Source organism: Dendrobates tinctorius, unplaced genomic scaffold (assembly GCF_039654945.1).
Source record: "Dendrobates tinctorius isolate UK_male_01 unplaced genomic scaffold, ASM3965494v1 ptg000058l, whole genome shotgun sequence".
Taxonomy (NCBI): Eukaryota; Metazoa; Chordata; class Amphibia; order Anura; family Dendrobatidae; genus Dendrobates; species Dendrobates tinctorius.
Window position 1 is genome coordinate 18,935,511 of NW_027361726.1, and position 144,179 is coordinate 19,079,689.

At 46.8% G+C, this 144,179-nt stretch overlaps 1 protein-coding gene across 1 annotated transcript; it reads left to right on the forward strand.

Moving 5' to 3' along the window:
• The first annotated feature begins 9,963 nt into the window (after positions 1-9,963).
• LOC141092137 (alpha-1-antitrypsin-like) lies at positions 9,964-63,296 on the forward strand. Its single transcript, XM_073578074.1, has 5 exons — positions 9,964-10,119; positions 31,638-32,279; positions 32,971-33,241; positions 62,564-62,711; positions 63,059-63,296. The coding sequence occupies exons 2-5, from the start codon at positions 31,643-31,645 to the stop codon at positions 63,245-63,247; spliced, it is 1,245 nt and encodes a 414-aa protein (XP_073434175.1). The 5' UTR covers positions 9,964-10,119; positions 31,638-31,642; the 3' UTR covers positions 63,248-63,296.
• Positions 63,297-144,179: the final 80,883 nt, after the last annotated feature.

Consider the following 144,179-nt stretch of genomic DNA (forward strand, 5'->3'; position numbering starts at 1 on the left):
GCACACACTTGTGGACAGTGGACACTTTTGGATTGTGTGAGGCCCACTGATATCTGAGCGCTATGTGACAGGCTCGATGGCACAGCTGTGACAAAAGTGACTAGAGGATAAGGGAGATTTTGAATTTCTGCACACACTTGTGGACAGTGGACACTTTTGGATTGTGTGAGGCCCACTGATATCTGAGCGCTATGTGACAGGCTCGATGGCACAGCTGTGACAAAAGTGACTAGAGGATAAGGGAGATTTTGAATTTCTGCACACACTTGTGGACAGTGGACACTTTTGGATTGTGTGAGGCCCACTGATATCTGAGCGCTATGTGACAGGCTCGATGGCACAGCTGTGACAAAAGTGACTACAGGATAAGGGAGATTGGATTGCTTTTAAAAAAGCAGTTTGCGGAGCAGTGGGTAAACAGCAATGCCAGCCTGTCAGGAAGCCTTAAAAGGCAGCCCAACAACCAACACCACTGATACACCACTATATAGCCTCCCCTTGCACTGCACACACAGTGACTGGTGTGTTGTGCAGGCCAAATCGCTAGCAGCAGAAGCAGTTTTTTTGTCTTCTTCCCTGCCTAACGCTCTCCCTACAGAATCAGCAGCAACCTCTCCCTATACTAAGATCGGCAGAAGTAAGATGGCGGTCGGCGTGCACGCCCTTTTATACCCCCTGTGACGCCCACCAAAGCAAGCCAATCACTTGCATGCCCTTCTGAAAGATGGTGGTGACCCGTGCCTATGTCATCACGTTGCCCACAGTGTCCGTGGATCCTGATTGGCTGAAAAAGAGCGCAAAACAAACTTTTGAAACGTGACTTTGGCGCGTAAGTCGCCGACCTCGTGGCCGACCTCATCCTAGGGTCGGGTTTCGTTTCATGAAACCCGACTTTGCCAAAAGTCGGCGACTTTTGAATTTTTTCGACCCGTTTCGCTCAACTCTACCCGGCACGGATGCGGGCACCTGTACGCACAACAGACTGTGAGTAAAGATTTGGAACTACATGCCCTTGTGTCCTCCACTTATTCCTGCGCCAACACACTCAGCACTGCTAAATCTCTGTGCCTAACACTGCACCATCCACGTCTCTTCACCACCTCTCCATCTACACTGCCCTGGGACCACAGCTCCACCTGTGGGGCGCTTCAACATCATTGCTGCACCACACCATCTGTCCCAGAGGATCTGCTTGCAGCGTCGGCTTAACACCTTCCTTGACGAAAACCACAGGTGGTGTCACGGATCATCCACTTATAAACTTTAATCATCAGCCACACACTACCCCATTTACATGGATGCCCAGGGCCACGGACCGGGTCACTGCCACTGTGACATCTCCCATTGAAATCAACGGGCCTGGTACCAAGTACACAACGGCCCTAGCACGGGTGTTCCATTAGTTATAGTTTCTACCCATGGCATGTGTAGCTGACTGTCATGCCCGTCATGCTGCTTGCGCTGCATGATCCCCACTGTCATGTGTCATGCCCATCATGCCTGTCATGCTGCTTGCGCTGCATGATCCTCACTGTCATGCCTGTCATGCCACATTGTCCCCCAGTACCGGGTCCCTGCGGGCGCCCCGGGGGTCCCTCTCATGTATGCATGTGCACCTCACTGTTCTGCCTGCCGTGTCTGTTATGCTGCAAGACCCCTGGAGCAGTGTGCACACGTGCCAGTCATGCCTGTCGTGTCTGTTATCCTGCATGACTCCTGCACGTGCACCTAATAGTTACGCCTGTCGTGTCTGTTGTGTTGCATGACTCCTGGAGCAGTGTGCACGCGTGCCACAGTCATGCCTGTCGTGTCTGTTATCCTGCATGACTCCTGGAGCACGCACGCCTCATCCCATGGCCGCCTGCTGTTGCTGGTGCACACTTGTGCTTTTACCTCATGGCTATATGCTGTGGCTTGTGCGCACATGTGCTTCATCTCATGGCTGTGCGTCATCACTAGTGTGCATGCGTACCTCACCCTGCCTGCATGCCGTTGCTTTGCGCATGTGTGCCTTACTTTACGGCTTCTCACCGTTGCTGGTGTGCACGCGCATCTCCTTGGCTGGATCCTCCGGCTGGACACCTGTGTTCGGTGCCCGAGTGCGCGCTCATCTCCATGCTGCCCGCAACGATTCCTCTCTATGGTCCAGGAGGACCCGACCATGTGATCCTCTCTATGGTCCTGGAGGACCCAACCATGTGATCCTCTGTATGGTCCTGGAGGACCCGACCATGTGATCCTCTCTAAGGTCCTGGAGGACCCGACCATGTGATCCTCTCTATGGTCCTGGAGGACCCGTCCATGTGATCCTCTCTATGGTCCAGCAGAACCTGATCCAGCAATCCTCTCTATGATCCTGGAGGACCTGAACTAGAAGTCCTTCCCATGGTCCTGACCCGGAAGTCCAGGTGCTAATACTCTATATCAGTCCGCCCCTTCCTATGGTCAGGCCTGATTATAGTGTTTGCTTCCCTGCTAGGGCTGCATGGTTACTGCTCAGTTGCTCCCTGTATTCAGTGCCCCTGCACCCTGCCCTGTTGTGCTTCCCTGCATACGCTTTGTGCTTGTATTCTATTATCCTGTGCCATGTCTTGTGTTGTCTTTTGTGCCATGTCTTGTCTCTGCTATTCTTAGCCTTGTAGTACTCTCAATGTTCTCTGTCTTTGCCCGGCTCTGGGCCCTAGCATACGCTCCGCTTCTTTCTCTTGTACCCGGCTCTGTGCTTCAGCCTACGTTCCGCTCTCTGACTTTTTCCGCTTTCTAGCTTTTGTACCTTGTCTGTGCTCCTAGCGCACTTCCTGTCTAGTTCCGTTTTTCGTGCGAACTTGCACATTCACCTTTCGTACCAGGCTTCACCGTGCCGTCTTACACTCGTCTTAGTTCTGTATCTTTGCCTAGCCTTGCCTTGTGGCTGCGTGCCCCTTGCATGCGCCTGGTCGTACCCGTGCCCGCCTGTCTGTGCCTCAGCCGTGCCGCTCTAGTCCTGCCCGCCTGCCTGTGCCTCAGCCGTGCTCACCGGTCAGTGCCCTAGTGGTGTCCACCTGTCTGTACCTCAGCTGTGCACATTTCAGTCGTGCCCGCCTGTCTGTGCCTTAGCCGATACCGCCTGCCGGTGCCCCAGTCATGTTTTCCGTGCTCCCTTGCACACACGCGGTTTCTCGCACTGTGTGTTTTTCATGCCTCTTTAGCACATGTCTTTTGCTATCTTTGCTCTGTCCTGAACCTTGTCTCTATGTCTTTTCCTGAGTACTATGTCCTCTGTCTGTACCTGGCTCTGGGCTCTACCCATACGCTCCACTTCTCTTTTCTGTACCCGGCTCTGTGCTACTGCCTACATTCCACTCTCTGTCTTTGCACGCGCAGGACCATGTCTTGAACCCTGACCTTGGCGGGCCCCTCTGCATGCGCAGGACCTTGTCCTGAACCTCAAAGCCTGGCGTGTTCCTTCACACGCGCAGGACCTGCCGTGAACCATGTACCCTGGCGTGCCTCTAGCATGCGCAGGACCTTGAATCTTGAATCCTGGCAGCCCCTCTAGCATGCACAGGACCTTGGACCTTGAACCCTGGCATGTCCCCTAAACACGAACCATGTCTAGTGTCTTGAACCTTGGTGTTTCCCCTAAACACATATCATGCCTCTTGAACCTCGGACCTTGGGGTGCCCAATGACACGTTATCACTTCTGTGTCTTTGTGATTACGTCTTGCACCAGATGGAACCCTGTGACCACGTTTTGCACACTCTAGAACCCTGTCTAGTACCTGGCATGCCCCGCACGCACCCTTGTCATGTACCCGGCGTGCCCCCTGCACGCACCCATCTAAGTCATGTCTTTTCTGAGCCAGCCATCTGGTCTCAGCAATCATGGTGACTCACTCTCTTGGACTTGCCCCTGACACTGTCATGGAATGCCTAGGTTACTTTAGGCAAAAACCCCGCGACCCCTGCGATGTCCCTCAGACTAGGGGAACCCTGTCTGTCCCTCTACCCAGGGTTTACACTGAAGGTGTGCCTGCCTGAGCCTCCACCCTGTCCCTGTCTCCTGTCCAGCCCTAAGCTGAACCCACCACCCTCCACCCAGTGAGGGGACCAGACACCAGACCCCACAAATACGTATGGACAGGGGTAAAAGAAACACCACACAGTTAATACACAAGGGAATACAATAATGTGCAAGGGCAACCAAATATATATATATATAACAGATTGGAGAAAGAACCACTGAGGGATATACTGCACCAGATATCAGACGCTCCAACACCACCACTGCTGACCGGTATTGCTAGCACTAGGCAAAAGCTATAGTCGGCGACGCCCATAGTCAGGACGAACTATTTAAAGACCAAGGGCGTGGCCCAGCCCTCAGCCAGCATGACAACCTGGTTAACCCTATCCCGACTGGAACAGAATACCCAACAGGGTATTACCGCTGTCTGCTGGACACCCTGGTGTGAACAGTGTCCGACATGACAGTACCCCGCCTTCTACGAGGGACCTCCGGAACCTCATCATGTCGAGGACCTGGCTTGTCCGGATGGCGACGATGGAACATAGTAACCAGTCGATCAGCATGAATGTCAGAGGCCGGCACCCATGTCCTCTCCTCAGGACCATAGCCACGCCAGTGGACCAGGTACTGTAGAGTGCGACGCACAACCCTAGAGTCCACCACTTTGGACACCTCAAATTCCAACGCGCCATCCACCAAGACGGGAGGTGGTGGCCCGGGGGAACCATCCACCAAACCCACGACCTTCTTTAGCAATGCTTTGTGAAATACATTATGAATCTTATACACAGCCGGCAACTCCAAACGAAATGCCACGGGGTTGTTCACTGCGGAGATTCTAAATGGGCCAATGAACCTGGGACCCAACTTAAGTGACGGTATCTTGAGCTTAATGTTCCTAGTAGATAACCACACCCAATCACCCACACACAGGTCCGGACCTGGCACACGTCTGCAGTCAGCCACCCGTTTGTACCTGGAACCCACCTTCAACAAGCGCTGCTTGACTCTCCTCCAAACAGACGACAATTGAGCTCCCAACTGGTCCTCCTCAGGGACGCCAACTGAGCACCCCTGACGCAAGGTGCAAAATTGAGGATGTTGACCATACACACAAAAAAAAGGAGATTCCCCAGACGATTCCTGGCAATGGTTGTTTATTGCGAATTCTGCCAGAGGAAGAAACGCTGACCACTCTTCCTGATTGTCGGAAATAAAGCAGCGCAAGTATTGCTCCAGGTTTTGGTTCATCCGCTCAGTCTGTCCATTCGACTGAGGGTGGAAAGCCGATGAATGAGATAATTTGATTCCAAGGCGAGAACAAAAAGCTCTCCAAAACTTTGCCACAAACTGCGTACCTCGATCAGACACAATGTCAGACGGGACACCATGAAGTCTGACCACCTCACGAATAAATATCTGAGCAAGAGTCTTAGCATTGGGCAAAGACGGTAAAGCAACGAAATGTGACATTTTGGAGAACCTATCAACAATTACCAAAATGACCGAGTTCCCTGCCGAGGCGGGCAAGTCAGTAATAAAATCCATGGAAATCTCAGTCCATGGCTTACTGGGCACCCCGAGAGGCTGCAAGTTACCAGCGGGACGGGAACGAGGAGTCTTGGCCCGTGCGCACGTGGTACAGGCAGCCACATATGAGGCCACATCCTGCCGGATTTTAGGCCACCAAAAACGACGCGATACCAGTTCCAGAGTGCTCTTAACCCCTGGATGACCTGCCAGTACCGTGTCGTGATGTTCGCCCAACACTCTAGAGCGTAGATGTAGCGGCACAAAAGATTTATTAGCAGGCAACTCCGGCGGTACCACCTCCTGAGCTTCCGCAATCTCTGCCTCAATCTCTGTCGTGATGGCAGATACCACCACCCCCTTTTGGAGAATAGGCACCGGCTCTTCACATAACTCTCCACCAGGAAAACACCTGGATAAAGCGTCTGCCTTAACATTCTTCGACCCAGGTCGATAGGTAACAATGAAGTTGAACCGGGTGAAGAATAATGCCCAGCGAGCCTGTCTGGAGGACAGGCGCTTAGCAGATTCTAAATAAAGCAAATTCTTATGGTCGGTTATCACAGTAATCTGATGAACAGCCCCCTCCAAGAAGTGTCGCCACTCCTCAAATGCCAATTTGATGGCCAATAGTTCCCTGTTGCCAATATCATAATTACGATCCGCAGGCGACAGCATCTTGGAGAAGAAGGCACACGGATGCAACTTGGCCCAAGAAGGGCCCTGAGACAGTACAGCCCCCACTCCAACCTCCGACGCATCCACCTCCACGACAAATGGTAAGGAGACATCGGGCTGCACCAGAATGGGCGCTGAGGCAAAACTATTCTTGAGGAATTCAAACGCCTGTACCGCAGGCTCAGACCAGTCAGAAAAGTCGGTACCCTTCTTAGTCATGTCAGTCAGTGGTTTGGCAATCATAGAGAAGTTCTTAATAAATTTCCTATAGTAATTGGAGAAGCCAAGAAATCGCTGAAGCGCCTTAAGATTATCAGGCCGATCCCAATGTAGTACCGCCTGCACCTTTGCGGTGTCCATCTTAAAACCTGAGGCGGAGATTATATAACCCAAGAACGGTAGCTCCTGTACGAAAAACACACATTTTTCAAGCTTGACATAGAGCCTGTTCTCTCTGAGCAACTGCAGAACCTGTCTAACATGCTCTATATGTGTATCATGGTCGCGAGAGAAAATGAGGATGTCGTCAAGATAAATTATAACGAACCTCCCCAACAACTGAGAGAAGACATCATTAATGAAGTGTTGAAAGACCGCCGGTGCCATAGTCAACCCAAACGGCATTACCAAACTCTCAAAGTGACCCTCAGGGGTATTGAACGCTGTCTTCCACTCATCCCCCTGACGGACTCTTATAAGATTGTAAGCCCCCCTGAGGTCCAGTTTGGAGAACCACCTGGCACCAACCACTTGGTTGAATAAATCGGGTATAAGTGGCATAGGGTAAGGATCACGGACCGTAATCTGGTTGAGTTCTCTGAAATCCAGACACGGGCGTAAACCGCCATCCTTCTTTTTAACAAAGAAGAAGCCAGCAGCCAGAGGAGAAGAGGAAGGTCTAATATGACCCTTGCTCAGGCTATCCGCAATGTATTCCTTGAGAGCTAGCCTCTCGGGACCTGAGATATTAAACATTCTAGCTTTAGGTAACTTGGCCCCTGGTTTCAACCTAATAGCACAGTCATAGGGGCGATGCGGTGGTAGTTCCGAACAACCCTTCTCAGAAAATACATCCGCATAATCCAGCAACGGCTCCGGGATACTGGGGGTCAAAGCGGAAATACATGTAGCCAGGCACCTCTCCTGACACTCCCTGCTCCACTGAATTATGTCCTGGGTCTTCCAATCAATAACAGGATTATGCATTGACAACCATGGAAAGCCCAGAACCATCTGAGCCGGTAAGTTACTAAGCACCTTACAAGTTACCCGCTCTGAGTGTAATACTCCGATGTGGAGTTGTATATCCAACACACACTCTGTGATCTCCCCTTGAGACAACGGGGAAGCATTGATGGTAACCACCCGGATGGGGTTCGGCAATTTCTCCACCGGAAATCCCGCTGTATGCGCGAACCTCTCATCAATGAGATTGGCAGCTGAGCCACTATCAATAAATACTGTAATAGAGAGCATTTGCCCCCCAAGTACCGCCCTAGCAGGGAGCATACACTGGGAAACCATGACGGAGGATACACAAAGGCTCAGACTAGACTCCTCCAAACCCTCTGAGCCTATCAGTTTTCCGCCGGCGCGCCCTTCTTAGGTACCAGGGGGCAAGCGTTAATAAAATGTCCTCCTTTGCCACAAAAAAAACAGAGCCCCTGCCTTCTGTGCCAAGGACGTTTAGGCTTGTTACTCGGTGACTGTGCTATACCAGCGATCTGCATGGGTTCCACGGATTCACCCGCGGCAACCTCACCGACCACTCCCCCACCTCCCGGAGGCAACGAAACCAGCGCCCCCTGACGGAGACGTCGGTCTATGCGTACTACAAGTGCCATCGCAGCCTCCAGAGAGGCGGGAGTCTCGTACATTAGGAGAGTCTGTTTAACCCTTCCAGAAACCCCATGCAAAAATTGACTTCTAAGCGCAGGGTCATTCCACTGCGTGTCCACCGCCCAGCGCCGGAATTCCGTGCAGTAATCCTCAGCTGGTTGATCACCCTGTAGCAGTGAGCGTATCTTAGACTCTGCTAAGTTTAATCTATCCGGATCGTCATAGATCAAACCCAGAGCAGAGAAAAAAAAATCTACAGATTCAAATGCCGGTGAGTCTGAAGGGAGTGAAAAGGCCCAGGCCTGTGGGTCACCACTCAGCAAAGAAATCACCAAGCCCACGCGTTGAGCCTCATTACCTGAGGAATGTGGACGCATACGGAAATACAATTTGCATGATTCACGAAACACCGTGAACTTACCACGATCACCAGCAAATCGTTCAGGAAGGGGAAACTTGGGCTCAGCTGCCCTGGCTGCAGCCTCAGCAGGTACTGCAGGAGCTGACAGGCCTTGTTGCTGGACCGCCCCCCTAAGTTCAGTGACCTGTATGGAAAGAGCCTCCAGCTGCTTGGTTAGGGAAAGTATAGGATCCATAGTAAGTAACCCCTATATTCCCTATCTATACTTTTTTTTTTTTTTTTTTTTCCTCTCTCACTTTATTATTTGGGCCGACTATAATGTCATGGAATGCCTAGGTTACTTTAGGCAAAAACCCCGGGACCCCTGTGATGTCCCTCAGACTAGGGGAACCCTGTCTGTCCCTCTACCCAGGGTTTACACTGAAGGTGTGCCTGCCTGAGCCTCCACCCTGTCCCTGTCTCCTGTCCAGCCCTAAGCTGAACCCACCACCCTCCACCCAGTGAGGGGACCAGACACCAGACCCCACAAATACGTATGGACAGGGGTAAAAGAAACACCACACCGTTAATACACAAGGGAATACAATAATGTGCAAGGGCAACCAAATATATATATAACAGATTGGAGAAAGAACCACTGAGGGATATACTGCACCAGATATCAGACGCTCCAACACCACCACTGCTGACCGGTATTGCTAGCACTAGGCAAAAGCTATAGTCGGCGACACCCATAGTCAGGACGAACTATTTAAAGACCAAGGGCGTGGCCCAGCCCTCAGCCAGCATCACAACCTGGTTAACCCTATCCCGACTGGAACAGAATACCCAACAGGGTATTACCGCTGTCTGCTGGACACCCTGGTGTGAACAGTGTCCGACATGACAGACACTCCCTGTATAGGTGGTGGTCCTCACTAGGCCAGATTGCCCTAGGTGAGTGGGTGCCACGAACCAGAGGGTCAACTCCAAGAGTTACGTCTCGTCTCGCCATGAGACATCTCAATCCCTAACACTGACTCTACTTGCCCTGCTGCTTTTGCTGACTGTACCCATGTCTGTTTATTCCCCTTTTCCCGTCCCGACTCTGTGTTCCCCTTTCGTGTTTTGACTCCCTGGTATTTGACTTGGCTTGGACCCTGACCTGCTGTTTGTCTCTTGTCTTTGGCATATCTGTCCTGACCCATTTGGCTTGTTTCTGACTCTGTGCTTGTTTATTCCTTTGGTACTGCACTACAGACTAATATCGACCCGGCTTGTTTGACTATTCCACTGCCACCTGGTGGTTGCCTCGCTGCTGTGCTGCAGGTCAGCTCTTGCTGTGTGGAGTCCACCCTACACTCTATTGCCATCTAGTGGAACTTGTATCTACCTGCATAGTAGAAGCGTGACAGTCGGGGTGCGATTTATGCTCCCATTGCAGCATACGACAGGGGTGAATGCTGGATTGAGTGAGAGGAGATATATTAACGTTGCAAACGCAACCACAAGTTACATGCTGAGAAGCGGGTACATGACACTGAGCATCTTGCATCACTGTTTAATCAGTGGAATCAAGGAAACAGAACAAAGGTTGCTGCAATCTGATTTGAAGAATTTCAACATTGCACAATTGCGAAAGTAAATATACACATATATATACATACAGGTAGAGACGACTTTATATCTCCACTCATCCCGGAGCGATCCTCACATTGCTGGTGAGTATTACATCTCAAATTTCTACTTGGTCTTCTGTATTTACTGTAATTAAAATTATCTTTCCTGGTGCAGACTTCATGCATTTTATCAAAACAAGCAATGCTTAAGTGTAAAGTATGGGAGATGTAGAGGATACTGGCCTGAAATAGAAGGCATATGTGAGAATAATGGCTCTTGGAGACTGTGGAATAATATTACCAATGCTCATTCCCAATTATTGGCCCATGTAATATAACATGTAACAAACGTTTTGATCAGTTGTTTTATGCCAGCAGAAAAATAGCAGTTATTGGCAGAACATCGCACTTCTTCACTTTCTTCCTTTCATTTCCAACCTACTGACCTTCTTTAATATTTCTACTTCATATTCTCTCTTTTCTTTATTCTTCTTTATGTCAAATTCACCCCCTATTCCTGAATTTCCTCTTCTCTGTATATCCTTATTCTTTTTGTTTTTCTTCTATCATTTATTCTCCTCTTACTTTTCATCTACTTTGTGTTTCCTCCTACTCATTCACTCTTTTCTTTTCCTATTTGTATTTTTACTTTTTTAGTTTTCTCTTGACCTCCTTTATGTTTATTTTCTCTATTGCTTGTTTAGTTTCCCCTTTTTTTGTACATTTTTTCTCTTTTACTTCTGCCTACTTTTATTTGTCCTTTATATTTCCTGCTTATTCTTCTCACTGCTCTTCTCTGCTTCATATTTTTGATTTTTATCTTTTTGTCTTGTCTTCTTCCATGTTTTCCTTCTTTCTTTTCTCGCCCTCCTTTTTAGTTCTTCATTTTCTTCTTATTTTTCATTCTCTCAATTGTTCTTCTCTTTCTTTATTTCCATTGATTCTTCTTTTCCTTCTTCTATTTTAAATTTTCATCTCTTCTTATATTCCTGCTTGTCCTCTTTCTTCGTTCCTTTTCTGTTTCATCTTCCCTTTTCTTGCCTTGTTCTATTTTTAATTTTCTTCTCTCCATCTTAATTTCTTTACTTTTTTATTTCGTCTTTCATCTTCCTAATTCTCCTTCTCCTCATTATTCTTCTTTGCTCTCTGATCTTTTATTTTTTTACTTCTGTTACCTCCTTCTTTTCTGCTTTCTTTTCTTCTACTTCTCATTCATCTCATTGCTTTTATTCTTCCTTACCTTCCCTTCTCCTCCTTTCATCTTTCTTTTCTTTTACCTTCCATTCCCTAATTCTCCTTGTTCCTATTCTTGACTTTCTCTCCTATTTCTAATTGTCTTTTCTATTTATCCTGCTCCTTATTGTCTATCATCTTAATCTCTTTCTCCTTTTCTTCCATTTTTTCTCTCTAATCTCCTTTCTAGTTTGAGAAGTTGCTGTTGTCTTTCATCTCTGCTGTTGAATCTTTTGCCTTCTCTTTGTATTGTTTCTTCTTGGACTTTAACTTACTTTTTTTATTCTGGTGCTAGTGAGCTGACCTTCTTACAGACTTTTTCTCCTCTGTATTTCTTATCCACACTGTATTTTTTAATATTTTCTTTATTATTTTGTAAGTGATTGTAAGTGAAAAATGAACAGAGAAGTGAACAATCACATGTGTGCAAGTAAAAGAAAATGGATATAAAATGTAACAATATAATACAGTATGGTTCCACTCAATCATTAACACTTAAAGGAGTTGTCTTATAATACTTTATCTTTTAAAGACTTGAATATGTGGAAATTAATAAACACAATGATAATTACCCTCCACAAGTTCATCCATGCCTTTCCAACATGCTCTTGTCTTTTAATATTTATTCGCTACAGTTCTAATACCAGGAATGACAGGCACATGACTGCAGCAGCCAATCAAGTTGCTAAACCTAGTGATTGGCTGCAGTGGTCACATGCTCTGGAGTCATTACAGTACAGCTACAGTCAATAAATAAAAATAGAGCCAAAAAACAACACTAGACCTGTGTAGGAGATTATTAGGATGCTTATTATTTGTACGTGCAAGCCTCAGGAAAAAAAAAAAAAAAAGAAGAACTCCCAGACAAACCTTTTAAATAACGAGTACAGATCATCATTGCTCCCAAGTGAAACCCGTGCTGAGAGGAGAAGCCAAGGGGCCAGACTGACAGAGGGATGGTGCTCCAGACAGACCACTATACACTGAGTACCTAATTTGCATATTAATCCAAACATAATTCTCTTTAAAAGTGGGTTGAAATGGTGAAAAAATGAAAATCTCTCAATGTTTTTTTGAGGAGGTTTGTATGTAAAATATTTAGCGTGCAGTAAAAAAGGCATTTTTGTTTAAAGGGAACCTGTCAGCAGGATTGTGCTCAGTAACCTACAGACAGTGTTAGGTCGGCGCCGTTATACTGATTATAATGATATCTGGTGATGAAATCCGTCTTGTTGTTGTTTAATCTCTATTTGTAATTTTCAGGGAATGAGACTCTCGTGGCTGTGGGGGGCTTGTATAATGTACATTACATTGTTTTATTTAGTCATATACATTGATTCTGGAAAAAAAAATCTTTCTCAATACGGTGCCAGCTGCGCCTGCACAGGAGCATCGATCAGTGATCCAATAGATGCTGCTGCACAAGCGAGGCCGTGCCATATTGAGATTTTTTTTTTCAGAATCAATGTATATGAGTAAATAAAAGAATGTAATGCATATTATAGATGATGCTGCAGTGCAGGCTCTGCCGCCAGCGTCTGTCTGCTGAATGTGAGTTTTTTTTTTCTTCAGTACATATAATAATCAGTGTGTAAAATAGAGGACAAAAGCCATCAGTATGTAGCTAAGCAGAGCACCAAATTAAGCCCTGCACAAAGGCCTCACACAGCCCCCATTGGCCACCCGAGAGCACGAGAATCTCATTAACTGAAAACTGAAAATAGAGATTAAACAACAACCACAAGACAGATTTCATCACAAGGTATCATTATAATCAGTATAATGGCGCCGACCTGACACTGTGTGTAGGTTACTGTGCACAATCCTGCTGACAGGTTCCCTTTAAAGAGGACGAGTAACCAGGTCAAAAGCAAGTTCTTATTGTGTATAATTCCTGCTGCTCCACTGAGAATTGCATTTTTTTGTTTTTTCTTAAGTCTGACATGTTTCCAAGAATATGTATTTTTATTTGGTGCTAATTTTTATAGTCTTTATCAAGAGGGCGGTGCTCAATCACAGAGAAATTATGCAGAACAGCTCAAGACACGCCCCCAGAAAAATGCCTAACACTTTAGTTCATTAGGACAACTGCATATTTGCACTTTATTATTGAGCAATTTATTAAAACACTGTAGGGGAAGCTCTTAGATAGTTATTTAACAATATCTAGGTAGTGGAATTCTTGGCTAACTAGTATTTCATATGGCCCAGTATACGGGATAACTGGTTAGCTCAAGAATACCTTCTTGTGAGGGTCAGTCTGAACATTTACATCTATATTGGGACTAATATCCCTACAAAAAAAGTAGTGTGTTATACTATGCTCAAATTAAGGCATTTTTCTTGACTCATTCTAGGAGCATTAAAGAATATTGTTTTTCTTACAAGCAATTTAATTTGCCATTGGTTACTCAGCATCATATGTGTTAGGCGTCAAGTTTCCCCCACTGCACAGGGGGGATCTCAAGCCACGTCCTCTGCGGTCTCCCATTCTTCTGCAGCTGCAGAGATTCCTGCTCAGCAGAGACATCGGTCCAGGCATCTTGCCCAGGATAATGCTAGGTGTCTGGTTGCTCCTTCAGGCTCTGCTGTAACACCATGCTTGAGTCAGCAGCAAGCAGTCGCTCCAGGGACTAAGTCCTGTATTTTGCCTGCTGAGCATGGCCTCTCATTGGAGGTCACATGCGCAGGTCCCATTGCTGCTCTGATTGGTCCACTGGGAAGGTCCCAGAAGGACCCCGCTATAAAAGGGTTGCATGGCCGCTCGGTCATGCGCTAGTATAGATTCATAATGTTATTGGTATGTGTGTTGATGGATGCATGAATCTGGTGAATGACTCATTAAATTACCAGCTCCTTTGATACACATGTGTTAGGGTATTTGAGTCAGTGCCAACAGGTGGCTATGCTTGTGCCAACAGGTGGCTATGCTTCCACCACCGTGCTCCTAGCACTATCACACTAGCGTCCGGTGGTGTCATCCTGTATAGTGCACTACCATACCGCTCTAAGTCAGCAACTGCTAGTGAAGTGCCAGGCGCAAGTTGTGCGCTGTTTAGTCCAAGCCTGGGCAATTAGTGGCGCATGCCAGAGAGGCGCCGTGCACACTTACGTGTTGCTTTCTAACTGCAATTGCGGCGCCAAGTGCTGCTGGTCTGGGGGGACCCTTTCCCTTGTCTCTGGGACAGGGTCTTGTGACCATATAACAGTGCTTCCCCAGCCAAGTCCTGTGAAGTTAACAGGCTCTGGCTTAACTTCCAGCGACTCTGTGAAGTACAGTAGCAGAGTTCACTCCTATATGCACCGGGTCAGTGGTTACCCGCTGGTGTTCAGGTAGAACTCTACCATTACTTAGCAGCAGTATACCATATCTGCACGGTGGACCCCAGGCTGCGAACGCACCTCATTATCATTCTATTATTTGGTGCGCTCCACCAGCCTAACACGTGTGTCAGTTTTGTGGTCTAGGTGTGGTTTTGTTAAGTTTTGTCTTTTTGCATTTTCTATTGTGTTATGTGTGTAGCCCTTTATCTATAAGGGACTATTTTAGATATTCATGTATAAATAAAGGTAAAAAACTAATGACGGGAAATTATTCACTTGTGGTTATTGGTTTCAAAACCTACCTGACAAATAGGTGCTTTTAGTATTTTTCTTTTGTAATATATCTAGCTAATTGAGTGAACAATAAAGTTCATTTTTTATGGTTGTTTTCTCTATGGTGTTATAAGTAGGTAATGTAGTCAGAAATAGCCAGAGGTCAGTACACGGCGCAACAGTGTAGGTGGAAGGTTTAGCAGGAATCATAGTGTTAGGGGCTGGCGGAACACACTAAATAATATAGAAGGTATTTATGTGCGTTCGCAGCCTGGGGTCCACCGTGCAGAGATGGTAACTGCTGCTCGGTAATGGCGGACGCTATATGGCGGTATAATAAATGAACACACACAGGTTAATGTCACCCGGTGTGTACGGGACGGACATTTCAACACATTTCAACATCATTGCAGCCCTGCCTTAAAAGGACTAGCTAACATTGGTTCAGTGATAGCTCCATTAACACAGGTGTGGGTGTTGATGAGGACAGGGCTGGAGATCAGTCTGTCATGATTACGTAAGAATGATACCACTGGACACTTTAAAAGGAGGCTGGTGCTTGGCATCAGTGTTTCTCTTCTGTTAACCATGGTTATCTCTAAAGAAACACGTGTAGTCATCATTGCACTGCACAAAAATGGCCTAACAGTGAAGAGTATCGCAGCTAGAAAGATTGCACCTCAGTCAACAATCTATCGCATCATCAAGAACTTCAAGGAGAGAGGTTCCCTTATTGCCAAAAAGGCTCCAGGGTGCCCAAGAAAGACCAGCAAGCGCCAGAACCGTCTCTTAAAAGTGTTTCAGCTGCGGTTCGGGCTACCAGCAGTGCAGAGCTTGCTCAGGAATGGCAGCAGGCAGGTGTGAGTGCATCTGCATGCACTGTGAGGCGGAGACTCTTGGAGCAAGGCCTGGTCTCAAGGAGGGCAGCAAAGAAGCCACTTCTCTCCAGAAAAAACATCATGGACAGACTGATATTCTGCAAGAGGTACCGGGAGTGGACTGCTGAGGACTGGGGTAAAGTCATTTCCTCTGATGAATCCCCTTTTCGATTGTTTGGGACATCTGGAAAACGGCTTATTCGGAGAAGACCAGGTGAGCGCTACCACCAGTCTTGTCTCATGCCAACTGTCAAGCATCCTGAAACCATTCATGTGTGGGGTGGCTTCTCAGCCAAGGGAATGGGCTCTCTCTCAGTCTTGTCTAAAAACACAGCCATGAATAAAGAATGGTACCAGAATGTCCTCCAAGAGCAACTTCTCCCAACCGTCCAAAAGCAGTTTGGCGATCAACAATGCCTTTTTCAACATGATGGAGCACCTTGTCATAAAGCAAAGGTGATAACTAAATGGCTCAGGGAACAAAACATAGAGATTTTGGGACCATGGCCTGGAAACTCCCCAGATCTTAATCCCATTGAGAACTTGTGGTCAATCATCAAGAGACGGGTGGACAAACAAAAACCTTCAAATTCAGACAAAATAAAAGCATTGATTTTGCAAGAATGGACTGCTATCAGTCAGGATTTGATCCAGAAGTTGATTGAGAGCATGCCAGGGAGAATTGCTGAGGTCCTGAAGAAGAAGGGTCAACACTGCAAATATTGACTTGCTGCACTAACTCATTCTAACTGTCAATATAACCTTTTGTTACTCATAATATGATTGCAATTATATTTCTGTATGTGATAAAAACATCTGACAAACACACATAAAAACCAGAGGGCAGCAGATCATGTGAAAATATAATATTTGTGTCATTCTCAAAACTTTTGGCCATGACTGTAGTTGGGAGGATAAGCAGGCAACAGTCAGGATATAGCAAGAGGTCGGTACATGGAGCAGCAGTGTAGTTGATAGGATAAGATGGTAACTTAGTCAAGATATAGACAGAGGTCGATACACTGAGCAACAGTGTAGTTGGAAGGATAAGCAGGAATCGTAGTCAGGATATAACGAGAGGTCGGTACACGAGCAGCAGTGTAGTTGGAAGGATAAACAGGTAAGGTAGTCAGGATATAGCCAAAAGACCACACAAAGAGCAGGAGTATATTTGGGAGGATAAGCAGGAATCATATTCAGGATATAGCCAGAAGTCAGTACATGGAGCAACAGTGTAGTTGGGAGGATAAGCAGGTAACATAGTCAGAATATAGCAAAAGTTCGATACACAGAGCAGCAGTATAGTTGGAAGGATAAACAGATAACCTAGTCTGGATATAGCCAGAGGTCGGTACACGGAGCAGCAATATAGTTGGGAGGATAAGCAGGTATCATAGTCAGGATATAGACAGAGGTCGGTACAAAAAAGCAGCAGTATAGTTGAGAAGATACAGTAAGAAGGAATCATAGTTAGGATATAGCAGAGGTCGGTACATGGAGCAAGAGTGTAGTTGGGAGGATAAGCAGGCAACAAAGTCAGGATTGAGCCATAGGTCGGTACACAGAGGAGCAGTATAGTTGGGAAGATAAGCAGGAATCGTAGTCAGGATTTAGCCAGAGGTTGGTACACAGCATCAGTGTAATTGGGAAGATAAGCAGGAATCATAGTAAGAATAAAGCCAAAGCTACAAGGAGCAGCAGTGTAATTGGGAGGATAAGCAGGTAACACTGTCAGGAAAAAGCCAGATATTGGTGTAATGACTCCTAAGGTGTCACTGTCACTACCTAGGGGGTGCATGAATGAGTGCAGGGAGTGCAGGCCAAAGGCACACAGTGCACAAGGATCTGAGACTAGTGTAGTGAGCACAGGACCTGGCACTAAGCGATCACGTGAGCGGAGCCACTGCACGTGAGGGCAGGGAATGACACTGAGCATGTGGAGCACAGGGCAAAGACAATAAACGTGGTCAAGAGTCAGAAGCCAGACGAATTTGCAGTACCTAGGGATAAGACAAAGAGTAAACGGGGACAAGCCAAGGGGGTCAGATAACAGGAGAGACAGAACAATAAAAAACAGAATACAGAGGCAGAAGTCAGGGGACAAACCGAATCATACACAGCAAGGTACACATTTAAGAACGAGTCACCTGGGTCAGCAACCACTAACCGAGTATACGGAAGTATCACCGACATTAAATCCAGGTACTGCCAACTTTAGCTGCCCCAAAACCAAAGAGAGGCAGACTAAAATTAACCCTGACCTGACTAGTGTCGCGCCGGCGCCGCCTGGCAGGTCGGTACCAGCGCCGCCTGTCAGGTCGGGGCCGGCGTCACCTGTCTCGCTGGGTCCCGCTCTGCCTGCTACCGGGGACTCCCCGCTCAGCCCTCTAGCCGGCGCGCGGCGCCTCCAGTCTCCCATCCTGCAGCTCTGCATGGGGCTTCCTCCTCTGCTCCTGTCCCAGGCATGCACCTTAGGCCACGGGCGCGCACTCTTTCCCCTACTTAACCCCTGCTGCACCAGCCCTGTGGAGTGATTACCAAGCAAGCTCCAGCACAGGGTATATCAGGCGGCTCCTCCCTCATGGAGCCTTCCGTACGGTACTCTGGCCCCGTCTGGTTGCTCCTGACTTCAGTCGCTCCTGACCCTCTGCCTTGTTTGTCTCATCCGCACCTGAGCCGCCTCTCTTGGTATCAGCTGTCGCCGTATTCAACTCCTTTGGGCATGCTCCTAACGGTCCCTGTATAGGGGTCGGCACCACCTGACCAGCTCGCCCCAGGGATCCCGGTACCGTGACCCAGAGGGTCCACTCTTGCTACTCCTTACAGCATAATCAGGCCATGGACCCCGCTGGTGCCTCGGCAGCCACCCAAAAAGAACTACTCTTTTTGCAGGAGAACCAAACCCGGATTATGACTTTTATGAAGTCCATGGACACTCGGTTATCCACCATTCAAACCTCCGATCCAGGGAGCACCCCCCTTTGCTGGTGGGACTCCAGCAGGAGCTCGCGCAGCAGCGTAATACCAAGTCCCATATTCTAAATTACATGTAGTCCCTGCAGTCGTCAGCAGCGGCCTCTGCCCCGCCCCGCGACCCTCCACCTCAGCCACCGCAACGTTTGGGGAAGCCTCCTCGGTATAGCGGGGATCCCAAATTGTGCCGGGGGTTTCTTAACCAGTGCCGCCTACATTCCTAGCTGTTGCCCCAGCAATACCCATCTGATAGGGCTAAGGTGGCATTTATCGTGTCCCATCTCGAGGGGGGGAGGCCTTGGCATGGGTGAACCCCCTGTGGGAGCAGGATGATTCGGTGGTATCCAGCCTACACAACTTCCTTGATACTTTCCGCCGGGTCTTTGATGAGCCTGGGCGTCTGGCCTCCACCGCAGAGTCCCTTTTCAATCCCAGACAGGGAACTCTTACCGTGGGACAGTACACTATTCGCTTCCAAACCCTGGCCTCATAACTGGGGTGGAATAATGAGGCGTTGGTAGGGGCTTTTTGGAGGGGGCTTTCGGGGAAAATCAAGGATGAGCTTGCTGGTTGGGACACCCCCACCTCTTTAGAAGACCTTATATCCCTGGCTACTCATATTGACTTGTGGTTCCAGGAACGCTCCTGCGAGACAGTCAGAGAGAGAGGTCCATCTAGGTTCAACCCAGCCACCAGTACTCGTTAGTTCAAGCCTGCCAGTAGTTCTGCCCCGGAGCCCATGCAGGTGGATCGCGATAAGCTAACGGAGCTGCGGCGCAGGGAAAAGTTAGAGCAAGGATTATGCCTCTATTGTGGTGGAACTAACCACTTCCTGCGTTTCTGTCCTGAGGGGCCGGAAAACTCCTCCGCCTAGGCCAGGAAAGAGAGGCCTCCCTAGGTGACTCTGTTCCCTCTCTACCCCTTACTATCTCAGCTTTAATTCTCCTAGGTCGGGAGCGTAGATCTGTGGAGGCATATGTGGACTCGGCTGCGGCGGGCAACTTCATTCGGATGGAAGAGGTGGACAATTTTTGGATTCCTGTCGTCACCTTTGTAGAGCCCCGTGTGATCACCTCAGTGGATGGCAAGCCGTTACCTGTTCCCGTCACCACAGTTACTCTTGAGCTGGAAATGCAGATCGGAGCTCTACACCGGGAGAGAATTGCTTTATATGTTTTGCCTAATTTGTCTCACGCTCTGCTCCTTGGCCTGCCCTGGCTCAGGTCGCATGAGCCAGTCCTTGCTTGGCGCTCCGAGGAAGTCCTTCACTGGGGTCACTCTTGTCAAGAACGTTGTCTGCTGCCTGTTACCTGTACCAGTCTGCACCAAGTGCTTGCGGACCTTCCAGGGCTTCCTGTGGCCTACCATTCGTTTGCGGATGTCTTCAACAAGAAGGAAGCTGACACCCTTCCTCCGCATCGGGCCTACGATTGCCCTATCGAGCTAGTTCCTGGAGCTACTCCTCCCAGGGGAAGAATATACCCGTTGTTGACTGCAGAAACCTCAGCCATGACGGAGTACATCCAGGATAACTTGGCCAGGGGCTTTATCCGGAGGTCGTCTTCTCCAGCAGGGGCCGGGTTTTTCTTTGTTCGCAAGAAGGATGGATCCCTTTGACCTTGCATTGATTACTGAGGCTTAAATAACATCACGGTCAAGAATAGGTATCCTCTACCACTTATTCCCGAACTGTTTGACCGCCTGCATGGTGCCCGGATCTTTACCAAACAGGATCTACGGGGGCCTACAATTTGGTCCAAATATGTGCTGGAGATGTGTGGAAGACCACCTTCAACACGCGGGATGGCCATTATGAATATTTGGTCATGCCCTTTGGACTTTGTAACACCCCAGCGGTTTTCCAAGAATTTGTTAACGACGTCTTCCGGGATCTTCTGTACTCGTGCCTCGTGGTGTATTTAGACGACATTCTCATCTTTTCACCAGACCTGTCCTCTCACAGGAGGAGTGTTCGCCTGGTCTTGCAATGCCTGCGGGAGAATCAACTTTATGCCAAGTTAGAAAAATGCCTGTTTGAGCAGACCTCCCTACCCTTCTTGGGGTATATCATCACGGATTCGGGGTTGCGAATGGACCCAGAGAAATTGTCCGTGGTGCTCAAATGGCCCCAACCTGTCAGAGTGAAAGCCATTCAACGGTTCTTGGCCTTTGCAAATTACTATAGGCAATTCTTTCTGCACTTCTCTGCTTTAACCAAGCCTATTGTTGCCCTTACCCAGAAGGGAGCAAGACCGAACATCTGGCCCTCGGAAGCTGAAGACGCATTCCTCACCCTGAAGCGGGCCTTTGCCACGGCTCCGGTTTTGCAACAGCCAGAGGTCAGCAAGCCCTTCGTCTTGGAGGTAGACGCATCTTCTACTGGGGCTGGGGCGATTCTTTCCCAAAAGACGTCCACTGGGCGCTTGGCTCCGTGCGGGTTCTTCTCCAAGTCATTCTCACCCGCAGAATGTAACTACATGATTGGGGATCGAGAGTTGCTGGCCATAAAGATGGCGCTGGAGTAGTGGCGTTATCTCCTGGAAGGGGCAGTCCATCCCTTCACCATCTTCACTGACCACAAAAACTTGGCCTACCTCCAGTCGGCTCAAAGACTCAACTCCAGACAAGCCAGGTGGTCATTGTTTTTCTCTTGCTTCGACTTCAAGCTCCACTTCTGACCCGGTGACACGAATACCAAAGCAGATGCTCTTTCCCGGTCGCTGCAGGAGGAGGCTCCATCGCATGTTATCAATCCTGCCCGGTTTATCACGGTAGCTCCTGTGAATCTTCGTTCTGTGCCGCCTGGCAAGACCCTCGTCCTGCAGGACAAAAGGGCAGAAGTACTATGCTGGGGCCACTCCTCCAAGATCGCTGGACATGTTGGCATCAAGAAGACCCTTGCGCTGGTTTCCCGTTATTACTCGTGGCCTTCTCTACGCTAGGATGTGTTAGACTTCGTGGCCTCCTGCTCAATTTGCGCCAGGAACAAGGTACCTAGAAGCTTGTCCTCCGGTCTCCTTCAGCCGTTGCCTGCTCCCGAAGCCCCCTGGCAACACATCGCGATGGATTTTGTTCTGGATGCACGACTGTTCTGGTAGTAGTCGATTGGTTTTCCAATATGGCCCATTTTGTCCCGTTACCCGGCTTGCCCACAGCCTCCGAATTGGCCTGAATCTTCATTCATCAGATTTTCAGATTACACGGGCTTCCTCAGTGAATCGTGTCTGACCGCGGGGTACAGTTTACCTCCCACTTCTGGAGAGCACTCTGTAAACTCTTGGGCATATCTCTGGATTTCTCTTCCGTTTATCATCCACAGACCAACGGGCAAGTCGATCCTATTCTGGCTAATGTGGACGCATTTTTTCAAGCCTTGGGGTTGTTGTATGATGAACCTAATGCTATTGATCAAGCTGAGAAAACCTTATTGGCATTGAACCAGGGTCAGGATTCTGCAGAGTTCTATTGTCAAAAATGCCGAAAGTGGGCGGTCCTTACTAAATGGAATGACGATGCCCTAGCAGCTCTCTTTCGGAAGGGTTTGGAAGAAACCATAAAAGATGTTATGGTGGGATTTCCTGTTCCCTCTGGTCTAGACGACTCTATGTCATTGGCCATTCAAGTTGATCTGCGTTTACGTGAACGTAAAACCACACGAGAGGTGTTGCCGCCTTTGGAACGAACGTCTGAACCCATGCAATGTGATAGGGTTTTGTCTAGGGCGCAACGTCAGGAGTTTAGAAGGCAAAATAAGTTGTGTTTTTTCTGTGGGGACGCCTCTTATACTATTTCTGTCTGCCCTAAACGAGTAAAGCATTTTGCTCACACATTTGCTGTGGGCAGTGTACAGCCTAAGTTCCTTTTGGCAATTACCCTGATCTGCTCCTTGTCTACATTTTCCTCTAAGACTTTTGTAGATTCAGGAGGAGCTTTGAATCTGATGGATTTAGACTTTGCTAAATGCTGTGGTTTTCCTATGATACCCCTGTGGACTCCTATTCCTTTGAGGGGTATTGATGCTACTCCTTTGGTGGAGAATAAACCCCAGTTTTGGACCCAGGTGATAATGCTGGTCGCCCCGGACCACCAAGAAAATTGTAAATTTTTGGTGTTGCATAATTTGCATGATACTACTGTTCTGGGTTTTCCTTGGCTGCAGACTCATAATCCTGTTTTGGATTGGAAATCTGTGTCTGTGGTGAGTTGGGTTTGTCAATGTGTTCTTAGTGACACTCCTGTTTTCTCCACCTCTCCCCAGTCTCATGATATTCCTGACTATTTGGCTGATTTTTCTGATGTATTTAGTGAGAGTAAGTCTGTGTCTTTGCCTCCTGATAGGAGTTATGACTGTGCAATTGAGTTAATGCCTGGGTGTAAATTTCCCAAGGGTCGGCTTTTCAACTTATCGGTACCCGAACATGATGCTATGTGATCTTATATCAAGGAGTCGTTGGAGAAGGGTCATATTAGACGATCCTCTTCACTTTTAGGTGCTGGGTTTTTTTTTTGTGGCCAAGAAAGATGGTTCATTAAGGCCTTGTATTGACTATCGTTCCCTTAACAAAATCACTGTTAAATATCAGTATCCGTTACCCCTGATTTTCTGATTTATTTTCCAGAGTTAAAAGTGCCTGTTGGTTTACTAAGCTTGACCTCAGGGGGGCGTATAATCTAATTCGCATCAAGCACGGGGATGAATGGAAGACGGCGTTTAATACCCCGGAGGGACATTTTGAGTACCTGGTGATGCCTTTTGGGCTCACTAATGCCCCTTCTGTCTTCCAATCTTTTATGAATGATATTTTCCGGGACTTTGTGGATAAATTTTTGATAATTTATCTGGATGATATTTTGATCTTTTCCAGTGATTGGGATTCTCATGTGGAACATGTCCGGACTGTGTTCAGGATTTTGAGGGAAAATTCTCTGTATGTTAAGGGATCGAAGTGCCTCTTTGGTGCACAGAGGATTTCATTTTTGGGATTCATTTTGTCCCCGTCTGCTATTGAAATGGACCCAGCCAAGATACAGGCCATATATGATTGGGTTCAGCCCACTTCTTTGACGGCTCTCCAGAAGTTTTTGGGTTTTGCTAATTTCTACCGTAAATTTATAAGTAATTTTTCTGGTATTGTTAAACCACTGACTGATCTCACCAAAAAGGGCGCTGATGTGGTGAATTGGTCTCCAGAGGCAGTATCGGCAATTATGGAGCTTAAGCAGAGATTCACTTCTGCTCCGGTTCTACGGCAACCTGATGTCTCACTCCCATTTCAGGTGGAGGTAGATGCTTCTGAGATTGGTGCAGGAGCCGTTTGTCCCAAAAAGATCCGGTGACTTCTAAGATGAATCCCTGTGCCTTCTTTTCTCGAAAATTCTCCCCATCTGAATGTAACTATGACATGGGGAATCGGGAATTGTTGGCCATGAAATGGGCATTTGAAGAGTGGTTGGAGGGAGCTAGATATCAAGTTGTGGTCCTCACCGACCAAAAGAATTTGATTTACCTTGAATGAGCCAAACGCTTGAATCCTAGACAGGCTAGGTGGGCCTTGTTTTTCACATGTTTTAATTTTGTGGTCTCTTTTCTTCCGGGCACTAAGAATGTTAAGGCGGACGCCCTTTCTAGGAGTTTCTTTACGGATTCTCTTAATGTGACTGAGCCTACTACCATTCTAAATGAGGATGTAGTTCTTTCCGCCATCTCACCCGATTTGAGACGTGCCCTGGAGGAATTTCAGGAGGACAAACCTGAACGTTGCCCTATGGGAAAATTGTATGTCCCTGACCAGTGGAGGAAGAGAGTATTGTCTGACATTCATTGCTCCGTGTTGGCTGGTCATCCAGGTATTTTTGGTACCAGAGATTTGGTGAGTCAGTCTTTTTTGGTGGCCTGCCTTAGCTCGTGATGTCAGGAATTTTGTGCAGTCCTGTGGGACTTGTTCTCGGTCCAAGCCCTGTTCTCGTTCTAGTGGGTTGTTGATGCCCCTGCCGGCGCCCAGGAGGCCATGGACCCATATCTCAATGGATATTATTTACGATTTTCCTGTCTTTCAGAGAATGACTGTTATCTGGGTGATTTGTGATAGATTTTCTAAGACGATCCATGCTGTACCATTCCCAAAGTTGCCATCTTCTTCTGAGTTGGTACCCTTGCTTTTACAACAGGTGGTTTGGTTGCACGTAGGGATGGGCGAGTCTACTCGCTAGGACTCGTTACTCGGCGAATAGTAAGGGACTCGCTGGACTCGTTACTCGGCGAGTCTCCCAGTGATTACTCGCACAGTAACGAGTCCAATGCAAGTCAATGGCAATCCTAGTTTTGTCAGAGTTTTTTTTTCTCACTCGCTAGACTCGCTATATCACATCGCTGTCAACAGCGAGTCTGAGCGAGTCTACGATTCCGAGTCCTGTATACTGGATTCGGGACTCGCTTATACAGAATCTGTTATGTTCCTACAAGTTTCCAAGACAGCCTATGTCAACACACAGCGATTGTGGGCGAGTCTGAGCGAGTCTACGAATCCCGAGTCCTGTATACTGGATTCGGGATTCGCAAATATAGAATCTGTTATGTTCCTTTATAATTTGTAAATCGCACATTACTCGCTAAGACTCGCTTCCCCATTCATTAACATTGGACTCGCTAGACTCGCAACGAGTAGTGAGTCCCGGGCTCGGACTCGCTAGAGTCAAGCGATTCCGAGTAATTTAGGACTCGCCCATCACTAGTTGCACGGGATTCCTGAAAACATTGTGTCGGACAGAGGAGTTCAGTTTGCTTCCAGATTTTGGAGAGCTTTTTGTTCCAAACTGGGAATTCAGTTATCTTTCTCCTCTGCATTTCATCCTCAGACCAATGCGCAGACAGAGAACAAACCAGACTTTGGAGTCCTATTTGAGATGTTTCATATCTGCTGATCAGGATGACTGCGTCTCATTTTTGCGCTTGGCCGAATTCGCGCTAAACAATAGAGCTAGTTCTGCCACTTTGATGTCGCCCTTTTTCTGTAACTTTGGGTTTCATCCTCGATTTTCTTCAGGGCAGGTGGAATCTTCGACCTGCCCAAGTGTGGACACTGTGGTAGAGAGAATGCAGCAGATTTGGGACCAAGTGGTGGATAAGTTTTCCCACTCTCAGGAAAAAGCTCAGTGGTTTTCCAACCGGCATAGGACCATTGATCCCCGGTTTAAAGAGGGTGATATGGTTTGGTTGTCTTCAAAGAATATTCCTATGAAGGTTGCATCTCCAAAATTCAAGCCAAGATTCATTGGACCTTATAAGATTTTGGAGATCCTTAATCCCGTTTCTTTCTGATTGGCTCCTCCAGTTACATTTAAGATCCATAGCGTGTTTCATAAATCTTTGTTGAAGAGGTTTGTGGAGCCAATAGTTCCTATGGCAGCGTCTCCTGATCCTGTATTGGTTAAAGGCAATTTGGAATATGCGGTAGAGAAAATATTGGATTCTCGTTTGGCTAGACATAGACTCCAGTACTTGGTCAAATGGAAGGGTTATGGCCAGGAGGGTAATTCTTGGGTCTCTGCTTTTGACATTCATGCCGAAAGATTGGTTCGTGCTTTTCACCGGGCCCATCCTGATCGGCCTGGTGGCGTGGATGAGGGTTCGTTGACCCCTCCTCAAGGGGGGGTACTGTTGTGAATTCGCTTTCTGGCCTCCCTCTGGTTATTACTGAAGGTAGTGGAGCTGGTCAGATTGACAGAGGGGTTGCGAGTTCTCTTTCTGGGCTCCCTCTGGTGGTTACTGAAGGTAATGGAGCTGATCTGATTAACAGAGGCTTGCCACCTGATAATGAGGATGACGATTGGAGATCTGGGGTTTCAGATTGGGATTTAAGACCGCCGACTCCCTCTATCCCTACTGGTGATTTTCTTCTTGCCTCCTGAGGTCTGATGTTTCCAGCTCAGTCCCTGCATGTTCAGTTACATGTTCATTTGCTATTCTGTTTGCATTTGATCTGGTTTTGTCTATCTCAGTTTTGTGTGGGTCAGCCAGCTCCAGCTGGGGCTGTGCTGAATCACTGTCCATATGTTACTGCTTGTTCCAGTTTGTTTTTTTCCCTTATTAGATTGTCCTCTTTTTGCTCTGCTTTCAGAATATACCAGAGTGCTGATATAGTGGACGAAGTCATGTGACTTGTGTTTGTTGCATCAGACGTGTTGGACTTTTTGCACCTTTTTTGCATGATTGCAGACAGCGTCTTTCCTTTCCTGTCCTGTCTAGTCAATGTGGGCCCCATCATTTGCTCAGTCTATTTTCCTCCCTGTGTTTGTGTTTTCATCTTTTCTCACTGACAATATATGTTTGGGGGCTATCTATTCCTTTGGGGTCTGCTCTGGGGCAGTTTAGATTTCCCATTTCTTGCTTTAGGCTTATTTAGTTCTCGGGCTGTGCCGAGGCATCTAAGATCTTCGTAGGTATGCTCCACGGCTACTGCTAGTTGTGTGGATAGGATCAGGGGTCTGCAATCCGCTTAGTTACCAACCTCTCTGGTTTTCTGTGGCTTAGCTTGGGTTTGCTCTCCTCCTCGGTGACCCAATCATAACAGTGGTGCAGCAGTGTATTTGGAAGGATAAACAGGTAACGTAGTCAGGATATAACCAGTGGTCGGTACACGGAGCAGCAGTATAGTTAAGAGGATAAGCAGTTATCATAGCCAGGATATAACCAAAGGTGGTACATGGAGCATCAGTATTGGTGTTATGATAAGCAGGAATTGTAGTCAGGATATAGCAAGAGGTCAGTGCCAAGCAGCAGTAGGATCTTGAGTATAAGCAGTTAATATCAGGATATAGAACAAACAAAAATGGGGGCACCACCAATATCAAAAGGATCACCTGTGACATGTTAAAAAGTGCTAAGTAAATAACTAAGAGAAGGTGACATGTAAAGTATAGGGATCACAAAAAAAACAACCACAATATTTTTACTAGTAAACACAGAAATACAAATATTTAAAAAACATTAAAACTGCAGAAAACGTAGTATGTCCATAATATGGTTATGTCCTGCCTCTCGTATATCCAAAATATGTGCCCTAGTAGTTGAGAACAAAGCTAACAGCTTGTTCAGCACCAGAAGTGTTTAGAATTTCATGCAAAAAAAAATCATGGTGCCTGAGTAGCAAAATAACCCCATAATATTGGATCAGGATTACCCTACAGGCTGGTGAGTCCCATGCTCAATGTATGGAAAGGAGGAAGAATGTAGGGAAGCAGTTGCCTGATGCATGTTCCCTGAGAACTGGCGTCCTCAATGACTTGAAGTGTAGTTCTGTTGATCTGGAATAAATCTATATACTGTATATAAAACTGAATGTATGTATGTGTGTATCACCAACCAATCACGAAGCATCTTTCATTTCACCAGAGCTGTTCAAACGAAGCTGAGCTGTGATTGGTTGCTATGAGCAACAGTTTTCCTTGCAAACAATCACTAAGCATCTCTCATTTCACCAGAGCTGGTTAAAAGAAGCTGAGCTGTGATTGGTTGCTATGAGCAAGTTTTCCCACTTGACAACACCTCAGCAGACACTGACATGATGGGAGAAATCTAGCATCCCTGGGTACATAAGCTCCCAGCCATTGTCTGCCCCCCAAAAAGGAGCAGAGAGCACATGACAGAAATGAATCCCCCCCTCCTGTACCCATATACCATAACACATCCTCCATCCTATAGGCACATCTTCCCTCTTAAAGGGATTATTGGTATGGAAGTCAGAGCAAATCCATCCACTGCTTTGGTTTTGACCCCAGGCCTCTCTTAAAGGGATCCCCGGTATGGAAGTTAGGACCGCTCCACTCAGCTCTGTGGTTATGACGCCAGGGTCTCTTAAAGGGATCATTGGTATGGAAGTTAGGGCAAATCCACTCAGCGCTTTTGTACTTACCCCTGGCTCTCTTAAAGGGATCTCCTGCATGGAAGTTAGGGCAAATTCCTCAGCGCTTTGATTCTGACCCCAGGGTTCTAGTAAAGGGATCATTGGTATGCAAGTCAGGGCAAATCCACTCAGCGCTCTGGTTCTGACCCAAGGCCCCTCTTAAAGGGATCTCCAGTATGGAAGTTAGGGCAAATCCACTCTGTGCTTTGGTACTGACCCCAGGCCTCTCTTAAAGGGATCTCTTGTATGGAAGTTAGGGTAAATCCTTCAGCGCTCTGATTCTCACCCCAGGCTTCTATTAAAGGGATCATTGGTATGAAATTCAGGGCAAATCCACTCAGCGCTCTGATTCTGACGCCAGGCCTCTCTTAAAGGGATCCCCGGTATGGAAGTTAGGACCGTTCCACTCTGAGCTCTGGTTCTGAACCCAGGCTGATGGGATAGTGTGGGATATTAGGGGTAGTAGTCTGGTGGCTCTGGCTGACGGGATGATGTGGGATACTAGGGGTAGTAGTCTGGTGGCTCTGGCTGACGGAATGATGTGGGATATCTGGGGTAGTAGTCCGGCGGCTGTGACGGGATGATGTGGGATATTAGTGGTATTTGTCCAGTGGCTCTGGCTGATGGGATAATGTGGGATCTTAGGGGTAGTAGTCCGGTGACTGTGACAGGATGATGTGGGATATTAGGGGTAGTAGTCCTGTGGCTCTGGCTGACGGGACGATGTGGAATATTAGGGGTAGTAGTCGGGTGGCTTTGACAGGATGATGTGGGATATTAGAGGTAGTAGTCTGGTAGCTCTGGCTGACGGGATGATGTGGGATATTGTAGTGAATGTGGCTATGCGGAGTGGGCTGGGCTCTACACTCAGCTTTATATGTATAGATATTATCATTATAATTTGTTATAATTAACCGTAGTTAGTTACTATGCCTGGGCTGTGCCGGGCTCTTCGGCTAGTACATCATATAATCACATGTAAGTTACAACAGCTGATTAACTTACTTAGAGACGTGGGCTTGCAGGAAGCACTAGTCATGCTCAACCATAAATTATGTTTCGCTGTTATGTATCTCGGTAGTCAAGGAAGCTCCTTATTTGGCGCTTGCTCAGAAGACAAGAGATGCACTCCGTAATGATCAAGGTGCGCAGAGTGAGATTGGTTCAATGCTTACTATGCTTGCCCATCATTAAAGGGCAATCTATGTTAAGAAGAAAAGAAAGCGTCAAAGGCATGCACTTGCACGATTGAGAACAGACGTTTATCTGCTGCTATTTTAATTGGAACCCATATGGGACCAAGGGAGGGGATATAGTCAGAATATAGCCTGACGTCAGTACACGGAGCAGTTGTAGGATCTTGAGTATAAGCAGCAGGTGGGAAGAAGTGTGACTAAAGGCTGGTAGCTCAGTTATCTCCCAATGAAGGAAGTGAAATGCCAGGTTTAGGGCTAGTTTTCCATTAACGCTTTTTAGCACTGTGTTTCGTGCGCAGTAGAAACGCTTGCATAAAACGCATCATGCGTTTTACATGTGTTGGCGTTTTTAGGCGCATGCGGTTTAACCAGTTTCTAGCCATGTTAACTCTTAAAACACATGCGATTTCAAACGCAGGCGTGCGCATGTCTATGCGCACGCTTGCGCTCCCATAGACTGTAATGTGTTATTTTTGAGCATTTCGTGCGCAAGCATTTTTTTACGCCGTTGGACAGACCCAAAGATGCAACAGGTTGTGTCGGGTGCACCTAGGCGCACACTACAAAAAAACGCATGCGCACGAAAACGCATACGAACGTGTGCAAACGCTGGCCCATGCACCCGCCATGTTAAACATAGGGGCGCATGGCGCATGCGCATGGACGCGCATGATGCGCTGTGCTAATAAACACTAATGTGAAACCAGCCTAAGTAAGGTATTCAATCAGGAAATCACAGGGTTGAGTCAATCAGTAATTTTGGGGTGGAAACATCGGGAACAACACAGGTTCTAGTATATGATTTAGCAAGGAAATGTCCAGCGAACTCAATAGCTTAGAGGGAACAGCTGCTGGGTTTGAATATTGACAGCTGGTGACCTGGTGAAAAAAAATTGCTAAAAAAATTCAAAACTTAGTAAAAGAAAATAATAACTAAATAGTTTGTTCTGTATCACCTTTATCTGAGATGCATAACTTTTTTTAATTTTCCATTAGTGACCATATGTGTGGGATTGTTTTTGTCTGGTGAGTACATTTTTTGTGGGGTACATATCATGTTTTGATTACTTTTTCCTGCATTGTTTTGGGGTATCAGCCGCGACCATAATACAGCAGGAGCTTTGTTCACCAAGCTGTAAATCAAGCCTTAAACATAATAAATGAAATATATAGAGTTTACATACTGTAAGGATTGTACTCACTCAGCTGCATAGGAGGAAACAGGAGGCACATTCTCTTCAACGTCCACGAGAGTTTATTTGCTCCATAAACCATCAAATCCATAACAAAAGAGGTAACCAGTCCTTACATCAGGCAGACACAGCATCAATGTCCATAGCAGAGCTCTATCTGGAGCCACAGACACAGGAAGGCTTCTTCCTGTCTGCACACAGACCACTCTGTACTGTCCTGCCTGGACACATGGAAGTCTGTGCACACTGCCAGACTCCCACTCACTGCCAAGTGCTAAACACACCTCCATTACCTAACCTGTAACCACACTCACAGGTGAGGTGTGGATCACATGGGCTGGTCACATGGTCATGACCTCACTGCAGGTCCTGAAACTCACAACCACACACACAGGGAAAAAGGGGTACAGTTAGCACCCTCACCCAGAGGTGAGGTAATATGGGTAGCCAGACGCTCCCATCTCTCATAGCTACCCGTAACCCGGACCCAGGTGCCCTAAACAACATCTTTAGTGCTCATGTGCACTAGAGACAAAATACTCCGGGTTGCATCACAGGGTGCATCCATCCCTGTGACATATACCTCTCATTAACCACGAGACCACCAGTCACACCACAATACTTATGATGAATTATTGTCTTTTTCAGAGAAAATGAAGCTTTTCGTCTTTCTGTGTTTCAGCCAAGCTCTGATTTGTGCACTTGTTTATGGTCACCATGGTGGACCACATGATGATGACCATGACCACGATGGCCACCAATACAACAATGAACCAGAAGCTTTGCTCCATATTTCCTCAGCAAACCTCAAGTTCTCCTACAAGCTCTACCACCAACTGGCTGCTGCTCACCCTTATGACAACTTTTTCTTCTCTCCATTAAGTATCTCAATAGCATTTTCTTTACTTTCACTTGGTGCCAAGTCCAAGACCCTCAGTCAGATCGATGAAGGATTTGGTTTTAACAAATCTTCAGTAGCAGAGGAAATGATCCACAAAGGTTTCCAGAAGCTTCTAAATATCATCAACCAACCAAAAAGGGGACTTCAGTTGGACAGTGCCAACGCGCTCTTCATTGATACAAAGATAAATGTTCTAAGCAAGTTCTTAGACGACGCCAAGAAATTCTACCGATCTGAAGCCATCTCCACTGACTTCCACAAAGTACAAGAAGCCTTAGAACAAATCAATAGTTACGTGGAGAAGAAAACCAATGGAAAAATTAAAGATCTCTTGGACAATCTTGATCCGATGACAGCTCTGGTTATCGTCAACACAATATTCTTCAAGGGTAAGGAGGAAAAGATCATCAGTTGATTTTAGGAATTGAATATATCAAACATGGCTGTTATGTGGGTCAAGAGAGAGAAAAGCCCCTATTTCCCCTAAAAAAACATAGCAGGGCTCCATAGTCAGCAAAAAGTGACAAGGGAGCGTATCATTTTTTTAGTTTCTATTGGGCTTTTCCTCATTAAAGGGGTTTTAATATTTTATGTATGTTGAATTCCCTTCACCTTCATGAGCTGTATGAAAGAGGCTGAGTTGCTCCGTTAAGTGTTGCGTTCTCTTTGTTTGCCAGGCATTGTCCTGTATATTTGGTAGTGATCATTCCTGATGCAGCAGATCAGTCCCAATCAAGCGATTGAAATATTGGATTGGGCACAGTCACTACTAAATGTACAGGACCATGCCTCAGGCTGGAGTGCCGCAATCTCAAGAAGGGAGGTGGGAGTGAGACCCTTGGAGATCAGTTATAATGACCTATTATAAAAGAAAAGTAACAATTTTAGAGCGTCTGAAAACCCTGATAAAGAGATGTAAAAGCGGAGTCATGTATTTTTAAAGAAACACTACAGGCTTCATTTCCCCATGATACAAATAGAGAAATAATGAAAACTTTGGAAGATCAAAAAGATCAAAAACTGCAGAAATGTAACAGGCTAAATAAGGAATAAGTGAAATACTTTTGGGATTTCTTGTAGGATCCTGGGAACACGCTTTCAACATAAATCATACCAGAGAAGAAGACTTCGATGTGGATGAGACCACAGTAGTGAAAGTGCCGATGATGAGCAGACGAGGAGAGTATCTCACGGGTTATATACCAGAGATTGGATGCAGAGTGGTCGAAGTTCCCTACAAAGGAAACACCTCGGCAATTTTTGTCTTACCAGAGATGGGGAAGCTGCATGATGCTGAAAAAGCTCTTCAGAATTTGCCAGAAGAGGCATGGAACAAAGCAATGAAATCAAGGTAACAATATCTATAGGATTTCATTGAACACATTCACTATGTACAGAACTGACCCTCATATTATATTCGAGAGCTGCACTCACTATTCTGCTGGTGGAGTCACTGTGTACATACATTACATTACTGATCCTGAGTTCCATCCTGTATTATACTCCAGAGCTGCACTCACTATTCAGCTGGGGCAGTCACTGTGTACATACATTACATTACTGATCCTGAGTTACATCCTGTATTATACCCGAGAGCTGCACTCACTATTCTGCTGGTGGAGTCACTGTGTACATACATTACATTACTGATCCTGAGTTCCATCCTGTATTATACTCCAGAGCTGCACTCACTTTTCTGCTGGTGCAGTCACTGTGTACATACTGTACATTACATTACTGATCCTGAGTTACATCCTGTATTATACTCCAGAGCTGCACTCACTATTCTGCTGGTGCAGTCACTGTGTACATACATTACTGATCCTGGGTTACATCCTGTATTATACTCCAGAGCTGCACTCACTATCCTGCTGGTGCAGTCACTGTGTACATACATTACTGATCCTGAGTTACATACTGTATTATACCCCAGAGCTGCACTCACTATTCTGCTGGTGCGGTCAATGTGTACATACATTACATTACTGATCCTGGGTTACATCCTGTATTATACTCCAGAGCTGTGCTCACTATTCTGCTGGTGCAGTCACTGTGTACATACATTACATTATTGATCCGGGGTTACATCCTGTATTATACTCCAGAGCTGTGCTCACTATTCTACTGGTACAGTCACTGTGTACATACATTACATTACTGATCGTAAGTTACCTCCTGTATTATACTCCAGAGCTGCACTCACTATTCTGCTGGTGCAGTCACTGTGTACATACATTACATTACTGATCCTGAGTTCCATTCTGTATTATACTCCAGAGCAGCACTCACTATTCAGCTGGTGCAGTCACTGTGTACATACATTACATTACTGATCCTGAATTACATCCTGTATTATACCCCAGAGCTGCACTCGCTATTCTGCTGGTGGAGTCACTGTGTACATACATTACATTACTGATCCTGAGTTCCATCCTGTATTATACTCCAGAGCTGCACTCACTATTCAGCTGGTGCAGTCACTGTGTACATACATTACATTACTGATCCTGAGTTACATCCTGTATTATACTCCCGAGCTGCACTCACTATTCTGCTTGTGCAGTCACTGTGTACATATGTGGCGCCCCTGAGGCTCAGTCGCCACAGAGGTACTGCACCTTCTCCTAAGGTGTGGTGCCCCACCATCCAGGTAAGGTGGGAACTCCCTGCCACACTCTAACACCTGCATCCCACACACACAGGATAGTTCAGCGGGGACACCTAGCAGCTTCAGGCTGGGGGTAGCAGAGCACCCTTCGTGGAACCCTGCTTCGTAACACGAGATGTGCTGGGAGGTGGGTGGAGTTAGTATAAATAGAATGGGAAAGATAGAATTACAGGTCAGTCTCCCAGAGGGGAGTCGAGGAGAGTCTGAGAGCAGTCGGAGAGGAGAAGCCACTCAGTGAGGAGTGGAAGGTCCCTGGAAGAAGGGATGGAGGAAGGAGTGCTGCAGCTGCCTCAGTGACCTGAGCCAGCAGGCAAGGGAAAGGAAGGAGAGAGAGAGACGTAGAGCTGTAACCTGCATTTCCATAAGAGAGAGAAAGACAAGTATGGAACGAAGTGGAGAGAGAACAGAGAGGAGGAGTGGGTTGGATAGGAACCCTGCCTATAGGTTCTCAGTGCAAGGCCGGGGCCCGGTCCCCGAGGTTGTATGGACACTTATGGTTCTGCAGCAGACACCGGTGGAGTAGTTGGCTGTAAATGCACTGCTCCCAACCAAGACTTGGGACACAACAGCAAAACGGATAGAGAGCTGGGATTCAGGAGAAGGGAGTCCCCGAAGCAGGCTACAGCTGTCTTTCATACAAGTGAGAGAGTTGTTAGGAACATCTGACAGGAGAAACTTCAGAGAACCACGGTGCTGGAGCTCTTCACACCAATAGGCGCTATAGAGGAGTCGTTCAGGAAAGGCACATGTTGGCGGGGTGCTGGTGGGGAGAGCCCTATCTTGCCTGGAGGTTGGCTGGGCCTCTGTCCCGGAGGACACGGTACCGAAGCGGGCACCTGTGTGCACTGCGAACTGTGAGTATAGCTTTGAAACTGCAAGCTCTGGTGTCCTCCATTGATTCCCGCATCAGCACCGCTACACCTGGGTATCAACATCTACACCATCCTGCCCCCCACTCCTCCATCGCACCTATACACTGCCCTGGGACTACAGCTCCACCTGTGGGGAGCTATACCGTCTTAGCTGCATCACACCATCAGTCCCAGTGGATCTGCAAGCAGCTTTGGCTTACCATCTTACTTGCCAAATACCATGGGTGGCGTCACGAACTTTACATTACAAACAAACATCACCGCCATCGATATTGGGGCCCAGGGCCACGGACCGGGTCACCGCTGCTGTGACACATCATCCCCCTGACACCGGCCCCGTACCGAGTACCCCATGGCCCTGGGTGAAGCGACGGGGTGACCCACATACATGACATTACTGATCCTGAGTTACATCCTGTATTATACTCCAGAGCTGCACTCACTATTCTGATGGTGCAGTCACTGTGTACATACATTACATTACTGATCCTGAGTTACATACTGTAGCTCTTTTTTATTATAAAAGTATCAAAACACAATACATAACAGACTACATAATACAAAACACAATACATAGCAGACAAACAATGCTCCCGACATAAATATTTGTGCAAACCTCGCAATTTTACCTGATCCCCCAGGCTTTCCAGCCTAGAGGGCCCCAGCAGGATCCCTCCACCCCTATACAACTTGAAATAAAGAAACCCCTATGTAACACATTCATCCCCTACGCACACCCTTTCACACTCCATTCGCACTTTGCACCCATACCTATATACAAGTAATAAAGAAAAGAAAACATATTCCGGCCCTTCTGCCTTAAAAAAAAAAACCATAGCCACTTATACTGGCAAAACCCCAGCACCAGCCTAACACCTCTACGAAATTTTTTTTTTTTCTTTTTTTTTTTAAATTTTAATAATTTTTTTTTTCTTTTCTTTTTTTTTTTTTTATTTATCATCCCCCCACCACACCCAAGGTCCAAAAGTCCATGGCCCATTACACGAAACACACAAGGTCCATCAATGTTCATGGCCTATCACATCTATCTCTTGGCAACAACAGTTTATGCTCCAAGAGGAGAACCCTCACCCGGCTCCACTCAAAACCTATGCTATTTACAACGTGGACCATTCTTCTTTTCCTTTCCACGATTTGTCCATCCACTTTCCTTTCGGATAAAGGTCCTCTTTTCCCATTCTCACCCCCCATTCACCCCCCTCCCAACCTCACTACACCCTCCCATGCACTCCTAACTAAAACAAAAGAAAGTATGTACATATGCATAATACACAAAAATAATACAAATATACAATATATAGTATCTACATATACACCACATAACATTATTACCATATTTGTTTTGGCTTGCCACCACACACTTTCCTTTGCAGACCCAAGATCAGTGCCTGCAAGCCCAATATCCATTAATGCTCTATGTTTCCAAAACAAAAGACTAGAGTGGCATGCTTTAGCCCACCACCAGGAAAAGGAGTTCTCGAGGCCCCGTCCCTCACTAACTCATTCACCCTGTCCCTCAACAACTAAGACTGTCCCTGCTTCTGTCCCTAAAGAAACTGTCCCTATCTGTCCCTTCCTGCCCTACTCCGCCTAACTTAACATAACTAACTCTCTATCTGTCCCTCAGTGCCTGTCCCTCCCTGTCCCTATCTGCCCCTACTTCTGTCCCTAGCACACCCAGTGAAACTTATGCTATCCCTACCCTCATTCGCACGGAGCTAGCTCTCCCTTGAGTGCGTTTTTTAAAAGGAGAGGCCTCTCCAAAGCCAAGAGGCCTTCCTCACACCCAACCTTTCGAACTCCAAAGAACGGACCTTCACCAGGTCACCCAAGATGTTTCCTACCACCTCATCCCTTGGGAGGGTTTTTTTCCACGTCGAAACTAGGCAACGTGCATTCCAAGTGTAGAACCTAACCACTACACTGACTAGGAATAAAGTGCACGGGTCCCAGCCACCTAGGGATCTGAACGCTCCATAGGCCCACTCAATGTAGGAGAGGGACACCAGCCGTGGCCAACGTATGGAAGCACCCACCCTGTTGTACACCTCTGCATTAAAGGGACACTGAAGCAGGAAGTGCTCCATGCTTTCCAGCACATCGCCACACCCCTCACGGGGACAACCCCGATCATCGGATTTCCTGCACTTCAGGTTATCCTTTACATACAGCCTCCCGTGGAAGCAACGCCAGGTCAAGTCCCAAAACTTCATGGGGATCCGCTTAGAATTTAAAAGCCCCAGCCCGACCTCCAGATCCCGGCCTGGGCAATCCTTAAGGGCCAGGGGCTTCTGGAAATGGGTCAACAGGACCCTCCTGTCAAGGCATTGCCTCGACATGGTCCTGATTTCCCACATTCCCAGACCCCACCGGCGGATCACCTTCAGAACCGGGGTAGCGTAAGCCGGGAGATGCCCATGAGGTGTGCGTAGGTCCTTCACCTGTCCTCCTGTCTCCCATTCCTGGAAGAAAGGCCAAAACCAACCCTTGCATGAGACTACACACGGAGGAGCCCTCTCTAGCCAGAGGTTGGAGATGTTAGTCTTAAGAAAGGTGTTTACTACAAACACCACCGGCTTGACCATACCCAACCCACCTAGTTTTCTCGTACGGTATGTAACCTCCCTCTTGATTAGGTTAAGCCTATTCCCCCATAACAATTGGAAGAACAGGCTATAGACCCGTGTCCAGAGAGGTTCCGGCAAGATGCACACACTGCCCAGGTATATTAATAAAGGTAGCAGAAAGCCTTTAGCCAGGGCAACCCTTTCCCTCAGGGTTAAAGACCAACCCTTCCATTGGTCCACCTTTTGGGTGGCGATCTTAAGTCTGCCCTCCCAATTTTGCTGGGGGTAATCCCCGGGGCCAAATTCGATGCCTAGAATTTTGGCAGTGGCCTGGGGCCCTGGAAGGGTGTCCGGGAGATCAAACCTGGGATCTCCCCCTCCCAGCCAGAGACTTTCACACTTATCCCGGTTGATCATGGACCCGGATGCCTCCGAGTAGCACACTACCTCCGACATGACCCAATCCGCCTCCCCTTTCGAGGACACGAAAAGGGAAACATCATCGGCATACCCCACCACCCTCAGAGAGGACCCAGAGCCCACCTGGTCCATCCCGACTCCCGCCAACAGTCCACGATCTACCCTCCTTAGGAAGGGATCGATCGCGAACACATATAAAAGCGGGCTCAGCGGACAGCCCTGACGGACCCCAGAACCCACCTCAAAAGGGCGACCTGACCAACCGTTCACCAGCGGAAAAGTCTCAGCCCCTTGGTACAAGATCTCTAACCATTTTACAAACTTCCCAGGCAGACCATACCTCAAAAGGACGGACCAGAGGTACTCGTGGTTGACCCGGTCAAAGGCTTTCGCTTGATCTAATGACAGCAAGTACCCCTTCCAGTGACCTGCCCTACCCTGCTCCACTGTCTCTCGGACACTGAGCACAGCACTAAAAGTACTGCAGCCTGGAACAGAGCAATGCTGGGCCCCTGAAAGGAGCTGGGGTGCAAACTTCACCAGCTGATTAAACAGCACCTGGGCCAGAACCTTCCGGTCCGTATTGAGAAGCGCTATGGGACGCCAATTCTCGATACGGGACGGATCCTTACCCTTTGACAGAATAATGAGGGCTGACTTCCTCATTGAGTCGGTAAGAGTGACCGAGGAGAGACACTCATTAAATACCCCTGTCAAGAGGGGGACCAAGGAGTCCCTAAAAGTCTTATAGAACTCGGATGTTAAGCCATCCGGACCTGGCGATTTGTTTGGCCGAAGCCCATCAATGGCCAGTCTCACTTCCTCTTCCTTGATTTCTTCTGCCAAAACACCAAGAGAGGGATCACCCCCTGGCTCAGGGACGGTTTCAGCCAGGAAAGCTGACATCCTGTCCTGATCAAGATCCTTCTTTTCCAAGAGGTGTGAGTAGAAGGATCTGACAACCTCCAGGATACCTGATTTGGATCTGTTCAGGGACCCCGTACTGTCGATCAGTCCTGTTACCATCTTACAATTCACTGACATCTTACAGTTTCTGTAAGGGTCGGGCGAGCGGTACTTCCCGAAGTCCCTCTCAAAAACCAAAGATGTGTGTCTATCATACTGACACCTTGAGTAAAGATTTCACTCTGGAGATTTCCTCATGGTCACCTCCAGTCGAGACAAGTTGCTCGAGTTTCCTCCCCAGGGCCTGGTACAAGCGGTGCCTGTTCAGACTCCTGAGGCTCGAGAGCTGACGGAAGAACCCCGCCACCCGCTTTTTGAAGATCTCCCACCACTCTGACTTACTACTACAGAGATCCAACAGCGGTACCTGGCTCTGAAGAAAATCCTCGAAGGATTGTCTCACCTCCGCTTCTTCCAGCAGGGACGAATTGAGCTTCCACAGCCCTCTTCCCATCCAAGGAGTCTCTGCAACATTCAGAGAAAAGAAAATTAGACAGTGATCGGAGAACTCCACCTCAATGGTGGACACAGCAGAAAAGATGGCGTCCTCCTTCAAAATAATCCCTCTCAAAAACCAAAGATGCATGTCTATTGTACTGACACCTCATGAACAAAGATTTCACTCTGGAGATCTCCTCGTGGCTACCTCCAATTGAGACAAGATGATCGAGTTTCCTCCTCAGACCTGGATACAGGCAATACCTGCTCAGACTCCTGAGGCTCGAGAGCTGGCGGAAGAATCTCGCCACCCTTTTCTTGAACATCTCCCACCACTCTGACTTACTACTACAAAGATCCAGTAAGGGTACCTGGCTCAGAAGAAAATCCTCAAAGGACTGTCTTATGTCCGCTTCTTCCAAGAGAGCCGAATTGAGCCTCCAAAACCCCCTTCCCATCCGGGGGGTCTCTGTAACATTCAGAGAAAACAAAATTAAACAGTGGTCAGAGAACTCCATCTGAACAACAGACACTGCTGAAGAGACAGCTTCCTTCTTTAAATAAAACCTGTCTATTCTAGACCTACTGCTACCCCTATGGTAGGTGAAACCCCCGTGACCTGGGGTGTGCCTGATGTGGACATCCACCAGGTGAGCTTCACTGGCTATGCTATTCAACGTGACGCTATCATAAGCCAGGCGATCTCCGGGACCCCCTGGTCATGGGACCTCGTAATGGTGTTGAAGTCCCCACCGAAGACCACCTGCCGGCTCGTAAAAAGAAAGAGCTTGATCCTCAGGAAGAGACATTTGCGGTCCCACTTGGACTGCGGGCCGTAGATGTTGATGAGCTGGAGCTCTTGTCCCCTCATGAAGACATCTAGGATCAGGTACCTCCCCATTTCCAACTCAGTAACCCGTCGGCATTCAACAGCTGCAGTCTTAAAAAGGACTGCCACCCCGCTATACGGCTCAGTCGCAAGAGACCAGTATGAGGGCCCGCACCTCCACTCCCACCGTGCTTTATAGATGGCCCCCATGTCTGTTAGTCTGGTCTCTTGCAAGAATAAAATTTCTGCCTCAATTCGGGAGAAAAAATCAAAGGCCGTGAAGCGAACCGCATCTGACTTTATGCTGGCAACATTAATAGATGCCAGCGTCAACGGGGCGAGTTCCGCCATCATGGGTGATCAAGTTGGATGGCCAACTTCTTACCACTGCTATCACCTCCACCTGGGGAGGGGTCGGACACCTTCCTTTTCAGGGAAGCTCCCATTGTGTCCATCCCACCCCCCCCGGTTTCCCCGCCCCTGGGTTCCAGGTCTGTCCCCCCCCCCCAGGAGGAACACTGCCCCCTGAGGGACGGACCCAACCATCCCCCGAAGGACCCTCCGGTGGTACCCCCGGCCCAGCATCCTCGTCTTGCAGCCCATCATCCGAGCCTCTGAGGATGCTGAACCGGTTGGAGAGATCAATCAGAGGGGGGTCAGCGGGCCCTTCCGTGCGCACCCTGGTGATCGGGGGCGGAGGAGATTTTGAAGGCATGCCAGCCTTCTTCCCCCCGATTTATTACGATTGGCATGTTTGCTTTTGCCACCCGCTGCTGTAGGCTGCTCCTGGACTTCCTCATCAACACATTCATACTCTGAGGACCCGTCCGAATCAGCCGCTTTATCCTCCCTCTCCATCCTCCTGATCTCCTCTCTCACCACACTCTCCCTCAGGACCTCAGAGGCTTTTGCCACAGGCCTAGAGGGAGGAGCAGGCATTGACCCGGTTGCCCGAGACTTCACATGCCTCCCACCCCCATGGCGTTTTTCTTGCCTCCGCACGTACGCGGGGCCCCTCACCTTGGCATTGCCCTTCCTCACCGGTCCCTCAGCCCCTTCCCCTCCGCCACCACCTGCCACAGCTGCAGGAGCGCCGCCAGAGGTTTCTGCCTCACGGACTCCTCCCACCGGGCCTGCAGCAGCACTAGAAAAGGAGCGAGGGCAGCGGCTGAGAGGGTGACCTAGGTCACCACACAGGTGACACCGAATGTCCTTACACGAGGCGGCCAGATGACCTATCCCACCACACAAGGCACATTTCTGTACCTTGCAGATAGCGCTGAAGTGAGTGGGGTCGCCGCACTTGTGGCAGACCTTCGGTTGCCCCTGGTAGAAGACCAGGATCCTGTCCCTTCCCAGGAACGCCGAGGAAGGGATGTGAGTGACCATGCCGCTGGAAACCTTCAGTTTAACCATGAAGGTCCAGCCCCCCGACCAGATGCCAAATTCGTCCCTGTTCTTTTTGGGGACCTCGGTGACTTCCCCGTAACGGGAAAGCCACGTCATAATGTCCACGCCGGCAAGTGACTCGTTACAAGTGACCACGGTCACTCGCTTGACGGAATTTTGGCGAGACACCGCTTGCGCAATGAAGTCTCGCCATCCGGGCTCTACCCGCACCAGCTCATAGTTAGACCAGAAGAGCTCAAACCCCTCTGGCCGCACAAAGCTGACGTCGAAGAAGCGGGACGCCGAAGGATGCATCAGGGCAAAGATGTCATTCGCCCCGAAGCCCATCTTAAGGAGGAGCTCCACCACCTTGCTCCTAGGTGGACAAGCTTCACTGCCCCCCCACCTAAGACAGACCACATTCCTCCTTTGCGGCCCCTGCCCGGCTGTGGGGAGAGACCACACAGTCCCTCCCTCCCTTTGATTTTGGAAGGCAGCAAGGCCATGTCTCTCTATACAGAAAGACAAGTCCACTGTCCTCCCCTCTACCACTATCAACCTTTCTCCTTTTTTAAGGGCCTCCAGGAAAAGGTGGTGCAAAGCGTCGTTCCTGGAGCCCGGAGGCGAGGAGACCCCCCAGGACCACCCCGAGGACCACCCCGACCCCCAGCCGCGGCCCCTGCATAACTATGTTGGGGTCTTGCGGCCGGGGGGGCAGACGGGCCAGCCCTCCCACCACCACTCGTGCTTGCACACTCATTTATCCGCCCACTCACTGCTCCCTGCCCTGCATCTCCTCTCTCTGCCCCCGCCACTGGCATCCCAGGAAGAGCCGGAGCCCCCGCACCCCCAGATGACGGTAGGTGGGCCGGGGACCCCGACAACTCCCCACCAGTTTCTGGGGGCCGTGCTACATTGCTGGGAAGGGTGGTTGGGACAGAGGGCAGCGGGCCTGCCATGGCCACGCCCCCCCGCCGGTCGCAGTCACTCCAGGCCGGGCAGTGACCCCTTGCGAGGCCATGTCCCCCGGGGTGACGCGAGCACAGAAGGCGGAGCCGCGACCGCTGAGGCCACCCCCCCACCAGCCACAGCCACCATGGGCAGAGCAGCGGCCCCTTGCGAGGCCACGCCCCCCAGGTGACGAGGACGTAGCGGGCGGGACTATGGCCAAGGAGGACACGCCCCACATGCCGCAGTCTTTTCAGGCCGGGCAACACTCGGGGAGGCCTCGCCCCTCTCACGGACCACCGCCGCCACCCTGTGCCTACCACTAGACACGGGCAAGGCCGGCCACTCCCCCTCATCACCCAATGGCGGCGGAGCCCCCTGCACGGACCCCTTTTTGGGTCGACGTGCCGGAGACCCCGCTCTCACCACGGGCACCGATAGGGGAGCTACCAGCACCTTGCACCGCTTGAGCTGCAATTTAATTGCTGGATCGCCCTTTCTTGGCTTCTGGACACCCACCAGCGATCCAGACCTAACGGATCCGTACGTGGGGGGCCCAGAAGCCCCAGCACTCGCTGCTGGAGGTGCGGCCCTGGCTGTACCAACTTTACCTGGTGCCAGGCCAGCCCCCCCTGCCACTGAGGGCTGAGCCTGGACACCACCACCAACACCACAACCAGCACCGACCTCCATGTCGCTGCCCTGGTCTGAACTGTCACCAGATGCGACAGTCTGGTCACAACAGTCATCTCTCTCCCCGCTCCCTCGCTGCGGACCCACCACAGGGCCCGAGCCGTGGTGGGTAGCGGGTTCCACACAGCGGGACAGAGGGGCCCCGGGAAGAGGAGCAAAAACCAGTTGTTCCTCCACGCCTTCAGAGGCCTTACGCCTGCGCCTCCTGTTTCTCCTCTTCCCGATTGTCTCATCCTCCGGGCAGACTTCATACCCAAACAACAGCGTGCCAAACTGTGCTGGGGATTCCCTCTGTTTAAGGATGAGGCAGCCCCCCTCAGAACTTCTCCCGCTCCCTCCATCCTCCCCCTCGCTCCCGCTTTCCTCCGCGTTACTGGAGTCCAGCAAGAGGGCCATCTGCTCGGGGGCTATCCCACTGTATGTTACCTGGCTCACGCTGGTGTCCGCCAAGTCTTCAGGTGGAGGTGGCCCAGGTGTGGTGTGGGCGCCATCTTGCTCTTCCTCCTCCTCGCTTTCCTCCACCTGGATGGGGACTCCTGACCCCCCAGGAGACCCACCGGCCATGGCCCTGAACCGGTCCTCGTTGTGCAGCTTCTCCTGGAAGGGGCCGCTGCCAGCCATGAGGGTACTTCGCCGGTCCTCCAGGGCCCGAATCTCCCCTTTCAGCCGCTTGACTGTGGCGGCGACCTCCGCTCTCTTTGAGGCAGGGAGCCTGTTTTTACTGATGACCCGTGCTCCCTCCAACTCCCCCCGGAGTTTCCTGAGCTGCTTGCCGGCCTCCTTGTACTCGGAGAGGTGGGCATGGATGCGGGAGGCGTAGGTGGTAGCCGGCGCTCCCGCAACCTTGGAGCCCCAGATGATAAGGGGGGGCCCCGCCTCACCTCTGCCGGCTGCTGCACCTCCGGGGGAAGGGCCCGCCACAGCCTTCACTTCAGGAGTCCCGGACCCTGGAGCCTTGCGGCCCCCTGGGGTCCGCTTTTTCCCCATCCCTGGGACTGGCTGGCTGTGCCTTGGGCCTCCTGATGGTGGATAAAGCCCCCCCACCCCCAGCTGGCTTGCCAGGGGGTGGGAGCCAGGGGCCCAGCCCCGGCGCTCAGTCCCAGGTAGAGTCCTCTTTCCTGGGAAGGGGGCAGATGGAAAGTCCTTGCAGGAAAAACCTCCCTTCCCAGGAGCTTAGCAAAACCCCAGCCTGCAGACGCTCAGCACAGACACTCCTCCTCTTCCTGGGCGTGCCCAGAGCTGCACTCACTATTCTGCTGGTGCGGTCAATGTGTACATACATTACATTACTGATCCTGGGTTACATCCTGTATTATACTCCAGAGCTGTGCTCACTATTCTGCTGGTGCACTGCGTACTTACATTACATTACTGATCCTGTGCTGATCCTGAGTTACATCCTGTATTATACTCCACAGCTGCACTCACTATTCTGCTGGTGCATTCACTGTGTACATACATTACATTACTGATCCTTTACATCCTGTATTATACCCCAGAGCTGCACTCAGTATTCTGCTGGTGCAGTCACTGTGTACATACATTACATTACTGATCCTGAGTTACATCCTGTATTATACTCCAGCGCTGTGCTCACTATTCTGCTGGTGCACTGTGTACATACATTACATTACTGATCCTGTGCTGATCCTGAGTTACATCCTGTATTATACTCCACAGCTGCCCTCACTATTCTGCTGGTGCATTCACTGTGTACATACATTACATTACTGATCCTGAGTTAAATTCTGTAGATCTTTTATTATAAAAATGAAAAACATAAGAATAATACTAACATAAAACAAAACAGAAATATAAACCAGAAAATAATCAACTATAATGACACTGGCCCAGCCGCTCATTCTCTCCTCACATACATATATACAGTATTATTACTAATAATAACTATTTACTGTAAGAAAAAGTCTTAGGCTGAGTTCACACGTAGCGTTTTTTTCGCGTTTCCGCGGCGGTTTTAACCGCGCGATTTTGCCGCGAAAACGCGAAAAATAAGCATCCCATGCATTCCTATGGGATTCCGCAATGCTGTGCTAATGCTGCGGTTTTTACCGCGGCGGAATCGCTTTGCGGTAAAAACCGCAGCATGCTCATTAATTTGCGGAATCGCGGCGATCCCGCACCCATAGGAATGCATTGTTCCGCTTATTTTCCGCATGTGGCTGTGCACACCATGCGAAAAGTAAGCAGAACATTTGCGGATGGTACCCACGGTCCGGAGGAGAGGAGACTGTCCTCCGGGCTTTGGGTACCATATTCCTGTAAAAAAAAAGAATTTAAAAATAAAAAATATTGTTATTCTCACCCTCCGACGTCCCGCGCAGTCTTCACGCTTCTCTCCACGCATCCGTTCCCAGTAGTCCTTTGCGAAAATGCTCGCAATGACGTCCGTTCTCGCGGGATTGCGAAGTCTCGCGGTCATTCGCGCGACGTCATCGCGAATTACCGCGAGACGTCGCGATCCCACGAGAACTGACGTCATCGCGGGCATTTTCGCAAAGGATTACTGGGAACGGATGCGTGGGACGTCGGAGGGTAAGAATAACACTATTTTTTATTTTTTTTTACATTCTATCTTTTACTATTGATGCTGCATAGGCGGCCTCAGTAGTAAAAAGTTGGTCACACTGACAAACACTGTGTTTGACGAGTGTGACCAACCTGTCAATCAGTTCTCCAAGCGATGCTCCAGATCGCTTGGAAAACGCTAGCATTCTGCAAGCTAAATACGCTTGCAAAATGCTAGTTTTTCCGTGGGAAAATCGCGGGAATTTAAAATGCGATTTTCCCGCGGACTGGAATTCCGGAACTCTCGCGGTAATTTCCGCGAGAGTTCCGTTACGTGTGCACTTAGCCTTACAGAGAGCTGGAAGAGCCGTGAAAAAGGTCATAGACAATCCTCTTATCAAGCTGAGGTTGAAGTTTATTAAGAGATATACGGCAGAACAGGTGCGAATTAGTCAGTGAAGTTGAAGCATGCAGGCACAAAACAGGGTTCAAGCCGGGCGAAGAATCACTGAGAAGTCTGGCGATGAAAAGGCCCCAGCCCTGGCCATGATGTGGCACAGCGGCATAATGGCGGTGGAATGGCCCCGAGCAACAGTAGCAGGGGCTTTTTATACATTATGCAAGCAAAGAAAACTGCATACATATTATAGCAAAAGGGCGTATATGGTTACATCATATCTATTTGGACAAAGGAAGAAGTAACACAATATTACATCATTAATTAACTTCACCAAACCACATTAAAAACCCATGAATTCAATATTCTCTCTAGCTACTAACATTAATCTTATTACTGCTCCTAGACTAAACCCATACATTTATACATTTGACAATTGTAGAAGTCTGTTTCCATATATTCGTTGGTTCTATTTTCTCATTGCCCTGAGGCTGATCCAATTTACCTATATGCACATCTGCTAAATTTGTTAATGGGCATGATCTCATTTTACATCCTCCATCTGCTTTTACTGAGTTCATCGTATCAGTTCTATTGTAAAAGTTGAATATATTCTTTCCTAACTTTCACAAGATGGCTGCCTGGTTGATCAGGGCAGCTCAGTATATTATACCTGATCATTCACTTACATTTACACCTTCTGGTCCGGTTACCAAACAAATAATAATAAACAAACAAAATAAACAATAGCAAAAAAAAACTATATACATAAACTTTTTATTTATTTTATATATATATATATATATATATATAAAATAACCACAAACTATACAAATATATACAAGACTAAACTAAACACCCCACACTCAAGCCCATCATTCCCAACCCCCGCATTGACCTGAGAGCTGGTCCTGCATCTGATGCCTCAGTCCATGTCCAACGTCCACAGGCCAGATCAGGCTGTGCCAGTTTTCACCCAAACACCCCAGTGTCCCATAGTCCCACAAAATGAACCCACCACCCAACCTAGAATCTAAACCCAAATCTATATCGCTAAATACAATATATACAGAATATACATAGAAACAAACACTATAGTAACCACAGAAATCAAAGCCCAAGTTTGGTGCCTGCAGCACTACATCACTGTATACCGATCAAACAAAACAAAAATCTACAGTGTCAGCAGCAGCCCACCACCAGGAAAGGAGATGACAAGACTAGGGCACACTAAAAGAAAAGCCCCTCCAGAGGAGAGTGGCCCAGTCTCTCATACTCCAGAGAGCTCACCTTCACCAGGTCACAGAATATGGTCCTATTCACATCATCCTTTATGAGTTTTTTTCCGTTGCGTCGATACTAAGAACCATGCTTTCCACGTGTGATACCTAACCACTGGGCTAACTAGAAATAATGTGCAGCAGTCCCGACCACCAAGGTCTCTGAATGCTCCAGACGCCCATTCAAAAGAAGCAAACCCACCCCAAGATCCCGACTTGGGCAATCCCTGAGCGCCAGAGGCCTCTGGAATTGGATCAACAGAACCCTATTGTCAAGGAGTTTCCTTGGCATAGTCCTGATCTCCTACATTCCCAGACCCCACGGGCAAATTACCTTCAGAACAAAGGTAGCATATGCCTGAAAATGTTCATATGGTGTGCAAAGATCCTTCACTTGCCCTCCTGTCTCCCATTACTGGAAGAAAGGCTGAAACCATCCCCTACACGAGAATACCCATGGAGGAGCCATCTCTTTCCAGAGGTTTGCAATGTTAATCTTAATGAAGGTATCTGTCAGGAAAATATGAATAATTCCTTTTATTTCTAAATGTCTGTATATACTGTATCTTGTCTCTTTTGTACCATCTTTTGTAATTTTTAAACACTGCCCATATTTTCTGGAGTAAATCTATAAAATTTACTAGTTTTGCTTTCCTTGCTCTATGGACGGACCACCACGTCCTCCATGCTAATTTATTCTACCATGTGGGTGGGCTCCTGACCCGATATTGGTTTTAATGTCAAATAATGAGCTGGTGGCAGCAAAGTGTTCTGGGGGATTTGGGAGACCGTGGCAGTGACGGAATGGAGGTTTATGTGTGTATATCCTGCTTGAGACTGGGGATATACACACCGCCCTCACTGCAGAGTGCCCAATAGCCAGTACACAGCAAGGCAGCCTTTCTGGTGGCTACTTATCCTACGTGTAGTTCCCTGGCTGACTTGATGGTAAAGGGGCGCCAGAGAGCTGCAAGTTCCGAACCGGAAAGGAGCGTTGGAGAGGCAAAGCAAATCCCTGAGAGTATCCACAAGGAATACCACAGGGATGACCATACCCAACCCTCCTAGTGTTTTCATACAGAAAGTAACCCCCTATTGACCAGGTTCAGTCTATTCCCCCATAACAGTTGGAAGAACAAACTGTAGACCCAAGTTCAGAAAGACTCCGGCAATACACACACAATGCCCAGATAAATCAGTAAAGGGAGCAGGTAAGTTTTGATCAGGTTTACAATTTCCCTTAGGGTCAAAGACCAACCCTTCTATTGGCTCACCTTCTGAGAGGCGATCTCTAGCCTGCTGTCCAAATTTTGTTTGGGGTAATCCCCCTGGCCAAATTCGATGCCAAGGATTTTTGCTGAGACTTTGGTTCCTGGAAGGGTGTCCGGGAGATTAAAACTATTATCTGCTCCTCCCAGCCAGAGACTCTCATACTAATCCCGGTTGATATGGACCCAGATGCATCAGAGTAGTGATCTTTCTCTGACATTAACCACCCTTCCGTCTTGTGAGAGGAAACAAAAAACAGTGACATCATTGGCATATGCCACCACCCTCAGAGTGGCTTCCGGTGCTGCCCGGTCCATCCCGATCCTGGCTAATGGTCCACGTTCCACCCTCATAAGAAGTGGGTCAATCACAAACACGTACAGCAGTGGGGTCAAGGAACAATCCTGGTGAACACCATACCCAACCTCAAAAGAGCTGCCAATTCAACCGTTCGCAAGCTGGAAAGTCTCTGCCCCACCATACTAAACCCCCCAGCAAGCCATATCTCAGAAGCACAGTTCAGAGGTACTTGTGATTAACCCGCTCAAATATTTTTGCCTGGGCCAATGAAAGCATGTACCCCTTCCAGTGACCAGCTCTACCCTGCTCCACCGCCTCCTGGACACCGAGCACAGCACTAAATGTGCTGCGACCTGGAGCAGAGCAATGCTGGGCCTCCAATAGGAGTCAGGGTGCAAATTTCACTAGCCAGAACCTTCCTGTCTGCATTGAGAAGTGCTTTGACAAGATGATCAAGGCAGACCTCCTCATTGACTTTGACAGAGTGCCCAAGGAAAGACACCCATTGAATACCTCAGTCAAGAGGGGAACCAAAGCGTCCTAAAAGGTCTTATAGAACTCAGATGTTAAGCCAACTGGACCGGGCGATTTTTTTAGGGGCAAGCCCTTCAAACGCCAACTTAACTTCCTCTTCCCTGATCATCTCTATCAAAACATCAAGAGAGGGGTCTACCCCTGGTTCGGGAATGACTTCAGCCAGGAAAGCCTACATCTCATCACAATCAAGATCCCTATTCCCCAAGAGGTGCGAGTAGAAGGATCTGACAAACTCCAGGATCCCTGATCTGGATCGCCTCAGGGACCCCATAGTGTCGACCAGTCCTATAACCACTTTACTATTCACTGAAATCTTGCCGTTTCTGTAGGGTTGGGCAAGCAGTACTTCCCGTAATCCCTCTCAAAAACCAAAGACGCGTGTCTATTGTACTGACACCTCATGAACAAAGATTTCACTCTGGAGATCTCCTCGTGGCTACCTCCAATTGAGACAAGATGATCGAGTTTCCTCCTCAGACCTGGATACAGGCAATACCTGCTCAGACTCCTGAGGCTCGAGAGCTGGTGGAAGAATCTCACCACCCTTTTCTTGAACATCTCCCACCACTCTGACTTACTACTACAAAGATCCAGTAAGGGTACCTGGCTCAGAAGAAAGTCCTCAAAAGACTGTCTTATGTCCGCTTCTTCCAAGAGAGCCGAATTGAGCCTCCAAACCCCCTTCCCATCCGGGGGGTCTCTGCAACATTCAGAGAAAACAAAATTAAACAGTGGTCGGAGAACTCCATCTGAACAACAGACACTGCTGAAGAGACAGCTTCCTTCTTTAAATAAAACCTATCTATTCTGGACCTACAGTTACCGCTATGATAGGTGAACCCCTCGTGGCCTGGGGTGTGCCGAATGTGGACATCCACCAGGTGAGCCTCACTAGCTATACTATTAAGGGCGACGCTATCATAAGTCAGCTTGTCTCTGGAGCTTCCTCTATCCCGGGGCTCGTGACAGTATTGAAGTCCCTTCCAAAGACAACCTGCCGACTTGTAAAAAGGTAGAGCTTGATCCTCATAAAGAGACACTTTTGGTCCCTCTTAGATTGGGGACCATAGATGTTAATGAGCTTGAGCTCTTGTCCCTTCATGAGGACATCTAAGATCACGCACCTTCCCATTTCTAACTCAATAACCTGTCTGCATTCCACCGGTGTGGTAAACAGGACCGCCACTCCGCTATACGGCTCGGATGCAAGAGTCCAATAGGATGGCCCGAGTCTCCACTCCCTCTTGGCTTTAAACACATCTGCCATGTTTGGCAGCCTGGTCTCTTGCAAAAAGAAAATGTCAGCTTCAACACAGCTGATAAAATCAAAGGCCGCAAATCTGGCCGTATTTGACTTTATGCTGGTGACATTAATGGACGCTAGTGTCATCTGAGTGGGTACAGCCAACATTGATGATTGAGTTAGATGGATTTCTTCTTCCCACTCCCCTTATCCTCTGCCTCAGAGGAGGAATCTTTCCCCCTCTTTAATGAGACAGAGGTGTCCATTCCCACGTGTTTTTTCATTTTGTCGTCCTCATCTCCGGACTCTGGGCAAGTCCCTCCCTCCAAGGACCTTACATTCCCAGAAAAAGGACTCGGCACCCCCTGAAAGCTCAGCCGAAGCTGGAACCTCACCCTCAGCTTCCTCCTCAGAGGAAGAGATGTTCTCAAGGACTTGGAACCGGTTAGAAAGACCAACCAGAGAGAAGACTGTTGCGACCCAGGGATTAAACCCACACACATCACCTCTGCCCCCCCAATAACCATAATAAATCAAACTCAGAAACCAAATGATGAGTGAAGGTCGGTCACAGCTTTATTAAATGCTTTGTTAAATAACCATTTTGAAGGCACATAACTTCTCTTAACACGCGCTCGCCGACAAATCCCCTGCTCCGTATTCGCAGGCAAGTCAGCCAGCAAGCCATAACTCCGTGCCATTCCTTCTTTCACTGCCACAGAGGATCCTGTTTTTAAACAGGACTCCGAACCCCACCCATCAATAACAAAGCCTGCTGCACACCATCTTGCAATCCGGATAAGAATATATCGAGCCCGATATCGTTTAAATGCACCCTGTCAGGCCTTAACAGGGCGCTGTTATCCCCTTCCAACTGTCGGTGCTGAACTACCACACCAAACCTATCACGCACAAACTTAGAGATGCGGGCATTAATCGACCTCCTTGACCGTTCAACCGCTATCCCATCACGAGCCCCTTGCCACACCGCCCTCAGGACAATCTCGGACCACACCAAAACTAGTTCCCGGAAAAAACTATGGAACCGTTCCATATCAGCCTGCATCATTGTCAACAACTCTGCCACTTTGTAGGAGCACAGATCATTTCCCCCCGCGTGCAGGACCAAAGTAACAGGCCCCCGAGCTCCTCTTGCCACCGAAATAACCTCAGGCAACACTTGCGGCCATTGCAAGCCCCTAACGCCTCTCCACATGAAATCCACATCCCGAAATCCAAGGTGACGTCCACCTGGGCGACACTCAGCACGTTGCACAGACCAGAAAATATAAGAATGTCCCAGCAACCAGACAGTCGGTCTGACGGAACCTGAAGAAAAAGAAAAACGCTAATATAACAAATCCGGACGAATATATCGAGCAAAGCATGCCGAATGCCACCTCCCGATCTTTTGAACTTCCGAATCCGGAAGACCCTCCTTAGTTGCCTCCGTAGCAGTCCCAATGCGAAAAGAATGAGTACCATACTCACCAGCTGGAACTCCTAAACCCTTCCAACATTTATTAAACACAGCCTGAAATTGGTACCTGGTTAACGGTGAAAAATCGAAATGCGTGAAGAAAAAATTACCCCCTTGTCTCATCGCCACATATGCCTTAAGCAAAGTTACCGGACACATCGATGATTCGGCAGCATGTAGCAAAACCCAAGAACCCCGACCCAACGGATCAGTCTTTGATTTACGGATTCTCACACGAACTGACCCTTCCAAAAAAACCACATCCTCGAAACGCAAACCACACCCCACGTCGAGCTTTGAACGCCGAACCAATTCCCCAACCCTTAGGGCCCCGAAAAATGCTAAACCAAAAGCAGCGGATAAAAGAGCTGTTTCAAAAGTGGATCTACACACCTCATGAGCCGTAGTTCTGATCCGGCTAAGCAGGGCTAGGGACACCGGTCGCTGACACTCATTACTAGGTTGAACCCTCCTCAAACCTTTTATAGCCTGCCGAACAATGAAAGATTTCGTAACGTCAGGCCATCCTAAAAGCTGAAAATGAAAAGCAACCCCCGACAATCGCTGCCTCGCCGATGCTCCCGATAAACCCTTGTTTGTCAACTGGCACAAGTACTCAACCATAACTTGCAATCTGGAATTCTCGCACGCCTGGACCGGCCTATGACCCACCAACTGGCACCATTCCGTCCATGCCTTACCATACGCGCGCCAAGTCGATTGAGACACTGAGGAGCGGACAAGGGACATCAACTGTTCCCAACCACATCCCACAGGACCGACGGGCAATTGAAATCCTCCGGAAGGACATTGGGGCCATGAACCGTGGAAACCTGAAAAGCAGAGAAATCAGAAAGGTTAGAAGAAAAACCATCCTGCCCCTGCACCAATTGAACCCGAAGCCAAATGTTGAACCTCAAACATAGTAGGTCAAGTCTACGCAGAAGGCCCAAAACCGGCAAAGACCTGGATGACATGTGATTGATACAGCGAAACACCCCCGGGTTAACAGACCTCAACTGAATTTCCTGATTGCACTGTAACTCACCCCACAACTCAAACAAAACCACGATTGGAAAAATCTCACATAGTGTCCTGTCCTGACAAAGGCCCGACTTAGACCACAACTCCGGCCAAACCTCCCAGCAACGCCGATTGCCAAATCCAGCCGCGAAACCCGCCACTCCGTCTCCTTCTGCAAACAAATTCAATTCCTGAGCCATCCGGCACGGTAACATGAAACAAGTGTGACCATTAAGCAATTGCAAAAAAGAAAGCGACACCTCCAAATCCGCCTTCATGGCCCTTGTGACCCGTACCCTGTGGTGCGGGCTAGAGGCTCCTTTCGTAGCCAGCGACAGCCGTCGCGAGAAAACCCTGCCCACCGGCATGACTCTGCACGCAAAAACCAACAAACCTAGGAATGATTGCATCTGCAACAGGGTGACTTTCCTAACAGACATAAAACCCTCGATCAAGGAAATGAATTTTTGAATCTTTTCCACGGGTAAGTGAAAAACCATCGCTACCGTGTCAATTTCGATGCCAAGAAACAACAGAATTTTAACCGGGCCAATCGTCTTCTCCGGAGACAGAGGAACACCAAATTTCTTTGCGATTACCGTGAACGTGGAAAGCAACCTGTTACACACATCCGAGTCATTTGGGCCTACAAAAAGGAAATCAAGAGTCACTGACCTGTCTCCTGCTTCCCATCTAACCACCCACTCCAGAAAGGAACTAAAAAGCTCAAAATAATAGCACGAAATAGAACACCCCATGGGAAGACACATGTCAAAATAAAACTCTCCTGCAACTTGACAACCCAACAAATGAAAACAATCCGGATGCACCGGCAACAGGCGAAAAGCCGAATCGATATCCAATTTCGCCAACCATGCTCCTTCCCCCGCGCTCCTGATCAAAGCCACAGCCCTGTCGAAAGATGCATACGATACTGACGCATCATCGGGGGAGATTCCATCATTCACCGAAAAACCCTTTGGGTGCGACAAATGGTGAATTAAACGAAAAGAGCCCGGTTCCTTCTTCGGGACCACTCCCAGAGGAGATACTCTAAAATCCTGAAAAGGCGGCGACAAAAACAGACCCGCCATCCTACCCAGATCTACCTCCTTCTGCACTTTTGATAACAAAACCTCAGGATGTTCTCGAGCAGACTTCAAATTTTCCGAAAAACCGGGGGACCTATGCAATCTAAACGGGATGAAAAAAACTTCCGAAAACCCAAAACGCAACTGACCGGCAGCCTCCTTATTAGGATACCGGTCTAACCACGGCTCCATCGCGACTATGTTCACTGGTGTCTTTCCTCTCGGTTTGCTGTGGCTTAAATGGCAACTTTCCTATAGGGCGGGAACACCTAGCCGCCGGGTGTGAACCTCCACATGAGGAACACTCATGATGGAATTTGCAGAGACCGTAAAATCGACAGTGTCCCTCATTAAACTGCCAACGGGTACCGGGTCTCCGCATGACCACTGAACTGGAACCTGTTGAACCCTGTCCAGCGGCTGCTGTTGGAAATGGGTGTTGTTTCTGCGTCATCATAAGACGTAACCATACCTCAGTCGCCTTAACCCCCCAACCAATCTCCGGGTGGAGAGCTAACCGTCTCCTAAATTCCTCATCATACCTCCACCACGCTGACCCACCATGAGCCTTGTATGAGTTGTAAATCATATCCTGATAAATGAACAACTATGAGCATCTAGCCGGGTGCTTCTGACCCATAATACAACCCAATACGGCAAAAGCTTGCAGCCAATTATTCATAGTTTTTGCCACTTTCGGGCGCACTCTGTCTGAAAACCTCTCCACCGGCCTCCTTTCCTTGTCCACAGTGTGTTGATCCACCGCAATCAGCGACCAAATATCCACATATTCATTGCTCCAAATCTTCTTTTTAGTATCATCGTCTATGTGCGAACTCAGCACACTGACCCCACAGAACATGGTATCTTTGTACACCCCGGCAAGCAGTGAATCAACCTTATTACCCTCCTTACCCACATTAGCTGTGGGGGGCAATTGCCTGATCAAGGCTCTCAACACAGATATCACCGTTGCATTATCCACACTTGGAGAACCCAGCAGGGAACACTCACCCGGATTCACCGTTGGAGGAGAGACTCCCATAGATGGAGGAACTCCGGCTCCTGGATAACCCTCCTGGATGCTGATGTCATGACTTGTAGCCTCAGGAGGGGCGCTCAACGCAGCCAGGCTGGAAGTCCTTGACAGAACCCTCGACTCCCGGAGCGCAGGAGGAGGATTGAGGGCATATTCGGGACTGACAGACGTGCTTGTCGCCTCAGACGCTGAAGACGGAGAGCCACGTCTTGAGGACCGGGTGCGGCGGTGACCCCGAAAGGATGCACTGCGGCCTGAACGCCGTGATTTCCTTTGCCTCCGCGAAGCATGCCGCCCATGGTGACGCGACTGTGGTGAAAAGGAGTAGAGGGAAGAGGAGGAGGATCTCCGGCATCTATGCCTGTCCCGCCTCCCCTCCGGGGGGTACATGCCCACCGCCCCCGCCAAGGGAGCCTCCCTGTTACCACCAGCAATGGCAGAAGCCGGAGCCGTGCTCTGAACCAAATCCCCCTGTATGCTTCCCACATGTGGGGCAGGGCCGGGCCCAGTACCGCCCAACGGAACCATCCCCGTGGGGGGTGAATGTGGCAGGACACCCCCTAGGGCCAATGCCTCTATGGCCTAACTCCCCTTCCCCCCTCCTCTTTGCACCGAGGGCTGACCACTACCTTGCTCCTCTGCAGAAGCAGAGGACATAGCACTATGCCTCCCTCCCATCCTACACCCCTGTGCACTGGCAAAATTCTTCCCCTTCTGCTGCACCGCAACCCACTCCCCACTACCGCCGCTACCGTGGGCACCTGAACCCAACCACCGGCCGGCGACAGGCAGTGCAGCGGCTCCTCAGTACTCCTGCACACTCTGCTACCACGTGGAGACGCCGCTGCCTGCAGGGCCGGAAGTCGGGGGGCGGGGACTTCCACCTCACCGCGCGCCGCCGAGACACCGGCAAGGCGTCTCTCAGCCACAACGGAGGGCGTGAGCGCCGTGCGGACTGCCTACCTCCCTGCAGCCCCACCGCCTCCGTCTGCTCAGAGTGAACCACCGCGGCGGCGGCCAATCCAGCCCGCGGGGAAACGGTGACCGGGCCAGGCACCCCTACAGAGGCAGAAGCCTGAGAAGCTCCCAGGTGAGCGCATACCCACGCCAAAGCGCTGTGCAGCTGTGACTCCCCTTCCTGCATAACTCGCAAATGCAGAGCCTCAATAAGAGGATCTGCCATAATACCAGACAGTGCTTCCAGACAAGCACTTCCAGGATGTGCTCGTGGAGGAAAGAGGAAGGGCGGCCTCGGACCCACTGATATATACCCAACAGGAAGGGGCTGTGCTACCCCTTCCTGCTCCCATTGGTCCCATAATTTTAACCCCCGCCCCACCAAAACATAGGTGGGCAACTCCAGTCACTATGAGGGAAGGGGAGGGGAAGAGAGGCAAACAGTCAGTGGCACTCTGCTTATTCAATACAGTGCCCACCAAAATATTCAGAATTGAGAGTCCTCAGTGGTTGATACCTTTTAATGGCTAACTGAAAAGATGGTAACACATTGCAAGCTTTCAAGACTACGCAGGTGTCTTCATCAGGCTAGACTAATACAAAATCTGAAGAATCACATATTTATACACAAGACAGCACATAAATAACTCAATAGATAAGACAAGTGATGTGAAGCGGAATAGTCATTAAGGGAGAGAGATAAGCATAAATATTGGAGCAGTTCATAGATAAGCGGTGTGAAGGTTTTTCCTTCCTTATGAACCTTGGTCAGAGTGGGAGAAGATGTTTTATCTCCCTTCTTTCTCTTATTTTTGGTGCCGAGCTTACGCTTGTCCTCTTGCCATTGCCTATTATCCTCATCCATACTATCATAATGGGAGGATTCGGAGGCAGTGGCAGTTTCCTCCATGTGGATCCTCCTGAACTCCTTATCCAACTCATCATCCCTCAGGGACTCAGCAGCAAGACTAGCATCCAGGACAGAGGTCACCTCAGTAGCCCGGGACTCGCCCAACTCTCTCTCCTGTCTGCGCTTGTTTAGACGCCTCAGCTGGGCAGGCGTCTTTTTATTGCTTTTCCTCCTTGGTCCCTCAGCTCCCTCACCCCTGCTAGTCCCTTCCCCAGCAGAATCAGCCTCACGGCTTTCTCCCACCGAGGTCACAACTGTATTAGCAAAGGAGCGAGGACAACGGCTGAATGGGTGACCTAAGTCACCACACAGGTGGCAGCTAATCTCCACACAAGATGCAGCAAGATGGCCAATATCCCCACACAATGCACATTTCTGCACAGTGCAGTTTGCACTGAAGTGTGTGAGGTCACCACACTTGTGACAGAGCAGTTGCCCCTGGTAGAAGACCTGGATGCGATCCCTACCCAGGAAGGCAGATGATGAAATGTGGGCAACCGTACCACCTGAATGGTTAAGTTTTACCATAAACGTTCAGGCCCCTGACCAGATACCATACTCATCACGGTTTTTCTTTGGCATCTCCACCACTTCTCCATATCGGCCAAACCACGTCATGATGTCATAACAAGAAAGCGACTCGTTACAAGTCATCACGGTCACTTTCTTGACTTGATTTTGGCAAGACACCGCCTGCATGGCAAAGTCTCGCCAGCCGGGCTCATTTTTTGCCAACTCATAATTCGACCAGAAGAACTCAAGCCCTTCTGGCCGAATAAAGCTGACATCAAACTGAAGCGTGGAATAGGGATGTATCAAGGTATAGATGTTAATAGCCTTGAAGCCCATCTTCAGCAGGAGCTCCACAACTTTAGACCTTGGAGGACACACATCACAGTACCCTCCAACGAAGACGGACCACATTCCTACACACACTACCAGGTAGCTGTCGGGAGCGACCACTGTATTTCCTCCATTTTGTTCTCGGAAGCCCCCGAGGCCATGCCTCTCTATCCAGAAGGATAGATCAACCTCTCGACCCTCTACCATTATTGATCTCTCCCCCTTCTTTAGAGCCTCCTGGAGATGCCGTTGCAACATGCCGTCCCCAGAACCCGGAGACAAGGAGGATGCCCTATTTTCCCCGGAGGTGACAACAGCGGCAAAACTCCTGATGGGTTCTGCCACCACCAGAGGGGCAAGCGGACCAGTGACCACATCAACACCACTATTACCCACCTTCATAACCCCCTCACCCTCCACCAAACCAGCAACCACACCACTAGACAAAGCAATTTCCTCATCCACACCTCCCATCACATTCACTCCTGCTGGACCAGTGACAACAGGGGGTGGCATTTTGACCTCTGCATCATCAGGCACAAGGGGCTCAGTCTCCTCCACAGAATTGGAGGTGACCTCACCCCTGGACTTACGGGTGCCCTCCGCATCATCAGTTGGTAATTTTTGTTTCACTAGGCACTGCTGATCTTTTGCCGCTGTGAGGCACCGTTGATCCTTTACATCAGGATCTTGCTGACCAGCGGCGCTAACGCAGAACAAGATTTAGGGAGGATCAGAACCCCCAGCCCCGACAACCCCCTCACACTGAGGCCGCTTTTCAACTAAGTGATCAGCGGCAACAGCATTCAGGGGCGCCAAGGCTAACGGAGCTGCCCTCGACACTGGGCCGCTCCCCCCCACTGAGGAGCTGCCGCCGGGCCGCCCTCACTGTCTAGCCTCTCGGCTGATGCACCTGCTGCTACGTCCCCGCTACTACAAGCAGAGACGGAGCTCTGAGTCTCACTACCATGCTTTGTACTCTCCCCACGCCTTTGCACTGGATCCACAGCAGAACCCGGGCTGGGCTGGGCAACGGGGCTTATACAGCGAGCTGACCCTGCAGCTGACTCAGGGGGTACAGGGAGGGGGGTATATACATAGTTTACCACTCCCTGGAACTTTGGCTTGGTCTTTTTATTCTGGCCCCCAGGTACCTCCTCTGGTAAATCATCACCAAGATGAAAATTCTGAAGGCACACTGGGGACTCCAGGAGCTTGATCTCCGCCATTAGTGCCCATCCCTGGCCGCTGTTATCACTGTCCTCAACAGAGCCAGCAGAACTGCGACCGGATGCCAATGTCGCCTGTCCTGCAGGGAGCTCGCTGCACGTGGCCTGCGGGTGACTTTGCAGGCTGCCAGGTGGGGCTTTCTGCTGGTCATCATCATCATCATCATCCACCATCTGGCTCTCGGGCTGCAGCCCCATCTGCCTTTGCTCTCTGTTATCAGCCATTTCTCTGAATCTGTCCTCATTCAGTAGTTTTTCTTTAAGGAATGCTTTCCTCACTTCCAGCTCATTAATATCAAGCTTCAGTCGCTTTACCTCCTCCTGGAGTTGGGTCTTCCTGGGTTTGGAGGAACCTGTAGCTTTGGCGTTTGGTCAGCACAGCTCCTCCCGGAGCCTCCTGATGGTCTTACTCGCCTCTTAATACTCACGGAGGTGGCTCATGACCCGGGAGGCATAGGTGGACACAGACTCCTTGGGTTTCTGCAGCCCCCAACCCTCCTCAGTGAGGTCGACCTCACCTCCGTGAGCACTCAGCTTTCCTCCAGAAGGACCGCCATCTTGCACGCTGCTAGCAGGCTTCTCCTCCATGTTGGAAGCCTTGCAGCCTCTCTGGGTCTCTGCAGACTTGGGGGGAGTAGGAGCAACATTGCTGCAACTCAGGTGGAGCATCTCACCGAGTCCTCTGATGTGCAGGCCGGTTGCTGGTTTCTCCTGCTCCCCGACGGCCTGGACCGGGAAACAGAAGCCTGGGACTTGGCTCCTTCACTCATCCCAGGAAACCCACTCCCTCAATGAGTAGGAGAGACAGCAGGTCCCCGGGTGGAGAGGTGTTGGCTCTCTGGGGCTCAGGAACACACAGCAGGATCAGTGGCGACCGCACCCACAATTACCAGAATGAGCAGCAGCTGAACAGAGCTGAGCTCACTATTCTGCTGGTGGAGTCACTGTGTACATACTGTACATTACATTACTGATCCTTTACTGGTCCTGAGTTACATCCTGTATTATACTCAGGAGCTGCACTCACTATTCTGCTGGTGCAGTTATTGTGTACATGGGCGTACGCACCATGGGGCGGGGGGGCAGCTGCCCCCCCTTAAAGCAGTGGCGTACCACGCACCTATCCTGCTGTTGGCTGTTTAAATCTTCGGACACGGCGCCTGCAACTTTAAAGGTGCGCGCAGTGGCCCGGGTGCCCTGTACATAATAGGGATCGTAGGGGGGTAATAAGAACACCTGACGTTGAACATCAGGATGTTCTTTGTGGGTGGAGAGAGCGCTCTGCTCTCTCCATCTTCCGCCCCTGGCTGCAGCGTGCCACTGAACCTTAACATATCAGGTCAGTGACTCAGGCATCCGGAGGAGCGCCCCTGAGGCAATGGCTACAGTGTCAGACAGGACAGGTGCTGAGCTGGGGCCTGGGCTGATGTTTACAGGGGCTGACTGGGCTGATGTATATACAGGGGCCGGGCCTGGGGGCTGGCTGTGCTGACGTATACAGGGGCTGGGGGCTGGTTGGGTTGATGCATACAGGGACTGGCTGTGCTGAAGTATACAGGGGCTGGGGGCTGGCTGGGCTGATGTATATACAGGGGCTGGGGTTGGCTGGGCTGATGTATACAGGGGTTGAGGGCTGGCTGGGCTGATGTATACATGGGGTGGCTGGGCTGATATGTACAGGGGCTGGCTGGGCTGATGTATATACAGGGGTTGGGGGCTGGCTGAGCTGATGTATACAGGGGCTGGGGGCTGGCTGGGCTGATGTATACAGGGGCTGGCTGGGCTAATGTATACAGGGGCTGGGGGCTGGCTGGACTGATGTATACAGGGGGCTGGGGGCTGGCTGGGCTGATGTATACAGGGGCTGACTGGGCTGATGTATACAGGGGCTGGGGGCTAGCTGGGTTGACGTATTCAGGGGCAGGGGGCTGGCTGGGCTGATGTATACAGGGGCTGGCTGGGCTAATGTATACAGGGGCTGGGGGCTGGCTGGGCTGATGTATATACAGAGCCTGGGGGCTGGCTGGGCTGATGTATACAGGGGCTGGGGGATGGATGGGCTGATGTATATACAGGGACAGGCTGTGGCTGCACTGATATATATAGAGGTGGTGCAGGGCTCAGTGGGCTGGTGCTGGACCTGGTGATGATATATATACAGGAGGTGCTGGGCTCAGTGGGCTGGGGCTGGACCTGGTGATGATATACAGTATATACAGGTGTTGTTGGGCTCAGTAGGCTGGGGTTGGACCTGATGATGATGTATATACAGGTATGGGGCTCATTATACTGTATGGAGAAGTTTCATTCACCTTTTTCGTTCTAAAATGTTACAACCTGAACGACCATGGCTTGCCTGCCCCCCCAGTTTTGATCCTTGGTACGCCCATGACTGTGTACATACATTACATTACTGATCCTGAGTTAGATCCCATATTATACCTCAGAACAATGCTCACTATTCTGTTGGTGCAGTCACTGTGTACATACATTACATTACTGATCCTGAGTTAGATCTTATATTATACCTCAGAGCTGCACTCACTATTCTGCTATTTACTGGCTTTGCTTGGTATGTTATTCATGCTGGGTGTGGGTTAGTTGATCAGTGTGGTTTTCAAGATGAAAATTAACCTGCTATTATTGTTATGGTACAATTAAATTATTATTGCAGTGTGAACATGGGCTTTTTAGTGAGGCATTATTATGACATAATGAGATTTTTTTACTTTGCACAGAGAGATTATTCTATCAATTCCAAAATTTTCCATTTCTGGAGAACTTGATCTTGTGAAGGAACTAGAAGTTTTTGGTATCACAGAGGTATTTTCTGACCACGCTGACCTATCTGGGATTACGGGAGACTCCAGGCTGAAAGTGTCAAAGGTAAAATTAATTTGGGTTTGAGCAAAGAATCATTTTCAGGGGCTGAATCTCCTTAAAAAGATGAACTGGAATCACATTGGCAATGCTCCATGTGGAAAATAAAGCAAATTAATACACCCCTCCCAACATAAAAATAACAAAAATTTTTATTAAAATAAATTTTCCAAAGATTTACCCATCATTTCTTGGGCAGCACAGGGAAAGGTCAGTTGCATTCTCTGGTTATTTCAGCTGATTCTTGGGGGATTTTTGGTAGGCAATGTTCCTAATTTGAACACACCCTTAAAGACTCAATAAGGGAGCAGGTTATCTATGTTTTTTGACTTTTCTGCTCTCAACCTCTGTAGGCTGTCCATAAAGCCGTGCTGAAAGTGGATGAGGAGGGAACAGAAGCCGCTGCTGCCACGGCCATTGGGATAACGAAGCTCAGTCTTCCACCACTTGTCGCATTTAGGAGACCGTTCTTTTTCTCCATCTACAACAAAGATATTTCTACCGATATTTTCACTGGAAGAATAATAAACCCAACAAAATAGAATGAGATCCAATGCGTTTGTCACACAATAAAACACTGTGTCTACTCTCTGTCTGTACTGTTCTTACTCTAGTCTTGTATTATTATCAGCGCTACAGCAGCTGCACTGAAAACGTGATATACACCCCTCCATGACTGTTGCCGCCAATCACTGTTCTTAGCTGTAACTCGTTATACATGTGAGTCCAATCATTGACTGCAGTGGTCACATTGATGTTTGGTAAGTGGAAGCTGCAGGAAGTATGTAGACACCAGTGGAGGAGCACTGGCCAGAACACTAGTCAATAGGTTGAGTACAGGATTTTTTTTGTTGGATTTCACCTATACCTTGATAGCAGGGCTGGTTTTACACCAAGTGGGGCCCTGGGGAAAAATGTATAATGGGGCCCTAAATGCTCACATATTGCACCATCACACTCAAACATTTAGGCTGCATTTACATGCACTGAGTTCACACCACTAAATGAGCATTATGGGCAGAGAATGATCACAGGTAAATCAATCTGTCCCTATAAAGTATCACGTTATCAGCAGCACATCGGCAGTTTGCACCGAGCGATGTGCTGATGAGATCAATGGTTTTTTTTTCACCAAAAACAATCCAATGGCCCAATGAATGAGCAGCATTTTGCTCCTTTGTTGGCCGTTTGCTGTCATGTTTACACCTATAAATCCTTGTCTGTGCAGTTGGGATTTTTAAGGGCATCCTACATACACACACTGTATGTGACACACACACAATGAATGCTACACACAGATATGTATACACACATAGCACATACGCATGTATACACCGACCACATACACAAACAAACATATGTATACACACATAGCACACACACAAGTATACACCAATTACACACACATATGTATACACAGAACACATAAAAATATGTATAAACAGAGCACAAACACACAGACACATGCATACACAGAGCACATACATATAGACATATATACTGCTCAAAAAAATAAATATTTATAATATTTCTTTGAGCAGTATATATACCTACAAAGAACCCATAAATTCTGATGTGCTCACAAATATATTTTATCAGGAGCCCATACATTCTGTTTTATTCAATAATATATACATACCAGGAGCCCATACTTTCTGATATCTTCACTAATATATACCACTAGGAGCCCATATATTCTCATGTCATCACTAATATACACCACCAGGAGCCCATACATTCTGTTTTATTCAATAACACTGTGCAAGAAATTTCAGGGAAGTTCTTGTCCCCTGATAAAATTTTATTGTATCTAATAGATTTTAATATGCTGAACACAAATATGTGCTCCAAAAGTCTGTATCACGTATAGTTTTTAACCCCTTCATGACCAGAACTTTTTTCGATTTTTCGCTTTCGTTTTTCGCTCCCCTTCTATCCAGAGCCATTTTTTTTAATTTTTCCATCAATATGGCCTGTGAGGGCTTATCTTTTGCAGGACAAGTTGTACTTTTAAACAACACCATTGGTTTTTCCATGTCGTGTACACGAAAACGGGAAAAAAATTCCAAGTGCGGTGAAATTGCATAAAAAGTGCAATCCCACACTTGTTTTTTGTTTGGCTTTTTTGCTAGGTTTACTAAATGCTAAAATGAACCTGCCATTATGATTCTCCAGGTCATTGTGAGTAGAGTTGAGCGACTTTTGTTTTTTAGGGTCGCGTTTCGTTTCGTGAAACCCGACTTTTCCAAAAGTCGGGTCGAGCAAGATCGTCTGATTATAGGGAAAAGTCGGGGTCGTCCCGAAACACGAAACCCAATGTAAGTCAATGGGGAATAAAAGTCGGCAGTGAGAGGAGGACATGAAACACACCTACAGTGCCCATTTGAATGCCAAAAGCATCAATTCTTCTTTCTTAAGCTTGTCAACCTTAATTAACTTCATAATACAAGTTACGCACTGAAAAATGGGGGTTATTTGGCTAAAGTTGTGGGGGGGGGAGGGCTGGCTGCAGGTTTTCATGTGCCCTGGGCGAAAGAGCACCCCTTTAACACATACCACAACTCATCATGCTCCGATACGGCAGAGAAATAGCGGTATAGTACAAAGAAAAATACCTCACTTTTTACATCTCATGACGAGGCCCATCTATTTCTCCATACAGAATCATTGGTCCCATATAATGTTTGAAACAGTATATGATGAACTCCACATAATGCTACAGTATATGTTGGTCCCCATGGATGAAGCTCCACTGTCTTATGGGCCCAAATAATGCTCCAAACATAATGGGCCCCATTTCTAATGCTCTAGTGTATAATGGGCCCTGTAAATGCTGCTCCAGTGTCTGATGTCCACCTTTGGAATGTTCCAGTGTATGGTGGGCCCCATCTATCATTCTCCAGAGTATAGTGCTCCCCAAAAATTGCTGTCCCAACATTGAAAACAATCAAATAAGTCTCCTCGCTAGGGAATCCCTGTACTTGTCTGGACAGGTGCTGCAGCTTGCTTAACAGCTCGCCAGCCGTTCTCACGCCCAGTATGGATTACACGTGATTGCACAAAGGTGAGAAAGGGTACCGTATCCCCAGATAACATATATGGATAGCGTACACATTCAAAATATATGTCTCAGGAGGCAGGCTCAGACGGTGTTAGGCCCAGTATGGATTGCACGTGATTGCACAAAGGTTAGAAAGGGTACCGTATCCCCGGATAACATGTATGGATAGCGTACACATTCAAAATATATGTCTCAGGAGGCAGGCTCAGACGGTGTTAGGCCCAGTATGGATTGCACGTGATTGCACAAAGGTTAGAAAGGGTACCGTATCCCTGGATAACATGTATGGATAGCGTACACATACAAAATAAATGTCTATAAAGCATGAGGCAGGCTCAGATGGTGTTAGGCCCAGTATGGATTGCACGTGATTGCACAAAGGTTAGAAAGGGTACCGTATCCCTGGATAACATGTATGGATAGCGTACACATTCAAAATATATGTCTATACAGCATGAGGCAGGCTCAGACGGTGTTAGGCCCAGTACGGATTGCACGTGATTGCACAAAGGTTAGAAAGGTTACAGTATCCCTGGATAACATGTATGGATAGCGTACACATTCAAAATATATGTCTATACAGCATGAGGCAGGCTCAGACGGTGTTAGGCCCAGTATGGATTGCACGTGATTGCACAAAGGTTAGAAAGGGTACCGTATCCCCGGATAACATGTATGGATAGCGTACACATTCAAAATATATGTCTATACAGCATGAGGCAGGCTCAGATGGTGTTAGGCCCAGTATGGATTGCACGTGATTGCACAAAGGTTAGAAAGGGTACCGTATCCCCGGATAACATGCATGGATAGCGTACACATTCAAAATATATGTCTCAGGAGGCAGGCTCAGACGGTGTTAGGCCCAGTATGGATTGCACGTGATTGCACAAAGGTTAGAAAGGGTACCGTATCCCTGGATAACATGTATGGATAGCGTACACATTCAAAATATATGTCTATACAGCATGAGGCAGGCTCAGACGGTGTTAGGCCCAGTATGGATTGCACGTGATTGCACAAAGGTTAGAAAGGGTACCGTATCCCTGGATAACATGTATGGATAGCGTACACATTCAAAATATATGTCTCAGGAGGCAGGCTCAGACAGTGTTAGGCCCAGTATGGATTGCACGTGATTGCACAAAGGTTAGAAAGGGTACCGTATCCCTGGATAACATGTATGGATAGCGTACACATTCAAAATATATGTCTATACAGCATGAGGCAGGCTCAGACGGTGTTAGGCCCAGTATGGATTGCACGTGATTGCACAAAGGTTAGAAAGGGTACCGTATCCCTGGATAACATGTATGGATAGCGTACACATTCAAAATATATGTCTATACAGCATGAGGCAGGCTCAGACGGTATTAGGCCCACTATGGATTGCACGTGATTGCACAAAGGTTAGAAAGGGTACCGTATCCCTGGATAACATGTATGGATAGCGTACACATTCAAAATATATGTCTATACAGCATGAGGCAGGCTCAGACGGTGTTAGGCCCAGTATGGATTGCACGTGATTGCACAAAGGTTAGAAAGGGTACCGTATCCCCGGATAACATGTATGGATAGCGTACACATTCAAAATATATGTCTATACAGCATGAGGCAGGCTCAGACGGTGTTAGGCCCAGTATGGATTGCACGTGATTGCACAAAGGTTAGAAAGGGTACCGTATCCCTGGATAACATGTATGGATAGCGTACACATTCAAAATATATGTCTATACAGCATGAGGCAGGCTCAGACGTGTTAGGCCCAGTATGGATTGCACGTGATTGCACAAAGGTTAGAAAGGGTACCGTATCCCTGGATAACATGTATGGATAGCGTACACATTCAAAATATATGTCTATACAGCATGAGGCAGGCTCAGACGGTGTTAGGCCCAGTATGGATTGCACGTGATTGCACAAAGGTTAGAAAGGGTACCGTATCCCTGGATAACATGTATGGATAGCGTACACATTCAAAATATATGTCTCAGGAGGCAGGCTCAGACGGTGTTAGGCCCAGTATGGATTGCACGTGATTGCACAAAGGTTAGAAAGGGTACCGTATCCCTGGATAACATGTATGGATAGCGTACACATTCAAAATATATGTCTATACAGCATGAGGCAGGCTCAGACGGTGTTAGGCCCAGTATGGATTGCACGTGATTGCACAAAGGTTAGAAAGGGTACCGTATCCCTGGATAACATGTATGGATAGCGTACACATTCAAAATATATGTCTCAGGAGGCAGGCTCAGACGGTGTTAGGCCCAGTATGGATTGCACGTGATTGCACAAAGGTTAGAAAGGGTACCGTATCCCTGGATAACATGTATGGATAGCGTACACATTCAAAATATATGTCTATACAGTATGAGGCAGGCTCAGACGGTGTTAGGCCCAGTATGGATTGCACGTGATTGCACAAAGGTTAGAAAGGGTACCGTATCCCTGGATAACATGTATGGATAGCGTACACATTCAAAATATATGTCTCAGGAGGCAGGCTCAGACGTATCAGGCACAGTATGGATTTGACAGCCCAGATTACACAGCGGAGGAGCAGGGAGAGGTAAAGATTGCAAATGCTGGGGCCCTGCCCAAGCAAGGGGGGCCCACTCGTGGGCGTCATACTGGCACTGGGCCCCTCATAGTACAGCGGTGTGTCTGACGGCGGGTGTGCACCACCACCGTCAGAGACACTTGATTGCACTATGAGGGACCCTGTGCCAGTGCCCGCGCCCAAGAGTCGGCCTACCCACCTGTCCAGGGCAACGGCACTCGCACGGTGTCGTGCGCTAGGTGGTGACCCCGGCCATGGGGGGGAGGCAGCACAGTTAGGGAGTTTTAGAAAGTGGCATATGTTGATGTTGGACATTCAGCTGATGCAAAAGGCAAAATAGGTGAAGTACCAGGAAGAGGTGGACCAAAGCAAGCCATTTTTCTGTCACCCTATGTGTCATCAGGGGAAGGTGGGACAAAATCCTTGGAAACCCATGCGTGGTTCATTTTAATGAAGGTTAGATCATCCACATTTTGGGTTGACAGACGGGTCCTTTTTTCTGTCAGGATTGATCCAGCTGCACTAAAGACTCTTTCCGATAGCACACTTGCAGCTGGGCAAGCGAGCTCCTGTAAGGCATATTGGGCCAATTCAGGCCAGGTGTCCAGTTTAGCGGCCCAATAGTCAAAGGGGAATGACCTGTGTGGGAGAACATCGATATGGGAGGAAAAGTAGTTTGTAACCATAGTTGACAACTGCTGTCTCCTGTCACTTTCCATCGATGCAGTATTACCAGTTGTGTGAGCGGTATTTGAAAAATCAGTCCACAACATTGTCATGAAACCCCTGTCTCCAACGCCACTTCTGTTGTGTGCACCACGAACACCTCTGCCAAGCTGCCCCCGGCCCGTACGGCTCGTGTGAGAACCATCACCGCTGCTGTGTGCTGGGAATGCCTCAAGCAACCGATTTACCAGAGTTGCTTATTTATTAGCCAATATTAGGTCAAGGTTCTCCTGTGGCATGATGTTTTGTAATTTGCCTTTATAGCGTGGATCCAGGATGCTGGCCAACCAGTAGTCGTCATCGTTCATCATTTTGGCAATGCGGGGGTCCCTTTTTAGGATCCGCAAGGCATAATCTGACATGTGGGCCAATGTTCCCGGTGTCAATGATGCACTGCGAGTGCTGGGTGGAGGAGCACTTTCTGGCAAATCCACATCCCTCCAGTCACGCACAAACCCTGTACCAGACCTTGCCACGCCAACATTTTCACTTGCCCCACGAGATGCATCCTCCTCCCCTAAGTAATCATCCCCATCATCCTCCTCCTCCTCCTCTTCTTCCTCCACCTCATCCAGGAGAGGTCCCTGAGCAGACAATGGCTGAATGTCATCAAGGATTCCCTCCTCCTCTTCCTCCTCATCAACATTGGCTGCAGGCGCCTGCTCCTTAAGGTGCGTCAAAGTTTGCATGAGCAGACGCATAAGTGGGATGCTCATGCTTAGGATGGCGTCATCTGCTCTTACCAGCCGTGTGCATTCCTCAAAACACTGAAGGACTTTACAAAGGTCTTTCAGCTTCGACCACTGCACACCTGTCAACTCCATGTCTGCTCTCAAAGTGCCTGGCCGTGTATCCTCCCACAAATGCATTATGGCCTGCCTCTGCTCGCACAGCCGCTCCAATATGTGCAGGGTGGAGTTCCACCTTGTTGCAATGTCGATAATGAGGCGGTGGTTGGGAAGGTGGAGCAATCGCTGCAGCTTCTGCATACGAACGGAGTGTACAGGCGACCGGCGGATGTGAGCGCACAGTCTTCGCACCTTCTGGAGCAGGGCTGTTAACTCCGGATAATTTTTGATGAAGCACTGCACCACCAGGTTCAAGGTGTGAGCCAAGCAAGGTATGTGGCTGAGTTTTGAAAGGGCTATGGCTGCCACAAAATTACGCCCGTTATCACTAACTACCTTGCCTGCCTCAATATGTACACTGCCCAGCCATGACTCAGTTTGTCGCTTCAAGTACTCGGCCAGCACCTCGGCGGTGTGTCTGTCGCCCAAACACATCATCTGCAACACAGCCTGCTGACGCTTTCCACTAGCTGCTCGATAGGGGGACACATCGTGTGCAACAGTGGCAGCTGCAGATGGAGTGCTCGTACGACTGCGCTCTGTGGACGAGCTTTCGCTTCTGGAGGAGGAGGAGGGTCGAATGCCTACAGCCAACTGTTTACTATACCGTGGGCTAGGCAACACTGTCCCACCACCGCTGTCCCCTGTGGACCCTGCATCCACCACATTAACCCAGTGCGCAGTGATGGACACGTAACGGCCCTGGCCATGGCGACTAGACCATGCATCAGTTGTGAGGTGCACCTTTCCGCTCACTGACTGCTTGAGTGCATGGACAATGCGGTCTTTCACATGATGGTGGAGGGCTGGGATGGCTTTGCGAGAGAAGAAGTGGCGACTGGGTAGGTCATAGCATGGTACTGCATAGGCCATGAGTTCGCGGAAAGCTGTGCTTTCCACCAACCGAAAGGGCATCATCTCAAACGAGATTAGTTTGGCAATGTGGGCGTTCAAACCCAGTGTACGCGGATGAGAGACTGAGTACTTTCTTGACCTACTCATAGTGTCTGGGAGGGTGAGCTGGACTTGAGAGCTGCATATGGTGGAAGTAGCGGTGGACAGGGCAGACTGAGAGAGGGTTGATGATGGTGATGGAGTTGGTGTTCTTTCTGATGGCCTAGAATCAGTCTTTCGTTGATATAACAGTGGGATTCCCTGACTGCTGTGGTCTTGCAACGACACCTCAACATTTGCTGCTGTGCTAACCGGTGGGCTTACAGTGGGGGAAACAATGTAGCGTTGCTGACTACCTTCGTTGTGATCAGTTGCACATGTGGCACTTGAGGTTTGGTGTTGTGTCCACGCTTGCAAGTGCATGCTGGTTAAATGTCTAAGCATGCAACTGGTATTCAAATTTTTCAGATTTTTCCCTCGGCTAAAGGTCTTTGCGCACTTCTTACAGATAACCTTGGCCTGATCATGAGGATTTTGTTCAAAAAAGTGCCACACTGCACTCTTCCTACTTTGGCAGACATTTTGCGGCCTAGCACGCTGTGATCTTTTCACCCTCTGGACAAGCTGTCCAGCAACTCTTTTGATGTTTGGAACCTGTCTTTGGAGTGCTCCGGGCCTGCCAGATAACAGCTGTTGCGATGTCGATGTCTGCTGTGGATGCTCCTCATCTGAGCTATTGGAAGCAGCACCCTCTTCCCCCAATGGATGCCAATCTGGGTCAACAACTGGGTCATCCATCACCTCCTCTTCTATGTCATGTGCACCTTCCTCTGTGTCACCGTGTATGGTGGTATAGTGTGCGAGAAGGGGCACCTGAGTCTCATCAGGGTCAGAATCTGGCTCTGTACACTGCGAGGACAATGTAGTGCTCTGAGTGAATGTACCAACAGAATCATCCATCAGCGGCTGTGCATCAGTGCACTCCATGTCAGATTCATCTTGGCCTGGGTAATTCACCATTTGACTTGATAATCCAGGCATGGTATGTGAAAACAGCTCCATGGAGTAATCAGTAGTTTGGCCTGCGTCATCCTTCAATCTTGGTTGGGGTGAAGGACACAAGGAAAGGTGTGGTTCATGAACATGAGCCTCCAATGACGACTCAGTGCTTTTACTTTTTACAACTGAAGAAGAGGAGGCGATAGAGCTGGAGGCTGAGTCAGCAATGTAAGACAAAACTTTTTCCTGATGCTCTGGCTTTAAAAGCGGTTTGCCAACTCCTAGAAAACTAAGCGTTCAAGGCCTTATGTAGCCAGACGATGACGCAGGGTCAGCACCTCCTGCATTCGGTCCTATTTTGCTCTTGCCACTACCATCAGATCCACCACCAACACCATCATTACCAGCTGCCAACCCCCGCCCAATTCCACGGCCTCTTCCACCAGCCTTCCTCATTTTTGGTAGAAATGTGGACAAAATCCAACAAACTATATAGTAATGTAAAACATGGTACAAGGTGTCTATAGGACAGGGGAGATTTTGAATTTCTGCACACACTTTTGGACACTGGACACTTTTGGATTGTGTGAGGCCCACTGATATCTGAGCGCTATGTGACAGGCTCGATGGCACTGCTGTGACAAAAGTGACTAGAGGATAAGGGAGATTTTGAATCTCTGCACACTTGTGAACAGTGGACACTTTTGGATTGTGTGAGGCCCACTGATATCTGAGCGCTATGTGATAGGCTCGATGGCACTGCTGTGACAAAAGTGACTAGAGGATAAGGGAGATTTTAAATTTCTGCACACACTTGTGGACAGTGGACACTTTTGGATTGTGTGAGGCCCACTGATATCTGAGCGCTATGTGACAGGCTCGATGGCACTGCTGTGACAAAAGTGACTAGAGGATAAGGGAGATTTTGAATCTCTGCACACACTTTTGGACACTGGACACTTTTGGATTGTGTGAGGCCCACTGATATCTGAGCGCTATGTGACAGGCTCGATGGCACTGCTGTGACAAAAGTGACTAGAGGATAAGGGAGATTTTGAATTTCTGCACACACTTGTGGACAGTGGACACTTTTGGATTGTGTGAGGCCCACTGATATCTGAGCGCTATGTGACAGGCTCGATGGCACTGCTGTGACAAAAGTGACTAGAGGATAAGGGAGATTTTGAATCTCTGCACACACTTTTGGACACTGGACACTTTTGGATTGTGTGAGGCCCACTGATATCTGAGCGCTATGTGACAGGCTCGATGGCACTGCTGTGACAAAAGTGACTAGAGGATAAGGGAGATTTTGAATTTCTGCACACACTTGTGGACAGTGGACACTTTTGGATTGTGTGAGGCCCACTGATATCTGAGTGCTATGTGACAGGCTCGATGGCACTGCTGTGACAAAAGTGACTAGAGGATATGGGAGATTTTGAATTTCTGCACACACTTGTGGACAGTGGACACTTTTGGATTGTGTGAGGCCCACTGATATCTGAGCGCTATGTGACAGGCTCGATGGCACTGCTGTGACAAAAGTGACTAGAGGATAAGGGAGATTTTGAATCTCTGCGCACACTTTTGGACACTGGACACTTTTGGATTGTGTGAGGCCCACTGATATCTGAGCGCTATGTGACAGGCTCGATGGCACTGCTGTGACAAAAGTGACTAGAGGATAAGGGAGATTTTGAATTTCTGCACACACTTGTGGACAGTGGACACTTTTGGATTGTGTGAGGCCCACTGATATCTGAGCGCTATGTGACAGGCTCGATGGCACTGCTGTGACAAAAGTGACTAGAGGATAAGGGAGATTTTGAATTTCTGCACACACTTGTGGACAGTGGACACTTTTGGATTGTGTGAGGCCCACTGATATCTGAGCGCTATGTGACAGGCTCGATGGCACTGCTGTGACAAAAGTGACTAGAGGATAAGGGAGATTTTGAATCTCTGCACACACTTTTGGACACTGGACACTTTTGGATTGTGTGAGGCCCACTGATATCTGAGCGCTATGTGACAGGCTCGATGGCACTGCTGTGACAAAAGTGACTAGAGGATAAGGGAGATTTTGAATTTCTGCACACACTTGTGGACAGTGGACACTTTTGGATTGTGTGAGGCCCACTGATATCTGAGCGCTATGTGACAGGCTCGATGGCACTGCTGTGACAAAAGTGACTAGAGGATAAGGGAGATTTTGAATCTCTGCACACACTTTTGGACACTGGACACTTTTGGATTGTGTGAGACCCACTGATATCTGAGCGCTATGTGACAGGCTCGATGGCACTGCTGTGACAAAAGTGACTAGAGGATAAGGGAGATTTTGAATTTCTGCACACACTTGTGGACAGTGGACACTTTTGGATTGTGTGAGGCCCACTGATATCTGAGCGCTATGTGACAGGCTCGATGGCACTGCTGTGACAAAAGTGACTAGAGGATAAGGGAGATTTTGAATTTCTGCACACACTTGTGGACAGTGGACACTTTTGGATTGTGTGAGGCCCACTGATATCTGAGCGCTATGTGACAGGCTCGATGGCACTGCTGTGACAAAAGTGACTAGAGGATAAGGGAGATTTTGAATTTCTGCACACACTTGTGGACAGTGGACACTTTTGGATTGTGTGAGGCCCACTGATATCTGAGCGCTATGTGACAGGCTCGATGGCACAGCTGTGACAAAAGTGACTAGAGGATAAGGGAGATTGGATTGCTTTTAAAAAAGCAGTTTGCGGAGCAGTGGGTAAACAGCAATGCCAGCCTGTCAGGAAGCCTTAAAAGGCAGCCCAACAACCAACACCACTGATACACCACTATATAGCCTCCCCTTGCACTGCACACACAGTGACTGATGTGTTGTGCAGGCCAAATTGCTAGCAGCAGAAGCAGTTTTTTTTTCTTCTCAGCAGGACAAAAAAAAAATTGGGATTGCTTTTAAAAAAGCAGTTTGCGGAGAAGTGGGTAAACAGCAATGCCAGCCTGTCAGGAAGCCTTAAAAGGCAGCCCAACAACCAACACCACTGTTACACCACTATATAGCCTCCCCTTGCACTGCACACACAGTGACTGGTGTGTTGTGCAGGCCAAATCGCAAGCAGCAGAAGCAGTTTTTTTGTCTTCTACCCTGCCTAACGCTCTCCCTACAGAATCAGCAGCAACCTCTCCCTATATTAAGATCGGCAGAAGTAAGATGGCGGTCGGCGTGCACGCCCTTTTATACCCCTTGTGACGCCCACCAAAGCAAGCCAATCACTTGCATGCCCTTCTGAAAGATGGTGGTGACCCGTGCCCATGTCATCACGTTGCCTACAGTGTCCGTGGATCCTGATTGGCTGAAAAAGAGCGCAAAACAAACTTTTGAAACGCGACTTTGGCGCGTAAGTCGCCGACCTCGTGGCCGACCTCATCCTAGGGTCGGGTTTCGTTTCATGAAAACCGACTTTGCCAAAAGTCGGCGACTTTTGAATTTTTTCGACCCGTTTCGCTCAACTCTAATTGTGAGTTCATATACACCAAACATGTCTAGGTTCTTTTCTTATCTAAGTGTTGAACAAAAAATTCCAAAATTTGCTACAAAAAAAAAAATTGCGCAATTTTCCGAGACCCATAGCGTCTCCATTTTTCGTGATCTCTGGTTGGATGCGGGCTTATCTTTTTTCGTTTTGAGCTGACGTTTTTAACAATACCTCTTTTGTGCAGATACGTTCTTTTGATTTCCCGTTATTGCATTTTAATGCAATGTCACAGTGACCAGAAAAAGTAATTCTGACGTTTCGAATTTTTTATCGCTGCGCCGTTTAGCGATGAGGTTAATTCTTTGATTTATTGATAGATCGGGTGATTCTGAACCAAATACTGTAAGTGTAGGTTTGATTCTTTTTATTGTTTTATTTTGATTGGGGCAAAAGGGGGTGATTTGAACTTTTATTTTTTATTATATTTTGAACCACTTTTTTTTTACTTCTGGCATGCTTCGCCTCCATAGGAGCAGCAGAATTACAGACTTGCTATGAGCGCCGACCACATGGTGGCACTCTTAGCAATCTGCCATCAATGACCATAGAGGTCTCAAGGAGACCTCTAGTTGTGATGGCAACACAGCGATGACCCCTGATCACGTGACGGGTGGTCGTCGCTGCATGTATTTCTAGATCGGCGTCAGGAAGTGCATTTAAATGTCCGCTGTCAGAGTTTGACAGCGGCATTTAACTACTTAATAGGCACTGGCGGATTGCGATTCTGCTCACGCCTATTGCGGGCACATGTCAGCTGTTAAAAACACTGTCGGAGCCCACCTCAAAGTGGGGGATACTGCCAGCTGACTACTATTCTATTAGCTGGCAGTAAGGGGTTAAGAAACAACAGTTTATAGTCTACATCATGATGTCTGAGACACTAAATGCAGTACATATGCATCGATGTCAGTAGCAAAAGCAATTGTTCAAAAGTGTTTTGCAGACGACTTTTGTTTCTAATCTGCATCAGATGCTTTTTGAATAAGGTTCCAGCACTTGTCAGCCAGCATTGATGTACTCCACTTTCCCTGTTACCTTTTCTCAATCAGCGCAATGTCTTGGTGAAATCTTTCACCGTGTTCATCGTTCACGGCACCAAGACTGGCTAGAAAAAAGTCCAAGTGAGAATGCAGAAAATGACATATTGCATTTCATCAAATGATATGCTGTGAGCATGTTGTCCACGAGTTGTTCAAAGTTCGGTGCCCTGCTGTTGCCAAGGAAGTTGAAGGTCACATCTTTAAAGGCTCTCCATGCCACTTGTTCAGCACTTTCTTTGCATCACTTATTCTTGGAAATTTCTGTTGCAAGTAAGAAAAGGCCTCCAATTCTTTGTTCATTGCTTTGACAAAATTCTTCATAATCCCAAGTTTAATATGCAAAAGAGGGAGAAATATCTTTGCTGGATCAACGAGAGGATTATGTTTAACATTCTTCTGTCCAGCAACCAGGTTTTCATGGAGTGGCCAGTCCTTTCTGAAATAGTGCATTTCTCATGCACGACTGTCCCACACACAAATAAAACAACAATACTTGGTATATCTAAGCTGCAGTCCAAAAGAAGTGCAACAACTTTTAGATCACCACATATGTTACAGTTACAATTTCTATAATTAATGTGGGTAAGCAGTAACTCTGTATTCTCATGTGTACGGCATGTCCAATAGGTATAGAAGGATAGATATTTCCGTTGTGTAGTAAAACAGCCTTCAGACTTAAAACTGACGAGTCAATGAACAGTCACCATTCCTTTGGGTCATGTTCGCATCCAAGAGCACCAAACAACCCCAAGACGTCTTTGAAAAAGGTTAAACTGTCGACATGGTTGAAAAATTGATTAAGGTCTTCTTGATGACTGTGAAAAACATAAACTCTTTGATCCTGGTAATAACATAATTCTAGTCTTGTAGCCTTGACCCCAATAATTCTGCCTGCCTCTTTGACAATTTCAAATCTCTGACCAAGTCACTCAGATCAGCTTGACTGAGCAGATGTGGATGAGAATTCACATTATAAGTGCTTACATACTGTATGTGTAGATCAGTAATTTATGTTATTTCAGTGGAAAATTCAGAATATAATGTTTCAGAAAAAGTTCACATATATGAGTTTTCAGAATTATAACAGAATATTAAAATGTTTCGTATTATTTCTCAAAAACCTTACGTGATAGAAAAAATCTGAAGTCATTTCTGAAATCATGAAAAAATCTACCAGGTACACTCAAAATTGTCAGAGAGACAAAACCTTGGTAACTGTTATGAACAGGTCACCGAGGAGGATGGCAGGAATAGGCTAGGCCACCAGGAAACCAGAAAGGTTGGTAACTTAGCGGATTGCAGACCCCTAATCCTAACAACACAACTAATCCGAGACGTCTCAACACAGCCGGAGAGCTAACTAAGTCTAAAGCAAGAAAGGTGAAATCTAAACTGCCCCGGAGCAGAACCCCAAAGAAATAGATAGCCCCCAAACATATATTGTCAGTGATACCAGATGAGGGACAAACATAGGCAGAAAATAGACTGAGCAAATGATGGGGCCCAAACTGTCTAGATAGGATAGGTATAAAACTCAAGGAAAGTGCAATATTGAAATCACTGGATTAAATAAAATATGCACACATGGAAAGTACAAGGACTACTCGGATGATAAAATCAAAAACAAAGAAAGAAACCGAAAATGTCCAATAAAAATAATTTTATTTTATTAAGTAAATCTCATAAAAGTAAATATAAAATATCAAGAGGGGAGAGGCCAATGCCATGGAATAGGCACTACCGGGCACAGAAAAAACTTTATGTCATATACAAATAAATACCACACTATAAGAGGTATAAAAGTGCTTGTGCTGAATCAATACAATGGTATGTGGAATAACTTGTAAAACACAGGTATAGTAAAAAGGTGCTAATACATAAAATAAGTGCAGCAGAAAACAATAATTAAAGTGCAGTGCAATAAGAGAGCTGACAAAAGCTCAGTTCCAACAAGGTGAGCATTTAAATAATGCTAGAGGCAAAATATATGTGCAAAAATAGAAGCTCCGTGCTATACCTCGTGCTGCTGAGGTCCCCGGGATGTGCCACCCCCGACGCGCGTTTCGGTGTACCTTCGTCAGGGGTTGGCGTCATCCAGGCTTAGGGAGGTATAAAAAGGGCAAAGTAGCCAATGAGAGAGGAGCGAGTGTGACGCGACGCACACTGGCATCAAACGCTGCCAGGCAACCCCACACCCCTGACCTACGTGTATTCCCCAACGTCGCAAGCAAATGATGCGGCGCCGAAGGACGCAGGCACAGCGGGCGGGACTCCTGGAACGTAACGTCAGCGCCCGTACCACTCGGCCCGTTGTCATTGGACAAGAAGGATCACATGGTATGAAGGTCCTGTGGGCACACTATCAAAGGACAATAAGAGGGGAAGGTCACATGGTACAAAGGTCCCAAAAGCCCATTACCATGGACAAAAAAGGATCACATGGTACAAAGGTCCTATTGAGAGGATATAAACAACGAAAATATACAAAAATAAGAAATATAGAAAATATAAGCAGGAATATAGAAAATATATATATAAGTAAGTATAATTGGTTAAATAGAAAAAACAATAAAAATAAAAATAAAATAAGAAAGTACACCAATCTGCAATATTGCTGCCCTGATGTAAATATATGAAGAGAATCTATGAATATATACACAAAAATAAAAATAATAATAAAATAAATAAGAGAGAAGGAAAGAAAATAAAAGAAAAGGAATAAATCATAAATAAAATTAAAATAAATATGAAAAATTATAAATAAATATATAAAAATAAATAACAACAAAAATAATAATAAATATAAATATAATTAACCCCTTAGCGACAGAGCCAGTTTGCAGCTTAATGACCAGGCCAATTTTTACAATTCTGACCACTGTCCCTTTATTACTTTAATGGATCCCGCTGATTCTGAGATTGTTTTTTTGTGACATATTGTACTTCATGTTAGTGGTAAAATTTCTTCGATAAGTCTTGTGTTTATTTATGAAAAAAACGGAAATATGGCAAAAATTTTGAAAATTTTGCAATTTTAAAACTTTAAATTTTTATGCCCTTAAATCAGAGAGATGTGTCACAAAAATTTCTTAATAAATAACATTTCCCACATGTCTACTTTACATCACCACAATTTTGGAAGCAAAATTTTTTTTGTTCGGAAGTTATAAGGGTTAAAAGTTGACCAGCGATTTCTCATTTTTACAACAAAATTTACAAAACCATTTTCTTTAGGGACCACATCATATTTAAAGTCATTTTGAGTAGAGTTGAGCGACTTTTGGTTTTTTAGGGTCGAGTTTCGTTTCATGAAACGCGACTTTTCCTAAAGTCGGGTCGAGCAAAATCGGCCGACTATAGGGAAAAGTCGGGGGTCTGACCGAAACACGAAACCCAATGTAAGTCAATGGGGAATTAAAGTCGGCAGTGAGAGGAGGACAGGAAACAAACCTACAGTGCCCATTTGAATGCCAAAAGCATCAATTCTTATTACTTAACCTTGTCAACCTTAATTTACTTCATAATACTAGTTACGCACTGAAAAATGTGGGTTATTTGGCTACAGTTGTGGGGGGGTAGGGCTGGCTCCAGGTTTTCATGGGCCCAGGGCCAAAGAGCGCCCCTTTAACACATACCACAACTCATGATGCTCCGATACGGCAGAGAAATAGCAGTATAGTACAAAGAAAAATACTTCACTTCTTACATCTCTTGACTGATATCCATTTTAAATTCTCCAATACCTCCAAAAACAGACAGTATATAACTCCATACAGTATCAGCTCCACATAATGCTATAGTATATGTTGGTCCCAATGGATGAAGCTCCACTGTCTTATGGGCCCAAATAATGCTCCATATATATTGGGCCCCATTTCTACTGCTCTAGTGTATAATGGGCCCTGTAAATGCTGCTCCAGTGTCTGATGTCCACCTTTGGAATGCTCCAGTGTATGGTGGGCCCCATATATCATTCACCAGAGTATAGTGCTCCCCAAAAATTGCTGTCCCAACATTGAAAATAATTACATAAGTCTCCTTGCTAGGGAATCCCTACACTACTCTGAACTCCTTGTCATCCCCATCTTCCATCTCACTGCACTTGGCTGTTTAGGCCCTCCCACCGGTAGAGACAACTTTGCGTACTATGCGGTGCCCTGTGCCAGTGCCATCGCCCATGAGTATGCCACCCCCACCTGCTCAAGGAACCTGCACTTTCATCTGCACCTTCCTCTTTGTCACCGTGTAAGGTGGTATAGTATGTGGGAAGGGGAACCTGAGTTTCCTCTGGGTCAGATTCTGACAGTGTAGAGTGCGAGGGGAATGTAGTGGTCAGGGTCAATGTACCAGTAGCATCATCCAGCAGTGGCTGGGCCTCAGTGCACTTGTGGCATCCCCAAGAGTACGGTCGCCACTGTGGCATTACCTTCCTCCTAGGGAGTGTGTTGTCAAGCTTGGGAGCAACGAAGGATCTCTCTAGCAGTGAAACCAGCACACAACACATTTCCCACTCCAGGCTAGCAGGGAGACCTCTGAACCTGACTGCTGAGGAGCTGCTCTCTGTGGTCGGGAGGAGGTAAGTTAGGGCACTCTATGCAGGGAAGGGGAAGTGTGTGAACGTGAGAAGGGGAGCTGGAGGATGAGCAGAGTTAAGGCTCACTCCTAGCTGGAGCGCATCGTCCTGATTCCGGTCTCCGAGTTTATAGGGACACTGATGTTCCTGCAGCAGAAACCGGGGGAAGTAGCAGCTATAAATGCTCTGTACCCAACTAAGGCTCGGAGGCCCCAGCATCGACGTGTGGGAGCCAGAAGGAAAAGGCTACAGCTGTCTGCCATACAAGTAAAGTCTGAAGAACATCTGTTAGACAGACAGTGAACCACGGTTCTGTGAGTGCTTCCCCCACAAGCGCTAGAAAGGAGACGTTCAGGAAGGTACATGTTGGCGGAGTGTTGGAAGGGAGCTTTCCATTTTGGTCCTGGTTGGCTGAGGTCCTGACCCGGAGGACACAGCATGGAGTCAGGCATCTGTGTAACCTGCAGACTGTGAGTAAAGCTTTGGAACTGCACGCTCTGGTGTCCTACAGTTATTCCAGCACCGCTACATCTGGGTACCAGCACCTACACCGCCTGTGCCTTTCCCCCATCACTACATCTACACTTCCCTGGGACTCCAGCTCCACCTGTGGGGAGCTTCACCATCTTTGCTGCACAACACCATCAGTCCCAGAGGATCTGCATGCAGCGTCGGCCTAACATCTATGTTGCCGAACACCACAGGTGGCGTCAAACTATCTATATAAACTCTTTACCATTATACCACGCCATTTACATGGATGCCCAGGGCCACCATCCGGGTCACCGCTGCTGTGACACATCCCACTGACACCGGCCCGGTACCGAGTACCCCACAGCCCTGGGAGGGCGACCCATATGCCGACTGCTGATCGGGCGGCGTTATTCCCACGAACCTCCAAACAGCGTCCATGAAGGCAAAGTTTTTGGTTTCCGGGGGCAGTATGATTGCAAAGCTGAACCTTAAAGGAATGTCCAAAAGGGCACCACCAGGAGTGGAGCCTGTGGCTTAATTGGACTCCACCCGGGAAACCACAACCATGCCACCTAAAGAAAAGATGCACACTTTGAAAGCTTTGTCGATTCTGTGTGTGGTGTGGTATGTGTGTTTGTAGTTGTGCTAGCGATTTCTCAGCTTTATTCCGTTAACAACCGAGACTCCGGCATGCCCCCGCAGTACGCGCCAAGCTTACTAGAGGGATAAGCGAGGCTCTGGCACGTGAGATCGAGCAATAACAGGTCTAGCATTCCCGTACATGTCTAGGGCTGCATGCACGCTACACTGAAAGGGGCAGCTTTTGTTGCTTACAGGTGCAGATAACCTGCTGAACTCCGTTAGTGGTGGGGATCTGGGATTCAGATTATTCCCCACCAACGATGATTTCCCAGTAAGTTCAGGTCAACCGCAATTCCGGAGTTAGGCCTAACTGTCATTCCTGAAAAAATTATGTGCCCAAACCACAGGTGCTGTAGCTTGCTTAACAGCTCGGCAGCCGTTCTCAGGCCCAGTATGGATTCAACAACATTGTAGAAAGTTGATAAAGGGTACAGTTTCACCGGATAACACGTATACATGTAGCCTAGTTTACACATTAAAAATATATGTCTATAGATCAGGAGGCAGACTCAGATGTTCTCAGGCCCAGTATGTATTTGACCAGATTGTACAAAGTTGAGAAAGGGTACTTTATCACTGGATAGCAGGTATATATAGCATAGTTTAAACATGTAAAATCTCCGTGTTCTCAGTATGGAATACACAGCAGTCTAAAAAGTGGAAAAAAGGAAATGCATTTGAGGCGTACACAACTATATACTTTTGGTGTTATTTTTAAATCTTTATATATATTTCTGTCTCAGTAATACAGTCCAGCCTCTCCGCAATAGGAAATGAGATGCATACAATTACTGACATAAAGGCTAGTGATTGCAGAAATCTAGGAATTACTATTCACGGGAAAAACTTCTGTCACAATTCTCATAGGCGATGCTGACCCTCAATTAATTTGTGTGTTGAGACAGTGAAAACATTTTTGTGTGAATAAAGTCTTGCTGTATCGCACTTCCGTTGATTCCATCACTGTTACTCATCTCAATCCAATTTTTATCACAGGGAGCAATGTAAACATGGTGCTCACTGGCTATCATTATCTGTCACGTAACTTTGGAGTGCAAAAGACAGAAGCCACAGGCCGTAGGCGATTCTATTTGATTGGCATGAGAGGGCACATTTTAAAATGTGCGCCGGAATGTCACACGTTTGTGAGTAGGAAAACTGTGAAAGCTGATGATAAACCACCACTGCATGTCATTGTGAGTCGACGTCCATAAGAAATGGAAGCCATTGATCATCTGGAGCTAGAGCCCGGCCAGCAGGACAGGGCATAGCTACATCTTAACCATCATCTTTCAGTTCAATCAATTTGTAGTGGCACTCCCAGTGAAGGATTTTACAGCCCAGACTACACAGCGGAGGAGCAGGGAGAGGTAAACATTGCAAATGCTGGGGCCCTGCCCAAGCAAGGGGGGCACACTTGTGGGCGTCGGTACTGGCACTGGGCCCCTCATAGTACGGCGGTGTGTCTGACGGCGAGTGTGCACCACCACCGTCATAGACACTTGATTGCACTATGAGGGACCCTGTGCCAGTGCCCGTGCCCAAGAGTCGGCCTACCCACCTGTCCAGGGCAACAGCACTCGCACGGTTTTGTGTGCTAGGTGGTGACCCCGGCCATGGGGGGGGCAGCCCAGTTAGGGCGGTTTACAAAGTGGCATATGTTGATGTGGGACATTCAGCTGCTGCAAAAGGCGAAATAGGTCAAGTTCGCGGAGTAGGAGGAGGACCAAAGCAAGCCATTTTTCTTGCAACCTATGTGTCATCAAGGGAAGGTGGGACAAAATCCTTGGAAACCAATGCATGGTTCATTTTAATAAAGGTTAGATCATCCACATTTTGGGTTGACAGACGGGTCCTTTTTTCTGTCAGGATTGATCCAGCTGCACTGAAGACTGTTTCCGATAGCACACTTGCAGCTGGGCAAGCGAGCTCCTGTAAGGCATATTGTGCCAATTCAGGCCAGGTGTCCAGTTTAGCGGCCCAATAGTCAAAGGGGAATGACCTGTGCGGGAGAACATCGATATGGGAGGAAAAGTAGTTAGTAACCATAGTTGACAACTGCTGTCTCCTGTCACTTTCCATCGATGCAGTATTACCAGTTGTGTGAGCGGTACTTGAAAAATCAGTCCACAACATTGTCATGAAACCCCTGTCACCAACGCCACTTCTGCTGTGTGCACCACGAACACCTCTGCCAAGCTGCCCCCGGCCCGTACGGCTCGTATGAGAACCATCACCGCTGGGAATGCCTCAACCAACCGGTTTACCAGAGTTGCTTGTTCATTAGCCAATATTAGGTCAAGGTTCTCCTGTGGCATGATGTTTTGGAATTTGCCTTTATAGCGTGGATCCAGGATGCTGGCCAACCAGTAGTCGTCATCGTTCATCATTTTGGCAATGCGGGGGTCCCTTTTTAGGATCTGCAAGGCATAATCTGACATGTGGGCCAATGTTCCCGGTGTCAATGATGCACTGCGAGTGCTGGTTGGAGGAGCACTTTCTGGCAAATCCACATCCCTCCAGTCACGCACAAACCCTGTACCAGACCTTGCCACGCCAACATTTTCACTTGCCCCATGAGATGCATCCTCCTCCCCTAAGTAATCATCCCCATCATCATCCTTCTCCTCCTCTTCTTCCTCCACCTCGTCCAGGAGAGGTCCCTGAGCAGACAATCGCTGAATGTCATCAAGGATTACCTCCACCTCTTCCTCCTCGTCAACATTGGCTGCAGACGCCTGCTCCTTAAGGTGCGTCAAAGTTTGCATGAGCAGACGCATAAATGGGATGCTCATGCTTAGGATGGCATTGTCTGCGCTTACCAGCCGTGTGCATTCCTCAAAACACTGAAGGACTTTACAGAGGTCTTTCAGCTTCGACCACTGCACACCTGTCAACTCCATGTCTGCTCTCAAAGTGCCTGGCCGTGTATCCTCCCACAAATGCATTATGGCCTGCCTCTGCTCGCACAGCCACTCAACCATGTGCAGGGTGGAGTTCCACCTTGTTGCAATGTCGATAATGAGGCGGTGGTTGGGAAGGTGGAGCAATCGCTGCAGCTTCTGCATACGAATGGAGTGTACAGGCGACCGACGGATGTGCGCGCACAGTCTTCGCACCTTCTGGAGCAGGGCTGTTAACTCCGGATAATTGTTGAGGAAGCACTGCACCACCAGGATCAAGGTATGAGCCAAGCAAGGTATGTGGCTGAGTTTTGAAAGGGCTACGGCTGCCACAAAATTACGGCCATTATCACTAACTACCTTGCCTGCCACAAGATGTATACTGCCCAGCCATGACTCAGTTTGTCGCTGAAAGTACTCAGCCAGCACCTCCGCGGTGTGTCTGTCGCCCAAACACATCATCTGCAAAGCAGCCTGCTGACGCTTTCCACTAGCTGCTCGATAGGGGGACACCTCGTGTGCAACAGTGGCAGCTGCAGATGGAGTGCTCGTACGACTGCGCTCTGTGGACGAGCTTTCGCTTCTGGAGGAGGAGGAGGGTCGAACGCTTACAGCCAACTGTTTCCTATACCGTGGGCTAGGCAGCACTGTCCCACCACCGCTGTCCCCTGTGGACCCTGCATCCACCACATTAACCCAATGTGTAGTGATGGACATGTAACGGCCCTGGCCATGCCGACTGGACCATGCATCTGTTGTGAGGTGCACCTTTCCACTCACTGACTGCTTGAATGCATGGACAATGCGGTCTTTCACATGATGGTGGAGGGCTGGGATGGCTTTGCGAGAGAAGAAGTGGCGACTGGGTAGGTCATAGCGTGGTACTGCATAGGCCATGAGTTCGCGGAAAGCTGCGCTTTCCACCAACCGATAGGGCATCATCTCTAACGAGATTAGTTTGCAATGTGGGCTTTCAAACCCAGTGTACGCGGATGAGAGACTGAGTACTTTCTTGACCTACTCATAGTCTCTGGGAGGGTGAGCTGGACTTGAGAGCTGCATATGGTGAAACTAGCGGTGGACAGGGCGGACTGAGAGAGGGTTGATGATGGTGATGGAGTTGGTGTTCTTTCTGATGGCCTAGATTCAGTCTTTCGTTGATATAACAGTGGGATTCCCTGACTGCTTTGGCCTTCCAACGACACCTCAACATTTGCTGCTGTGCTAACCGGTGGGCTTACAGTGGGGGAAACAATGTAGCGTTGCTGACTACCTCCTTTGTGCTCAGTTGCACATGTGGTACTTGAAGTTTGGTGTTGTGTCCACGCTTGCAAGTGCATGCTGGTTAAATGTCTAAGCATGCAACTGGTATTCAAATTTTTCAGATTTTTCCCTCGGCTAAAGGTCTTTGCGCACTTCTTAAAGATAACCTTGGCCTGATCATGAGGATTTTGTTCAAAAAAGTGTCACAGTGCACTCTTCCTACTTTGGAAGACATTTTGCGGCCTAGCACGCTGTGCTATTTTGACCGTCTGGACAAGCTGTCCAGCAACTCTTTGGATTTTTGGAACCTGTCTTTGGAGTGCTCCGGGCCTGCCAGCTAACAGCTGCTGTGATGTCGATGTCTGCTGTGGATGCTCCTCCTCCTCATCTGAGCTATTGGAAGCAGCACCCTCTTCCCCCAATGGATGCTAATCTGGGTCAACAACTGAGTCATCCATCACCTCCTCTTCAATGTCATGTGCACCTTCCTCTGTGTCACCGTGTATGGTGGTATAGTATGCAGGAAGGGGCACCTGAGTCTCATCAGGGTCAGAATCTGGCTCATTACACTGCGAGGACAATGTAGTGCTCTGAGTGTATGTACCAGCAGAATCATCTATCAGTGGCTGTGCATCAGTGCACGCCATGTCAGATTCATCTTGGCCTGGGTAATTCACCATTTCACTTGATAACCCAGGCATGGTATGTGAAAACAGCTCCATGGAGTAATCAGTTGTATGGCCTGCGTCATCCTTCTATCTTGGTTGGGGTGAAGGACACAAGGAAAGGTGTGGTTCATGAACATGAGCCTCCAATAACGACTCAGTGCTTTTATTTTTTACAACTTCAGAAGAGGAGGCGATAGAGCTGGAGGCTGAGTCAGCAATGTAAGCCAAAACTTTTTCCTGAAGCTCTGGCTTTAAAAGCGGTTTGCCAACTCCTAGAAAACTAAGCCTTCGAGGCCTTGTGGAGCCAGACGATGATGCAGGCTCAACACCTCCTGCATACGGTCCTATTTTGCTTTTGCCACTACCATCAGAGCCACCACCAACACCATCATTACCAGCTGGCAACCCCCACCCAATTCCACTGCCTCTTCCACCAGCCTTCCTCATTTTGGGTAAAAATGTACACAAAATCCCACCAACTATATAGTAATGTAAAACAAGGTACAATGTTATGAATGAGTCACCGTAGGAGGCAAAAGCAGAAATACAAGCTAAGTCCAGAAAACCAGAGAAGTTGGCAACTATCAGATTGCAGACCCCTGAACCTATCAACACAACTAGCAGTAGCCGTGGGGGGTTCCTACGATGCCCTAGACCCCTCGATCACAGCCGGAGAAATACATAGGCCTAAAGAAAGAAAGGGGAAATCTAAATTGCCCCAGAGCAGACCCCAAAGCAATAGGCAGCCCCCAACATATAATGACGGTGAAACAAGATGAAAATACTAACACAGACAGAAAGATAGACTGAGCAAAGACGGGGCCCCAAAACTACCTAGATAGGAAAGGACAGGAAGGCTGCTGTCTGCAATCTGCCAAAACCCTATCAAAGACATAAGCCAACCAGCTGATATGAAAAAGGCCCTGAAGCAGCTAGGCTTCAAAAACTGAATCAGCACTCAGGTATTTTCAGAAGACAGAGCTAAATGAATTCAGCACAACCCAGCAGGGAATGGCAGAAATCCAGAAAAACAAAGCAAAAACAAAGTCAAAGCACAAAAGCAAAAGGCCGAGCAGCAAACTTAGTTTTGGAGGAGCAGGAATTCAGACGGGTCTCCAAGGATCCCACCGAGAAATCACCTGCAGGGCAGAAGGGCGTCGGCAGCATTATATCCAGTCCGTAACTCCACTCAGCCATTCACAATTATCAGCCTCAGGTGTTTGACAATCAGGCTCACTACCTTTCTTTACCAGAAGAGGGAGTTCCTCGGGCCTCAGTAATGAAGGGGAAAATGAACTCACAACAGTACAAGGTGTATATAGGACAGGGGAGATGTAGAATTTCTGAACACACTTGTGGACACTGATGGATTGTGTGAGGCCCAGTGAATATCACACAGCTATGTCACAGTCTCAATGTCGCAGGTGTGAAAATTGTCACTATAGGACATGGGAGATGTAGAATTTCTGAACACACTTGTGGACACTGTTGGATTGTGTGAGGCCCAGTGAATATCACACCGCTATGTCACAGTCTTAATGTCGCAGGTGCGAAAAATGTCACTATAGGACAGGGGAGATGTAGCATTTCTGAACACACTTGTGGACACTGTTGGATTGTGTGAGGCCCAGTGAATATCACACCGCTATGTCACAGGCTCAATGTCGCAGGTGTGAAAAATGTCACTATAGGACAGGGGAGATGTAGAATATCTGAACACACTTGTGGACACTGTTGGATTGTTTGAGGCCCAGTGAATATCACACTGCTATGTCACAGTCTCAATGTCGCAGATGTGAAAAATGTCACTATAGGACAGAGGAGATGTAGAATTTCTGAACACACTTGTGGACACTGTTGGATTGTGTGAAGTCCAGTGAATATCACACCGCTATGTCACAGTCTCAATGTCGCAGGTGTGAAAAATGTCACTATAGGACAGGGGAGATGTAGAATTTCTGAACACACTTGTGGACACTGTTGGATTGTGTGAGGCCCAGTGAATTTCACACCGCTATGTCACAGTCTCAATGTCGCAGGTGTGAAAAATGTCACTATAGGACAGGGGAGATGTAGAATTTCTGAACACACTTGTGGACACTGTTGGATTGTTTGAGGCCCAGTGAATATCACACTGCTATGTCACAGTCTCAATGTCACAGATGTGAAAAATGTCACTATAGGACAGAGGAGATGTAGAATTTCTGAACACACTTGTGGACACTGTTGGATTTTGTGAGGCTCAGTGAATATCACACCGCTATGTCACAGTCTCAATGTCGCAGATGTGAAAAATGTCACTATAGGACAGGGGAGATATAGAATTTCTGAACACACTTGTGGACACTGTTGGATTGTGTGAGGCCCAGTGAATTTCACACCGCTATGTCACAGTCTCAATGTCGCAGGTGTGAAAAATGTCACTATAGGACAGGGGAGATATAGAATTTCTGAACACACTTGTGGACACTGTTGGATTGTGTGAGGCCCAGGGAATATCACACCGCTATGTCACAGTCTCAATGTCGCAGGTGTGAAAAATGTCACTATAGGACAAGGGAGATGTAGAATTTCTGAACACACTTCTGGACACTGTTGGATTGTGTGAGGCCCAGTGAATATCACACCGCTATGTCACAGGCTCAATGTCGCAGGTGTGAAAAATGTCACTATAGGACAGGGGAGATGTAGAATTTCTGAATCACACTTGTGGACACTGTTGGATTGTGTGAGGCCCAGTGAATATCACACCACTATGTCACAGTCTCAATGTCGCAGGTGTGAAAAATGTCACTATAGGATAGGGGAGATGTAGAATTTCTGAACACACTTGTGGACACTGTTGGATTGTGTGAAGTCCAGTGAATATCACACCGCTATGTCACAGTCTCAATGTCGCAGGTGTGAAAAATGTCACTATAGGACAGGGGAGATGTAGAATTTCTGAACACACTTGTGGACACTGTTGGATTGTGTGAGGCCCAGTGAATATCACACCGCTATGTCACAGGCTCAATGTCGCAGGTGTGAAAAATGTCACTATAGGACAGAGGAGATGTAGAATTTCTGAACACACTTGTGGACACTGTTGGATTGTGTGAGGCCCAGTGAATATCACACCGCTATGTCACAGGCAGAAATTGGCTAGTGTATGACAAACTACAAGGTGTATATAGAATTGGGCAGAATAGGAATCTCCCTAGAGTGTAGGTCTGTAAGAACGGAACAAGTCCTCGACTTATCCTTACAGAGTGACACACAGATAGCTTCAATTTGGCCGTGATAACAGCCGTTACACGGTACTGAGAGAGGAGCGTGCACGTACACCGCTGTCCGGTGTCCGTAAAATTGTCAAGCTCCGTGATTTTTAAGTATACGGACTGACACACGCTGTCTCTCTATAGTTTTGAATGTGATCAAACAGCAAATATGCTTAACTGTTTGAAAACCAGACAAAACTAGAAGGTGGAGTTCTGTAAGAATGGAACATGTCCTCGACTTATTCTTACAGAGTCACACACAGATAGCTTCACTGTGGCTGTGATAACAGTCGTTACACGGTACTGAGAGAGGAGCGTGCACGTACACCGCTGTCCGGTGTCCGTAAAATTGTCAAGCTCCGTGTTTTTTAAGTATACGGACTGACACACGCTGTCTCTCTATACTTTTGAATGTGACCAAACAGCAAATATACTTAACTGTTTGAAAACCAGACAAAACTAGAAGGTGGAGGTCTGTAAGAACAGAACATGTCCTCGACTTATTCTTACAGAGTCACACACAGCTTCACTGTGGCCGTGATAACAGCCATTACACGGTACTGTGTGAGGAGCGTACACCGCTGTATGGTGTGAAAATATGCACGCTCAGTACCTCACCAGGACAAAAAAAAAATTTGGATTGCTTTTAAAAAAGCAGTTTGCAGAGCAGTGGGAAAACAGCAATGCAGCTATCAGGAAGCCTTATAAGGCAGCCTAACAACCAACACAGCTGATCCAGCAAAATATAGCCTCCACTAGCACTGCACACACAGTGACTGGTGTGTTGTATAGGCAAAATCGCTAGCAGCAGAAGCAGTTTTTGGTGTCTTCTTCCCTGCCTAATGCTCTCCCTACAGAATCAGCAGCAGCAGCAGCTCTCCCTATTCTGAGATCAGCATGAGTAACATGGCGGTCGGCATGCACGCCCTTTTATACCCCCTGTGACGCCCCTCAAAGCAAGCCAATCACTTGCATGCCCTTCTCAAAGATGGTGGTGACCCCTGCCTATGTCATCACATTGCCCACAGTGTCCATGGATCCTGATTGGCTGAAAAAGGACGGAAAACAAACTTTTGAAACGCGACTTTGGCGCTAAAGCTTGTGGCCGACCTCACCCTAGGGTCGGGTTTCGTTTCATGAAACCCGACTTTACCAAAAGTCGGCGACTTTTGAAATTTTTCGACCCGTTTCGCTCAACTCTAATTTTGAGGGTTGTACATGATAGAAAATACCCAAAAGTGGCACCATTCTAAAAACTAGACCCCTCAAGATGCTCAAAACCACATTCAAGAAGTTTATTAATCCTTTAAGTGCTTCACAGGAACTAAAGCAATGTGGAAGGAAAAAACTAACATTTAACTTTTTTTTGCAAAAAATTTACTTCAGAACCAATTTTTTATTCTCACAAGTGTTAAAAGAGAGAATCAAGCACAAAATTTGTTGTACAATTTCTCCTGAATGCGCCTATACCCCATATGTTGAGGTAAACCACTTTTTCAGCACACAGCAGAGCTTGCAAGGGATGGAGCGCCGTTTGACTTTTTCAACGCAGAATTGGCTGGAATTGAGATCGGATGCCATGTTGCGTTCGGAGAGCCCTTAATGTGCCAAAACAGTGGAAACCTCCAACAAGTGACCCCATTTTGGAAACTAGACCCATTAAGATATTTATCTAGATGTGTGGTGAGCACTTTGAACCTTCAAGTGCTTCACAGAAGTTTATAACGTAGAGCCGTGAAAATAAGAAATCCATTTTTTTCCACAAAAATGATCTTTTCGCCCTCAAATTTTTATTTTTGCAAGGGTAACAGCAAACATCATACCCCCACAGTTGTTGTGCGTTTTGTACTGAGTACGCCGATACCCCATATGTGGGGGGGAACCACTGTTTGGGCACATGGGAGCGCTCGGAAGGGACGGAGTGCCATTTTGGAATGCAGACTTTGATGGAATGGTCTGCGGGCATCATGTTGCGTTTGCAGAGCCCCTGATGGGCCTAAACAGTGGAAACCCCCCACAAGTGACCCCATTTTGGAAATTAGACCCCTAAGGAACTTATCTAGATGTGTGGTGAGCACTTTGAACCCCCAAGCGCTTCACAGAAGTTTATAAACGCAGAGCCGTGAAAATAAAAAGTCTTTTTTATTTCCACAAAAGTGATTTTTAGACCCAATTTTTAGACCCCCAAAGTTGGTAAATAGTGGAAACCCCTCTATTCTTGCTCCAACCCTAACCCCAACACACCACTAACCCTAATCCCAACCCTAACCTTAATCCCAACCCTAATCCCTAATCCTAACCCTAATCTTAGTTCGCCCTAACCCTAATTCTAACCCTAGCCCTAACCTGAGCCCTAACCCTAGCCCTAACCCTAACCCTAACCCTAGCCCTAACTCTAGCCCAACCCTAACCCTAGCCCTAACCCTAACCCTAGCCAAACCCTAACCCTAACCCTAGCCCACCCTAGCCCAACCCTAACCCTAGCCCTAGCCCTAGCTCTAACCCTAATGGAAAACTGAAAAAAAAATATTTTCTTTATTTCGTTATGTTGGCCTAACTAAGGGGGTGATAAACGGGGGGATTATGTACTATTTTGTTTACTTTGATCACGATGATAGTTTATCGTCGTGATCAAAATGAATGAATGGAATCTGCCAGCCGGAGCCTGCAGATTCCCGGCGGGCGCGCTGCGCATGCGCCCGCTATTTTCTCCGGATCCAAGATGGCGGCGCCCACCGGAGGACGTCAGCGGGACGCAGGACCACCGGGAGGGGACAGAGGAACACGGAAAGGTACCGGGGGGGATCGGGGACCCTCTTTCTCTCTCCTCTGATGTGCGATCACATCAGAGGAAAGAGAAATTTAATGCACAATTGCGGCTTTTTTTATTTTTGCGGTCGCGGTTATAGGGTTAATAACGGCGATCGCAAAAGCGGGGTTGGTAAAAACCGACCGATTCATGTTCTCTGAGGTCTCGGCTACCTCCAGCAGCCGAGACCCCGGAAAAAATCAGACACTGGGGGGCGCTATTCACTTTCTCCACAGCGCCGTGAATTAGCGGCGCTGTGGTTATAGTACCCTTAATTACCGCCGTTAAAAGGCGTATCGGCGGTTGCTAAGGGGTTAAAGATAAAAATAAAAATAAAATATATATGAAATAATAAGAAAAATAAATAATAAAATAATATATAATAGACCATTCAAATTTTAATCCATTATATGTGCTTCATGAGACAAATATTTATTCTTTTATCCTTTTCTTTTCATAGGCACATCCACAGAATGGAAAAGCAGCTGTGCCAATCAACTTCAGGACTCCAACGCGAAAAACCAGGAAGGTAAGAAGAAGTAAGTCACCAACATAAAATAATGACTGGAAATAATGAAAAATATATATTTTAGAAAATGTGAAATAAATTATGAATAATTAAATTAAAATAAAAATAAATATGAAAATAGAACCCATATATAAAGTACATAAATAAGAAATCAAACATGATTAAAAATGTATAAAATTGCCCAATAAAATAAAATAAATTAAATTAAATAAACAACATCTACATAATAATTAAAACACTATAAGAAAATATATAAAACATAATTTACAATATAAAAATATGCAATGATAAAAATATGTAATGATAAAACATCTGGATGACTAGGTGGTCAAAGGAAAGGGATAAAGCTGATACTCTCATTTAGGCCTTGAGGATATACTGTGTTTAATGTTCATATCCATCTTGTCTCCATTTGAGCTAGTTTTTGGCTGATTTTCCCTCCATGTACAGAAGATGGAATTATGTCAATACCTCTAACATGGAATTTGTTTGAATCACAGTTATGAAATTGTTTAAAATGCCTTGGAATAGTTTTCAAAGCAGATATATCACTTTCATTCTTTGCCGCATTGATACCAATCACATGCTCCCTCATTCTAACTTTTAGTTGTCTTGTAGTAAGGCCAACATAGATCTTTGAACAGGGACATGTTGCATAATAAATGACTGCTTTCGTATCACAACTAATATGATGTTCAATGGAATAGCTTTTGGAACCAGAGGAATCAGTAAATGTGTCTATCCTATTCCCTAGTTATAGTGCCAACATCTGTGGCTTCATTCAAAATACCATTCAATTCAGATATAAAAGCTGATAGATTTTTCAATTTTTCAAGTTTCTAATGTTTCAAATGGTAATCTGAATTATGAGGAACGTATGAGTCTGGATAAATTGAAAAATCTATCAGATGTAGTTATCAAGCACGCCGACAAAGGCAGGAATATTGTCATCTGGCCGTCTTCCATGTATAAAACAGAAGTTTTTAGACAACTGAGATATAAAGTCTGTTATAAAAAACTTACATTCAATCCATTATCAGCTTTTATATCTGAATTGAATGGTATTTTGAATGAAGCCACTGATGTTGGCACTACAACTATGGAATTTGTTCAGGCATTAACAATGAATGAACCATGTATACCCACATTTTATCTTCTACCGGAGATTCACAGAAATCTAACGGTACCACCTGGGAGACTGTTATGAATGAGTCACCGAAGGAGGAAAAGACAAAAATACAAGCCAAGTCCAGAAAACCGGAGAGGTTGGTAGCTATCGGATTGCAGACCCCTGATCCTATTCACCAAAACTAACAGTAGCTGTGGGGGGTTCCTACGGTGCCCTAGACCCCTCGTTCACAGCCGGAGAGCTAAATAAGCCTAAAGAAAGAAAGGGGAAATCTAAACTGCCCCAGAGCAGACCCGAAAGCAATAGACAGATGTATTGTCGGTGAAAAGCAGATGAAAACACAAACACAGACAGAAAGACAGGTTGATCAAACCATGGGGCCCAACTAACTAAATAGGAAAGGACAGAAAAGATGCTGGCTGCAATCCACCAAAATTCTGCCAAAAGTAATGTCCAACATGTCTGATAGAAAAAGGCCCTGAAGTCACTAGACTTCAAAATACCTATATCAGCACTCAGGTATATTCTGAAGACTGAGCAAAGAGATCAACTTGATCAGAGACAAAAATGAAGCTCAGCCCGTCCCAACAAAGGCAGGCTGAACACAAAACACTAAGCAAACAGACAACATCTCATGGAAAAATAAGAGAGCAAAAACTTAGCTTTCAGTAGACAGGACTAACTGGTTGCAAGAGCTCAGAGCAGAAAGGATCACCAGCACCCCGGTAGGGCGTCGGCTGCCTTATATCCACTCAGTGATTCTGGGTGTCAAATCAGGCTCCACCTGTTCAGATGACAGGTTCTTCTCAACCCAATCAATTTCACTACCTCTCTTCACCAGCAGAGGGAGTTCATCAGACATCAACGGTGAAGGGGAAAATGAACTCAGAACAGGAGACCTATTGTGTCTGGAAATTCTAACTTTCTTGAAAATGTGGGTAAATAAATTGATTCGAAACGTCAACCCCAGGTAGAGTGCCTTCCATCTTATATACGAGATACTAGTGACTTTTTGAGGAAGATTGATGGCTTACACATTGATGATAATGCATTATTAGTTACTTGTGATGTCGAATCACTTTATACCAGTATCAAACACTCTGATGGTATACAAGTTACGAGATATTTTTTATTGATGTCAAATAATTCACTTTCCATTACTAATTTTATTATAGAGATTTTAGAGCTTAGTTTATCTCATATTTTTTTCATTTTTAAGGGGTCTTTCTACCTGCAGCTCCAGGGTACAGTAATGGGAGCGCCATACGCACCTGCGTATGCTAATCTTTGCCTGGGGCTGTGGGAGAGGAACCTCTTTTCATTAGATGACTATCATTTGATGTGCCGTGTCCTATTGTGGACACGGTACAATGATGATATTTTCTTTATTTGGCAGGGCTCTGTTGAGTCCCTGGAATCATTTATGTCTCATCTTAATAATAATGTTTTGAATATTCGTCTCACATACCATCATGATAGGAATAGTATCGAATTCCTTGATTTACTGGTAAAACGTGATGTCAAAAACATCCTCCAGACAGACATTTTTAGGAAACAGACATCAACAAATTCCTTATTACATGCATCTTCTTCCCATCTAACGTCTCTTGTACATTCTATTCCAATAGTTCAATTTTTGAGACTTAGAAGAATATGTTCTAATGACTTGGATTTTGAGAGGAGGGCTGAAGAATTAAAAACTTGGTTTCTAAATCGTGGTTACAGTCGTCGCTGTATTAAAAAAGTATTGAACAGAGCCAAACATTCATCTAGAAATGATTTATTATATTCTAGATTCAAATATGCTCCATCGTCAATAGTTCGGTTTATCACGAACTATAACATTGAGAATCAGAGGCTAAGAGAGGTATTATATCAGGCATGGCCAATTTTATTGGCTGACCAAACGCTATCTAAATATTCGACAGAGCAACCGAGTATTACTTTTCGCCATTCTAAAAACTTACGTGATACGTTGGTTAGAAGCCATTATAACGAGCCTAAATCCACTTTTTTGACGCAGATTCATCAGAAGAATGGCTCTTTTCAATGTGGCAATCGTGTCGCCTACCCAAATGTGGACAGGATAGACACATTTACTGATTCCTCTGGTTCCAAAAGCTATTCTATTAAACATCATATTAGTTGTGATATGAAAGCAGTCATTTATTATGCAACATGTCCCTGTTCAAAGATCTATGTTGGCCTTACTACAAGACAACTAAAAGTTAGAGTGAGGGAGCATGTAATTGGTATCAATGCGGCAAAAAATGAAAGTGATATATCTGCTTTGAAAACTATTCCAAGACATTTTAAACAATTTCATAACTGTGATTCAAACAAATTCCATGTTAGAGGTATTGACATAATTACATCTTCTATACGTGGAGGGAAAATCAGCCAAAAACTAGCTCAAATGGATACAAGATGGATATGAACATTAAACACAGTATATCCTCAAGGCCTAAATGAGAGTATCAGCTTTATCCCTTTCCTTTGACCACCTAGTCATCCAGCTGTTTTATCATTACATATCTTTATCATTGCATATTTTTATATTGAATGTTATGATGTTTTTACATATATTTTATTATAGTGTTTTAATTATTATGTATATGTTTTTTATTTAATTTAATTTATTTTGTTTTATTGGGCAATTTTATACATTTTTAATCATGTTTGGTTTCTTATTTATGTACTTTATATATGGGTTCTAGTTTCATATTTATTTTTATATTAATTTAATTATTCATCATTTACTTCTTCTTACCTTCCTGGTTTTTCACGGTGGAGTCCTGGAGTTGATTGGCACAGCTGCTTTTCCATTCTGTGGATGTGCCTATGAAAAGAAAAGGATAAAAAAATAAATATTTGTCTCATGAAGCACATATAATGGATTAAAATTTGAATGGACTATTATATATTTTCTTTATTATTTATTTTTCTTATTATTTCATATATATTTTATTTTTATTTTTATTTTATATTTATATTTATTATTTTTATTTTTATTTATTTTTATATATTTATTTATAATTGTTCATATTTATTTGTATTTTATTTATGATTTCTTCCTTTTCTTTTATTTTCTTTCCTACTCTCATATTTATTTTATTATTATTTTTATTTTTGTGTATATATTCATAGATTCTGTTCATATATTTACATCTAGGCCAGCGATATTGCAGATTGGTGTACTTTCTTTTTTTATTTTTATTTTTATTATTTTTTCTATTTAGCCAATTATACTTACTTATTTATATATATTTTTTCTATATTTATTCTTATATTTTCTATATTTCTTATTTTTGTATATTTTCGTTGTTTAAATCCTCTCAATAGGACCTTTGTACCATGTGATCCTTTTTTATCCAATGGTAATGGGCTTTTCGGACCTTTGTACCATGTGACCTTCCCCTCCTATTGTTCTTTGATAGTGAGCCCACAGGACCTTCATACCATGTGATTCTTGTCCAAAGATAGCGGGCCGAGTGGTACGGGCGCTGACGTCACGCTCCAGGAGTCCCGCCCACTGTGCCTGCATCCTTCGGCGCCACATCATTTGCTTGCGACGTCGGGGAATACACGTAGGTCAGTGGTGTGGAGTTGCCTGGCAGCGGTTGATGCCAGTGTGCATCGCGTCACACTCGCTCCTCTCTCATTGGATACTTTGCCCTTTTTATACTTCCCTAAGCCTGGATGACGCCACCCCCTGACGATGGTACGCCGAAATGTGCATCGGGGCTGGCACATCCTGGGGACCTCAGCAGCACACGAGGTATAGCAGGGAGCTTCTATTTTTGCACATATATTTTTGCCTCTAGCATTATTTATATGCTCACCTTGTTGGAATTGAGCTTTTGTCAGCTCTCTTATTGCACTGCACTTTAATTATTGTTCTCTGCTGCACTTATTTCATGTATTAGCACCTTTTTATTATACCTGTGTCCTACAAGTTATTCCACATGGCATTGTATTGATAAAGCACAAGCACTTTTATACCTCTTATAGTGTGGTATTTATTTATATATGGCATAAAGTTTTTTCTGTCCCCGGTAGTGCCTATTCCATGGCATTGGCCTCTCCCCTCTTGATATTTTATATTTACTTTTATGAGATATACTTAATAAAATAAAATTATTATTTTTGGACATTTTCAGTTTCTTTCGTTGTTCTAGATAGGATAGGAATGGAAAGGTACTGTCTGCAATCACGCAAAAACCCTAAAAAATACAACACATCTGATGTACAAAAAACATTGAGGTCTCACGACTTCTCCCCCACTATATCAGCATTCTGGTGTAAACTGGCAGCATAGCAAAAGAGACTAATATAACAGGGGACTGAACAAACTGACACAAGCTGCAACATATGGAGCAGGGTCCAGCACATCCCAGGAGGGAGCTCGCTGACTCTGTAAAGCAAAGCAGAAAGAGGCAAAACCAGATCAGAAGCAAAGAATTAGCAAATGAACAACTTAGCTGAAAAATGCAGGATCAGGCAGGAGACAGCAGACCTCAAGTTGCACAGGAAGAACTAATCACCAGCAACAATTGAGGGAAGCCTACTAACTTAAATACTCCCAATCAGTAACCCCAGATCTCCAATCATCATCATCATCATCAGGTGGCAGACCTCTGTCAATCCGGCCAGCTCCACTACCCACAGTAACTACCAGAGGGAGCCCCGACTCAGAAGAGAATTCACAATAGTACCCCCCCTTGAGGAGGGGTCACCGAACCCTCATCCACACCACTAGGCCGATCAGGATGGGCCTGGTGAAAAGCACAAACCAATCTCACGGCATGAATGTCAGAAGCAGAGACCCAAGAATTATCCTCCTGGCCATAACCTTTCCACTTGACCAAGTACTGGAGTCTCCGTCTAGCCAGACGAGAATCCAATATCTTCTCTACCTCATACTCCAAATTACCCTTAACCAATACAGGGTCAGGGGGCGCCGCCATAAGAACTACTGGCTCCACAAACCTCTTCAACAAAGATTTATGAAAAATGTTCTGAATCTTAAACGTAACTGGAAGAGCCAAACGGAAAGAAATGGGGTTAAGGATTTCCAGAATCTTATAAGGTCGAATGAACCTTGGCTTGAAATTTGGAGATGCAACCTTCATAGGAATATTTTTTTAAGACAACCAAACCATATCACCCACTTTAAACAGGGGACCAATGGTCCTATGCTGGTTGGAAAACCGTTGGGCCTTTTCCTGAGAGTGGGACAACTTATCCAATACTTGGTCCCAAATCTGCGGCATTCTCTCTACCACAGAATCCACACTTGGGCAGGCCGAAGCTTCCACCTGCCCCGAAGAAAATCGAGGATGAAACCCAAAGTTACCGAAAAATGTAGTTATCAAAGTGGCAGAACTAGCCCTATTGTTTAGTGCGAATTCGGCCAAGGGCAAAAATGAGACCCAGTTATCTTGATCAGCAGATATGAAACATCTCAAATAGGATTCCAAAGTCTGGTTTGTTGTCTCAGTCTGCCCATTGGTCTGAGGATGAAATGCAGAGGAGAAAGATAACTGAATTCCCATTTTGGAACAAAAAGCTCTCCAAAATCTGGAAACAAACTGAACTCCTCTGTCCGACACAATGTTCACAGGAATCTCGTGCAAACGCACCACCTGTTGTAAAAACAAGGGCACCAACTCAGAAGAAGATGGCAACTTTGGGAGTGGTACAAGATGGACCATCTTAAAAAATCTATCACAGATCACCCAGATAACAGTCATTCTCTGAGAGACAGGGAGGTCAGAAATAAAATCCATTGAGATATGGTTCCATGGCCTCCTGGGCACTGGCAGAGGCATCAACAAACCACTAGAACGAGAACAGGGCTTGGACCGAGAACAAGTCCCACAGGACTGTACAAAATTCCTGACATCACGAGATAAGGCAGGCTGTTGTGAATTCTCTTTCTGGTCTCCCTCTGGTTATTACTGAAGGTAGTGGAGCTGGTCAGATTGACAGAGGGGTTGCGAGTTCTCTTTCTGGGCTCCCTCTGATGGTTACTGGAGGTAGTGGAGCTGATCTGATTGACAGAGGCTGGCCACCTGATAATGAGGATGACGATTGGAGATCTGGGGTTTCAGATTAGGATTTAAGACAGCTGACTCCCTGCTGGTGATTTTCTTCCTGAGCCTTCAGAGGTCTGATGTCTCCTGCTCTGACCCTGCATGGTTCAGCTAAGTGGTTCATTTGCTATTCTGTATGCATTTGATCTGGTTTTGTCTATCTTTTCTTTGTGCGGTTCAGCCAGCTCCAGCTGGGGCTGTGCTGGATCACAGACCATATGTTACTGCTTGTGCTAGTTTGTTTTGTCCCCTGTTATATTGGTCTCTTTTTGCTTTGCTTTCAGAATATACCAGAGTGCTGATATAGTGGGGGCGAAGTCATGCGACTTCAGCGTTTTTTGTGCATCAGACGTGTTGGACTTTTTGCAGGGTTTTTTGCGCGATTGCAGACAGTGTCTTTACTTTCCTGTCTTGTCTAGTCAGTGTGGGCCCCATCATTTGCTCAGTCTATTTTCCTGCCTGCGTTTGTGTTTTCATCTTGTCTCACTGACACTATATGTTTGGGGGCTATCTATTCCTTTGGGGTCTGCTCCGGGGCAGTTTAGATTTCCCCTTTCTTGCTTTAGGCTTAGTTAGCTCTACGGCTGTGCCGAGGCATCTAGGATCATCGTAGGTACGCTCCACGGCTACTGCTAGTTGTGTGGATAGGATCAGAAGTCTGCAATCCGCTTAGTTACCAACCTCTCTGGTTTTCTGTGGCTTAGCCTGGGCTTGCTATCCTCCTCGGTGACCAATTCATAACAGCAGGCCACCAAAAAGACCGACTCACCAAATCTCTAGTACCGAAAATACCTGGATGACCAGCTAGCGCAGAGCAATGAATTTCAGACATTACTCTTCTCCTCCACTGGTCAGGGACATACAATTTTCCCATAGGGCATCGTTCAGGTTTGTCCTCCTGAAATTCATCCAGGGCACGTCTCAAATCGGGTGAGATGGCGGAAAGAACTATACCTTCATTTAGAATAGAACTAGGCTCGGTCACATCAAGAGAATCAGCAAAGAAACTCCTAGAAAGGGCGTCCGCTAGAGTTGAGCGAAACGGGTCGAAAAATTTCAAAAGTCGCCGACTCTTGGTAAAGTCGGGTTTCATGAAACGAAACCCGACCCTAGGGTGAGGTCGGCTACGAGCTCGGCGACTTTAGCGCCAAAGTCACGTTTCAAAAGTTTGTTTTCCGCCCTTTTTCAGCCAATCAGGATCCACGGACACTGTGGGCAACGTGATGACATAGGCAGGGGTCACCACCATCTTTGAGAAGGGCATGCAAGTGATTGGCTTGCTTTGGGGGGCGTCACAGGGGGTATAAAAGGGCATGCACGCCGACCGCCATGTTACTCATGCTGATCTCAGAATAGGGAGAGCTGCTGCTGCTGCTGATTCTGTAGGGAGAGCGTTAGGCAGGGAAGAAGACACCAAAAACTGCTTCTGCTGCTAGCGATTTTGCCTGTACAACACACCAGTCACTGTGTGTGCAGTGCAAGTGGAGGCTATATTTTGCTGGATCAGCTGTGTTGGTTGTTAGGCTGCCTTATAAGGCTTCCTGATAGCTGCATTGCTGTTTTCCCACTGCTCTGCAAACTGCTTTTTTAAAAGCAATCCAAATTTTTTTTTTGTCCTGGTGAGGTACTGAGCGTGCATTTTTTCACACCATACAGTGGTGTACGCTCCTCACACAGTACCGTGTAACGGCTGTTATCACGGCCACAGCGAAGCTATCTGTGTGTCACTCTGTAAGAATAAGTCGAGGACATGTTCCGTTCTTACAGACCTACACCTTCTAGTTTTGTCTGCTTTTCAAACAGTTAAGTATATTTGCTGTTTGATCACATTCAAAACTATAGAGAGACAGCGTTTGTCAGTCTGTATACTTAAAAAACACGGAGTTTGCCAATTTTGCGGAAACCGGACAGAGGTGTACGTGCACGCTCCTCTCTCAGTACCGTGTAACGGCTGTTATCACGGCCACAGTGAAGCTATCTGTGTGTCACTCTGTAAGGATAAGTCAAGGACATGTTCCGTTCTTACAGACCTACACTCTAGGGAGATTCCTATTCTGCCCAATTCTATATACACCTTGTAGTTTGTCATACACTAGCCAATTTCTGCCTGTGACATAGCGGTGTGATATTCACTGGGCCTCACACAATCCAACAGTGTCCACAAGTGTGTTCAGAAATTCTACATCTCCCCTGTCCTATAGTGACATTTTTCACACCTGCGACATTGAGCCTGTGACATAGCAGTGTGATATTCACTGGGCCTCACACAATCCAACAGTGTCCACAAGTGTGTTCAGAAATTCTACATCTCCCCTGTCCTATAGTGACATTTTTCACACCTGCGACATTGAGCCTGTGACATAGTGGTGTGATATTAACTGGGCCTCACACAACAGTGTCCACAAGTGTGTTCAGAAATTCTACATCTCCCCTGTCCTATAGTGACATTTTTCACACCTGCGACATTGAACCTGTGACATAGCGGTGTGATATTAACTGGGCCTCACACAACAGTGTCCACAAGTGTGTTCAGAAATTCTACATCTCCCCTGTCCTATAGTGACATTTTTCACACCTGCGACATTGAGCCTGTGACATAGCGGTGTGATATTAACTGGGCCTCACATAATCCAACAGTGTCCACAAGTGTGTTCAGAAATTCGACGTCTCCCCTGTCCTATATACACCTTATAGCAAAATAGGACTGAATGCAGGAGGTGTTGAGCCTGCGCCATCGTCTGGCTCCACAAGGCCTCGAAGGCTTAGTTTTCTAGGAGTTGGCAAACCGCTTTTAAAGCCAGAGCATCAGGAAAAGTTTTGGCTTACATTGCTGACTCAGCCTCCAGCTCTATCGGCTCCTCTACTGAAGTTGTAAAAAATAAAAGCACTGAGTCGTCATTGGAGGCTCATGTTCATGAACCACACCTTTCCTTGTGTCCTTCACCCCAACCAAGATTGAAGGATGACACAGGCCATACAACTGATTACTCCATGGAGCTGTTTTCACATACCATGCCTGGGTTATCAAGTGAATGGTGAATTACCCAGGCCAAGATGAATCTGACATGGAGTGCACTGATGCACAGCCACTGATAGATGATTCTGCTGGTACATTCAGTCAGAGCACTACATTGTCCTCACAGTGTAATGAGCCAGATTCTGACCCTGATGAGACTCAGGTGCCCCTTCCCGCATACTATACCACCATACACGGTGACACAGAGGAAGGTGCACATGACATTGAAGAGGAGGTGATGGCTGACCCAGTTGTTGACCCAGATTGGCATCCATTGGGGGAAGAGGGTGCTGCTTCCAATAGCTCAGATGAGGAGGAGGAGCATCCACAGCAGACATCGACATCGCAACAGCTGTTATCTGGCAGGCCCAGAGCACTCCAAAGACAGGTTCCAAAAATCAAAAGAGTTGCTGGACAGCTTGTCCAGACGGTCAAAATAGCACAGCGTGCTAGGCCGCAAAATGTCTTCCAAAGTAGGAAGAGTGCAGTGTGGCACTTTTTTGAACAAAATCCTCATGATTAGGCCAAGGTTATCTGTAAGAAGTGCGCAAAGACCTTTAGCCGAGGGAAAAATCTGAAAAATTTGAATACCAGTTGCATGCTTAGACATTTAACCACCATGCACTTGCAAGCTTGGACACAACAAGTGTCAGACATCAGGGATCAGACATCAGGTATCAGACATCAGTTATCAGTTATCAGGCATCAGTTATCAGGTATCAGGCATCAGGTATTAGGTATCAGGTATCAGTTATCAAGTATCAGAGTATTTCTGATGTTTGATTTTGATATATGATCATGTCCTAAAATGGACACAGATTTGATCTCACAACTCCCAATCCAATCATAGCTAAGCACAGTGACTCATAGCTCAGCATTTCACTAACCCATAACACTGTGCATGTCTCAGGCTGAGTGCAGACGTACTTTTTGGCCCTGCGGATTTTTCAGTGCAGAATGGAAGAAATCCGCAGGTCAAATGACCTGCATTTTTCCTGCGGATTTCTTCCATTTTTCATGCGGTTTTCATGCGGTTTTTGGGCGGTTTTCCATCGCGGTCTTCCCCCTGCGGATTTGGTGACAGGGGAGATGGAAAACCGCACAAAAGAAGTAACATGCTGAGGATTTTGTACCGCGGGAAAACCGCGCGGAAAAATCCGCAGCGTCTGCACAGCGTTTTTTTCCATTGATTTTAGGCTACTGTACATCACAATGCGGATATGCAACGTTTCTGCGCGGTAAAATCCGCAGCGGAACCGCTGCAAATCTGCATCGTGTGCACACAGCCTCAGTCTCCCAGACTGTTTTACAAGTCTAAGCGTCCATCACATCTCCTCCAGTCCCTTTCCCCCGCTGTCACCACTCACCTAACAAAAATATTTAACCTCTCTCTCTCTTCCAATATCTTTCCTTCCTCATTTAATCATGCCATCATACATCCATTACTTAAAAAACCATCCCTCGACCAAAACTGTGCCGCTAACTATAGACCTGTCTCTAATCTTCCCTTCATCTCTAAACTCCTGGAACGCCTGGTTCACATCCGACTTATCCGCTATCTCTCAGATTACTCTCAGATAACTCTCTCCTTGACCCTCTACAATCCAGTTTCCGCTCTCTTTACTCTACTGAAACTGCCCTCATTAAACTCTCTAATGATCTTCTAACAGATAAATCTAATCGTCTCTACTCCATGCTAATTCTCTTGGATCTCTCCAACATTCGACACTGTGGATCATCAGCTCCTCCTCACTATGCTCCGTTCCATCGGCCTCAAGGACACCGTTCTCTCCTGGTTCTCCTCCCCTTTCTCTGACGGCTCCTTTAATGTATCTTTTGCTGGCTCCTTCTCCTCTCATATTCCCCTTACTGTTGGGGTTCCTCAAGGATCAGTCCTAGGCCCCCTTCTCTTCTCTTTGCATACTTCCCCTATTGGTCAAGCAATCAGTAGATTTGGGTTCCAGTACCATCTCTATGCTGATGACATCCAATTATACACTTCTTCTCCTGATATCATGCCTGCCTTTTTGGAAAACACCAGTGATTGTCTTACTGCTGTCTCTAACATCATAGAGGGAGGACATGATGGGGACTGAATAATCACTATTGGATCAATCAGTCCCCATACAGTATTATGTTATCAGCAGCATATCTGCAGTTTTCACCAGGCGATGTGCTGCTGAGAACAATGATTTTTGTTTTGGCATAAACAATAAAATCACTGGATGAGTAGGCAGCATTTTGCTGGTTTAGTACAATACACACCATAGTCCACATAGTATAAGGCACCCCATAGTCCTCCATAAAGTATAATGCACCCCACAGTCCTCCACACAGTATAATGCACCAAACAGTCCTCCACATAGTATAATGCACCCCACAGTATTCCATATAGAATAATGTGCACCACAGTCCTCCATATTGTATAATGCACACCCCATAGTCCTCCATATCATATAATGTGCCCTATAGTCCTCCATAAAATACACTCTTCATAGTCCTTCATATAGTATAATACACTCCTAATAGTCCTCCATATATTAAAATACACTCCTCAGTCCACCATATAGTATAATGCACTGCCCCATAGTCCTCCATGTAGTATAATTTACTCTGCATAATATAATACACCCCATAGTTCTTCACATAGTATAATGTATTCCCCATAGTTCTTGATACAGTATAACGCAGGTCCCGTATAGTACATATAGTATAATGCACTGGCCATAGTCCGATAGAGTACAATACAGCCCCCATAGAGTATAATGCAGCCACCCCATAGTGTATAATGCAGCTATTTCACAAAATATAATGCAGCCACCCCTTAGAATATAATGTAGCCCCCCCATAGAATATAATGCAGACCTTCATAGAATATAATGTAGCTCTCTCACAGAGCATAATGCAGCCAACCCCCATGGAATATAATGTAGCCCCACCATGCAATATAATGCAGCCCCCATCATATAGTATAATGCAGCCCTCATAGAATATAATATAGTCCCCTCATAGAGTATACTGCAGGACCACCATACAATATAATGTAACCCCTTCACAAAGTATGATGCAGCCACCCCCCATTGGAATATAATGTACCTCCATCACACAATATAATGCAGCCCCCAATATATTATAATGTAGTGCCCTCATAGAGTATTATGCAGAAATCCCCATACAATATAATGCAGCCCCCCTCATGTAAGGCTACTTTCACACTTGCTTTTTTTGCAGCACGTTTTTCCCGCAAAAAAACACATGGAAAAAAAGCATACAAATGCTGCCTTTTTTTCAAGCATTTTTAAGCACATGCATGTAAAAAAACTTAGTGTTTTTATGCGTTTGTATGCGTTTTTAGTGCGTTTTTACCGCATTTGCATTTTTTTCCAAAATTAGTTGGCCTCACCAAAAAAATCTAGACAGGGTTAGGATTAACATTAACCCAAACCATGACTTTACTAATCCTAACCCTAACCCTTAACCAAACCATACTAACCCTAACCCTTAACCAAACCATACTAACCCTAACCCTAACCCTTAACCAAACCTTACTAACCCTAACCCTAACCCTTAGCCAAACCCTACTAACCCTAACCCTAACCCTAAACCCTAACTAACCCTAAACCCTAACCCTTAACCAAACCATACTAACCCTAACCCAAACCCTAATCCTAACCCTAACCCTAAACCCCTTAACTAATCCTAACTGTAACCCAAACCCCTAATTTCCATTGTCTAACCAATGCTCAAAAAAAAACGCAAGCGCAAAAAAACGCTTACATGAGCATGCCAATGCACACATATGCGCACCCATAGACACAATGGGTGTCTTGTTGTAAAAAATCGCATTGCGCGCGCATGCGTTTTTTTGAGGCAAGTCGGACACCCAAAAAATGCAACTTGATGCATTTTGTGCGCCCGAGCGCACACCACAAAAAAACGCTTGCACGTAAAAACGCATACAAACGCATGTGTATGCGCACATAAGCGCATCCCATGCAAAATATAGGGAAAAAAAGCGCATGCGTTTTTTAGCGCTAAATTACAGCGCAAAAAAAACAGACTAATATAAAGCAGCCCCCCTTAGAATATAATGTAATATAATGTAGCCTTCTCATAGAGTATAATGCAGGACCACCATAGAAAATAATGCAGCCCCCTCATAGGGTATAATGCAGACCCCCATAGAATATAATGTAGCCCACTCACAGAGTATAATTCAGTCCTCCCTATAGAATATAATGTAACCCCCTCATAGAATATAATGCAACCCCCCCAAATATAGCATAATGTAGCCCCCCATAGAAAATAATGTAGCCCCCTCATAGGGTATAATGCAGACATGACCCATAGAATATAATGTAGCCTCTTCATAGGGTATAATGTAGCCCCCACCCTCCCCCTTAGAAACACTGATAAATTGAAAAAAAAACAATGCCTCACCTCTCCTCCTCTCTTCCCATGCTGCTCCAAGCTCAGCACTGGTCTCAGCAGCTGCACTGCCAGGCACCTAGCAGGTACTCAATGAAGTGATGTCATCGCACATCGGCTGTGTCAGAGGCATAGGGAATGATGGGGGAGGGAGAATCATCTGACGCTCTCTCCTCCATACTGCTTTCAACTGTAGCGGTGTCTATGATGCCGATACAGTTGAATGCAGTAGCAGCAATGGGTGGGCGGCAGGGGTTTTGGGGTCAGCCCCTGACTCAGGCCCCATAGCGGCTGTGTGGTGTGCTGTTATTAGCGGCATGCCACTGGCTGGGGGCCCCTGGGGGAGCGGGGGCCCTAGGCAGCTGCCTAGTCTGCCTGCCGCTAACACTGGCCCTGCCTGTGCTGCAAGTGGGGTGATAATGGACACAGCATTGGAGGGATTTCTATAGGGGAGCATATGATTACAGATCTGCCAGTTAAGTGTGTCCTGGCAACAGTGTCCTGGAACATTCTGAGTTTTATTAGGTTAATCATCTAGAAAATATTATTCATCTTCCAACTCTATGCACACATCTGACCAAACTGCCTGCACCTATGTGCCAGTCTCATGGCCTGATTGTTTGGTCTTGATGTTTGCAGAACTTTTCTGATAGAATTAGTGATATTACAAAATTTTCTACAACTACTATCATATTACACCTCTCACCCCACTTATTTTCACAAAATCTCAGCACTGCTGTGAATGCAAGGCTTTTTGCAACTGGTGTCCGTTCTGTTCTTAATGAAGGCACAACCAATATTGTGATATATTGGGCATGAAACCCACAGCTGACATTAAGTGCAAAAAGATTCTAAGTAACGTCAATGCTAAATATTCAATGAAAATTACTTAACCACTGAAAGCTACACAGAAAACTACTTGCTGACTGTTTCCAGTGACTAGTAGTAGAGGAAAGTCTTTACAATGCAGTTGTTTGATAACTGATGATCAGTTTTCTCATCCCACCAACTGATAAATCCATTGGGGGAAGTAGCTTTACATCCCCAGCTTACATATTGGCCGCCCTCCCAGGGCTTTGGGGTACTCGGTACCGGGCCGGTATCAGTGGGATGTGTCACAGCAGCGGTGACCCGGACCGTGACCCTGGTTGCCCAAGTAATAGGGAGATGTGAATGGTGGAATGTAGTTAGATGAATAGCTCATGACGCCACCTGTGGTGTTCGGCAAGGGAGGTGTTAAGCTGACGCTGCAGACAGATCCTCTTGGACTGATGGTATGGTGCAGCAAAGATGTAAAAGCTCCCCACAGGTGAAGCTATAGTCCCAGGGCAGGGTAGAAGTGGTTGGCACGGGGATGTAGCAGTGGCGTAAGGGTAGGAAGCAGACAAGACACAGCAGGGTGCAATTTCTGTACCTTTACTTGATAACTGTAGTCCAGGGTCCTGATTACAGATGGTAACGCAGCAGGCTAACCTGGAAGCAATTCAGGGATTCTCTCTCAGCAAATGGGCTGTGCAGTCTCCTTCCTAGCACTTGTTTGAATGAAGTACTCCAAGTACTGAGTTACACTGAAGTTCCTCCTGTCAGATGTTCCCAAGAACCTTACTTGCCCGGCAGAGAGCTGTAGCCTTTCTCGGGGACTCCTGTCTCCTGAGTCCTGGCTCACTATCCAAGCTGCTGTTGTGCCCTCAAGTCTTAGATGGACGTAGGGCATTTACAGCCTCCTACTCCTCTGGTGTCTGTTGCAGGACCGTTAATAATAATCTTTATTAATAATCTTTATTTTTATATAGCGCTAACATATTCCGCAGCGCTTTACAATTTGCACATATTATCATCACTGTCCCCGATGGGGCTCACAATCTAAATTCCCTATCAGTATGTCTTTAGAATGTGGGAGGAAACCGGAGTGCCCGGAGGAAACCCACGCAAACACGGGGAGAACATACAAACTCCTTGCAGATGTTGTCCTTGGTAGGATTCGAACCCAGGACCTCAGCGCTGCAAGGCTGCAGCGCTAACCACTGAGCCACCGTGCCGCCCATACCGTTAGTATCCATACAACCGTGGAGACCAGGCTCCAGTTCATGCGCTCTCACTGTGAGGGAGCTCTCCTTTCCTAGCTCAACCTCCAGCTTCTCTCTACACGTCTGCACACTTCACCCTCCGCAGACTAACTAATCACTCCTTCCTCTTCGCCCTCAGGGAGCACTCCTCCCCTTAATCCCGGTTCAGAGTTCCCCCTGCTGGCCTGGAGTGGAACTGTGTTGCATGCATAGATTGACTGCGAGAGAGACCCATCATTGCCTCCAAGCCTGGCATTACCCTCCCCTGGAGGAAGGCAAAGCCACTGTGGTGACCATACTCCTGGGGGCGCCACAGATTCTTATTACCCGGTGAGGGGGATTAACTAAGCTGTGGGTCAGGATGAGCAGCACGAACAGGAGGTTATGATACAGCGGAGCTGGACTTGCCTGACAACATGGGAAACATGGAGTACAAGTAGAACTAGATATGCAAGATGGCAGGTGGATCTGTGGAAGATACAGCAGAGCCAAATGTGTGGACAGCAAACGCACAGCCACCTTATCTGCTACCAAGCAGTAGCAACAGGAACAACAGAGCAGTGCAGGAATTCACACTTATTTCAAGGATGCAAATCATTTATTTATTGTGCAGGCAATGATAGTTTATGCGCAGGAGCACTTCTTCCTCCATTCTGCACCCAGCGATTTAATGATAAAGACCCAGCAGAGATATGTTGCATATGTCGTTGCACCGTTAATGTTTGGCCACACATCTGCCACATTCCTGTACAATAAATAAACTATTAGCATCCTTGAAATAAGAGGGTGCGGTGATGAACTTGTAAGAGGGTGAGATATAACAGTTAGCAGCCACTCACAAAATTCAACCTCATAAGGATTGACTCGCATGTTCCTGATTAATTTCAGTTCCTTGAAGGATTTCCAGACTGGACTGCTCTTGACTAGAGTTGAGCGAAACGGGTCGAAAAAATTCAAAAGTTGCCGACTTTTGGCAAAGTCGGGTTTCATGAAACGAAACCCGACCCTAGGATGAGGTCGGCCACGAGGTCGGCGACTTACGCGCCAAAGTCGCGTTTCAAAAGTTTGTTTTGCGCTCTTTTTCAGCCAATCAGGATCCACGGACACTGTGGGCAACGTGATGACCTAGGCACGGGTCACCACCATCTTTCAGAAGGGCATGCAAGTGATTGGCTTGCTTTGGTGGGCGTCACAGGGGGTATAAAAGGGCGTGCACGCCGACCGCCATCTTACTTCTGCCGATCTTAGTATAGGGAGAGGTTGCTGCTGATTCTGTAGGGAGAGCGTTAGGCAGGGAAGAAGACAAAAAAAATGCTTCTACTGCTAGCGATTTGGCCTGCACAACACACAAGTCACTGTGTGTGCAGTGCAAGGGGAGGCTATATTGTGGTGTATCAGTGGTGTTGGTTGTTGGGCTGCCTTTTAAGGCTTCCTGACACGCTGGCATTGCTGTTTACCCACTGCTCCGCAAACTGCTTTTTTAAAAGCAATCCAATCTCCCTTATCCTCTAGTCACTTTTGTCACAGCTGTGCCATCGAGCGTGTCACATAGCGCTCAGATATCAGTGGGCCTCACACAATCCACAAGTGTCCAGTGTCCAAAAGTGTACGCAGAGATTCAAAATCTCCATTATCCTCTCGTCACTTTGTTCACAGGCAGCTGTGCCATCGAGCGTGTCACATAGCGCTCAGATATCAGTGGGCCTCACACAATCCACAAGTGTCCAGTGTCCAAAAGTGTACGCAGAGATTCAAAATCTCCATTATCCTCTCGTCACTTTGGTCACAAGCAGCTGTGCCATCGAGCGTGTCACATAGCGCTCAGATATCAGTGGGCCTCACACAATCCACAAGTGTCCAGTGTCCAAAAGTGTACGCAGAGATTCAAAATTTCCATTATCCTCTCGTCACTTTGGTCACAGGCAGCTGTGCCATCGAGTGTGTCACATAGCGCTCAGATATCAGTGGGCCTCACACAATCCACAAGTGTCCAGTGTCCAAAAGTGTACGCAGAGATTCAAAATCTCCATTATCCTCTCGTCACTTTGGTCACAGGCAGCTGTGCCATCGAGCGTGTCACATAGCGCTCAGATATCAGTGGGCCTCACACAATCCACAAGTGTCCAGTGTCCAAAAGTGTACGCAGAGATTCAAAATCTCCATTATCCTCTCGTCACTTTGGTCACAGGCAGCTGTGCCATCGAGCGTGTCACATAGCGCTCAGATATCAGTGGGCCTCACACAATCCACAAGTGTCCAGTGTCCAAAAGTGTACGCAGAGATTCAAAATCTCCATTATCCTCTCGTCACTTTGGTCACAGGCAGCTGTGCCATCGAGCGTGTCACATAGCGCTCAGATATCAGTGGGCCTCACACAATCCACAAGTGTCCAGTGTCCAAAAGTGTACGCAGAGATTCAAAATCTCCATTATCCTCTCGTCACTTTGGTCACAGGCAGCTGTGCCATCGAGCGTGTCACATAGCGCTCAGATATCAGTGGGCCTCACACAATCCAAAAGTGTCCACTGTCCACAAGTGTGTGCAGAAATTCTAAATCTCCCCTGTCCTATAGACACCTTGTACCTTGTTTTACATTACTATATAGTTTGTTGGATTTTGTCTACATTTCTACCAAAAATGAGGAAGGCTGGTGGAAGAGGCCGTGGAATTGGGCGGGGGTTGGCAGCTGGTAATGATGGTGTTGGTGGTGGATCTGATGGTAGTGGCAAGAGCAAAATAGGACCGAATGCAGGAGGTGCTGACCCTGCGTCATCGTCTGGCTACATAAGGCCTCGAACGCTTAGTTTTCTAGGAGTTGGCAAACCGCTTTTAAAGGCAGAGCATCAGGAAAAAGTTTTGTCTTACATTGCTGACTCAGCCTCCAGCTCTATCGCCTCCTCTTCTTCAGTTGTAAAAAGTAAAAGCACTGAGTCGTCATTGGAGGCTCATGTTCGTGAACCACACCTTTCCTTGTGTCCTTCACCCCAACCAAGATTGAAGGATGACGCAGGCCATACTACTGATTACTCCATGGAGCTGTTTTCACATACCATGCCTGGATTATCAAGTCAAATGGTGAATTACCCAGGCCAAGATGAATCTGACATGGAGTGCACTGATGCACAGCCGCTGATGGATGATTCTGCTGGTACATTCACTCAGAGCACTACATTGTCCTCGCAGTGTACAGAGCCAGATTTTGACCCTGATGAGACTCAGGTGCCCCTTCCCGCACACTATACCACCATACACGGTGACACAGAGAAAGGTGCACATGACATAGAAGAGGAGGTGATGGATGACCCAGTTGTTGACCCAGATTGGCATCCATTGGGGGAAGAGGGTGCTGCTTCCAATAGCTCAGATGAGGAGCATCCACAGCAGACATCGACATCGCAACAGCTGTTATCTGGCAGGCCCGGAGCACTCCAAAGACAGGTTCCAAACATCAAAAGAGTTGCTGGACAGCTTGTCCAGAGGGTGAAAAGATCACAGCGTGCTAGGCCGCAAAATGTCTGCCAAAGTAGGAAGAGTGCAGTGTGGCACTTTTTTGAACAAAATCCTCATGATCAGGCCAAGGTTATCTGTAAGAAGTGCGCAAAGACCTTTAGCCGAGGGAAAAATCTGAAAAATTTGAATACCAGTTGCATGCTTAGACATTTAACCAGCATGCACTTGCAAGCATGGACACAACACCAAACCTCAAGTGCCACATGTGCAACTGATCACAACGAAGGTAGTCAGCAACGCTACATTGTTTCCCCCACTGTAAGCCCACCGGTTAGCACAGCAGCAAATGTTGAGGTGTCGTTGCAAGGCCACAGCAGTCAGGGAATCCCACTGTTATATCAACGAAAGACTGATTCTAGGCCATCAGAAAGAACACCAACTCCATCACCATCATCAACCCTCTCTCAGTCCGCCCTGTCCACCGCTACTTCCACCATATGCAGCTCTCAAGTCCAGCTCACCCTCCCAGACACTATGAGTAGGTCAAGAAAGTACTCAGTCTCTCATCCGCGTACACTGGGTTTGAACGCCCACATTGCCAAACTAATCTCGTTTGAGATGATGCCCTTTCAGTTGGTGGAAAGCACAGCTTTCCGCGAACTCATGGCCTATGCAGTACCACGCTATGACCTACCCAGTCGCCACTTCTTCTCTCGCAAAGCCATCCCAGCCCTCCACCATCATGTGAAAGACCGCATTGTCCATGCACTCAAGCAGTCAGTGAGCGGAATGGTGCACCTCACAACTGATGCATGGTCCAGTCGGCATGGCCAGGGCCGTTACGTGTCCATCACTGTGCACTGGGTTAATGTGGTGGATGCAGGGTCCACAGGGGACAGCGGTGGTGGGAGAGTGCTGCCTAGCCCACGGTATAGGAAACAGTTGGCTGTAGGCGTTCGACCCTCCTCCTCCTCCAGAAGCGAAAGCTCGTCCACAGAGCGCAGTCGTACGAGCACTCCATCTGCAGCTGCCACTGTTGCACACGATGTGTCCCCCTATCGAGCAGCTAGTGGAAAGCGTCAGCAGGCTGTGTTGCAGATGATGTGTTTGGGCGACAGACACACCGCCGAGGTGCTGGCCGAGTACTTGAAGCGACAAACTGAGTCATGGCTGGGCAGTGTACATCTAAAGGCAGGCAAGGTAGTTAGTGATAACGGCCGTAATTTTGTGGCAGCCATAGCCCTTTCAAAACTCAGCCACATACCTTGCTTGGCTCACACCTTGAACCTGGTGGTGCAGTGCTTCCTCAAAAATTATCCGGAGTTAACAGCCCTGCTCCAGAAGGTGCGAAGACTGTGCGCGCACATCCGCCGGTCGCCTGTAATAATAATAATAATAATACATTTTATTTTTATAGCGCCGTCATATTCCGCAGCACTTTACATTTCAGAGGGGATTTGTACAGACAATAGACATTACAGCATAACAATAATCACATACAGTAGATTATAACAAATACCAAGAGGAGTGAGGGCCCTGCTCGCAAGCTTACAGTCTATGAGGAAAGAGGTAGACACGAAAGGTGGGTGGTAACAGTTGCTCTGATTGTATGGACCAGCCATAATGTTAAGTGTGTAACAGTACAGACACAGAGGGCTAATGGATGCATAAAGCATGTGGGAACATGATGCTGGGAACCTGGTTATGGTAAAACTTTTGGCTCTGCCACACAGGGATAGGTTAGGTTAATGTGTTGAGGCGATAGGCCAGTCTGAATAAATGCGTTTTCAGGACACGCTTAAAATTGTAGGGATTGGGGACTAATCGTATTGACCTGGGAAGTGCATTCCAAAGGATTGGCGCGGCACGTGTAAAGTCTTGGAGACGGGAGTGGGAGGTTCTGACTATTGAGGATACTAACCTCAGGTCATCAGCAGAACGGAGGGCGCGGGTAGGGTGGTATACTGAAACAAGGGAGGAGATGTAGGGTGGTGCTGAGCCATGGAGGGCTTTGTGGGTGAGGGTAATAAGTTTATACTGAATTCTGGAGTGGATGGGTAGCCAGTGTAATGACTGGCACAAGGTAGAGGCATCGGTATAACGATTGGTGAGGAATATGATCCTGGCTGCAGCATTCAAGACAGATTGGAGAGGGGAGAGTTTGGTAAGAGGGAGACCGATTAGAAGAGAGTTACAATAGTCGAGACGAGAATGAATAAGAGAAACAGTAAGAGTTTTTGCAGAGTCAAAAGTAAGAAAAGGTCGAATTCTAGAAATGTTTTTGAGGTGCAGATGACAAGAGCGAGCCAGTGATCGAATGTGGGGGGCAAAGGAAAGCTCGGAATCAAGTATGACCCCAAGACAGCGGGCATGTTGCTGGGGAGTAATAGTGGAACCACAGACGGAAATGGCAATGTCGGGTATAGGTACATTAGTAGAGGGAGGAAACACCAGGAGTTCAGTCTTTGACAGGTTCAGTTTCAGATATAGTGAGGACATGATATTAGACACAGCGTTTAGACAATCGCCGGTGTTTTCTAGAAAGGCTGGCGTGATGTCAGGAGAAGAAGCGTATAATTGGGTGTCATCAGCATAGAGATGGTACTGGAAACCAAATCTACTGATTGTTTGACCAATAGGGGCAGTGTACAAGGAGAAGAGGAGGGGGCCTAGAACCGATCCTTGAGGAACCCCAACAGTAAGGGGAAGGTGAGAGGAGGAGGAACCGGCAAAAGAAACAGTAAAGGAGCGGTCGGAGAGATAGGAGGAGAACCAGGAGAGAACGGTGTCCTTGAGGCCAAAGGAATGGAGCATAGTGAGGAGGAGCTGATGATCCACAGTGTCGAATGCTGCAGAGAGATCCAAGAGAATTAGCATGGAGTAGTGACCATTAGATTTAGCTGTTAGCAGATCATTAGAGACTTTAGTGAGGGCAGTTTCGGTGGAGTGTAAAGAGCGGAAACCGGATTGGAGAGGGTCGAGAAGAGAGTTTTCTGAGAGATAGCGGATAAGACGGGAGTGGACCAGGCGTTCCAGGAGTTTAGAGATGAAGGGAAGATTAGAGACAGGTCTATAGTTAGCGGCACAGTTTTGGTCGAGGGATGGTTTTTTAAGTAGTGGATGTATGATGGCATGCTTAAATGAGGAGGGAAAAATACCAGAAGAGAGAGAGAGGTTAAATATTTTAGTTAGGTGAGGGGTGACAGCAGGGGAAAGGGACTGGAGGAGATGTGACGGAAATGGGTCACTGGTGCAAGTAGTTGGGCGAGAAGATGCAAGGAGCCTGCTTACTTCTTCTTCTGTGACTGGTTCAAAATCAGAGAGTGAGTTAGATGCAGTGGGGGAGGGAGGACAGTGCATGGTATGAGGGGATTTGGAGATAATTTCCTGTCGGATCTGGTCAATTTTTTCTTTGAAGTAATTGGCCAGATCGTCAGCTCGGAGCTCCGTGGTTGGGGCCTGTACTCTTGGATTGAGTAGAGAATGAAAAGTGTCAAAGAGACGTTTCGGGTTATTGGACAGTGAGATGATGAGGGTGTTGAAATAGGTTTGTTTGGAGAGGTGAAGGGCAGTGTTGTATGTTCTAAGCATAAACTTAAAATGGATGAAATCTTCGTGTAGATTGGATTTTCTCCACAGACGTTCGGCGCACCTGGAGCACCGCTGCAGGAAACGTGTTTGCACCGTGTGCCAGGGTTGTCGCCATCTGCGTTGTGGTGTTCTATTTATAGGGGGTGCAAATTCATCCAGGGCAGTTTGAAGTGTTTCATTGTAATGCTTCAATGCAGAATCCGGACATGAGAGGGAGGAGATAGGGGCCAATGAAGACTGCAAGTTCTTCATAAGTTTCTGGGTGTTAATGGCCTGTATGTTTCTATAAGTCTGGACAGTGGGGGTGACCTGAGCAGCCTGGCAGTTCTTTATAGAGAATGAAAGAAGATTGTGGTCAGAGAGCGGGAGAGGGGAGTTTGCAAAATCATCCACTGCACAAAGCTGAGAGAAGACCAAGTCGAGGGAGTTTCCGTCTTCATGCGTTGGAGAATTAGTGAGCTGCGAAAGGCCAAATGAGGAGGTTAGAGATAAAAGGTGAGTAGCAGATGGGGAGAGGGGAAGAGCAATGGGGATGTTGAAATCTCCCATGATGAGGGTAGGGATGTCACAGGAGAGAAAATGTGGAAGCCAAGTGGCAAAATGATCCAGGAACTGATGGGAGGGGCCGGGAGGACGATACAGCACCGCCACTCGCATGGAGAAGGGGGTGTAGAGTCTGACGGCATGGACCTCAAAAGAAGGGAAGACAAGTGAGGGTACTTGAGGGATAACCTGAAAGGTACATTTTGGTGATAGGAGCAGACCAACGCCTCCACCAGCTCTATTGTCTGATCTTGGGGTATGAGAGAAGTGTAGCCCCCCATATGAAAGAGCAGCAGCAGCGGTAGTATCTGACTGCTGGATCCAGGTTTCAGTAAGAGCCAGGAGGTTAAGAGAATTAGAAAGGAAGAAGTCATGAATGAAGGAGAGTTTGTTACACACTGAGCGAGAATTCCAAAGTGCACAATTAAGAGAGATAGATGGCATGCAGGGAATATTAATAAGATTAGAGGGGTTTCTGAGTGTAGCAGTGGGGGGGTTTGACTTTCTATAACATGGGGGACCAGGGTTGGGAGCAATGTCTCCTGCGACTAGGAGAAGGAGGATAGAAAGAGTGAGCAGATGGTTAAGTGATTTGTGAGAGCGTCTCTGGTGTTGAATGGTGGGACTGCCTGGATCTGTGCAATTTAACAATGTGAAAAGAGCGTGAGTGCTATACATAGGAGAGGAAAGGAGTGAGGGGCCAATATGGATGGAGTGTGGAGAATTAATGCCAGGGCGGTGGATGTGTGTGAATGCAGCGGCCAGGATATAAATTACACAAATGCATATGGTATATATTTGTTGTACTCCAATTGTACCGGGAGTAGATGTATATAAATGTCTTACCTGTCTCCTGCCCTGTCTAACTGCCATGTTATAACTGCCAGAAGTACTTTGATACATGTACTTAGATTACATGTGCATAAATGCCACCCCTGCATAAATGCTCCCCCTAGCTATGTCCGAATATATAGGAGATTAAGGCTAAGTTTTTTTTTGTTTTTTTTTTGGCTCTCTCTTCTCGTTAATCAATCACACTAAATTGAGACACCAGGACCCAATAAAATGTTGTGGTCAAATAAACACATGTCCAGCACTACATGGATCATAAAGCACTTTGAAAAGTTTCTTGACCTCACAACATAAGGGGACAAGCAGAGTAAGTTGAAAAAAACTATATACCAGATATAAGTTTGCAGAGTTGAAAACACATAGATAGCATTCAGGATTAACTGCTTGCTGACATTGAATGGAGACACAGGAGTGGATTCAGAGCAGAGATTGGAAAAGCTGGTTACCAGATATAAGTTTGCAGAGTTGAAAACACATAGATAGCATTCAGGATTAACTGCTTGCTGACATTGAATGGAGACACAGGAGTGGATTCAGAGCAGAGATTGGAAAAGCTGGTTACCAGATATAAGTTTGCAGAGTTGAAAACACATAGATAGCATTCAGGATTAACTGCTTGCTGACATTGAATGGAGACACAGGAGTGGATTCAGAGCAGAGATTGGAAAAGCTGGTTACCAGATATAAGTTTGCAGAGTTGAAAACACATAGATAGCATTCAGGATTAACTGCTTGCTGACATTGAATGGAGACACAGGAGTGGATTCAGAGCAGAGAGCAGAGCAGAGAGCCTGTACACTCCGTTCGTATGCAGAAGCTGCAGCGATTGCTCCACCTTCCCAACCACCGCCTCATTATCGACATTGCAACAAGGTGGAACTCCACCCTGCACATGGTGGAGCGGCTGTGCGAGCAGAGGCAGGCCATAATGCATTTGTGGGAGGATACACGGCCAGGCACTTTGAGAGCAGACATGGAGTTGACAGGTGTGCGGTGGTCGAAGCTGAAAGACCTCTGTAAAGTCCTTCAGTGTTTTGAGGAATGCACACGGCTGGTAAGCGCAGACGACGCCATCCTAAGCATGAGCATCCCACTTATGCGTCTGCTCATGCAAACTTTGACGCACCTTAAGGAGCAGGTGTCTGCAGCCAATGTTGATGAGGAGGAAGAGGAGGAGGGAATCCTTGATGACATTCAGCCATTGTCTGCTCAGGGACCTCTCCTGGACGAGGTGGAGGAAGAAGAGGAGGAGGAGGAGGAGGATGATGGGGATGATTACTTAGGGGAGGAGGATGCATCTCTTGGGGCAAGTGAAAATGTTGGCGTGGCAAGGTCTGGTACAGGGTTTGTGCGTGACTGGAGGGATGTGGATTTGCCAGAAAGTGCTCCTCCACCCAGCACTCGCAGTGCATCATTGACACCGGGAACATTGGCCCACATGTCAGATTATGCCTTGCGGATCCTAAAAAGGGACCCCCGCATTGCCAAAATGATGAACGATGACGACTACTGGTTGGCCAGCATCCTGGATCCACGCTATAAAGGCAAATTACAAAACATCATGCCACAGGAGAACCTTGACCTAATATTGGCTAATAAACAAGCAACTCTGGTAAATCGGTTGCTTGAGGCATTCCCAGCACACAGCAGCGGTGATGGTTCTCACACGAGCCGTACGGGCCGGGGGCAGCTTGGCAGAGGTGTTCGTGGTGCACACAGCAGAAGTGGCGTTGGAGACAGGGGTTTCATGACAATGTTGTGGACTGATTTTTCAAATACCGCTCACACAACTGGTAATACTGCATCGATGGAAAGTGACAGGAGACAGCAGTTGTCAACTATGGTTACAAACTACTTTTCCTCCCATATCAATGTTCTCCCACACAGGTCATTCCCCTTTGACTATTGGGCCGCTAAACTGGACACCTGGCCTGAATTGGCCCAATATGCCTTACAGGAGCTCGCTTGCCCAGCTGGAAGTGTGCTATCGGAAAGAGTCTTCAGTGCAGCTGGATCAATCCTGACAGAAAAAAGGACCCGTCTGTCAACCCAAAATGTGGATGATCTAACCTTCATTAAAATGAACCACGCATGGGTTTCCAAGGATTTTGTCCCACCTTCCCCTGATGACACATAGGGTGACAGAAAAATGGCTTGCTTTGGTCCACCTCTTCCTGGTACTTCACCTATTTCGCCTTTTGCATCAGCTGAATGTCCAACATCAACATATGCCACTTTCTAAAACTCCCTAACTGTGCTGCCTCCCCCCCCATGGCCGGGGTAACCACCTAGCGCACGACACCGTGCGAGTGCCGTTGCCCTGGACAGGTGGGTAGGCCGACTCTTGGGCGCGGGCACTGGCACAGGGTCCCTCATAGTGCAATCAAGTGTCTCTGAGGGTGGTGGTGCACACCCGCCGTCAGACACACCGCTGTACTATGAGGGGCCCAGTGCCAGTATCGACGCCCACGAGTGGGCCCCCCTTGCTTGGGCAGGGCCCCAGCATTTGCAATCTTTACCTCTCCCTGCTCCTCCGCTGTGTAATCTGGGTCGTCAAATCCATACTGTGCCTGACACCGTCTGAGCCTGCCTCCTGAGACATATATTTTGAATGTGTACGCTATCCATACATGTTATCCAGGGATACGGTACCCTTTCTAACCTTTGTGCAATCACGTGCAATCCATACTGGGCCTAACACCGTCTGAGCCTGCCTCATGCTGTATAGACATATATTTTGAATGTGTATGCTATCCATACATGTTATCCGGGGATACGGTACCCTTTCTAACCTTTGTGCAATCACGTGCAATCCATACTGGGCCTAACACCGTCTGAGCCTGCCTCATGCTGTATAGACATATATTTTGAATGTGTACGCTATCCATACATGTTATCCAGGGATACGGTACCCTTTCTAACCTTTGTGCAATCACGTGCAATCCATACTGGGCCTAACACCGTCTGAGCCTGCCTCATGCTGTATAGACATATATTTTGAATGTGTACGCTATCCATACATGTTATCTGGGGATACGGTACCCTTTCTAACCTTTGTGCAATCACGTGCAATCCATACTGGGCCTAACACCGTCTGAGCCTGCCTCATGCTGTATAGACATATATTTTGAATGTGTACGCAATCCATACATGTTATCCGGGGATACGGTACCCTTTCTAACCTTTGTGCAATGACGTGCAATCCATACTGGGCCTAACACCGTCTGAGCCTGCCTCATGCTGTATAGACATATATTTTGAATGTGTACGCTATCCATACATGTTATCCAGGGATACGGTACCCTTTCTAACCTTTGTGCAATGACGTGCAATCCATACTGGGCCTAACACCGTCTGAGCCTGCCTCATGCTGTATAGACATATATTTTGAATGTGTACGCTATCCATACATGTTATCCGGGGATACGGTACCCTTTCTAACCTTTGTGCAATCACATGCAATCCATACTGGGCCTAACACCGTCTGAGCCTGCCTCATGCTGTATAGACATATATTTTGAATGTGTACGCTATCCATACATGTTATCCAGGGATACGGTACCCTTTCTAACCTTTGTGCAATGACGTGCAATCCATACTGGGCCTAACACCGTCTGAGCCTGCCTCATGCTGTATAGACATATATTTTGAATGTGTACGCTATCCATACATGTTATCCAGGGATACGGTACCCTTTCTAACCTTTGTGCAATCACGTGCAATCCATACTGGGCATGAGAACGGCTGGCGAGCTGTTAAGCAAGCTACAGCACCTGTCCAGACAAGTACAGGGATTCCCTAGCGAGGAGACTTATTTGATTGTTTTCAATGTTGGGACAGCAATTTTTGGGGAGCACTATACTCTGGAGAATGATAGATGGGGCCCACCATACACTGGAACATTCCAAAGGTGGACATCAGACACTGGAGCAGCATTTACAGGGCCCATTATACACTAGAGCATTAGAAATGGGGCCCATTATGTTTGGAGCATTATTTGGGCCCATAAGATAGTGGAGCTTCATCCATGGGGACCAACATATACTGTAGCATTATGTGGAGCTCATCATATACTGTTTCAAACATTATATGGGACCAATGATTCTGTATGGAGAAATAGATGGGCCTCGTCATGAGATGTAAAAAGTGAGGTATTTTTCATTGTACTATACCACTATTTATCTGCCGTATCGGAGCATGATGAGTTGTGGTATGTGTTAAAGGGGCGCTCTTTCGCCCAGGGCACATGAAAACCTGGAGCCAGCCCCCCCCCCCACAACGTTAGCCAAATAACCCCCATTTTTCAGTGAGTAACTTGTATTATGAAGTTAATTAAGGTTGACAAGCTTAAGTAAGAAGAATTGATGCTTTTGGCATTCAAATAGGCACTGTAGGTGTGTTTCCTGTCCTCCTCTCACTGCCGACTTTTATTCCCCATTGACTTACATTGGGTTTCGTGTTTCGGGACGACCCCGACTTTTCCCTATAATCGGACGATCTTGCTCGACCCGACTTTTGGAAAAGTCGGGTTTCACGAAACGAAACGCGACCCTAAAAAAACAAAAGTCGCTCAACTCTACTCTTGACACACGCCTCTACAATACTAACACGATTTCCATGAAGTACAACTGGAGCTTGCTGAAAAAATCTCCTCCAACAACAATCGGGATCCCACCAAAAGGTTCTTCACTGTGAAGGAGAATACGTAAGCGTCTATCAACGGCATTGAAAAGATGAATGTGAGACATTGAAATTTCATCCCATATAATAAGTTTAGTATCCCAAAGCTCTCGGCAGACTGAGGTTCCTTTTTTAATACTTGATACAGTTCTCTCATTCAAATGAATTGAAATTCCAAATCCGGAGTGGACTGTTTTACCGCCTGTGTAAAACAAAAAAAAAAATCTTCAATACCGACATCTTAAATTTATGCTTTTCAATATTCTGTAATCGTAATTAAAGTTACATTTTAGTAATGTAGTTGACAAACTGGTATGAGCAACTGTTTTTACAATGCCACTATTCCCAAGTATAGTAGATGTCAAAGCCTTGTACACGAAAGTCTTTCCACAACCTCCTGCATCAGATAAAAAAAAGCATTTTTGTGATGTGGTTGGATTATTAACTGCATTCATGATTGTTTCAAAGGCGCCTCGTTGTTCTAGGTTCATCAGAAACTGCAGTCATTCAGATTCTTGTTTCTCCCTTTCCACATCAACAATGTCACACATTTTATACGCATTTGATGGGGAAGGTAGTCCACAACTTTTGCAATCTTTAGCAAACTGTCGTAAGTGGTCTTGGATATCGGCAAGTGTTTGCTGCTCGGCCATGTATTCGTTATGAGTCAGGAGGAAGTCTTCCATCATGTTATTTTTATATTTGTTGTATAAATCAAGTCCACTTGTGATGTTGGCGTGGTTCAGGATTGCAGCAAATAGCTGTCGAAGCTCACTGGGCATTCTAAATAAAGATGCTTCTTCCATTGTTTTGTCCCACTCTGAATCGTCATGCAATTATCCCATGGCCTTTGCTGCCAGAATATAAGTTTCATATGTGTGTCCTTCCATTGTTCTCAGATCTTCAAATGATGTAAGCACCTGTAAACAACATAAAGAAAATAATTAAAAATTATAAAAAAGTCAGGATGATCTAATAACGTACAATTAGATGAATATGACTTATCCTTGATATGCATCAGGAGTAGGCGCAGGGAAAATCTTTCCATATCTTGTGGAGAGACAGAGTACATTCTTGGAAGGATCTTGTCAGCACCTCTTTTTCTTGTCTTCCAAAACTTATTTGTCCAGACATAATGGTAGGGTATTTCACAATATAAATACTGATGTGCTGATGGCTCAGTTTGGTTTAGACCGAATCATTTCGTAAGTTTTGTGCCATCACACGGAGCTTTTTCCACAGAAAGCTGCTCCTTCCATCCTCAAAGTAAACTGATTGTTGGAAAGGTAGGTGTACCGGAAGTCTTTCTACAGCATGGGAACGTGCAGACATCTCAAATTTTTGCAGCCGCCACATTGCTTCAGGTGATGCCAAATATCGTGTGTCGATGTAAGTCTTAATTCTTGTCCCAGTGGTAGGTGCCGGTGTTGCTGACTTCGTTCACTTGAACAATGGCTGCATCATGTCCTTTGTACACGTACTTGAAAATCGTAGTTACTTACCGATAACGGTATTTCTCTGATCCCATGACGGCACCACGGAGAGAGGGATCCGCCCTCAGGGACAGGAAACCTACAGATGAAAAAGGCGGTACCTCTCTCCCACATCAGTTGGTTTACAGAGCATTACACAGAACTTTCAGCTGAAACTCAAATGGTTATAAAAAATCCACAATTAATCAAATTACTCAAGTTAAGCTTAATAGAGGCACCGTGTGGCTAAGTATCAAAGCTAACTAACTCACTCTAATGTGCACACCTGTGTGTGTGAAAGGGAGGGGATGTACGGGTGCCGTCATGGGATCAGAGAAATACCGTTATCGGTAAGTAACTACGATTTTCTCTTTCCCCCATGACGGCACCACGGAGAGAATTACAAAGATTGTACATCTAGGGAGGGACCACAGCCTCCAGAACCCTTTTCCCAAAGGTGAGACTGAAGAGGAGGTCAAGTCTAGATGGTAATGTTTGAAAAATGTAGAGGGGGAAGACCAAGTGGCAGCTCTACATATCTGGTCTATTGAAGCGCCGGCTTTCTCCGCCCAGGATGATGCCACTGCCCTGGTTGAATGGGCCCTTATGTCCTCTGGGATGGCTGCCCTGCAGGAGGAGTAGGATAGGGTGATGGCTTCTCTTATCCACCTCGCCAGCGTGGCCTCTGATGCTTTTTGACCCTTCCGAGGACCCTGAAAACAGACAAACAGAGCCCTATCATTCCTAAACTCCCTCGTGGTTGTTATATACTGGACCAGGCATCTTTTTAAATCTAAAGTGTGCCATACCTCTTCTGTTTTGTTTTTGGGATTGGGACAGAAGGAGGGTATGGAGATTTCTTGGGTCCTATGAAACTGTGAAGACACCTTGGGGAGATATGCTGGGTCGGTTCTAAGAATTACCCTATCATCCAGAACTTGCGTGAAGGGTGAGTGGGCAGACTAGGCTTGTATATCATTAATGCGGCGGGCAGAAGTTATGGTTACGAGGAGGCAGGTCTTAAGGGACAATATTTTTAAGGGAGCCTCCGCCAAGGGTTCGAAGGGAGATTTGGTTAGTGCTTTCAATACAGGTTTAGATCCCAAGGGGGGGGGTGCGTAGGGGGATAGGCCTAGATCTACTTGCAGCCTTCATGAATCTCCTAACCCACCGATTTCCAGCTAAGTCATGATTATACAAAGCCACTAAGGCCGCCACCTGTACTTTCAGGGTGCTTGTAGCTAGCCCCTTTTCCAACCCTTTCTGTAGGAATTCCAGAATTTCCCCTATTGGGATCTCTCCCGTTGGGTCAGAATCTGAAATTGATAGGAATTTTTTCCATACCTTCCCATATGCCATAGTGGTTACTGGCTTTCTACTTTGTAGTAACGTGGTTATCAAGTTTGATGAGAAGCCCCTATTGCTTAGGAGTTCCCTCTCAAAAGCCAAGTTGTCATGTGTAGGTTTTTAATATGAGGGTGATACACTGGTCCCTGGGATAGAAGGTCCGGGGTTTCTGGTAGCACACAAGGGTCTGTGACGGACATTTTCCTCAGCCAGGGGAACCATATTCTCCGGGGCCAGAAGGGCGCTATTACTACTACCGTCGCTTTGTCCCCCCGTATTTTCCTCAGTACTAAGGGGATGAGAGATATTGGAGGGAAAGCGAAAGCCAGATGATAATCCCAGGGAACCGTGAAGGCATCTAGAGCTACTGCCCCCCCCCCCGGGGATCTATTGAGCAGAAGGCTTCCAATTTCTGGTTCTGACTGTTTGCAAATAAGTCTATCTCTGGTCGGCCCCAGAGGTTCACAATCTGGTTGAAGACTGACTGGCTTAGTTCCCACTCCCCCTGCTTTAGGCATGTTCTGCTCAAGAAGTCTGCTGTTCGGTTTTCCGACCCCTTTATGTGGAGGGCTGTCAGGGATTCCAGATTGTGTTCCGCTAGGTGAAAGATGGACTTTGTTACTTCCATCAGTGCTCGAGACCTGGTGCCCCCCTGGTGGTTTAGATATGCTTCCACTACCCAGTTGTCTGAGAAGACCCTTGTGTGTTGGGAGCGAAGTGAGTCTAGAAAATGAACGAGAGCTAGTTTCACTGCCAGCAGCTCCTTCATATTTGAGGAAACTGACTCTTTTTTGAGCCCAGGGCCCTTGCGCTACCTGGCTGTCTAGATGTGCACCCCATCCCCAGGGGCTTGCATCTGTGGTTAAGATTTTTGTCGTTGGTAATGCCCAAGGGACCCCCTTGGTTAGATTGGCTGGGTCTATCCACCACGCTAAGGAGGGTATTGTGTTTGGTGAGATGTTTAACCGCCTGTCTAAATTCCCGTGTAGGGAAACGTCTGCGTCTAATATTTCCCTCTGTAAGACTTGCGTGTGGCTTTGTGCCCGCTGTACTGCTGGTATGCAGGCTGTCATTGATCCCCAATAGAGACATTGCCTTTCTCAGGGTAGTTACTGGGGAAGCTATCACTTGTGACACCATCTGTGTCATCTTTTGAATCTTCGCCTGTGGAAGATAACATTTTTGTTCGGTTGAGTCCAGTATTATTCCCAAGTATTCCTGTACCTGACTTGGTACGAGTCTGGATTTGGGCAAATTTAGCATCCATCCTAGATTCACTAGAGATCCCATGACCATGTCCAACTCTTGTTTGCAGTGGTGAAAGGTGACGCCTAGGGATGGGCGAATCCTGAAATACTCGGAATCGCTAGACTGTAACGAGTCCGAGTCGGAAACTCGCTATTCGTTGCAAGTCTAGCGAGTCCAATGTTAATGAATGGGGATGCGAGTATTGCAGCGATTCCTGTGCTGGGGAGAGAGAGAGAGACCTAAGACTCCTATTTTTTTTTTTTTCAGAGTTTAATACAAGCAATTCTAGTTTCTTAGCGATTTTGTGTCAGCAGGGGGACACAAAATCGCTAAGAAACTAGGATTGCTTGTATTAAACTCTGAAAAAACTAGGATTGCCATTGATTTGTATTGGACTCGTTACTGTGCGAGTAGTCGCTTGGAAACTCGCAGAGTACCGACTCCTGCGAGTCCCCTACTACTCGCAGAGTAACGAGTCCTAACGAGTAGATTCGCCCATCCCTAGTGACGCCCACTACTAAGAGATCGTCCAGGTATGGGACTATCAGGATGGTTTGCTCTCTTATGTGGGCCATTACTTCCGACATTATCTTTGTAAATACTCTTGGGGCAATAGCTAGCCCGAATGGGAGAGCTCTGAACTGATAATGTTTTATCTCCCCCTGGATTGTCATCGCCACCCTGAGGTATTTCCTGTGGTCTCTGTGAATAGGTACATGGTAGTATGCGTCTCTCACGTCTAAGGGTATGTGCACACATAGTTTTTTGTCTCTGCGGATTTTGTAGAGAAAACTGCAGGAAATCCGCAGGACAAAGTGCTGCGGTTTTTCTGCGGTTTATCTGCAGTTTATCTGCGTTTTTTCTGCGGTTTTGCCCTGCGGTTTTACACCTCATAATGGATGAGGTGTAAAACTGCAGCGTTTCTGCACCAAACAATTGACATGCTGCGTTTTGAAAACCGCAGCAAAACCGCGCGGAAAAAAACGCAGCATGTGCACAGCTTTTTTTTATTTCCATAGGAAATAAAGGTACTGTACAACGCAGCAGAATCTGCTGCGTTTCTGCAGAGCCAAAAACTCTGCGGAAACGCAGCAGAAACCGCAAAGTGTGCACATACCCTAATACAGCCATGAAGCATGATGGGGGAAGCAATTTTACACAAGATTTTATTGTTTCCATCTTGAAACGCTGAATTTCCAGGAACTTGTTCAGTCTCTTTAGATTTATTATGGCCCTGTATGTTCCGTCTGGCTTTCTGCGGAGAAAGAGAGGGGAGTAGAAGCCTTTGCCTCTGTCCTGGTAGGGGACTTCTTGTAGTACCCACTTTTCCCTTAGGTTCGCGACCTCTTGTTGCAGAGCCAGCTGCTCGTGTGATGTCCTTTGGGGCGTTATCACAAAAAAATGGTTGGGGAGGGTATTGAATTTTAGTCTCAGTCTTTCTTTTATTATGTTCAGAATCCACGGGCTCGTGGATATTTTTTCCCAGGCCTGGAAGAAGTAGGACAATCTTCCCCCGACCTGGGGAGCACCTTCATTGTGGCTTTTTGTTATCGGGGGGCTTGTTGAACATAAAGCCTTTGTTCTTATTTCTTTTATCCTCCCAACCTTCTCTGTTCCCTTTTGGGGGTCTTCGCCGCATAAATTGTCTGTTCCGAAAAGGCCGTTTGTATGCCTGATTAGGGAAACCGGGAAAGGATTTTTTCTTGTCCCCAGCCTTCTCCAAGATGTCATCTAACATTGGGCCAAATAAGAACTCTCCCTCACATGGGATTGCGCACAATTTGGTTTTAGTCTGCAGAGCCCCCGGCCAGCATTTTAGCCATAAGGCACGTCTCGTGGAATTTAAGAAGGAGGCTTGTTATGAATGAGTCACCGAAGGAGGAAAAAACAAAAATACAAGCTAAGTCCAGAAAACCGGAGAGGTTGGTAGCTATCGGATTGCAGACCCCTGATCCTACTCACACAACTAACAGTAGCCGTGGGGGGTTCCTACGGTGCCCTAGACCCCTTGTTCACAGCCGGGGAACTAAACAAGCCCAAAGAAAAAAAGGGGAAATCTTAACTGCCCCAGAGCAGACCCCAAAGCAATAGACAGCCCCCAACATGTATTGTCGGTGAAAAGCAGATGAAAACACAAGCACAGACAGAAAGACAGGTTGAGCAAACGATGGGGCCCAACTAACTAAATAGGAAAGGACAGAAAAGATGCTGGCTGCAATCCGCGAAAATTCTGCCAAAAATAATGTCCAACACGTCTGATAGAAAAAGGCCCTGAAGTCACTAGACTTCAAAATCACTATATCAGCACTCAGGTATATTCTGAAGACTGAGCAAAAGATCAACTTGACCAGAGACAAAAATGGAGCTCAGCCTGTACCAAAAAGGGCAGGCAGAACACAAACACTAAGTAAACAGACACAATCTCATGGAAAAATAAGAGAGCAAAAACTTAGCTTTCAGAAGACAGGTACTGAACTGGTTTGCAAGAGCTCAGAGCAGAAAGGATCACCAGCAACCCTGCAGGGCATCAGCTGCCTTATATCCACTCAGTGATTCCTGGTGTCCAATCACGCTCCGCCTGTTCAGATGACAGGTTTTCCCCATCCCAATCAATTTCACTACCTCTCTTCAACAGCAGAGGGAGTTCATCAGACATCAACGGTGAAGGGGAAAATGAACTCACAAAAGAGGCTGCTCTGGCTGCCAACCTAGTTGAGTCTACTGATGCATCTGCCAGGAAAGCTGCTGCTCCCTTCATTACAGAAACTGACCTTTGTATTGTTTCCCTTGGGAGTTTTTCTTCTATTTGGGAATCTAAGTGGTCTAACCAAACCATTAAGGCATGTTCCGTCCATGTGGCTGCAATGGCTGGCTTTAGTCCCCCTCCTGCCGCTTCCCAACGTTTTTCAAAAAGTTTTCTGCCTTTTTATCCATTGGGTCCTTCAGGGTACCCATATCTTCAAAAGGCAGGGCAAATCTTTTAGAAGCCTTTGCAACCGCCACATCCAGTTTAGGTGCTTTACTCCATAGGGAGCAGGCCGGATCATAAAAAGGGTATTTCCTCTTGGGTGTTAGGAGGGCTTTCTTGTCTGGCTTTTTCCATTCTCGTTTGATTAGAGAATGGATTTTCTCATTCACCGGGAAAACTCTCCGTTTTTTTTGTTCCAGTCCACTGAACATTAACTCTTCCGCTGTTTTTTTAGGGCGCTCATCTACCAGCCCCATAGTTGTCATCACGGCTTTTACCAGTGCATCCATATCCTCAATAGGGAAGCACCTGCATCCCCCTTTTTAGGATGATGATGATGACTGGGAGGATGATGAATAACTCAAGTTATATGATTCACTCCTTGACTCACTATCACTGGACTCTGGAGATCTATGCCTGGATCTACGTTTTTTCTTAGTGGTTCTAATGCCCTTTAGGGCGTCCGCTACCTGGGTCCTTATCAGTGTTTTGAGGTCTGAAGCAAACCTCGGGGATTCCTCCTGTATCGTTTGCTCTTTTGCACGCCGCACAGAGCTTTTACTGCCATGTAGGAGGCAGCTCCTCCGTGCATATAGCACATACCATGTGCTTGGAATTTGCTGTGCACTTGCGCCCCTGAAAAGAAAAAATTAATAATCGCATATTAGTGAGCGGGCGCTCACGGAGATCACTGACCCCCTTGTGGAATGAGAGATACCGTCTCAGGCGTAGGGATTATTTCCACTGCTGAATCCACTTCTGGCTGTGCCGCCATGGTGGAGCTTTGGCTGCGCCGTGATCCTGTATGACCACTGCTGCCGCGCTGCTGGGACGAGTCGTGCTGGCGCTGTTCTTGTGACTGCCGCCGCCCCTGCTTCGGGGACCGCCGCCGCGTCTCCTTCTCTTTCTGAGGCTTTCCACTCATAGTGATCACCTTCTTCCCCTTTTAGAGGGGCTTTAAATAATTTTTTTTTTTTTTAATTTGGCACCTCCTCCCCGCTGTCCGAGGACCTGCAGTGACCACCGGCGCATGCGCACTGCGAGATTTCCCAGCAGTGCATTGCGCCTCCTTTTTTAAGGAAGCTGCTGAGCGCATGCGCGCGCCCCCATTACCGGCGTCCTGAGCCCTCCGTTCTCTGCAGCAGCCCCCGGTGACCGCCGCCACCCCCATCGCTGCAAGCCCTGTGGGCTTATACCTCGCGGCTCCCGGTGGCCGCTGCCACCCCCACCAGGCCGCTCTGAGGTCCCGCCCCGACCCCTGTACCTTTTGCGGTCCCGGTGGCCGCCGCCATCCTCCGCACGCTCTGGGTCTGGCGCTCGGTGGGGGGCTCTCCCTGAGTGACCACCGCCACTCACTTAAAGGAGGCCACAAACCCCCTTTTTTTTTTTCTTTCTGGGATGGGCAGGCCTCGTCCTTGGATCTTCACTGCCTCTCCCCACTCACTGTCAAGGCCCACCGACCCCGGAGGTGCTGCTACGGGGGAAGCCTGTACGAGGCCTCGACCCAGCCGAGGCAGGGAGCCCCGCTGCCTATTACCGGACTGGTTCAGTCCCCAGCATCCCGTGTCGACTGCAGGTACGTGCTCTAGGTTCCCCGTCAGGGACAGGAAACCAACTGATGTGGGAGAGAGGTACCGCCTTTTTCATCTGTAGGTTTCCTGTCCCTGAGGGCGGATCCCTCTCTATGTGGTGCCGTCATGGGGGAAAGAGAAAATATATTTGACGGTTTGGATGGAAGAGCAGATTTCCACATTTATGTGTGCGCTGTATTTCTGAGAGAGGTAGGGGTTGTATGGTACAACCCAGCGGCTGTCAACTTCCACATCCCTAATCTTGAGCTTAATGCCATCTTTTCGTCTGCAGTATACTGGATAACCATCCACATAAATATTTGTTTCTTCGCTGAAGTCTTTGGGAAACTTTTTGGGGCATGTCAGGATTCCTTTTACATCTTCCATACACAGTGAATTTCTATTGTGTTCTCCACAGGGCCCATAAATCATGCAACTGGTGACAACATCGTAAAGCTCCTTGTTAATATCCAGGTCAGGAATTTCTGCACAAACAGCATTGTCACAATCGATAGCTTCTCGAAACTTGTCTTCGTCGTCCAGAATTAAGAGCAAATGGCAGTGAGGAAGACCTGAAACAATAAAATGATGCATTAACACTAGAACTACCGGAGGGGTCATTTTGACCCTTTTGCTACTTCTTTTTCCTATAATTTCTAAAATTTTAACAAATGAGTTCTGACTTTTTGTGACTTTTATTTATTCATGGTAGTGTATATTTTAGGACACAAAAATGAATTGTAACTTTTTCAGGGGCCTGGATTTTACAATTCATACCTAAAAGTACTGAAGGGGTCAATTTGACCCCATACATAAAAGTAGTAGTAGGCAAGTCACCTAATATTACAGAGTACAGAAAATCACAGTGCTTCTCCCTAGTTGTAGAGCGTAATTGTATCTTTGCATATCAGGGATGATTCAGCATTTTGTTTTGTCTAAACTTGTCTGAACATGTTTGATCCATTTCTCTTGTAGCGATTTCTGTCTGCACTTCAGTAGCAAACATTACAGCTGAAGCTACAACTCTGTATGTTTGTACAGTGTCGTTTTATTTCTTCTGTGATCTTACAAGTCCCTTTTTGCCACGTATATTTGAAGCATGAGTAAGCAGAGGGGTCTGACAAATGATGAAATTTTGAAATGTCTTCAGAATTTATCTGAAAATGAGTCAGAAGAAGTGGCACATCATCCGCAATGTCTGAACCACAAACAAAAGGACAAGAAATCCGCAAGCGTCAAAAATGTGGAGTTGGAAGATGCAACGAAAACAAAACAACTAAAACTTGCGCAAGCTGTAACAAATCAGTTTGTGGAAAATGCACTGGGAAAGTGGATGAAAGTACTGTTTGTGTTAACTGCTGGACACCGCATGCTGTGACCATGTAAAAGGAAAATGCGTGCTGTGCTTGATCTTAACACTGTTCCTACTAAGTTAAAATAAATGTTCTTTAATTTGTTGGCAACAAAAAAGTTATTTTTACTCCAGAGTCAGTACTTTTGAATGGGGGTCAAAATGACCCCTAATGGTAGTTATAGGTATTATGAAACATGCGGTAGTTCTAGAGTTAAATGTACATTATTAATCATTCCATTCTTAACATTACTGTTACGTACATTCAGATGAATGTACGTAATACCTCTTTTTTTATATTCAATGACGTAGGTGTATGCCTTTACTTGTCCCATCACTCCACTTTTTTGCAGTCAAGTCGTTTAGTAACTCTTGTAGCTTTAAGTGGAATATGGTAGATACCAAATCAGGGCGGTCTATTGCTGTTTCATGTTGTAAAAGGCCGGACTGAATTTCTTCCCACTTTGGGTTGCAAGTGAGCGTAATAAATAAATCCGGCTTTCCAAATTTTGTTACCAAAGTCATCGCATCTTGGTAATTCTGTGTCATGGCATGTATTCCACCGGTAAAAGAAGAGGGAAGTATGACGATGCGACCCGGTCTCAGATCTTGTTGTTCAGCCCTACTGTTGATATAATCCATAAGCCCGACATATAATTCTACTCTGAGTTTCTTTTGGTTTTGTCTGTTCCAGTCCAGCCGCTGCGCTTCAACCTTTAGGTAGGTATCAATTATGCATTGTTGTGTCAGCTTGCCAGAATGTAACAGCGGGTTGAAGGATTGTCGATCCTGAAGGCGGTACGCATAGAATCAACACATTTCTGTTTTTTTTTTTCTTGTTCCCCTGCATCGTGACTGATATCTTCCTGTTCTTTATCGTCACCTTCCTCCATTTCATGACTTTTCCTTTTTTCAGTTCTCCCTTGCTTCCGTATTCCAGCTTGCCATCCGTGTTCACCATATGGAAAGAGGAGTGGATACACCATTGGATCACAGTTTGGGCTATGGTACACAATATTCTGTAGTCCTCGCTGCCCAATGGGATGAATGGCAATGTCTCTTTTGATCGGCAGCTCTCCATCATCGGATACAAACACAGCTGCAACTTCATTTGCTGTCGGCAAGTTGTATCAGCGAGGGTCGTGTTGTCTATCCTTGGTTATCCACATTTTGATTTTATGCTGGTCGTAGCCATGCTGATCAATCAAATCCTTCATCATCTTGAAAGCCTGAGCAAGTGGGTTGATATCTCTGAGTAAACAGTCAATAGTATTCATTATGTCCCTCTTGCATCCTTCATTTCGCTCGTTATTTAATTGTTGAATGTTTGCATACTCAGGATCCAATATGTAGAGTTGTGAATATGAAGGAGTATCAGATCTATAGAAAGCACAAATATATTTTTGATTAAAAAAGATTAGGAATGAATTAAAAACGTACATTTAATTGTATTCAGGTCTTTTACCTTAGAGAAGTTGATGTACAGTGGTACACTTGTCCAAGAATGACTAAAACGGTTGGGCCACCGGAAAATTTCATTGACTGAAATTCAAAGGATGCAAAGGCAAAAGCACTGTTGTACTTTCTGATGTTCTTTCTAAAATTTTTTGCCTCAGTCGTATCTTCAGTTAACCTTGCTTGAAACTGCTGATAATCATTTACTTCATGTAAGTGTATAGTACCACTTCCGCAGCACGATGCAAACTTTGCACTGTGTAATTTTTCTTTCCAAAAGTGAGATGCACCGCAATCACTACACGTAACGTCTCGCTTTCCAACGTGGTGTTCACTGGGTATATTCTCTGGATTTCTTGCTGCATACCTCGAAGGTGGTGGCAGCTTACGTCGACGGGCATTGTTGTTTTCAACTTCCGCAGGTGTCAAATTCCTTCTTCGTTGTCGCTGGTTATATATATCAGCTTCCCTTTTTTCTGTCACTCGGTTGATATAAACCTTGTGATATCTCTCTATGTCCTTATCAATCTTCTCAGGTGTTCGTTGTTGATAACCAATCCTACGATTTTGTCAATATTGTTGTTGTCGAGCAGCTACTGCATCGTTGTCCGAATTTTCCTGCGGCCTGTGAGATGGACCTGGTGACTCTTCTTGGCTCATTTTGTTTGGTAGAATGCGGATGCAATTAAATATACATTTACCTTGGCTGAAGTGGTTGATTACATAGAAAGGAAGTGCTGCATGTGGTAATGTGGGGGGGCAGAGCCTTGTGTGGTAATGTGTGGGGGGACGGAGCCTCGTGTGGTAATGTGTGGGGGGATGGAGCCTCGTGTGGTAATGTGTGGGGATGGAGCCTCGTGTGGTAATGTGTGGGGACTGAGCCTCGTGTGGTAATGTGTGAGGACGGAGCCTCGTGTGGTAATGTGTGGGGATGCAGCCTCGTGTGGTAATGTGTGGGGACAGAGCCTCGTGTGGTAATGTGTAGGGACGGAGCCTCGTGTGGTAATGTGTGAGGACGGAGCCTCGTGTGGTAATGTGTGGGGACAGAGCCTCGTGTGATAATGTGTGAGGACGGAGCCTCGTGTGGTAATGTGTGGGGATGCAGCCTCGTGTGGTAATGTGTGAGGATGGAGCCTCGTGTGGTAATGTGTGGGGATGCAGCCTCGTGTGGTAATGTGTGGGGACAGAGCCTCGTGTGGTAATGTGTAGGGACGGAGCCTCGTGTGGTAATGTGTGAGGACGGAGCCTCGTGTGGTAATGTGTGGGGACAGAGCCTCGTGTGGTAATGTGTGAGGACGGAGCCTCGTGTGGTAATGTGTGGGGATGCAGCCTCGTGTGGTAATGTGTGGGGACAGAGCCTCGTGCGGTAATGTGTAGGGACGGAGCCTCATGTGGTAATGTGTGAGGACGGAGCCTCGTGTGGTAATGTGTGGGGACTGAGCCTCGTGTGGTAATGTGCGGGATTATGTGTAGTGATGTGTTGGGGGGCGGGATTATGTGTGGTGATGTGGTGGGGGGGTGGGATTATGTGTGGTGATGTGGTTGGGGGCGGGATTATGTGTGGTGATGTGGTGGGGGGCGGGATTATGTGTGGTGATGTGGTGGGGGGCGGGATTGTATGTGGTGATGTGGTGGGGGGCAGGATTGTGTGTGGTGATGTGTTGGGGGGTGGGATTGTGTGTGGTGATGTGGTGTGGGGGCCGGATTGTGTGTGGTAATGTGGTGGGGGGGCGGGATTTTGTGTGGTAATGTGGTGGGGGCGGGATTGTGTGTGGTAATGGGGTGGGGGGCGGGATTATGTGTGGTGATGTGGTGGGGGCGGAGCTACTGTGCCGGGGGCGGGATTAGTGAGTAATCACAATGCCTCATATATATAGATAACTCAGGAACGCTTCAATGTATCCTAGCGATTCCGAGAATGTTTTTTCGTGACATTTTGGGCTTCATGTTAGTGGTAAATTTAGGTCGATAATTTTTGCGTTTATTTGTGAAAAAAACGGAAATTTGGTGAAAATTTTGAAAATTTTGCAATTTTCAAATTTTGAATTTGTATTCTGTTAAACCAGAGAGTTATCTGACACAAAATAGTAAATAAATAACATTTCCCACATGTCTACTTTACATCATCACAATTTTGGAAACAACATTTTTTTGTTAGGAAGTTGTAAGGGTTAAAATTGACCAACAATTTCTCATTTTTACAACAAAATTTACAAAACCATTTTTTTTTAGGTACTACCTCACATTTGAAGTCACTTTGAGGTGTCTACTTGGCAGAAAATACCCAAAGGTGACACCATTCTAAAAACTGCACCCCTCAAGCTACTCAAAACTACATTGAAGAAGATTATTAACCCTTCAGGTGCTTCACAGGAACTAAAGCAACGTGGAGGGAAAACATGGACATTTTAATTTTTCCAACATAAATTTTATTTTAGCATCAATTTTTTCATTTTCACATGGGTAATAGGATAAAATGGATCATATATTTTGTTGGGCAATTTCTCCTGAGTACACCGATACCTCAAATGTGGTCATAAACCACTGCTTGGGCGCACGGCAGGGCTCAGAAGGGATGGAGCGCCATTTGACTTTTTGAATGGAAAATATGCTTGAATATTTAGCGGTTGCCATGTCATGTTTGGAGAGCCACTGTGCACCTAAACATTGGAGCTCCCCCACAAGTGACCCCATTTTGGAAACTAGACCCTCCAAGGAACTTATCTAGATGCATAGTAAGCACTTTGAACCCCCAGGTGCTTCACAAATTGATCCGTAAAAAAAAAAAATACTTTTTTCACATAAATTTAATTTAGCCTCAGTTTTTTCATTTTCACATGGGCAACAGGATAAAATGGATCCTAAAATTTGTTGGGCAATTTCTCCTGAGCACACCAATACCTCATATGTGGTCAAAAACCACTGTTTGGGCGCATGGCAGGGCCCGGAAGGGAAGGAGCGCCATTTGACTTTTTGATTGGAAAATTAGCTCCAATCGTTAGCGGACACCATGTCGCATTTGGAGAGTCCCTGTGTGCCTAAACATTGGAACTCCCCCAGAAATGACCCCATTTTGGAAACTAGACCCCCTAAGGATCTTATCTAGATGCATAGTGAGCACTCTGAACCCCCAGGTGCTTCACAGAAGTTTATAATGCAGAGCCGTGAAAATAAAAATATTTTTTTCCTCAAAAAATGATTTTTAGCCCACTATTTTCTATTTTCACAAGGATAACAGGATAAATTTAGACCCCAAAAGTTGTTCAGTTTGTAATGAGTATGCTGGTACCCCATATATGGGGGTGACCACTGTTTGGGCACACGTTGGGGCTCGGAAGGGAAGTAGTGACGTTTTGAAATGCCGACTTGATGGAATGGTCTGCGGGTGTCATGTTACGTTTGCAGAGCCCCTGATGTAACTAAACAGTGAAAACCCCCCACAAGTGACCCCATTTTGGAAACTACACCACCCAAGGAACTAATCTAGATGTCTGATGAGCACTTTGAACCCCCAAGTGCTTCACAGAAGTTTACAAAGCAGAGCTGTGAAAATAAAAAATATTTTTTTTCCACAAAAATAATTATTTAGCCCCCAATTTTTTATTTTCCCAAGAGTACCAGGAGAAATTAGACCCCCAAAGTTGTTGTGCAATTTTACCTGAGTACGCTGATACCCCATATGTGGGGGTAAACCACGTCGGGGCTCAAATTGGAGGGAGCACTGTTTAACTTTTTGAATGCAAAATTGGCTGGAATAAATGGTGGCGCCATGTCGCGTTTGGAGACCCCGTGATGTGCCTAAACAGTGGAAACTCCTCAATTCTATCTCCAACCCTAACCCCAACACACCCCTAGCCCTAATCCCAACCCTAATCATAGCCCTAACCACACCCCTAACCACAACCCTACTCATAACCCACCCCTAACCCTAATCCAAACTCTAACCCTAACTACAAGCCTAACCGTAATCCCAACCCAACCCACACCTAACCTTAATCCTAACCCTAATTCCAGCCCTAACCCTAATTCCAACCCTAACCATAATTCTAACCCTAACCATAATTCCAACCCTAATTCCAACCCTAACCCTAATTCTAACCCAAGCCCTAACCCTAATTCCAACCCTAATTCTAACCCTAGCCCTAGCCCTAAGCCTAACAGAAAAATAAAAATAAAAATATTTTCTTTATTTTATTACTAGCTGAAGAGCCCGGCGCTGCCCGGGCATAGTAACTAACTGTGGTTAGTTATAGCAAATTATAATTATCCTCCATCCCATAGTCCCGTGCCCATATACCCATCATACATATCCACGATCCCATAGGCCGATGCCCATATACCCATCATACATATTCTCCATCCCATAGTCCCATGCCCATATACCCATCATACATATTATCCATCCCATAGTCCCATGCCCATATACCCATCATACATATTCTCCATCCCATAGTCCCATGCCCATATACCCATCATACATATTCGCCATCCCATAGTCGAGTGCCCATATACCCATCACACATCCTTCATCTCATAGTCCCATGCCCATATATCCATCACACACATCCTCCATCCCATAGTCCCATGCCCATATATCCATCATACATATCCGCCATCCCATTGTCCCGTACCCATATACCCATCATACATATCCTCCATCCCATAGTCCACTGCCCATATACCCATCACACATCCTCCATCCCATAGTCCCGTGCCCATATACATATCCGCCATCCCATAGTTCCGTGCCCATATACCCATCATACATATCCTCCATCCCATAGTCCCATGCCCATAAACACATCATACATATCCTCCATCCCATAGTCCCGTGCCCATATACCTATCATACATATCCTCCATCCCATAGTCCCGTGCCCATATACCTATCATACATATCTGCCATCCCATAGTCCCATGCCCGTATACCCATCATACATATCCTCCATCCCATAGTCCCGTGACCATATACCCATCATACATATCCTCCATCCCATAGTCCCGTGCCCATATACCCATCATACATATCCGCCATCCCTTAGTCCCATGCCCATATACCCATCATACATATTCTCCATCCCATAGTCCGTGCCCATATACTCATGATACATATCCACGATCCCATAGTCGAGTGCCCATATACCTATCACACATCCTCCATTGTTGTGAGCTCATCTGTTCATTCATCTTTTGTGTCCAAGGATCTCCCTCTTCTGGTGAAGGAAGGTACTGAGGCTGATTTTGAAGAAAGAAACCAAACACCTGATCAGGTGGATGGTGACTGGGTAACGGGAACTTCAGACTGGATATAAGGCAGCCGACGCCCTTCTGAGTCACTGGTGATTTCTGTGCTGGATTCTTGGAGACCAGTCTGATTCCTGCTTCCCAAAGATAAGTTTTTGCTCTGCTATTGAACTTATTAGTTTTGGTTTTGTTTTCCTTGTTTTTTGGAGATCAGCCATCCCGGGCCGGGGGTGTGCTGGATTCTTTTTCCTTGATCAGTGTTCTCTTTTGCTCTGCTTTGAGAATATTCTGAGTGCTGATGTAGGATTTGAAGTCCAGTGACTTCAGGGTCCTTTTTGCTTATCAGTTTGTGTTGGTATTATTTTTAGCAAGGTTTTCTCGGATTGCAGACAGCAGCTTTTCTGTCCTGTCCTTTTTAGTTAGCTTGGGCCCCATCGTTTGCTCAACCTATCTTTCGTTCTGTGTTAGTGTTTTCATCTTGCTTCACCGTCATTATATGTTGGGCGCTGCCTATTGCTTTGGGGTCTGCTCTGGGGCAGTCAGTTTTTCCCTTTTCTCTCTTTAGGCTTATGTAGATCTCCGGCTGTGACGAGGTGTCTAGGATCACCATAGGAACACTCCACGGCTACTGCTAATCCTAATCCTTTGTGTGATAGGATTAGGGGTCTGCAATCCGCTAGTTTCCAACATCTCTGATTTTCTGGGCTGAGCTTGTGTTTTGTTTTTTCCTCCTCGGTGACTCAATCATAACAGAATCACCAGCCATACCGCAGATTCTAGGGTTTTCAAAAGCAGGAGGGAATTGTTTAAGAAAAAAACAAAAAAAAAGGAAAAAAAAAAGGTGTCAGAATTTATTTTTTTTGTGTATATTTTTTACTTTTTTTCTCTGAGGCCGTAGGAGGAATATATATATATTTTTTCTGATGGAGTTTAAGCAATTGCTTGATCGTGTGGAGCAGCTTGCTGCTGAGGTGCAAGGAATTTTCGCCTATCTTGCTCGTTCACACGCTGCTGAACCAAAAATCCCCACTCCTGATGTGTTTTTTGGGTATCGGTCTAAATTTTTGAATTTTAAGAATAATTGTAAATTATTTCTTGCCTTGAATCCTAACTCATCTGGGAGCTCTGCGCAGCAGGTTAAAATTGTCATCTCCTTGCTGCGCGGCGATCCCCAGGATTGGGCATTTTCTTTAGTACCAGATGATCCTATTCTAACTAATGTGGACGCATTTATTCAGGCCTTGGGGTTGTTGTATGATGAACCTAATGCGATTGATCAAGCTGAAAAGACCCTGTTGGCATTGAGCCAGGGTCAAGCGTCTGCAGAACTGTACTGTCAAAAATTCCAAAAGTGGGCGGTCCTCACCACTTGGAATGATGGTGCCTTGGCAGCTCTCTTTCGGAAGGATTTGTCAGAAACCGTAAAAGATACTATGGTGGGATTTCCTGTTCCCTCTGGTCTTGACGATTCTATGTCATTAGCCATTCAGGTTGATCGGTGTTTACGTGAATGTAAAATTATACGGGAAATGCTGCCACCTGTTGAACAAATGTCTGAACCTATGCAATGTGATAGAGTTTTGTCTAGGGTGCAACGTCAGGAGTTCAGAAGGCATAATAAGCTGTGTTTTTTCTGTGGAGATGCCTTTCATATTATTTCTGTCAGCCCGAAACGAGAGATACGTTTTGCACACACATTTGCTGTAGGTGGTGTACAACCAAAGTTTCTTCTGACAATTACTCTGATCTGCTCCCTGTCCACATTTTCTGCTAAAGCCTTTGTGGATTCAGGAGCAGCCTTGAACCTAATGGATTTAGATTGTGGTTTCCCTATGACACCCCTGTGGACGCCTATTCCTTTGAGGTGTATTGATGCCACTCCTTTGGCGAAGAATAAACCTCAGTTTTGGACCCAGGTGGTAATGCGGGTCGCCCCAGACCATCAAGAAAATTGCAGATTTTTGGTGTTGCATAATTTACATGATAACATCGTGCTGGGGTTCCCCTGGTTGCAAATCCATAATCCAGTTTTGGATTGGAAATCTGTGTCTGTGGTGAGTTGGGGTTGTCGGTGTGCTCTTAGTGACACTCCTGTTTTCTCCACCTCTCCCCAGTTGCATGAGGTTCCTGACTATTTGGCTGATTTTTATGATGTGTTTAGTGAGAGTAAGTCTGCATCTTTGCCTCCTCATAGGAGTTATGACTGTGCAATTGAGATGAGTCCGGGGTGTAAATTTCCCAAGGGTCGACTTTTTAATTTGTCTGTACCCGAACATGAGGCTATGCGTTCTTATATTAAGGAGTTGTTGAAGAAGGGTCATATTAGACCATCCTCTTCACCCTTGGGTGCTGGGTTTTTTTTTGTGGCCAAGAAGGATGGTTCATTAAGGCCCTGTATTGACTATTGCTCCCTTAACAAAATTACTGTTAAATATCAGTATCCGTTACCACTGATTTCTTACCTATTTTCTAGAGTTGAAGGTGCTTGCTGGTTTACCAAGTTTGACCTCAGGGGGACGTATAATCTTATTCGCATTAAGCATGGGGATGAATGAAGACAGCATTTAATACTCCGGAGGGACATTTTGAGTACCTGGTGATGCCTTTTGGGCTCACTAACGCCCCTTCTGTCTTCCAGTGCTTCATGAATGATATTTTCCGGGACTTTGTGGATAAGTTTCTGATCATCTATTTGGATGATATTTTGATCTTTTCCAGGGATTGGGACTCTCATGTGGAACATGTTCGGTCTGTGTTCTGGATTTTGAGGGAAAACTCCCTGTATGTTAAGGGATCGAAATGTCTTTTGGGTGTACAGAGGATTTCATTTTTGGGATTTATTTTGTCTCCGTCAACTATTGAAATGGACCCGGCCAAGGTACAGGCCATTTATGATTGGGTGCAGCCCACTTCTTTGAAGGCTCTTCAGAAGTTTTTGGGTTTTGCTAATTTTTATCGTAAGTTTATAGCCAATTTTTCTGTTATTGCCAAACCATTGACTGATTTGACTAAGAAGGGCGCTGATTTGCTGAATTGGTCTCCAGAGGCTGTTTCTTCTTTTCTGGAGCTGAAGCGGAGGTTCACTTCTTCTCCGGTTTTGCGACAACCCAATGTCTCACTTCCATTTCAGGTGGAGGTGGATGCTTCAGAGACTGGTGCAGGAGCTGTTTTGTCTCAAAAAGATACTGCAACATCTAAAATGAACCCCTGTGCCTTCTTTTCCCGAAAGTTCTCTCCTTTGGAACGCAACTATGATGTGGGGAATCGAGAACTGTTGGCCATGGAGTGGGCATTTGAGGAGTGGAGACATTGGTTGGAGGGAGCTAGACATCAAGTTGTGGTCCTCACTGACCACAAGAATTTGATCTACCTTGAGTCGGCTAAATGCTTGAATCCGAGACAGGCCAGGTGGGCCTTGTTTTTCACACGTTTTGATTTTGTGGTCTCCTTTCTCCCGGGCACTAAGAACGTTAAGGCTAATGCCCTCTCTAGGAGTTTTTTGGCCGATTCTCCTATTGTGACCAAGCCTGCTACCATCTTAGGTGAGGGGGTGGTTCTTTCTGCCATCTCGCCTGATTTGAAAAGTGCTCTGGAGAGGTTTCAGGAGGATAAGCCTAAGGCCGGAGTCACACTGGCGAGGAATACGGGAGAGTGAGAGGCGCAAAAAGCACGCATTAGACACGGACAAATGATTTTCTATGGGGTCCCTCGCACCAGGCGTATATTGCTCATCCGTATCCTACGCTCCGTGCCAATCGCAGCATGCTGCGATTGTCAGCGTACTACGTCCGTAGTATGCCAATGCAAGTCAATGGGTGCGCAAAAAATACGGATTACACACAGAACACACGTGTGACCTGCGAGCAATACGCAGGTCTTTTGGCTGGTGACAGGAAATGGGCCAATCCATCATCAGGATGCCTAGACATGCAAATGAGCTAAAAAAACGCTCCAGACATCCAGGAAGTCAGCCTCCATGGAGCACAGCAGCAGCATGGCGTCCACATATATTAATGTTGAGATGTTCATTGTGCTGGTGCAGGAACGTCCCGAAATATGGGACCCACGCGATGCAAACTATGCTAACCGCACAAGAAAGGAGGCGTCATGGAGGCGCATCTGTCGCCAGATGTACCATGACTTTGGTGACAGACCACGTGATGAGCAGCAT

Bases quoted from the DNA above. Each gene is read 5' to 3' on its own strand.
- LOC141092137 (XM_073578074.1), top strand. From the start codon at position 31,643: ATGAAGCTTTTCGTCTTTCTGTGTTTCAGCCAAGCTCTGATTTGTGCA. The intron at 32,280-32,970 runs GTAAGGAGGAAA...GATTTCTTGTAG, and splicing joins CAACACAATATTCTTCAAGG to GATCCTGGGAACACGCTTTC. The intron at 62,712-63,058 runs GTAAAATTAATT...CAACCTCTGTAG, and splicing joins CCAGGCTGAAAGTGTCAAAG to GCTGTCCATAAAGCCGTGCT.